This window comes from Henckelia pumila, chromosome 4 (genome assembly GCF_033568475.1).
Source record: "Henckelia pumila isolate YLH828 chromosome 4, ASM3356847v2, whole genome shotgun sequence".
Taxonomy (NCBI): Eukaryota; Viridiplantae; Streptophyta; class Magnoliopsida; order Lamiales; family Gesneriaceae; genus Henckelia; species Henckelia pumila.
The window spans coordinates 19,999,690-20,143,868 of record NC_133123.1 but is presented as its reverse complement, the minus strand read 5'-3'; the positions used below and the strand labels follow the sequence as shown (position 1 = coordinate 20,143,868).

At 35.4% G+C, this 144,179-nt stretch overlaps 7 protein-coding genes and 1 pseudogene across 11 annotated transcripts; 4 read left to right on the top strand and 4 right to left on the bottom strand.

The window, feature by feature from the left end:
* Positions 1-41,634: 41,634 nt before the first annotated feature.
* LOC140860622 (dynamin-related protein 4C-like) lies at positions 41,635-47,161 on the top strand (annotated as a pseudogene).
* Positions 47,162-54,160: 6,999 nt separating this feature from the next.
* On the bottom strand, positions 54,161-56,488 carry LOC140860621 (protein FAR1-RELATED SEQUENCE 5-like). Its single transcript, XM_073263624.1, has 5 exons — positions 56,338-56,488; positions 55,131-55,672; positions 54,768-55,059; positions 54,408-54,570; positions 54,161-54,281 (listed from the first exon to the last, which is right to left on the bottom strand). Exons 1-5 carry the CDS (start codon positions 56,486-56,488, stop codon positions 54,161-54,163), a joined length of 1,269 nt encoding a protein of 422 aa, XP_073119725.1.
* Positions 56,489-69,222: 12,734 nt separating this feature from the next.
* Positions 69,223-74,370, bottom strand: LOC140864893 (UDP-N-acetylmuramoyl-L-alanyl-D-glutamate--2,6-diaminopimelate ligase MurE homolog, chloroplastic). The gene is made up of 6 exons (XM_073269302.1): positions 72,506-74,370; positions 71,173-71,289; positions 70,422-70,597; positions 70,040-70,185; positions 69,663-69,856; positions 69,223-69,484 (listed from the first exon to the last, which is right to left on the bottom strand). The coding sequence occupies exons 1-5, from the start codon at positions 74,337-74,339 to the stop codon at positions 69,838-69,840; spliced, it is 2,292 nt and encodes a 763-aa protein (XP_073125403.1). The 5' UTR covers positions 74,340-74,370; the 3' UTR covers positions 69,223-69,484; positions 69,663-69,837.
* Positions 74,371-79,850: 5,480 nt separating this feature from the next.
* LOC140861120 (uncharacterized) lies at positions 79,851-85,391 on the top strand. 5 transcript variants are annotated; one of them, XR_012143714.1, is made up of 8 exons: positions 79,851-79,954; positions 80,428-81,136; positions 81,369-81,619; positions 81,797-82,172; positions 82,294-82,425; positions 82,510-82,685; positions 83,127-83,377; positions 84,878-85,391. XR_012143714.1 is itself a non-coding variant. In XM_073264130.1 (8 exons), the coding sequence occupies exons 3-8, from the start codon at positions 80,591-80,593 to the stop codon at positions 83,248-83,250; spliced, it is 1,605 nt and encodes a 534-aa protein (XP_073120231.1). In that variant the 5' UTR covers positions 79,851-79,954; positions 80,428-80,491; positions 80,552-80,590; the 3' UTR covers positions 83,251-83,572. The 5 variants fall into 5 exon arrangements, 4 of the variants coding, with proteins under 4 accessions (XP_073120231.1, XP_073120229.1, XP_073120230.1 ...); XM_073264130.1 differs by lacking the exon at positions 84,878-85,391 and having other exon boundaries at positions 80,428-80,491; positions 80,552-81,136; positions 83,127-83,572; XM_073264131.1 differs by lacking the exon at positions 84,878-85,391 and having other exon boundaries at positions 79,933-80,051; positions 80,428-80,491; positions 80,552-81,136; positions 83,127-83,572.
* Positions 85,392-100,558: 15,167 nt separating this feature from the next.
* On the top strand, positions 100,559-101,688 carry LOC140860620 (uncharacterized). The gene is made up of 2 exons (XM_073263623.1): positions 100,559-101,027; positions 101,258-101,688. The coding sequence occupies exons 1-2, from the start codon at positions 100,559-100,561 to the stop codon at positions 101,686-101,688; spliced, it is 900 nt and encodes a 299-aa protein (XP_073119724.1).
* A 1,870-nt stretch (positions 101,689-103,558) lies between these two features.
* On the top strand, positions 103,559-109,471 carry LOC140863218 (short-chain dehydrogenase TIC 32, chloroplastic-like). Its single transcript, XM_073266495.1, has 8 exons — positions 103,559-103,749; positions 104,804-105,035; positions 105,196-105,275; positions 106,379-106,532; positions 106,872-106,950; positions 107,978-108,062; positions 108,838-108,884; positions 109,100-109,471. Exons 1-8 carry the CDS (start codon positions 103,644-103,646, stop codon positions 109,262-109,264), a joined length of 948 nt encoding a protein of 315 aa, XP_073122596.1. The 5' UTR covers positions 103,559-103,643; the 3' UTR covers positions 109,265-109,471.
* A 1,888-nt stretch (positions 109,472-111,359) lies between these two features.
* Positions 111,360-114,624, bottom strand: LOC140863285 (uncharacterized). Its single transcript, XM_073266598.1, has 2 exons — positions 114,361-114,624; positions 111,360-113,060 (listed from the first exon to the last, which is right to left on the bottom strand). The coding sequence occupies exons 1-2, from the start codon at positions 114,463-114,465 to the stop codon at positions 111,804-111,806; spliced, it is 1,362 nt and encodes a 453-aa protein (XP_073122699.1). The 5' UTR covers positions 114,466-114,624; the 3' UTR covers positions 111,360-111,803.
* An 18,856-nt stretch (positions 114,625-133,480) lies between these two features.
* Positions 133,481-141,182, bottom strand: LOC140860372 (puromycin-sensitive aminopeptidase). Its single transcript, XM_073263364.1, is given in 31 exon segments — positions 133,481-133,726; positions 133,817-133,888; positions 134,186-134,302; positions 134,396-134,506; positions 134,781-134,828; positions 134,830-134,969; positions 135,058-135,139; positions 135,269-135,415; positions 135,689-135,827; positions 135,905-136,053; positions 136,391-136,574; positions 136,986-137,066; positions 137,146-137,255; positions 137,367-137,423; positions 137,575-137,586; positions 137,700-137,704; positions 137,878-137,896; positions 138,021-138,068; positions 138,190-138,270; positions 138,359-138,422; positions 138,690-138,715; positions 138,820-138,906; positions 138,988-139,015; positions 139,115-139,176; positions 139,277-139,489; positions 139,575-139,682; positions 139,762-139,836; positions 139,954-140,067; positions 140,228-140,304; positions 140,912-140,987; positions 141,098-141,182. Coding segments are annotated over 31 exon segments (2,676 nt in total). The 5' UTR covers positions 141,161-141,182; the 3' UTR covers positions 133,481-133,645.
* Positions 141,183-144,179: the final 2,997 nt, after the last annotated feature.

Below are 144,179 nucleotides of genomic sequence, written 5' to 3'. Positions count from 1 at the left end.
TGTAATCCCATTCATGCAAAAGTCCACTTTTACCTTTCAAGTGTGATGTTTAAGGTGTCTTCTAGCTGTCCAAATCTGTACAATTAACAACCATAAGCTTTGTCTCACAATTTTTATTCAAACCCAATCAAACTCCATTGTAGAATAACTCCAAACCTTGCTTCAAATATCTACCGGTTCGAAGTTGACGTTATCGAGATCGATGGCATTCAAACACAATCTGAAATGAATTGTTGAAAGTCTACAAATATCAGCTAACAACTCAACAATTCCTATCTCAAGACAAAATAACCAAAACAGCCTCAATCATAATTTCGGCGGCATAACGGCTAAATTCGGCAATCCAAAACTCAACTATAACAATTATAACAATCATAAACATCATCTATCATCTTTATATCAATCAAAACCCAACATATCAATAGGTATATAACTCAATTCACCCGCTGGAACTCATAAGACTACAATCAATAGCCGTTCGTCGATTCGGTTTTGAAAATAAACGTTACAACGCTTCAAAAACTCATACCCAACCAAACGTACTGATCTCTGACATTTATGGATTCTCAAAACATAATGAAAGACATAAAGACTTACATAAAATCGAAGCCCTTCTTGCAAGGAGTCCAGAACACTTTTCGGAATCGAATTCGGGTAACCGGAACAAAAGATACGGCAATTGGAAGATGAAGAAGAAGCTTGGGGTTCCTTTCTTTGCACTCTCGGTTCTACCTCTGAAATTTCTGATGAAGTTTGGTAGCATACACGTGAATACATCTCACAATAACAACTGTCCAACAAATTTTCCAATATTTGCACTTTGGCCCCTCAAGTCTTCAAAAATTGCAATTTAATCCTCAGCCTCTCATTTCATTCAATTTCAATCCTAAATAATTTAAGAATATTATAATTTAAATCAAAACTCTAAATATTCCCAAATTAAATATTCTCGGATTAAAATTAAATAATTTCGGGCGTTACAATTCTCCCCCGCTAAGATACGATTTCGTCCTCGAAATCTCAAGTACTATCAGCACATAATATAAAACGAATAACAGAAAGACTGAATAAGAAACTCACATCATTGAAACATTTCTGGAAATCATTGTCTCATATCCGATTCAGTCTCCCAGGTTGCTTCTTCAATACCATGACGACTCCACTGAACTTTCACAAGCGGAATAGTCTTCGTTCGAAGTTGCTTCTCCTTACGATCAAGAATTTGAATTGGCTTTTTGAAATAACTCAAGGTTTCGTCGAGTTCAGCCTCATAAGATTGAAGCACATGAGATTCATCAGCAAGATATTTTTGAAGCATCGATACATGAAAGACATCATGTATTCCAGATAAAGACGGAGGAAGAGCTAATCGATAGGCAAGATTGCCTATTTTCTCAAGAATTCATACGGACCAATATAGCGTGGAGACAACTTCCCTCGCTTGCCAAACCGTACAGTGCCTCTGAAAGGAGAAATCTTCAGAAACACCATATCCCCTAGTTCAAAAGACAAAGGTCGACGTCGAATATTGGCATATTTCGCTTGTCTGTCCTGAGCTGTCTTCATCCTTTTATGAATAATCTTCACCTTTTCTATCATATCTCGAATCATATCAGGTCCAACGTCAGGTACCTCTGAAATATCATCCCAGTAAAGAGGATATCAACACCTCTTACCGTACAAAGCTTCAAACGGAGCCATTTCAATACTCGATTGATAGCTGTTGTTGTACGAGAATTCACAAAGTGCCAGTGAATCTTGCCAACTAGTGCCAAAATCAAGCACTACAGCTCTCAACATATCTTCCAGGGTCTGAATAGTACGCTCAGACTGTCCGTCTGTCTGTGGATGATAGGCTATGCTCAAGTGTAGCTGAGTACCTAAAGCACAATGTAAGCTGTGCCAGAAGTGTGATGTAAATCGAGGATCACGATCTGATACAATAGACTTCGGCACTCCATGCAATCTAACAACTTCTCGGACATAAATCTCTGCCATCTGGTCGTGTCTATACGTCATACGATAAGGAATAAAACACGCTGATTTTGTCAATCTATCAATAATCACCCAGATAGCATCGCAACCTCTAGCAGATCGAGGTAACTTCGTCACGAATTCCATGGAAATATGATCCCATTTCCATTCAGGGACTGGTAAACTATGCAACAAACCAGGCGGTTTCTTTCTTTCAGCCTTCACCTGTTGGCAATTAAGACATCGAGAAACAAAATCAGTGATATCTGACTACATTTGTTTCCACCAGTATTGCGTCTTTAGATCATTGTACATCTTTATGCCACCAGGATGAATGCTATAACGAATACAATGCGCCTCTTTCAAGATTTGTTGTCGCACATCAGAAATATCAGGCACTACAAGGCGATTGTTTACATATAAAAGTTCATCTCGAACCTGGTATTCGGATACATGCCCTGACCAGACTTTCTCAATTGAATTCTGCACATTTTGATCAAGTTTCTGAGCATCTTTAATTTTCAAAAGTAACTCTGGTTCAACTTGAATTTGATAAAGTCGAAAAGACTGACAATTCGTTTCAAATACCAAACCAGAAAGACAACACTCTTCAATCAAATGTGATACACCAATTGTCGATAGAGACAAAGTACATACCTTTCGACTCAGTGCATCAGCAGCTGCACTGGATTTTCCCGGATAGTATTTAATCTCACAATCAAAATCTTTAAGCAAATCAAGCCATCTACGCTGTCTCATATTCAGTTCTGACTGTGAAAACAAATATTTCAGACTCTTGTGATCAGAATAAATCTCAAATTGTTCCCCATACAGATATTGTCGCCAAATCTTCAAAGCAAATACAATGGCGGCCAATTCAAGATCATGAATTGGGTATCTGGTCTCGTGAGGCTTCAACTGTCTCGAGGCATAAGAAATCACATGCCCTCGCTGCATCAATACACATCCTAAGCCTCGATGAGATGCATCACAATAAACAGTGAAACCACCAGTACCTGAAGGAATCGTCAAGACTGGTGCACTGGTCAATCGTTTCTTTAACTTAAGAAAACTGAATTCACAAGCTTCAGACCAGATAAATGGAGCATTCTTCTGAGATAACTGAGTAATTGGCTTCGCAATACTAGAAAAATCTTTAATGAAACGGCGATAATACCCAGCCAAACCCATGAAACTACGTATCTCAGAAACAGATGTTGGTCTAGACCAGTTAATCACACCCTCGACTTTGCTTGGATCAACAGATATACCATCTCCGGATATAATATGTCCAAGAAAAACTACCTGTTTTAGCCAAAACTCACATTTTGAAAGTTTAGCATACAGTTTCTCAGCTCTCAGAGTCTTTAACACAGTTCTCAAATGCTCTGAATGATCAATCAGATTCTTTAAATATATCAGAATATCATCAATAAAAATTATAACAAAGTCATCAAGATATTTTGAAAAACACGGTTCATCAAAGCCATAAACATAGCTGGAGCATTCGTCAAACCAAACGGCATAACTATAAACTCATAGTGGCCATACCTAGTTCTGAAAGCAGTTTTCGGAATATCAGAATCTCTAACTCTCAGCTGATGGTAGGGGTGTTCATTCGGGCGGTTTGGACCGAACCGAACCGAAATTTCGGTTAAACCAAAAAGCCAAACCGAAAACCGAACCGAACTGGGCGGTTCGGTTTTTAACCGAAATTATTTCGGTTTTTCGGTTTTTTTTAAAAAAAAAAATTTTGAACTTTTTTTTTTCTTCTAAAAATCGGTTTTTTGAAATAATTTTTTATTAAAAAAAACTAAATATTTTTAGTTATTCGAATAATTTTTTGAAAAAAATTAATGGTTAAATCAAATATTTGTGATTTAATACTTCGAAAAATATATTTGAAAATAACTGCACTTAGAAAAAAAAATTGCTAACGTTTTTAATTTCAATAATAATAATTTATGAATTTATAAAAATAATGTAATATATAATGCAAATATGTGTATATATAATATAATAAAATAACTTCATTAATTTTTAATTATTTCTATTTCAAAAATCAATATTTTTTAAAATCACTAAATCAATACATTTTTCAAGTTGAATCCACAATTCAAGTATGTTTGAATAATTAGATAAGCAATTAAACCAATTATGTTTTTTTTTAAAAAAAAGAATAAAGGATGACTTTTGTTCTTTCAGTTTTTCAATATAATTAATTTTATGGGCACACAATATTGATGTACATATTAATTGATTGGTAAAAAAATTCAAATTCAAAAACAAAAAAAAAAAAAAAAAAAAAAGCAAAAAAAAAAACGGTTTTTCGGTTCGGTTCGGTTCGGTTAACCGAAAAAAAAAACCGAACCGAAACGAAAAACCAAAAATCCGGAAATTCGAAAACCGAAAACCGAACCGAATTTTCCGTTCGAACCGAATTTTTGGTTTCGGTTTCGATCGGGCGGTTATCCGAACCGTGAACACCCCTAGCTGATGGTAGTCAGATCTCAGATCGATCTTAGAATAAACAGCAGAACCCTACAACTGATCAAACAAATCATCAATACGAGGCAAAGGATATTTATTCTTTACCGTTGCCTTGTTCAGTTGCCGGTAGTCGATACACAATCTCATGGAACCGTCTTTCTTCCTGACAAATAATACTGGAGCACCCCAAGGAGAAACACTGGGTCGAATGTATCCCTTGGCCAGTAAATCTTCCAACTGTTCTTTCAATTCTTTCAATTCTACTGGTGCCATTCGATAAGGTGCTTTAGAAATCGGTACAGTACCTGGCATCAGTTCTATGCTGAAATCTATCTCACGATACGGAGGTAATCCCGGAATTTCATCAGGGAAAACGTCAGCAAATTCACTAACCACTGGCAAATCAGCCAATCTATGGCTAGTTTTCAGTACATCAACTGCATATACAAGATATCCCTCTGCTCCTTTCTGTAAAAGTCGAGTCATAGATAATACTGAAATCAAAGGAATCTTAGCACGAGAACCCTTACCATAGAATTTCCATTCTCCAACCATCTCAGGTCTGAATCTCACAACTTTTTGGAAACAATCTACGGTAGCTCGGTATTTGGTTAGCATGTCAATCCCGATAATGCAATCAAAATCAGACAAACCAAGCACAATACAGTTTATCTCTATTCCATTACCATCATACTGTAGCAAAAAAATTTTAACCCTCTCCATGGATATAAGACCTCTCCCCAAAGGTGAAGAGACAGATACTACAACAGGTAATGATTCAACAGGCAAAGCATGTAATAATGCAAATCGTTCAGAGATAAATGTATGGGATGCACCTGTATCTATCAATACATATGCAGGATAACCACAAAGAGAACAGTTACATGCAATCACATCATCTGGTGCTCCTTGTGCCTGTTCCTCAGTCAGTGCAAACACATGAGCTTGTTGTCTCGAGGGTTGACTACCAGTCTGACTCCCTCTTGGCCTTGTCTGTTGCTGTGGATGTGATGGTTGGAAGGAATGAACAGAAGAGGCTTGTCTCTCAGGCTGAGTCACTGATCGTGATGACTCTGTACCTCGTGATCTTCCAGAACCTCTCTGAGGACACACCCTCGCAAAATGGCCAGTCTGATGGCTTATGTGACAATTACCAGATACACCTCCGTACTGATCAGTCGGATGACTTCCACCACAACTGCTACAATACACTCCAGACTTCGGTTTTGAGCCACTGGAACTCGAAGAACTGCTCCCTAACTTTTTAAACTATTTCCCTCGAGCTTGTAAATATCCCTTCTTCCCACTGCTACTACCACCACTTTCAAACCGAGGAGGTTGTTGTGGAACCGGAGCTGGAGGTTGTGACTGTCTCTGAGGCTGAGCGGCATACAAAGTTCCTCGCTGTTTTATCAAACCAGCTTCCGCTCCTTTGGCACTGTTCAGAGCATCAGCAAAAGTATTTGGTCGCCTTGTGTTCACCAAAGTAAATACATCTGGATTCAGTCCATTAATGAACTGATCAGCCATTGCCTCGTCACTATCAACAACATGTGGAGCAAAGCGTAGCAAGGTAGAAAATTTTGCAACATATTCTTCAATGTTTAAATTCCCCTGCTTCAGATTGGCAAATTCAGCACTCTTGTCTTTGCGGTAAGACACTGGAAAGAAGCGTTGGTAAAACTCAGTTTTGAAGACTTTCCAGGTAAGTACAGTCCCTCTACGCTACAGAGCTCTCTTGGTTGTGATCCACCAACTCTTTGCAACTTCTTGCAACTTGTGCCCTATCAATCTGACTCTTCGTTCATCACCGTAATCAAGGGAATCAAATAACATTTCCATATCATCGAGCCAACCTTCACACTCAACCGCATTCTCAGTACCCTTTAGTGTTGGCGGCTTGTAGGATTGAAATCGTTTATGCAATGTTTCCATTGGAGTGGTAGTCATATCTGTCATGTCTCTAGAGGTACTTCCTTGTTCAGTGCTCGGAATTTCTGTAGCTTGTGGCACTGTCGGTGCTACAACTGTTTGTTCAGGCAGAGGAGTAGGAACTTGTGGTCTAAGAGGTGGTCGTCCTGGTCGTCGAGACATATCTGATTATCAAAATGGTTAGGATACCATAATCATCAAATGTATCTCAGTCCTCCTCTGATCATCTTACCTCTGATCAAGACTCAGTTCTGATTCAATCTTAAATAAAAAATCAAGGTAAGAATACCAAAACATGCTTCCAATCAATTCAGATAGTCAGGTAGCATGCCAAAAAAAAAAAACAACAGAACACATGCCTCTAATCGTTTCAGATATTCCAGAAAGCATTCGTCTTCAACAATCGTAAAACATACTTTCAAATAAAAATACAAAATCATGAAATCAATTACTTGAAAGCAAAACATGCTAGCATTTACAACATATAATTCAATTATGTAAATAAATCATAGCATGATAAAATAAGTAAGCAAGGAAGAAGACTCGATCTACCCCACTCACTATCTATCTCTGTCCAGAATTTTATCGCTCTGATACCACCTGTTGTGACGACCCGGTTCTTAATCTCTCTAATCAAAATAAGAGTCCAAGGTTCATGGATTAAGGCCAAGCATCAAAGCTTAAAAAAAATATTATAAAATGACCTGCGCGCGCGGGGTCACCCCTCGCGCGTGCGCAGTTCAATGGGGCAGCGGACCCCTTGGCTTTTCTTGCGCGCGCGCGAGCAAGGGCTCGCCCGTGCGCAGGCCAAACAGCCAAAAAATTTCTGCACACACACAGCTGCTGTCAAAGCTATCCTAGATCCATTTTACAAGCTCAATCACATGCTATAAACAACATACAAGTTTCAAGAACCATTAACAAAGGTGAGTGAAGCTATTAACAAGATCATATCCACATATCAAGGCAAGAGTAACACAACTAATTCAAGTGTAATTACAAGGTCAAGTAGCAACACTCTAGACTAAAGTTCAAGTCTAAGTTCTATACAAGCATAGTCCTTGAAACTAACATAATATGACAGCAACTTCATATCTACACCGGATCATCACGCTAATCTCTCAAGTCTCGATTCGTCAAGCCCGTATTTGCCCTGTTCCTGAACCACATGTTGTCATGCACACATACAAACATGACAACAGCCGGATAACTCCGATGAGAAACATATTTTCCAGTAAAAACAACTAACATGCAAATCATTTTATATATACCAAACTCATGATATAAAATAAAAGACAATGCTTGATTTAAAAACAGGGTTCACTAAAGAATTCTCTCATTTCATCGGTTGGGATCCCGAGAAGAAGATAACGTAACTAAACCACCGACTCTCCTGATTGAGGTGGGGCTACTTATCCTGCTTCTCTAGACTTTGAAGCCACCATACATGTAAATCAGACGCTAGGCTAACTCAACCACCCAGTCCATACATATATAGTTCCTCAAATCGTCTAATCGAACGCTTCCATTCATTTCAAAATCAAGGAATAGGTCTCACAAGATGAATGCAACATATAACATCAATATAGCATTCATTAACATCATATATTCATTCAACAATTCACATAACAGCAAATAATCAAATACGTATGTGATTTAGGGAACTCGATACAAACCATCTCGAGTTGTTATCCCATTCAAGCAAAAGTCCACTTTTACCTTTCAAGTGTGATGTTTAAGGTGTCTTTTAGCTGTCCAAATCTGTACAATTAACAACCATAAGCTTTGTCTCACAATTTGTATTCAAACCCAATCAAACTCCATTGTAGAATAACTCCAAACCTTGCTTCAAATCTCCACCGGTTCGAAGTTGACGTTATCGAGCTCGATGGCATTCAAACACAATCTGAAATGAATTTTTGAAAGTCTACAAATATCAGCTAAGTCAACAATTCCTATCTCAACACAAAAGAACCAAAACAGCCTCAATCATAATTTCGGCGGCGTAACGGCTAAATTCGACAATCCGAAACTCAACTATAAAAATTCTAACAATCATAAACATCATCTATCATCTTTATATCAATCAAAACCCAGCATATCAGTAGGTATATAACTCAATTCACCCGCTAGAACTCATAAGACTACAATCAATAGCCGTTCGTCGATTCGGTTTTGAAAATAAACGATACAACGCTTCAAAAACTCATACCCAACCAAACGTACTGATCTCTGCCATTTCCGGATTCTCAAAACATAATGAAAGACATAAAGACTTACATAAAATCGAAGCCCTTCTTGCAAGGAGTCCAGAACACTTTTCGGAATCGAATTCGGGTAACCAGAACAAAAGATACGGCAATTGGAAGATGAAGAAGAAGCTTGGGGTTCCTTTCTTTGCACTCTCGGTTCTACCTCTGAAATTTCTGATGAAGTTTGGTAGCATACACGTAAATACATCTCACAATAACAAGTGTCCAATAAATTTTCCAATATTTGCACTTTGGCCCCTCAAGTCTTCAATAATTGCAATTTAATCCTCAGCCTTTCATTTCATTCAATTTCAATCCTAAATAATTTAAGAATATTAGAATTTAAATCAAAACTCTAAATATTTCCAAATTAAATATTCTCGGATTAAATTAAATAATTTCGGGCGTTACAATTGCTTTTTTGGTCATGTATGTTTGTCACTTTGCGATTTCAGTCCTTTATATTTTCAGATTTCAGTTTTAGTCCGCTATCTTTATTTTTTTGGCAATTTTAGTCCTTTTTCCGATGTGGCGCTGATGTGGCACCAATTCAGTGCTGATGTGGAGCTGACGTGTACAGTGCCACGTAAGCATTTTTAAATAAAAAAGACCGAAATTGCCAAAAATCAAAACATGCAGGACTAAAACTGAAATGTGAAAATATAGAGAACCAAAATTGAAAAGTGACAAATATATAGGACTAAATTTGCAATTTTCCCTACTTTTTAATAACCCCTCAAAAAGGTCTAAAAATATGAGCGATTTTTTCAACCGCTGCAAAAAAGAAATATTTTAGAGTGGTATTACACGCTTTTGAATGTTTATGAATTATGCCAGTTAGAGCGATTTATAAAAACCTCTCTTATTGATCTACTATTGTAGAGCAGTTTTGTAACCACTCTTATATAAACGATGTTGAAACCTAATTTTTCTGCAGTGGATGAAGCATATAAATCGGAGCTTCAGGAGCTGTTTGCAACTGTTCCTACATACTGCTTTTAAATGCGATTATGACAACTGCTATTGCACAGAACGCAATCGCTCTTGTACAAAACTCCAAAAGCGGTTGCATAACCGCTCTTACCGAGCATTTACAAGAGCAGTGTTAATAACCGCTCTAATATAAAACTTCGTAAGAGAGTTTAATACAAACAACAGATATTTTTAGAGAAATCCTTATAACCGATATTTACCTTACATTGCGGTTCTAAAACTCTGGGACAGAGCTCTTCAAAAACAGTTACTAAAACTTCTCTAACATACAATTTGTAAGAACTCTGTAAAACAGCTCTAAAAACCAACATATTAGAGCGGTAATTATGAATTTACCGTAGAAACACTAATGAGAAAATATAATTTATACTAGCAATCAAGGTACACGCGATGCGTGTGTAACATCGTACATGAATATTATGTATAACATATGTAATAAATAATAAGTGGGTTGAGAACTAAAATTGTGTCGAGATTGAAAAAGGATTAAAATAATAAGTATATTTTGTCTCACAATTTGCACCATTGTATCCTGATGTCCTGAAGAGAACTAATAGCACCATTGTATCGGTTCGCATGATGAATGCTAAGTACGTCACAAATCAATATTTGTGAGTTACATTACACTACTAACCCATTAGATGGTTCAAACTGGAAGAAAATCCCTTCAAAAGATTAGATACTTTAATAAATTTGAATAATCATTTATAAAAAAAAATCAATTTTAGTTATAACATCATGATCTAGAGAGTCAAATTAAGTTATTCTTGATAAATTTACTAGTCAACAATCTAATGAGTCCAAAAGAACAATCTTGGAAAAAGATTTAGAGTAACATAAGAAAAAGGACAAGAAAAACAGTTTCAAATAGCAATACACTCTATTCCTAGTTCAGATTTTTAATAGCTGTGAATTCATGTACTGCACTAACTTCATTACAACTAGAGTACCAGTGTTATTTTAGAGTAACATAAGAAAAAGGACAAGAAAAACAGTTTCAAATAGCAATACACTCTCTATTCCTAGTTCAGATTTTTAAAAGCTGTGAATTCATGTACTGCACTAACTTCATTCTTTCACACCGGGAAATAAAACACCTCTATTAATACAACCAACTTTAATCTCAAAAAGGTAAAGCCACCCAAGCACATCACGAAACACATTCAAAGAAACTTAAAAACACTACTTCCAGTTACAAATAATCAAGTATCATAATTACTCAATAAACAACCTAACAAAAGATTTCTGGTGAAAAAAACATAATAATGGCAAAGCTAAATCCTCAACACAAGTACCCTTTTCAATCAACTAACTCGTCGAGAATCACAACGTAAGAACCACAACCATACTGTGGTTGTGGAAGGTGACAAAAATGATGCAAATGAATGTGACGATTCTTGAATTAATTAATTAATTTTGGCTGGGATATGGATGTTCATGTGATGAATTAAAATCCGTGATTTTTTGTATTTTAGTTGCTTTATAATCGAGTACATTAAATATTTTTTAATAAATAAATTCAATATATACCAATAAATCTCTCTCCTCTGCCAAAATCACAAGGAGAATTTGAGAAAATAAATTCCGTCAAATATTTATTTTTAAAAAAATATGAAATTATTTATATAATATAAATATATACATTTTGTATATATAATATTGATCCGAGGATCATAATCGCACAAGTAAATGAAAAAATTTAATAATTTCATATATATTGAATTTCGAATTCTATCACAGTTATAGTTAAGTTTACGGGTAATTATTGGGGTTTAAGAAAGTCGGGTGTAAAATTCGATGGTGCGTAATTAATCTCAAGGAAGGTGTGTTCTGTTAAAGGTAATTGGAAGAAAAGGATGCATGCGAGTTACTCTTACACTGATGTGTTATTAGGTCATTAAGCAGCCTTAAAACGGATTCTTTCTAAGTTACATGTAGCTGGAATAAACATTGTACACACACACGTTCACGTTAAACTGATGATGTATTGTGAAGAGTTGAGGGTGTTGTTCTTTTAGTGGCGTGGAACTTCTCTGAGGCTATTTATCCCATGAATATTTCCTACTTTGTTGTTTGTTGTGTGTTTGTGCATTTTCTGTCTTGCTAGAGGACGAGCAAGATTAAGGTATGTGAAAGTTGATAAGTGTGTTTTTATGCATCATTTTGTGCTAGTTTCGAGTCGAGTTTTCATGCATTTATTATGTTTTAAGAGTTGTTTTTGTTAAATTAATTTATTTATTTCATTCATGTAGTCTACATTTCATTTTTACTGGTTTGAATGAAGGAACAATGAAGAAATCAAGAATTTGGAGCAAGAAAAAGCCGCAAGAATGAATTATAGAGCAGCCTTGGTCAAAAAAATCATTTTTAATTTTAGATTTACACAAATCCGATTTTCACTGTTCAAACTAAATTTCAAGATGTTTTGAAGCTGCTTTTTAAATTTCAGCTTGATCCGACGGCTAAAACTCTAGATATAAATTTTTCAAAATCATTGCGCGCAGCCAAAAAAATGTGTGAAGCTCGAGCGGGAAAATCCTGCGCTCGAGCGCGAAACCTGATTCCAGAAAACTGCTTTCAATGGCGCGCTCGAGCGGGAATTCGGGGAATTAATTATTCCAAAAAAGTCTTGTACGAAAGGAAATAATTTATTTATGGATCATGGCCTTATAAATAGATTATATATCATATTGTTTAGGGGTCAGAAGTTCCAGAACACGTGAGGCGGCTAGGGCGGAGGCTTGGAGATTGAAGAACGCTTGAGTTTTTCTTCCTTTCTTTTTTAGATTATTAAACTTTTGTTGAATATTGTTTTCGTTATTTGAGTAGACTTTCAATCAAGACTGCAAGATTGGGCCGAACAATTTTATGCCGAACATGTGGATGTTTATTTGTGATTTTTTATTTATATTTAATTACTGATTGTTGGATTTATAGTTTGTCTTGTGAATAATCTGACCAATTATTTGCTTGCATGTTAATTGATTCTTAGTCGACAGATTAGGAATTGATTTTGATCACTCCAATAATTGACATATGGTTAAACTGACTAGAAATAGTATTCGGTTTCAGTATGCGGCTTTAGGTGAAAGCTGAATTATCATAGTTCCTAATGCATTTGAGTTTGATTATAATTATAAAAATTAATATTTCATAACTTGAATAGGTTTAACAATTCTAAAAATAGACTGTTAAATAGATTAGGAGAATTCGTTGTGATTTAGATTAAAATTGGATCCTAGATTTGCCACTTGTTTGCATAAATTGTTCGGTACCTGCGTGTGTTTTGATTGTCTCATTTTAATTAAATTTATCTTTTAGTTATTTTAATTCTTATTATTTTTAATAATTAAATTTTTATTTAATTCATCACACCCATTTTTATTATTCTGTCTAAATTAAGCTAAATAATTAAATCTTGAGAATTAACTACAGTCTCTGTTGGATCAATACTTGGACTCATTGTCCACTTACTATAACTTGACCTGATACGCTTGCCAGTAATTTATTTAATACCAATTTAAGCGGTCATAGTGCTCTTGTTGTGGAGAATCAGCCAGATTTATCTACTCTGAACAAGGTGTTTCCCGCGAAACCCTTGGCTCGCCGTTCAAAGCGACAAGCTGGATACAATCCAGACTACACTGCCTCCAAGAATTTTCGTGGTAAGGGCCAGTCATCTCGCCCCTCTTTGGTTGATACTGAGTATTCTTCAGGGGATGACAGTGCCGATTAAGACTTTGTGATGAAGGTTCGTTCAAAGAGGAAATCAGGGTCTACTGCCACACCAAGTTTTGCAATTCCAGTACTTTTTGCTGCTGAGAGTGAATCACCTGATGATTCCTCGTCTTCTGGTGAGTCTTCTTCAACAGAGACTCCAACTAAATCTCCCACTGTTGCTGCTGAAGATGCGTCTGCATGTGTTCCTGTTCCTGGACACCATCCATCACTGCTACTCTTGAATTCTCTGATGATGAGGAAACCTCTATAGCCAAGTTTATGGCTAATCTAAATCAATCCATGAGCCAAAAATCTCCTCCTCCTGCCTATGATGTTGGACCTGAAGAAGAGATGATGCAGGAGTATGATGATAACTGTCCACATCACTCTGACAGTTCAAGTTCTGAATCTAGTGAAGATTCGGATGCTGAGAAGGAATTAGAGGATGAAACCTCTGAAAATGATGATGTTTCTGAAGAAGACGTTTTTTAAGGTGCTGCCAGCACTCCTGACAACACCTTGGAAGTTGCTTTTGTGAGGAATATTCGGTGAGCCGCTCCAACTCCTCTTCCTTTAATTCTGAGAATACTGCAAATGATTGGCAACACTATGCCAATCATGACTTCTTTGAGGATCACAACATTTATTTGGAAGCATATGGAGCGCAGAATCTGGTAAACTTTTTCAAACGTAGAAATATGCTCGCTACTATGACATACACTACTCCTTATTGTAGACCTCTGGTCTTGGAATTTTTCTATAATCTAACTGAAGCTATGGAGGACCCAGGTACGCCAAATATGAGAAAGTATATGTGAGGGGACATATTTTTTAATTTAGCCCTGCTGTGATCAATGGGTCCTTTCAGTCTCCTAATGTGGATGTTGTTGAGCTGCCTACACTAGATGTGATGACTTATGTTATCACTGGTGGCTTAGTTACCAAGTTTCCAGTATACCCACAAAAATTGTTTGCTGCCAAACTTACATCCCTATACTCTTTTTTGACAAGACCGACGTGAAGATCTGGACTCCCTCTAGCAACTACACCAGTGTCACAAAGCATCAGACACCGGTTTTGTATGTCGTTGGAACAGGTCCAGGCTTTAATTTTGATATATTCGTGTTTGACACGGTCATGGTGAAACGTCTACTACTAATAAATGCGGAAATTTTTTTTTTAAAATAATACTAAGTAAAATAGATGTACATACATGCCCATACATATATGCACAAAATAAACAGATTTAAAATTAATATAAATAAAACGCAACATTTTTACTAAAATAACTAAGTCAAACTTAATTAAAATACTGTCAGACAATCTACCTAAAAGTTTGCATGCAATAAAATTACTTAATAAAAATAATACTAAAATTCACCACTGACAAAACATAAAAGAAACAGAGTTTTAAAATTCTTAAAAATGTTCTCAAGACTCAGCCGGCGGTCACGGGGGATCACTGCGCGTCCGCTCATACGTCCTCACCACCGGTAGGAACTACATCTTCCTCTACGTACTCACCTGCACCATATAAGTGTAGTGAGCCTAGAGGCTCAACATGTCTAATCCTTTATAACAAGATTAAAAATAATGCATCACATAATTACATTAATACATATCATATACATGAATGAGCATGCTTAAAAATCATGAATTATAACTTAAAATCTTGCTTAAACTTGAACTTAAATATAATCATATATTACATACATAAACATTGTTGAGCATAACATTTTTTTTTCTAACATCGCATGGTCATATCCGTAGTGTAACCTTAAACTTAAAAATTCGACTGATCAGTCTCTTAGAACCAACGTACGCGGCAGTGACGAATCACCTCTTACTGGTAGTAAACTACCCTTAAATTGACAGTAAACTGCCCTTAACATGTGGGGACTGGTCCCCCTTAAATTGTCACACTACTTCAACTTCCAACATAAAAATTATTTTCTAGCTCAATCTTAAATATTAAATCATGCCATAAAATTATTTCATGAATGCATGCACTGAAAATATGTCCGTAATATATATTTAATTAATTTTTCATAGTATAATATACTTATACTTAAAATAGACTTTATGCATAAAAATAATTAAATATATATTTCGGACTTATTTATTTTTCATGGGTTGGTCCAGACTGCTGGTCACTCACTCTAAGCCCAATAAAATTCTAGACTGGCCCAAAAATCTACTGACTGGCCCAAAAATTCTCATGGGCTTCCAAGCCCATAAAAATCATTGGGCTAACTTAAATAAATTATTTAAGGCCCAAATAAAATTATTTGGAGGCCCAAATAATTTTCTAATTAATTTAAAAAAAAATCCAAAATACACCTAAACTATTAAATACTTAGAAATTAAAATACCCGAGCCCGACCCACCGAACCCAGACCCGGACCCGGACCATCTGACCCAACCCTACTACTACCCAGACCCCCAGGACCCGACCCAACCCCCACCCATAGCCCAACCCGATCCCCCCCTTTCCCTTTTCCTCTCGGCCGCGAGCAGCAGCCCCTCCAGGGCTGTTGCCGCCTTGCTCCGGCCATGGCCGGCCGGAGCACTGCCGGCAGTACCTTCCCAGGGTCCTGCCGGTTCGAACCATACCATGGCTTGGCTGGTCTATAGCCTAGCCTGACCAGCCGAAGCCTTCTTCCATTAAACCCTAAACCTGCGCAGCCTTGACCAACCTTAAACCCAGCCCTTCACCAGCCGACTCCAGCCCTAACCATCGAGCCAAAACCCATCCTAGGGACCCTAAGACCCCCTCTGAACCATGGACCAGCAGCCATGCACGCCCAACTACAAGAAACGTGAGGATGAGCATGAAAAGTGCAACAACCATGTGTCAAACGAGTTCTCACCTAAAAATTATGAATTTAATTCGAACCAAACCATAAACATTCAAATAAAAAAAATCTGACATGAACAGAATAATAGCTTATATGGTGTTCAAGGAAGGAATTAAACATGCCTTATGATTAAATATGAAGATTATCGCGTGTACGGCACCCGGACGACGAATCAACGACCAACTCTCAATTTTTCATTGAAGAACTCGGCTATGAGGGCTTGTTTTTCTGATAAAACGTGAGGATGGGGTAGAAGGAGATGGTGTCGGCTGATGGAGATTTGTGTAGGGTAGGAATAGATTTTTAGGTTTGAATTTTTGGTAGATAATAAGTTAATAATAGATATTACTCAATATAAATAAATTATACCTTAACTTAATCTTTAAAACTCTTAAAATAATAATAACAATATCAAAGTATAAATCCCGAAATAATATAATAGGGAATTTTTAAAATTTAATAAAAGTCACTAAAATGACTTATTTGGCTAAAAATCAACCCTTAAATAAATATATAATTAAATACTAAAATTTTCTTGACAAAATACCTTAAAATATTATTTTAAGGCTCATAAAACTCATAAAATATTTTTGGCTAAATAATTTTGTATCTCGTCCGTCCACGGTACCGTCTACGCTATAAAATAATTAAATTTCCATAAATCGTGAAAATCACTAATTATGGGTTAAATGCTTGAAAATAACTTAAAACATGCACAAATAATTTCACATAAATATTTAACCCATAATCTAAAATTTTAAATAAATAAATTCCCTAATTATGCATGCAAATTTACGTGCTAAAAATACTGGGTGTTACAATTCTCCCCCCCTTAATTTGAATTTCGTCCTCGAAATTAAAGTACTTACCCGAACAACTCCGGGTAGCGAGTCCTCATGTCTGCCTCGGTCTCCCAAGTAGCTTCCTCCTCCGAGTGATTCAGCCACTGGACTCTGACCATCGGTATGACCCGCGTCCTAAGTCTCCGCTCCTCCCGAGCCAAGATTCGCACTGGCCTCTCCTCATAAACTAGATCAGGTGGCAACTGCAAGGGCTCAAAATCCAACACATGCGACGGGTTAGAGACATATCTCCGAAGCATGGATACATGGAAGACATCGTGCACTACCGCAAGTCCTGGTGGTAAGGCCAAACGGTAGGCCAATGTGCCAACTCTCTCCAAGATCTCAAAAGGTCCGATATATCTCGGATTAAGTTTACCTCTCCGGCCAAATCGTACCACTCCCTTCATAGGTGATACTTTCAGAAACACATGATCACCTACTGCGAACTCCAAATCTCGTCGTCGAGTATCTGCATAACTCTTCTGACGACTCTGAGCAGTCCTCATACTCCCGAATCTGAGTCACAATGTCAGCTGTCTGCTGCACGATCTCAGGACCCAGTAAAATCCTCTCACCAACCTCATCCCAATGCACAGGAGATCTGCATCTCCTCCATACAATGCTGCATAGGGAGCCATACCTATAGACGACTGAAAACTGTTGTTATAGGTAAACTCCACTAATGGCAATCTCGTCTCCCATGAGCCCTGAAAACCGATGACACAGGCTCTCAGTAAGTCCTCAAGAATCTGTATCACCCTCTCAGACTGACCATCTGTCTGGGGATGAAGCTGTGCTGAACAGTAATCGAGTCCCCAATGCTGTATGTAGACTCTTCCAGAACGCGGATGTGAATCTCGGATCTCTATCGGATACGATAGACACTGGTATGCCATGCAGTCTAACAATCTCCTTGATGTAAAGCTCTGCATACTGTGTCAAGGAGTAGTTAGTCCTCACCGGCAAGAAATGAGCTGACTTGGTGAGTCTATCCACGATCACCCAAATAGCTGTGCAACCTCTGTTACTCCTCGGAAGGCCAACTACAAAATCCATCGTAATGTTTTCCCATTTCCATTCCGGAATAGGAAGAGGTCTAAGAAGTCCTGCTGGACGCTGATGCTCTGTCTTGACTCGCTGACAAGTCAAACACTCTGACACAACTCTCCCGATGTCTCCCTTCATCCCGGGCCACCAATACAATAGCTGCAAATCTCTGTACATCTTCGTACTCCCGGGGTGAATGGAGTACGGAGATGTGATAGTCTCTGCTAAAATCTCAGCTCTCAACTGATCGACGTTTGGTACCCACATCCTACCACGGTACTGAACAATGCCATCCACAACTGTATAAAGACGACCACCCTTGGCCTCATCTCTCTGCCTCCAACGCTGTAACTCCTCATCAGTAGTCTGTCCAACTCTGATCCGATCTCGTAGAATCGGTTGCACCGTCAACACTGACAAGCTCGGTGCATGACCACTCGAGTAAAACTCCAAATCAAACCTCTGAATCTCGCTCTGTAGTGGTAACTGCACTGTCAAACACGATACCACTGTCGAATTCCGACTCAAAGCATCGGCCACTACATTAGCTTTACCTGGATGGTAGCTAATGTCACAGTCGTAATCCTTACCCAACTCCAACAATCTCCGTTGCCTCATGTTCAACTCCTTCTGAGTGAAGAAGTACTTGAGGCTCTTGTGATCAGTGAAAATCTTGCACTTCTCGCCATACAGATAGTGCCTCCAGATTTTCAAAGCAAAGATCACTGCTGCTAACTCCAAATCATGTGTCGGGTAGTTCTGCTCGTGAATCTTCAACTGCCTCGACGCATAAGCAATAACCTTACCACACTGCATAAGTACTGCGCCTAAACCTAGCTTAAACGCGTCGGTGTACACCACTAACTCCTCGTGTGGTACTGCCATCGCCAAAACCGGTGAGGTATTGAGTGCTTCCTTCAGCTGATCGAAGCTCCTCTGACAGTCTGGACTCCAAATAAACTTCGCATTCTTCTTGGTTAAGGAAGTCAAGGGTACTGCAATAGAGGAAAAACCCTTGATGAACTTCCTATAATATCCTGCCAAACCCAAGAAACTGCGAATCTCCGAAGCATTCCTCAGAATACCCCATTTCTGCACTGCCTCAACCTTCGACTGATCCACTGCGATCTCATCTCTCGAAATAATGTGGCCAAGAAATGTCACCTGCTCAAGCCAAAACTCGCACTTGCTGAACTTGGCAAACAAACGATGCTCCCTCAAAGTCTGCAAGGCTGTCTGTAGATGCTGCCTATGCTCCTCAACGCTCCTAGAGTAGATCAAGATATCATCAATGAAGACTATGATGAACTGATCAAGATACGACTGAAATACCCGGTTCATGAGATCCATGAAAACCGCTGGAGCATTGGTCATCCCAAATGGCATCACTAAGAACTCGTAATGCCCATAACGTGTCCGAAAAGCAGTCTTGGATACGTCTGCATCTCTAACTCGCAGCTGATGATAACCAGATCGCAGATCGATCTTGGAGAACACTGAAGCTCCCTGCAACTGATCAAATAAGTCCTCTATCCTCGGTAGTGGGTACTTATTCTTCACCGTGACTCTGTTGAGCTCTCGATAATCGATGCACAGTCTCATACTGCCATCCCTCTTCTTCACAAATAACACTGGAGCTCCCCATGGAGAAAAGCTAGGATGAACAAAGCCTTTCTCTAATAACTCCTGAATCTGCTCCTTCAATTCTTTCATCTCGGTAGGAGAAAGTCTGTACGGTGCCTTTGAGATAGGCACAGTGTCTGGCAATAAGTCGATACTGAACTCCACCTCTCTCATTGGTGGAATCCCTGCAACATCCTCCGGAAAGACGTTTGGAAAGTCACGAACTACCTCTATCTCTGATAATGATCTACTGGCTGGTTCTGAGGCCGTGACAATACTCGCTAGGAAACCTCGGCAACCCCGTCTCAACAGCTTCCTCGCCTGAATAAGAGATATCACTTGAGGAATATCACTGCTCTGAGATGCATGAAAAGTAAACGGGTCGCCTCTCGGCGGTTTCACTAACACTGTCCTCCGACGAAAATAAATCGAAGCTCCATTGACTGTCAACCAGTCCATACCCAATATCAAATCAAATCCGCTCAACGACAAAACCACTACATCTGCGCGAATGGAGTGCCCCTGTAGCTCCAACTCCAGCTCTCGAATGACACTAGAGGTAGAAATAATCTGTCCTGACGGCATAGTGACATCATAACCACTGTCGGCAATCTCAGGTGTGATGCCTATCCGTCTGATAAACTCTAGGGAGATAAACGAATGCGTAGCCCCTGAATCTAGCAACGCAAACGTGGAGTTGCCTCCAACTAGAATTCTCCCTGCACGCAGAAGAATCCCAACAACTTCATACCACTACTCAAATTTTCCCCCAAAGATGAGTCACTAATAACCCTTAATTCTAATCACAAGTAAAACATGATTCCTATTCTAACATGCAGATAGAAAAATCCCAAATAACAAATTATTCCACAAAGAAAAAAATCGAAATTCTTAACCAAAGGAAGAAATTATAAAATACTAAGGGTAAGATATACCGGTGATCAAGGAGGTATCTGGGTCTGCCTCCTCAGCCTGCATCACGAACACTCTCCCTGTAGTGTTCTTCTTCCTTGGGCAATTGGCCATCTGGTGCCCTGGCTCCTTACAATGAAAACAGACGCCCGCTCCTAGAAAACATGGTCCTGGATGCATCTTCTGTCACTTCGGGAAAGTAGGATATCCTCCAGCATTAGGGGCCCCGCCCCTAGGCTGCTGTCTCTGCTGCTGTGGCTTCTGCTGGTTTGGGCCCTTAGACGGCCCAGTATACTGCTTCTTCGCAGGAGGCTGCGAAGATGGTCGCTGATATCCAGACTGAAACTGCCTCTTAACCTGCTGCTCCCTGTGGATCTCTCTCCTACCATCCTCCGAACGCAAGGCTCTACTGACTGCCGTCTCATAAGTAAGGACGTCCGCCATACGAACGTCATGCTTGATCTCTGCCCTGATTCCCTCGATAAACTGTCTCATCTTCTCAGGTGCACTGTCAGCAATCAATGGCACCAAGTGACAGCCCCTCTCGAACTGACGGATGTACTCCACAACTGTCTTGTCTCCCTGCCACAGACTCATGAAATCTCGAATCATCCTACTGCGCACGTCTTCAGTGAAATACTTGGAGAAAAACATCCTCCGGAATACTGCCCATAGCATAGTAGTCAGATTCACTCCCCGTGATGCACTCTCCCACCATAAGTCTGCATCACCCTTTAGCATGTACACTGCGCATCTCACCTTGTCCGCATCAGTCAACCCCATGTAAGCAAAGATGCTCTCCAAAGAACGGATCCACCCCTCAGCAATGAGTGGATCTGTGGCACCTGCGAACTCCTTAGGTCCCTTCTTCTGGAACCTCTCCGCCACATCCTTATCGTGAGACAGTCTCGGACGTGCTTCCTGCTGCTCCAACAGAGCAGTAATCCCGGCCATCATGTTTGCATTGGCCTGCTCCAATGCCGAAAGCGGATTCTGCGGAGATGGAGGTGGAGGTGGAGGTGGAGGTCCCCCGCGTCTGTTAACTGGTCTCGGAGGCATTCTGCACCACCACATATTTCTTTACGTAAATCGATATGCATAACTAAGTACTTAAAGATTTTCTGCTAACATAAATGCTTAAGTCTTAAACATGATACTACTAAATCATACTAAAAGCAATTAAAACTTACAGATCGGTAGCGTGGATTTCTGAGCTCGCATAGTAGTGATGACCCCTCCAAGAACGCAGCTCTGATACCAATTGAAACGTCTACTACTAATAAATGCGGAAATTTTTTTTTTTTAAATAATACTAAGTAAAATAGATGTACATACATGCTCATACATATATGCACAAAATAAACAGATTTAAAATTAATATAAATAAAACGCAACATTTTTACTAAAATAACTGAGTCAAACTTAATTAAAATACTGTCAGACAATCTACCTAAAAGTTTGCATGCAATAAAATTACTTAATAAAAATAATACTAAAATTCACCACTGACAAAACATAAAAGAAACAGAGTTTTAAAATTCTTAAAAATGTTCTCAAGACTCAGCCGGCGGTCACGGGGGATCACTGCGCGTCCGCTCATACGTCCTCACCACCGGTAGGAACTACATCTTCCTCTACGTACTCACCTGCACCATATAAGTGTAGTGAGCCTAGAGGCTCAACATGTCTAATCCTTTATAACAAGATTAAAAATAATGCATCACATAATTACATTAATACATATCATATACATGAATGAGCATGCTTAAAAATCATGAATTATAACTTAAAATCTTACTTAAACTTGAACTTAAATATAATCATATATTACATACATAAACATTGTTGAGCATAACATATTTTTTTCTAACATCGCATGGTCATATCCTTAGTGTAACCTTAAACTTAAAAGTTCGACTGATCAGTCTCTTAGAACCAACGTATGCAGCGGTGACGAATAACCTCTTACTGGTAGTAAACTACCCTTAAATTGACAGTAAACTGCCCTTAACATGTGGGGACTGGTCCGCATTAAATTGTCACACTACTTCAACTTCCAACATAAAAATTATTTTCTAGCTCAACCTTAAACATTAAATCATGCCATAAAATTATTTCATGAATGCATGCACTGAAAATATGTCCGTAATATATATTTAATTAATTTTTCATAGTATAATATACTTATACTTAAAATAGACTTTATGCATAAAAATAATTAAATATATATTTCGGACTTATTTATTTTTCATGGGTTGGTCCAGACTGCTGGTCACTCACTCTAAGCCTAATAAAATTCTAGACTGGCCCAAAAATCCACTGACTGGCCCAAAAATTCTAATGGGCTTCCAAGCCCATAAAATTCATTGGGCTAACTTAAATAAATTATTTAAGGCCCAAATAAAATTATTTGGAGGCCCAAATAATTTTCTAATTAATTTAAAAAAAATCCAAAATACACCTAAACTATTAAATACTTAGAAATTAAAATACCCAAGCCCGACCCACCGAACCCAAACTCGGACCATCTGACCCGACCCTACTACTACCCAGACCCGACCCAAACCCCCAGGACCAGACCCAACCCCCACCCATAGCCCAACCCAATCCCCCCCTTTCCCTTTTCCCCTCGGCCGCAAGCAGCAGCCCCTCCAGGGCTGCTGCCGCCTTGCTCCGACCATGGCCGGCCGGAGCGCCGCCGGCAGGACCTTCCCAGAGTCCTGCCGGTTCGAACCATATAATGGCTCGGCTGGTCTATAGCCTAGCCTGACCAGCCGAAGCCTTCTTCCATTAAACCCTAAACCTGCGCAGCCTTGACCAACCTTAAACCCAGCCCTTCACCAGCCGACTCCAGCCCTAACCATCGAGCCAAAACCCATCCTAGGGACCCTAAGACCCCCTCTGAACCGTGGACCAGTAGCCATGCACACCCAACAACAAGAAACGTGAGGATGAGCATGAAAAGTGCAACAACCATGTGTCAAACGAGTTCTCACCTAAAAATTCTGAATTTAATTCGAACCAAACCATAAACATTCAAATAAAAAAAATCTGACATGAACAGAATAATAGCTTATATGGTGTTCAAGGAAGGAATTAGACATGCCTTATGATTAAATATGAAGATTATCGCGTGTACGGCACCCGGACGACGAATCAACGACCAACTCTCAATTTTTCCTTGAAGAACTCGGCTATGAGGGCTTGGTTTTCTGATAAAACGTGAGGATGGGGGTAGAAGGAGATGGTGTCGGCTGATGGAGATTTGTGTAGGGTAGGAATAGATTTTTAGGTTTGAATTTTTGGTAGATAATAAGTTAATAATAGATATTACTTAATATAAATAAATTATACCTTAACTTAATCTTTAAAAATCTTAAAATAATAATAACAATCTGATATCAAAGTATAAATCCCGAAATAATATAATAGGGAATTTTTAAAATTTAATAAAAGTCACTAAAATGACTTATTTTGGCTAAAAATCAACCCTTAAATAAATATATAATTAAATACTAAAATTTTCTTGACAAAATACCTTAAAATATTATTTTAAGGCTCATAAAACTCATAAAATATTTTTGGCTAAATAATTTGGTATCTCGTCCGTCCACGGTCCCGTCTACGCGATAAAATAATTAAATTTCCATAAATCGTGAAAATCACTAATTATGGGTTAAATGCTTGAAAATAACTTAAAACATGCACAAATAATTTCACATTAATATTTAACCCATAATCTAAAATTTTAAATAAATAAATTCCCTAATTATGCATGCGAATTTACGTGCTAAAAATACTGAGTGTTACACATGGCCTTTGCAGACTGTAACTAGGTCAATTTAAAGCTTCCATATCCGTCACTGATTTATGCCATGATGGTAAGTAAAGGCATTGAAAAAGATGATGATGAAGGTCTGACTGAAGCAGGAGAAGACCTGAATATTGCCCCTGCCCTACTCTAGGGAAACAAAAAATTGGATCTCCCTTGGTCGAAAACAGATGTTACCTCAGGTGTTGTGGCAGATGTTGCCAACACCGCCCCTGACACTGCTCTGTTTGTTCCACCATCTTCAACTCCAACCATAGACACAATCTTCATTGAAGAGCAATTATTGCATGCTGAACAGAAAATCAACCAATACAAGGCACACATTGCTTACTATGAGGCTTTGACAACTCATTATCAAACTCTGCTTGGTGTTGGTCCCTATTTTGTACAAAAAAAGAGGAAAAGATGCAGATGTAGGTGCTGTCAAAGGAGAAGATGCAGAAATAACTGCTGCAAATGAGGATGAGGAAGAATCCTCAAGCAATCTATTCTAGTTTATTTGTTTTTTTAACTCTGCCTCATAAGTTTTTTGTTCTATTTGTTTTGTTATTTTCTGGTCCTAATCAAAGTTTGATTCTCTCTGATGTGTTTTAATTGTTTGATTCGTTGTTTTACTTTATTTTCTTCCCTGATGATTGTTGGTCTTAAGTTTTGTGGAAAGATGTTGTCAACATCTTACCCAACACCTTTGCTTAGAATTAGGGGGAGAATACATTTTTATATTCAGGGAAAGTTTTGATTATATAATTAAGGGGGAGTTGACTCTGTGTGAACATAATGTGTTTTGTCCAAAAAGGCAAAAAGAAAGATATTGAAGAGAATATTTATTTACTTGTAAAGATCTCTTACGTTTTCAAATAAAATATTTATATCTTTTGCCTTTTCTTGAACTCAAAGTTTCAATAGTTTTATTTCCTTATTCGATAAGATAAGAGATATTATATGCTTATGATATTATCTTGTATTTCTCCTATCTTAATCTCTTGTTACCTTAACATTGCAGATAAAATTTTAAAATAAAAGAAACAAGATCATGCTAACTATAGATAAAAGAGTTCATTCATATATGGAAACAAAAAGAGAAAGAATTATAAAAGAGGGTTGAAGGCTTGCATAGAAGGGAGAGCTTCAGCGTGAGATTTGAGAGAGCTTCTTGAGAGAATTACATGTGCTAACTAGAGATTTCAAAAATATATTTTGAAACTCGATTGTGCAGCCGTGGTGCTGTTGATTATCTAATTGATCGACTTTGAAGCTTTTGAGAACATTGAAGATTTGATCGTCATTGTGTTGTTCTCGTGTTTAATCGTCAAGAATCAACTCCGATTACTAATTTTCTTGTTCTACTCTACGTAGATTTTTAGGAGTTGTTTTGATTGTTTTATTTTGCTTTTGAGAAAATTTCTTTTACAATGACTCACTAGTTTAGGGTTTTGTAAACTCTTTGATTATTTTATCTAGTGAAAGTTTTATCCTAAGGCGGGTACTTGTGCTTAAATATTTGAGCATGTTTATTTGGTTGTTTGTTTATTTTACTCACAGTTTCATATATTCCGTTGCATATTATGTAAGATGTTGACAACATCTAGTGACAACATCTGAATTTGATTTTATGTGCAACCAATTATTCCTTACACTATCAACCCGGACTTATTATCTCGGTCAACTTGAACCAATCCGATTTAATTTTTTATTTTGTAATAAAATTATTAAATAAAACATAATTAATAATAATATTTTAATTTAAACATATAATAACAAAATCACACTTATGTATGATTTAAATTTAAAAATATAATTATAAAAAATTTATAGTATAGTTACTACACTAAATAAAAAATTTGTTTTAAAAAAATTAATATTTTACAACATAAATACTACATGATGAAATTAATGTTGGTTTCAGAGTACTGTGCAAATCTGAGATGATTTTTTGGTTGTTGTCTTGACTGATGTCGGGACTTGAGACAAGGAAAAAATTTGATCTGAAATTTTTAGTCGAGGCTAGACTTAAACTCTATGTCCTTAAGACGAATTTGTCCCACACACGGTGCTTATTACGGCAATCGTCTCCTAAGATACAACGACTTTGTTTTGTAATAAGAGCACTCCAAATTACAAAACCCGGCAAACTTTGAAAATGCTTTTTGAACTTTCTGAAAAATGATGTACAAATATGATATGCAGCAATATGTTTCAATGTGTGTAACTACCAACAACCATCTGCAGAATGTAGGGGCTTTATATATATAATATGTGAAAAGACTTGAATGAAAGAACACATCTTTCCATGAAATAGTGCAATCATTGATACACATCATTTCTCTTCATACGCATGACCCTTCGGTCATAACTGAATGATTTGGTATATCTTCCAATGGAAAGGTGTCACCTCACACAATCAATTCTCAATTCACACTTTGAATTTGAATTTTGAATTGAAACGTAAATTTGCACTTATTCCTTAGTTTTTCATTTAATTATATATTATATAATATATAATCTTTTTCTATTAAATCTCTTCACTCGATAAAATATAAACAATTATTTGTGAACACTTTATTATTTTCTCATTCACCTTCATTGGTTATCGAAAAATAATTTCATCTCAAATATTTTATCGATTCTAAATGGGTACACAATCCAAATTTCCAACAATCCCCCACATGAATGAAAATTAATGCATTTATAAAATGCAGATGATTTAGAAAGTCCAAACGAAAGATTACTGCATCGGGAGAGGTAGCTTTTGGCTTTGAACCTTCCATAGTAGAATACCATCGGATTTACTAGCTAGTTAGTGAACGCGATGTCTTGAACTACCCAGTCGTTTGTGTAAACCAAGACAATGGTATCAACACAATAACCTTTCTCACATCTTACTAGTTCTTATGGTTGTGTCTGTTTTAAGTGTTTCATTGAAGCGACTCGTCTTCACACTTACATAGGTGATCTCTTATAAAGAGTATCCTACCATACCCGACTTTTTCAAGTATAGGAATCATTAATAGTATAAGCTTAACCACACTACATGTGGTAGGCAGCACGTTTTCACTTTAGGAATGAGAATACAACTTTTTATAAAGCTTGTCTCAAGTGTTGTTGCAACAACTCTCATAACATCGTTGTCCCATTGAACCAAGATATTGGAATCTCCAGTCAGCAAGGTTGGGTTTTCGTTATGATCGTTTTATTTGTAGATTTTTTTATTCTCATTCCCCTTGATGAGCAGTTTACTAAATCTCTACTCAAACCTTTTTTCAACGGATCCGCTAAATTGTCTTTCGATTTTACATAATCGATGGAGATTACTCCATTGGAGATCAACTGCCTATTGGTATTATGTCTATGATGTATGTGTCGAGACTTACCATTGTACATGCTACTTTGTGCCCTTCCAATCACCGATTGACTATCACAATGTATCATTACGGCAGGCACATGTTTAGCCCAACACGGGATATCCTCTAAGAAATTTTTTAGCCATTCAGCCTCTTCAGCGGCTTTATCTGAGGCTATAAACTCAGATTCCATTGTGGATCAATCAATACACGTTTGCTTTGTGGATTTCCATGTCACAGCTCCACCACCAATGACAAACACATGTCCACTTGTAGATTTGGAATCATTCGTATCCGAAATCTAGTTTGCATCACAATAGCCTTCCAATACTGCTAGATATCTCGCATAATGTGAACCATATTCTGAAGTATGTTTCAAATACTTAAGAACTCTCATCAATGCATTCCAATGCACATTAATTCGATTACTCGTAAATTTACTGAGTTTATTGACTGCACATGCAATATCCGAACGTGTACAGTTTGACATATACATCAAGCTTCCAATAACACGTGAATAATCCAGTTGTGATATGGGTTCACCGTGATTTTTGCCCAAATTCACATTTAAATCAATTGGTGTTGCGACAGGATTCAAAACTTGAGCACCAAACTTTTTTAACACCGTCTCAACATAATAAGATTGTGTGAGGACAATTCTTTCTTTTGTCTTCATGATCTTAATTCCAAGAATTACATATGCCAAACCCATATCTTTCATATCAAAGTTCTTAGTCAACAACTTTTTCGTGTTCATAATTACATTACGATCAATTCCCATAATAAGCATATCGTCTACATATAAACATACTATGATGAATGATTCAGGTGTGTCTTTGATATATACACATTTATCACACTTTTTTATCTTGAAACCATTTGACAACATAGTTTTGTCAAATTTCTCTTGCCATTATTTTGGCGCTTGTTTCAATTCGTACAACGACTTAACGAGTTTTCACACTTTATGCTTTTGTTCGGGAGCCACAAACCCTTCAGGTTGCTCCATGTATATTTCTTCATCCAATTCACTATTTAAAAACGGGGTTTTCACATCTATTTGATGTATCTCAAGGTTAAGCAATGCGGCAATGGCAATGAGAACTTGAATGGAGGTAATTCTAGTCACTGGTGAATATGTATCAAAGAAATCCAGGTCTTTCTTTTGATTGAAGCCTTTAGCCACCAGCCGAGATTTATATTTATCTATAGATCCATCAGCCTTGTATTTTCATTTTACGATCCACTTGCATCCTAAAGGCTTTGTTCCTTGTGGAAGATCCACCAATTCCCATGTATGGTTTTGCATGATGGAATCTATTTCGCTATTAATAGTTTTTTTCCATAATGGTTTCTCGGGACTCAATAATGCTTCCATTATTGTTCTAGGTTCATTCTCTAACACATAAGTCAGAAAGTCAGGACCAAAAGTCTTTTCTTTCCTAGTCCTTCTACTGCGTCTCAATTCGTTATAATTTTCATGATTTTCCGCAGTTTCATTTTCTCTTTTATTGCTACGATTCTCTTCAGTAGTAATCTCTTTGTCATTTTCAATAAGAGGTAGTACAGTATCATCCCTATTTCCATTAGGATGAGTTTCATTGGTATTTTCGTTCACAGATTTTTCGTGACGACATTCTGTCTCATTCTTGTCTTGATACATGTCCCGACATGCTTCGGGACAAGATACAGTTTTTTCTTCTTTTTAAGGAAAAATTTCCTCAAAAAACATATCATTCAATGCACATTACTTGGATTACTCGTAAATCTACTGAGTTTATTGACTGCACATGAAATATCCGGACGCGTACAGTTTGACATATACATCAAGCTTCCAATAACACGTGAATAATACAGTTGTGATATGGGTTCACCGTGATTTTTTCCCAACTGCACATTTAAATCAATTGGTGTTGCGACAGGATTCAGAACTTGAGCACCAAACTTTCTTAACACTGTCTCAACATAATGATATTGTGTGAGGACAATTCCTTTTTTTGTCTTCATGATCTTAATTCCAAGAATTACATATGCCAAACCCATATCTTTCATATCAAAGTTCTTAGTCAACAACTTTTTCGTGTTCATAATTACATTACGATCACTTACCATAATAATCATATCGCCTACATATAAACATACTATGATGAATGATTCAGGTGTGTCTTTGATATAAACACATTTATCACACTCATTTATCTTGAAACCATTTGACAACATAGTTTTGTCAAATTTCTCGTGCCATTATTTTGGTGCTTGTTTCAATTCGTACAACAACTTAACGAGTTTGCACACCTTATGCTTTTGTCCGGGAGCCACAAACCCTTTAGGTTGCTCCATGTATATTTCTTCATCCAATTCATCGTTTATAAACGTGGTTTTCACATCCATTTGATGTATCTCAAGGTTAAGCAATGCGGCAATGGTAATGAGAACTCGAATGGAGGTAATTCTAGTCACTGGTGAATATGTATCAAAGAAATCCAGGTCTTCCTTTTGATTGAAGCCTTTAGCCACCAGCCGAGCTTTATATTTATCTATAGATCCATCAGCCTTGTATTTTCGTTTTAGGATCCACTTGCATCCTAAAGGCTTTGTTCCTGGTGAAAGATCCACCAATTTCCATGTATGGTTTTGCATGATGGAATCTATTTCGCTATTAATATCTTCTTTCCATAATGGTGCCTCGGGACTCGATAATGCTTCCATTATTGTTCGAGGTTCATTCTCTAACACATAAGTCAGAAAGTCAGGACCAAAAGTGTAGTAGCTCATATCCAAAACTAACAATTAATGAGTAATTAATTGAAGGATCATGTTTGGATTAAGTAAAACATGATTAAGGAAATTACAAATGGATTAACGGAGTCCAGAAATGGATCCAGGACACTCAAAAATGGTGGGTATGGTTCGGCAAGTTCGGGCGCTCCGAACTTGAGTTTGGAGGATCCGAACATGGAAGGAGCCATATTTCGGAGGCTCTGAAGACTTCGGACGGTCCGAAGTGGGTTTGGACGATCCGAACTCATGCGGCCAGCTGTCCCAAAATAATACGTCATTGGTGACATCATCGGGAAGATGTTCGAACGATCCGAAGAGCCAGTTCGGATGACCCGAACAGTGTATTGGATAGGTGTATGGTTGCATGCGATTGGTTGGACTCGTGGTGGAGATCGGACGATCCGATAAGGCGATCGGATGGCCTAAAGCAGTTCGGACGATCCGAACATGCTCTATAAATATGAGGTCCGAGCTCCTCATTTGGTGCGAATTCCGAGTTCCTCTCCTTCACCCACGTGGCTCTATTTTAGGGCTTTGGGTACTCTTATTATAGAGTTGGAGTAGGGAAAAATATTATAGTATATTCATACAGTGTCTGACATAGTAGCGGAGTAGTGCTCGTGTAGCGAAGCAGTGCTCGTGTAGCGGAGCAGTGCTCGAGGCTGTGGAGCTGCAGCAGGGGTGTGCCCCTAGTTGCGGGATAGTCGCCATCAGTGGGCTGACGACGGACGCATGTATAGCTATAGTATCCTTAAATTATTTAGGAGTATGCAATAGCTTAGTTAAGGCTTTTAGAGCTTAATGAATGATGCATGGGTATTTGCATTGTAGAGTTGATGATAGGCTTGGAACCTAGAGTTTGACTGCTAGGACTGCCTGTAGAAAGGTACGTAATTACTCACTGAGATTGCCAGCGGATATGCATGCTTATGTGTTGCATTTATGTGTTTGCATGTTATTTTTATTGATATATGACATGTACATATCATCTTGTGCCTGTACGTCTGTACCTCTTTTGAGATGAGCCAGTTAGGGTTACTCAGCCCTGTTTGGACATTTGATATCGAGTACCCTTAGGTACTGATACCTAGAGGACTCCGTGGTCTGCGTCCGAGATTCGGGAGTGAGTGGTCGCACACAGTTGTTAGCTACCCCGATGTGACGAGCTCGTACTCCAGGCACCAGTCTGAGCAGTTTGTATACACTTATCCCAGATATGGATACCCTATCATTTGCATGCATCATATTTGTATGTTTATTCGTGCTTTCATATTGAGCTTAGTTCTCATGTCCAGTATTTTCTGTGTATCTGGACACCCCATTCGACGGGGCAGGTTTAGGTGCGGGATTGAGCACCAGGAGCTTGGAGAGGCCAGTAACCCTTGAAGACAGCAAGATTAGCAGTAGGTTTATTTAAGTAATTCGATTGGATTGTATAATCGAGTTTGTTTAGCCGGTTGTATTCTGCCGGTATTCTTGTATTTAAGTCTTCCGCAGCGATTTTATTTAATGCATGCTTAATTATGCTCTTATCTCTGATTAGGTAGTGGATCCGGTATGGGTCGCTACATTTATGGTATCAGAGCTGCATGCAAGGGACTTAGAAAATGATAATAAGACTTTTGATTATCCTTGTAGGATTGATGAGGCATAGCGAAAGAAGATTTGGTTCTTCATTGCCGAGGTTTGCGACAGAAGTCTTTACTATAAGGAATGTAACAGTGATGAGAACACCAGTAGTAGCATATCGATAGATAGATTGACTGTTGTGTACGGATCATCATTCGGTGCATTGGGATACAGATCGAAGAGCATATGGATTCCAGCCGGGAAAGACTGGAATAGAAAAACGAGTATATCGTGTCAGATACCTTTGAGGGCTTTTTGGAACGAATGGTGTGTAATAACCCATTTGGTTTCAGTCCGAAGATATTCTCCACTCATAGTTGGAGAGACTGTCATATAGACCTTCTCCAGGAAATTCCTCGAGTGCTTAAGGAATGACGGGTTTTGAGTGTAAGGTCATTAAACTCATGCGGAACATGGTTTTGCCGGTATGCTTGTATCGATGCTTTCGGTAGGCAAATGGGAAACTTCATGTTCAAAGGCATGATATGGATACAAGTAGAACGCTGATGGTAGATCGTGAGCAGAAGAAGTCGACTGACGTGCACTGACGCAGAGCATAGCTGGTTAGCTATCACGTGCCATTGCTCCGGAGTTCTTCGTAGGAGGGCATGTAGAGAGACTTGGACGGGAGTATGCTTGTATCAATGCGTGTGTCGATTAGAGGCTTCATGCTCAAGAAACAAAGACTAGTACGATGATTTCAAATACTTTATTGTTGTAGTTGTAAACAGTATTTCAGTTGTAATGAATCATCAGAATCCGGTTGTATCATTTCAAGTTATTGGTTGTACATTTCGTTGTATTTTGAATATTGTATGTATTACATGGGATTGTAATAAAGAAGTTGTACGTAACTTGAAGTAATGTATATGTATTAATTATCTAGGAATTTGTGAATGACTGCGGCGATTTTCTAAGTTTGGCTTGGTCCTAGTTGATTAGTGATCAACTATGCTAGCTCATGGGTTTTGAGTAAGCCAGCTGTAACTGATTGACATGGGGTTAGTCTAGGTGTTTCCTACGATTGAACTAATTAGCCATTTGACTGGGCTAATGCTAAGTGATGAGGTGATTCATCTGGAGGTACGTAAATATTGTTCGGATAGGAAGTTTGGGCTTTGTTCTAGGTTGTTCACTTAGAACGGTAATCTATTTGACCTTCGTTAGGTTGAGAATTGCGATGATGGGATTTCATCAGGAAACAGGTCGAGTATATGTCGAGTTGTGGACTATGATCATGACTAGACGCGATGGGGCGCGACCCTATGCCGGTGTTACTCTGGTAGTATTCGTACTTCGGAGGTTGTCTGGAAGCCCTTGTGCTTCAGGATCGGCGGTGGGAAGGCTTCTCAGTATTGAGTCTTGGTAACAGTCACGATGGGATATGACCTTGGATTAGGTGCCTGGTTAGGTACCAGTGGTTCAGATATTGTCTGACTGTCGTCGGAGATATTGGTTTGGATTTTTGCCATAAGGACTAGTCCTGGAGGGATTTCCTTGACGAGCATGTATTTTGAGCAGATAGTTTTAGTCAATGGGATACTGCGAGACTAGTGGATCTAGTCGATGATTGGATTCTCTTGTGGTAGGAGTTATCCAGGAGATGGTTTTGTAAAATTGTCTGAAACATTGACCCAGGGGAAGTATTTTCCACAATGATGGTTTCCTTCAGTAATGAGCTATATTTGATGCTAAGGATTGTACATGACTATTTGAGACGTGAGGGAAGCGTGACTTGTGACAGTGTACACTTGGTGGTCATTCCAGGTGAGACATCATGGTAGGTTACCTCAGTCTTGATTTGTTTTGGTCTTAGCGAAGGATATAACTATCAGGAGTGTGTTCAACGATAGTTGGAATATTTCGGAGTTTTATTGCATCCTGAGTTTAGCAAGTCCTAATGATCATCTTGAATGAATATAGACAGTGGATAGTATGTCTAGACGGGTGCAGGCTTGGCACTAGTTACTACGTGCAGCTGTTGGTTGACTCTGTCAAAGATAGAGGATTAAATCAAGTGTGATTCTTTTGATTTCAAGTATTTAGGATTTGCGGACGTGCGGCAGTGAGATCATCGATACTGATCGAGCCCTGAGAGTTCTTCATTGATAAGTAATTGTCTGATTTTAATTGATATCGTTAGACCAGTAAGATACAAGGTGTTGTATCTTGTTTTTCTCGTTGGGCAGCGATGGAATTCGTGCGTGTCTAGAGATAGCTGAGAACTAGTTACGATCTTAGCAGGAGTGTCATCGCTAAGATTTGGAATCAGTGCGGATTCTAAACCAAGTATATGATCTGATGTGATTGAACAGACCCGACAGGTTAGCGAGGTTTGGGGTTGTCAAGGTTATATGACCAGATGTTTCGAACTGGAATTATTGGTGGATTGGGCAAGTTGTCTATGTTATGTTTTCGGGGTTTACCCTAGATTTCGAGGACGAAATCTTTCAAGGGGGGGAGAATGTAGTAGCCCATATCCAAAACTAACAATTAATGAGTAATTAATTGAAGGATCATGTTCGGATTAAGTAAAACATGATTAAAGAAATTACAAATGGATTAACGAAGTCCAGAAATGGATCCAGGACACTCAAAAATGGTAGGTATGGTTCGGCAAGTTCGGGCGCTCCGAAATTGAGTTCGGAGGATCCGAACATGGACGGAGCCGTACTTTGGAGGCTCTGAAGACTTCGGATGGTCCGAAGTGGGTTCGGACGATCCGAACTCATGCGGCCAGCTGTCCCAAAATAATACATCATTGGTGACGTCATCGGGAAGATGTTCGGACGATCCGAAGACCCAGTTCGGACGACCCGAACAGTGTATTGGATAGGTGTATGGTTGCATGCGATTGGTTGGACTCGTGGAAGAGATCGGACTATCCGATGAGGTGATCGGACGGCCCGAAGCAGTTCGGACGATCCGAACGTGCTCTATAAATATGAGGTCCGAGCTCCTCATTTGGTGCGAATTCCGAGTTCCTCTCCTTCACCCATGTGGCTCTATTTTAGGGCTTTGGGTACTCTTATTTTAGAGTTGGAGTAGGAAAAAATATTATAGTATAGTCAGACAGTGTCTGACATAGTAGCGGAGCAGTGCTCGTGTAGCGGAGCAGTGCTCGAGGCTGTGGAGCTGCAGCAGGGGTGTGCCCCTAGTTGCGGGATAGTCGCCATCAGTGGGCTGACGACGGACGCAGGTATAACTATAGTCTCCTTAAATTATTTAGGAGTATGCAATAACTTATTTAAGGCTTTTAGAGCTTAATGAATGATGCATGGATATTTTCATTGTAGAGTTGATGATAGGCTTGGAACCTAGAGTTGGACTGCTAGGACTGCCTGTAGAAAGGTACGTAAGTACTGACTGAGATTGCCAGTGGATATGCATGCTTATGTGTTGCATTTATGTGTTTGCATGTTATTGTTATTGATATATGGCATGTACATATCATCTTGTGCATGTACGTCTGTACCTCTTTTGAGATGAGCCAGTTAGGGTTACTCAGCCCTGTTTGGACATTTGATATCAAGTACCCTTAGGTACTGATACCTAGAGGACTCCGTGGTCCGCGTCCGAGATTCGGGAGTGAGTGGTCGCACACAGTGGTTAGCTACCTCGATGTGATGAGCTCGTACTCCAGGCGCCAGTCTGAGCAGTTTGTATATAGTTATCCCAGATATGGATACCCTGTCATTTGCATGCATCATATTTGTATGTTTATCCGTGCTTTCGTATTGAGCTTAGCTCTCACATCTAATCTTTTATGTGTATCTGGACACCCCATTCGACGGGGCAGGTTTAGGTGCGGGATTGAGCACCAGGAGCTTGGAGAGGCCAGTAACCCTTGAAGACAGCAAGATTAGCTGTAGGTTTATTTAAGTAATTCGATTGGATTGTATAATTGAGTTTGTTTAGCCGGTTGTATTATGCCGGTCTTCTTGCATTTAAGTCTTCCGCAGTGATTTTATTTAATGCATGCTTAATTATGCTCTTATCTCTGATTAGGTAGTGGATCCGGTATGGGTCGCTACAAAAAGTCTTTTCTTTTCTTGTCCTTTTACTGCATCTCAATTTTTTATAATTTTCATGATTTTCCGCAGTTTCATTTTCTCTTTTATTGCTACGATTCTCTTCAGTATTAATCTCTCTGTCATTTTCAATAAGAGTTAGTACAGTATCATCCTTATTTCCATTAGGATGCATTTCACTAGTATTTTTGTCCACATATTTTTCGTGACGACATTCTGTCTCATTCTTGTCTTGATACATGTCCCGATATGCTTCGGGACAAGATACAGTTTTTCCTTCTTTTTAAGGAAAAATTTCCTCAAAAAACACATCATTTCGTGATTCAATAGTAGTCCCTTTGTGGATATCAGGAATGTCTGACTTATGCATCAAAAATCGATATGCAGTACTATTATTGGCATAACCAATAAAAAGGCAATCGACTGTCTTTGGTCCAATTTTCACTTGTTTCGGCTTAAGAACTTTTACCTTAGCCAAGAACCCCCACACTTTTAGATATTTTTAGGCAGGCTTGTGGCCTTTACACAATTCATAAGGAGTCTTATCTCTTTTTTATGAGGTACTTTGTTTAAAATATAGATAGCCGACAAAATCGCTTCCCCCCACAAACTCTGTGGTAATCCAAAATTTATAAACATAGCATTCATCATCTCCTTAAGTGTTTGGTTCTATCGTTCCGCTACACCATTGGATCGAGGGGAGTAAGGTGCGGTCGTTTGATGAATTATGATGGACTCCGTACAAAATTCATCAAAAGGAGCACCATATTCTCCTCCTCTATCGCTACGAACTACTTTAATTTGCTTACTTAGTTGATTCTCAACTTCTGTTTTATACACTTTGAATGCTTCCAAAGTTTTATCTTTGCTTTTTAACAAGTACACATAGCAATATCGAGTATAATCGTCAATGAATGTAACAAAATATTTATTTCCTCCTCTTGATTGCACAAATTTTAGATCACATAGATCACTATGAATTAATTCGAGAGGAGCGGTATTTCTTTCCAACAAATGAAAAGGTAATTTGGCCATTTTTTATTCAACACAAACTTTGAACTTGTGTGTTGGATCAATATCAAACGTTGGCAATAAGTTCATCTTCATTAATCTTTGCAATGATTTATAATTCACATGCCCAAGTCTTAAATGCCATAAATTTGAACATTCAAGAAAGTAAGAAGAACTTATAACTTTATTGCCATTGAAATCACGGAGTATATTGATTACATTCATCTCAAACAAACCATTGTCAAGATACCCCTTGCCTATGAATTGCCATTTTTAGAAAGTACAAACTTGTTGGACTCAAATACTAACTTAAACCCGGCATTTATAAGAGTCGACCCCGACACTAGATTCCTCCAAATATCAGGAACATGGAGGAAATCACGCAACGTCATTTCCTTTCCAGAAGTCATCTTTATTACCACATTTCCAAGACCCACGATATCCGATGTTGCTAAATTTCCCATAAAGATCTTTATTTCGGTAATAGAAGAGTAGGTTAAGAATAACGCCTTATCAGAACATTTGTGACGTGTTGCTCCAGTGTCTACCCACCATTCCTTAGGGTTGTCCATCATATTGGCTTCAAAAACCACAGTAGAAAGGTTTGTACCCATTTCTGTCCCACCACATGTTGCAACACGATCTACAATTGACATGTTTATTTGGTCTCTATTGGATTTCTTTGGACGTCGGTAGTCCTTATCCATATGATTTGGCTTGCCACAGTTGTAGCATGTTTCATTGAATCTCTTAGCATTCACTTGAGTTTTCCCTTTCCCGAAAAACTTCCTCTTTTTGCTAGAATTTGATTCCATCAATTTTGCCTTTGCATCCATAGGTGATTTTCCTTTAGGATCAGACTGCTTGTGATTGTCTTCTTCAATTCGCAGCCTCACAATGAGATCCTCAAGTCCCATATCCTTTCTCTTGTGCTTTAGATAATTTTTGAAATATTTACACGAAGGCGGAAGTTTCTCAATTATCGAAGCCACTTGGAAAGCCTCATTAATTTGCATACCCTTAGCATGCAAATCATGCAGCAAAAGTTGCAGTTCCTGGACTTGGCTCAACACAGATTTAAATTCAATCATTTTATAATCCAAAAACTTACCAACAATGAATTTTTTCATTCCGGCATCTTCGGTTTGGTACTTATTTTTTAGAGACTTCCACAGGTCCTTTGACGTCTTGGCTTGACTATACACATTGTATAGTGTGTTGTCCAAGCCATTCAAGATGTAGTTGCGAAAAAGGTAGTCTCCATTTTTCCAAGCGTCATAAGCAGCCCTCTTATATTTATCCGTCTCTTTGTCAGATACAGCAGCAGAATTCTCTTATAGAAACTTCACGAGATTAAGAGTAGTCAAGTAGAACATCATCTTTTGGTGCCACCTTTTGAAGTCAACACCAGAAAACTTCTCTGGTTTCTCAAAGTGTGACGCAGGAACAATAGGCTGAACAGGGGCAGTAGATGCAGATTCCATCTCAGAATGAGCACAAAATTCTTCTTAAGAATGTTGGTTTCGGAATACTGTGCAAATCTGTGATGATTTTTCGGTTGTTGTCTTGACTGATGTTGGGTCAGGACTTGAGAAAAGGACAAAATTTTGATCTGAAATTTTTAGTCGAGGCTAGATTTAAACTCCATGTTCTTAAGACAAATTTTCCCCACACACGGTGCTTATGGAATACGGCAATCGACTTCCAAGATACAACGACTTTGTTTTGTAATATGAGCACTCCAAATTACAAAACCCGGCGAACTTTGAAAATGCTTTTTGAACTTTCTGGAAATGATGAACAAATATGATATGCAGCAATATGTTTCAATGTGTGTAACTACCAACAACCATCTGCGGAATGCAGGGGCTTTATATATATAATATTTGAAAAAACTTGAATGAAAGAACACATCTTTCCATGAAATAGTGAAATCATTGATACACATCATTTCTCTTCATACACATGACCTTTCGGTCATAACTGAATGATTTGGTGTACCTTTCAATGGAGATGTGCCACCTCACACAATCAATTCTCAATTCACACTTTGAATTTGAATTTTGAATTGAAACTTAAATTAGCACTTATTCCTTATTTTTTCATTTAATTATATATTATATAATATATAATCCTTTTCTATTAAATATTTTCACTCGATAAAATACGAACAATTATTTGTAAACACTTTATTAATTTCTCATTCACATTAATTGGTAATCGATAAATAATTCCATCACAAATATTTTATCGATTCTAAATGGGTACACAACCCAAATTTCCAACAATTAATGATATCAATGTGCAATAAATTTGTTTCAAACATACATAATATATAAAAATGTAGTAAATATTTATTAATTGTATAGTTAAATAATAAAAAGTTTAGGATCATATAGGATATAGGATTGACCCCGAACCAGATTAATTTTTTCAGGTAAGATTTTGGGTCGAAACCTCAATCCTAACTTAATATTTTTCGGATCAACACGGGTCGGGACTATTTTGACACTCCTGCCTTATGCATCAATTAGAGACCCTTATGCATATAGATTTTTTTTCCGATGTGAAGCATCCAATGGATTAATAGTATAGACAATTTTATAGGCATACTCAAAGCCCAATTCATTAAGATCTGAGTCTAGCCCAACATGATACCCCATATAGATTGTATCTAGGGATGACAATGGGGCGGGCGGAGACGAGGATGTCTTCCTCATCTTTGTCCTAAATACAAAACCCGTTCTCATCCCCGCTCCATTCCCCATTAATTTTAGGCGGGGTTTCCTATCGCCATACCTGCGGAGACTTAATCCACATCCTTGTCCTCAAACCAGAATATATATATATATATATATATATATAATTTTATGTTTACATATATTATTAGTCAATTTTATTGTAAAATACATAAAATAATTTTGGGGTAACAAATTTTGATTGTAAAATTAAAATTTAACATTAATCACAATATCTTGAATTAGAAATATCCTTATTAGTCAAGATAATTTTTCAAGTGAATGAAAATTATTCTTTTAAAATAATAAAAATTAATAAAAACTATTATTTTTAATTTTAATTTTAATATAATTTATATATTATTCAAAGATTTAATAAATTTTGATAAATAAAAATTATTTGTACTTCAATATTTGATAAATAAAAAATATTTATACTTAAACATGATCATCATCATCATCATCATCATCATCGGGACGGGTCTGGGTGTGGGGATGTTGTTCGGGGATGGAGATAACATCCTCATACCCGCCCCAATATAAAACCCAAACCCAGTGGCGGAGCCATCTTATGGGCTAGGGTGGGCTCCAACCCCACCTAAATTTAAAAAAAAAAGTGTTGTTTTTTTTATTATTTTGTGTTTGGTATCCCTATGTAAAAATTAAAAATTTTATCTAGCATCAATATCAATTACAAAATAAATATAAAATTACTTAAATTAAATTAATATGTTAATACACCATTAAATTTTCATATTTCAACTTGAATACATCATGTCTTGAAACATTTATTTGCTAGTTTTTCTGTCAATTTTTTCACATAATTTTACCGAAATCTCCTTAAATTTACTTGTTGAGACTTTTTTTCATTAACAGAAGATTTTAAGCTACCAACCTATTATAACATAACAATTATTTTATATACTTTTTTAAAATTTTAGATTATTTCAATATATATATAATTTATTATTTACGTATTTGGTAAAATGTGTTTGTTTGTTTTTTTAATACAATGTGATGTATTAATAAATTTTCGAGTTTGAATTTTTAGCCTAAAAATCTATTGTTGCGAATTTTGAGAAAATAATTTATTGGTTGCGATATTTAAGAATATTGATATAAAATTATTATTGGGCTTATATTGCGATTTTTAGTTAAACAATAGAAAGTTGAATAAGTGTGAAATTTGAAAAATAATTATTTGTTGAAAATTTTTGAATTTACAGCTGGGTAAATCATAAAATTAAGAAAAGAAAAACCATAAACTTAATTTTAAATAAAAACCATATATCGATTTTTTATTTATTATATAAATTATAGTTTAACATTGGGCGGAGCTAGGCAGCCAGCCCCAAGTAATTTTTAATCTTGGCTCCGCCCCTGCCCAAACCCATACCCAAAAAAGCTTCCCCATACCCGCCCCATTTCGGATTTTCTCGACGGGTCCCCGAACCCGTGGGAAAAATTGGCATCTCTAATTGTATTAGTGTTTTAAGATTCTTCTTAAGAATAATAATTATTTCATTTTATTTTATTATCAAGAGTTTGTTATAACATATTGGCTAGCTAGATTCTAGCCAGGTGTCAAACCATTGTTATATATATATATATAAACCCATAATGAAATGAACATTTCATCATTCTTGGGTGTCAGTTGTTCTACTCTACTCACTATCTGCAAAATTTCATTCTCGATTATCTCTGAGAAAGATGGGGGCAATGTTGATGCCCCCTTAGTTTCTTGTTACCATGATGGTATTCGACCGCTTCTAGGAGTTATTGACAATCTCTGTGAGCTAAACATCATACAAGAAGGCATTCAATTGCATACGATCGTGGTTGTGGGCGAGTTGTCTTCTAGAAAGTCCAGCGTTCTGGAGTCGCTTGCACGAATCAGCCTCCCGAGGGGGCCAGGAATTTGCACTCGAATTTCGCTCATAATGAGGCTACATAATCATTCCAGTCCTCAACTAGAGATTTTCTTGGAGTTTGATGGAAAAGTGGTGCCTTCAGACGAGCAAGGCGTATGTGATGCTATATCTACTGCCACAAACAATATAGTCGGCCAAGGAAAGGGAATTTCTCACCGTTCTTTTACATTGGTCGTCAAGAAAAACAGAGTGCCAGATCTCACCATGGTCGACTTTTCTGGCATCACTCGTGTTCCGGTTCATGGGCAACCCCAATACTCCACGAGCAGATCTCCAATATGATTATGGAATTCATTGCTCCAGAAGAGACTGTCATCTTGAACGTCTTGTCTGCCAGTATGGATTTCACCACTTGTCAGTCTATCCAAATGTCTCAAAAGGTATACAAGAGTGGCGAGAGGACTCTGGCTCTTGTCACCGAAGTCGTCAAAGCCCTGGAAGGCCTGCTGGAGAAGTTCACTATCGATTAAGTGAAAATAGGCCTTGGCTATGTTTGTCTCCGGAATCGTATCGGAGACAAGTCTTATGAGGAAGCGCTGGCTGAAGAAGCCATTATTTTCAACAATCATAACCTTAGTTTGCGCAAATTGAGTTTTAATAAAGTTGCAGACTCGGCGATTGAGGCCCTAGCACCGTATTTTTGCGATGGAATCCCTGGGATTCTGTTCCGGGATTATGTTATTTCCTCTTTAGCTTAGCCTTTTAAATTTTCTCTGACTGGGCGTATTCCGTCTTGCGACCGTACTCCCCAGGCGGAGTGTTTCACGCGTTAGCTGGGCCCCTGATCCGCGTAGACCAAGGGCGAACACTCATCGTTTACGGCATGGACTACCAGGGTATCTAATCCCTATTAAAAATCTAGAATTACTATATGTGATAAACGATGTTCTTTCATAAGCTCTGTTAAAGTCATATGCCTCCCGAACTATATAAAAATTAACTGTATATTTTATAATGCTCCTATTCAAAATCCCCTCTCCCGAGCATTGGATTTCAAATACTTATAACAATTCAATTAGTGATATTGATGGATTTTTTTCACAGGATTTTAAAAAGGTTCAAAATAGAGTTCCAAAGAAAGCGGAATTTCTTATTAATTGCTGGATCAGACTTTGATGATAGCTTCAAGTGAAGGGCATGCACTTTCCATTGAAGATGCAAGCTTGGATTGCAGTTCGAAGTTGCGATCCTAGTTTAGCTGAACTCGTATCTGTCTCTTCCTTATCTGTTTGATGTCTGTCTTGGCGCAACATAAAAAAATTTGGATTGTAAAATTAAAATTTAAAATTAATAACAATATCTTGAATTAGAAATATCTCTATCGTTCATGATTATTTTTTAAGTAAATGAAATTTGTTCTTTTAAAATAGTACAAACTAATAATTAATATTATTTTTAATTTTAATATTTAGTATAATTTATATATTATTCAAATATTTAATAAAATTTGATAAATAAAAAATATTTATAATCCAATATTTGATAAAATTTAATAAAATTTGATAAATAAAAAATATTTATACTTTATTGTTATTATTATTATTGTTGTTATTATTGTTGTTGTTGTTGTTGTTGTTGTTGTTATTATTATTATTATTATTATTATTATTATTATTATTATTATTATTATTATTATTATTATTATTATTATTATTATCGTGGCGGGTTCGGGGATGGAGATAGCATCCTCATATCCACCTCAATATACTTTGGGGGTTTAAAAAAATCCCCGAACCCAAATCCATACCCAAAAAAGCTCTGCCATGTCCGTCTTGTTTCGGGTTTTCTCCGTAGGTCTCCGAACCCATGGAAAAAATTGTCATCTTTAATTGTATCGGTGTTTTGAGATTCTTCTTAAAAATAATAATTATATAATTTTATTTTATCATCAAGAGTTTGTTATAACAGATTGGCTGGCTATTTTCTAGCCAGATGTCAAACCATTGTTATATATATAAACCCATAACGAAATACGCACTTCTTCATTCTTGAGTGTTAGTTGTTCTCCTCTACTCACTAACTGCAAAAATGTCATTCTCGATTCTCTCTGAGAAATATGGGGGCAATGTTGATGCCCCCCTTAGTTTCTGGCTACCATGATGGTATTCGATCGCTTTTGGGAGTTATTGACAAGCTCTGTAAGCTAAACATCATGCAAGAAGGCATTCAATTGCCTACGATCGTGGTTGTGGGCGACCTGTCTTTTGGCAAGTCCAGAGTTCTGGAGTCGCTTTCAAGAACCAGCCTCCTGAGGGCCCCGGGAATTTACACTCGGATCTGCTTATAATGAGGCTGGATAATCATTCCAGTTCTCAACCGGAGATTTTCTTGGAGTTCGTTGGAAGAGTGGTGCCTACAGACGAACAAGGCATATGGTATGTTATATCTGCCACAAATGAGATTGTTGGCCAAGGAAAGGGAATTTATCACCGTCCCTTGACATTGGTTGTCAAGAAAAAATGAAGTGTCGGATCTCACCATGGTCTAATTTCCTGGAATCACTCGTGTGTCGGTTCACAGGCAACCCCAAGGCATCTACGAGCAGATCTCGAACATGGTTATGGAATTCATTGCTCTAGAAGATACTGTCATCTTGAACGTCTTGTCTGCCACTGTGGATTTTACCACTTGTTAGTCCATCCAAATGTCTCAAAAGGTAAAAAAAAAAAAAAAAAGGTGGCGAGAGGAATCTGGTTGTTGTCACCAAAGTTGACAAAGCCCAGAAGGTCTGCTGGAGAAGGTCACTACCGATGAAGTGAAAATAGGCCTTGGTTATGTAGGTTTTCGGAATCGCATCGGAGACGAGCCTTATGAGGAGGCGCTGGCTGAAGAAGCCATTATTTTCAACAATCATCGCCTTAGTTTGCAAAAATTAAGTTTTGATTAAGTTGCAGACTCGATGATTGAGGCACTGACACCATCTTTCCGCGATGTCATCCCTGGATATGGATGGCAATGGGGCGGAGTGGGGTGGTGACGAGGATGCCTTCCCCATCCTCGAATACAAAACTCGTCCTCATCCCCGCCTTATTCCCTGTTATTTTTAATCGAGGATTCTCCATTTCCATACCTGCGGGGACTTAATCCTCATCCCCGTCCCCATACTTAAATAAATATATAAATATATATTTAGTTTTATTTTTATATATCTTGTTAGCCAATTTAATTGTAAAATACATTAAAAAACATTATTGTAAAACTAAAATTTAACATTAATCACAATATCTTGAATAAGAAATATCCCTATCGATCAAGATTTTTTTTTTAGTTGTGAAAGAATAGTATCATAATTGGATCTCGAACTCGATACCTCATCCCATATTAGTACCTTTGGATCTCAAACTCGATACCTCATCACATACCCGAACCAAACCCATACCCGAAAAAGCTTCTCCACACCACCCCCCCCCCCCCCCCCCCATTTTGGGTTTTTCCCGCGGGTCCCCAAACGCGTGGGGAAAATTGTCATCCCTATTCCTGGGATTCTGTTCTTGGATCAGGTTATTTCCTCTTTATCTGAGCCTTTCTAAATTATCTTTGATTAGGCGTATTCGGTCTTGCGACCGTACTCCTCAAGCAGAGTGTTTCAAGCATTAGCTGGGCCCCTGATCCGCATTGACCAGGAGCGAACACTTATCTTTTACGGCATGGACTACCAGGGTATGTAATCCCTACTGAAAATCTAGAATTAACAATATGTGATAAACGGTGTTCTTTCACAAACTTTGTTAAAGTCATATGCCTCCCGAACTATATAAATATTAACATTGTATTTTATAATTGTACTATTCAAAATCCCCTCACCTGAATGTTAGATTTCAAATAAATATAACAATTCAATTAGTGATATTGATGGATTTTTTTCACATGATTTGAAAAAGGTTCGAAATAGAGTTCCAAAGAAAGCAGAATTTCTTATTAATAACTAGAATCAGACTTTGATGATAGCTTCAAGTGAAGGGCATTCAATTTCCATTGACAAGGCAAGCATGGATTGCAGTTCGAAGTTGCGATCGTGTTTTAGCTGGACTCATACCTGTCTTTTCCTTATTTGTTTGATGTCTGTCTTGGCACAAAAGTGGTTTGGATTCAGGCTTCAATCTTCCTTAAATGCTTACCGGACCTTGTTACAAAAACCAATGATAAACTATTCTTGAACAAAAAATGGATAAGTTTCCAAAAAATCTGAGCTCTGTTGCCGATGCCATGATAGTCGTCATGCACATGCTTGCTTGTGCAAAAGAATCCCTACAAAAGATTCTTCTAAGGAGGGATTTTGATTAATATCCTAAAGAAATGGAGATGCACTATACAACACTGCTTGTTGTAGTGTTGACCCAGTACTCAGTAGAACTGCATGCAAGCTTCCTTGAAAATGATCCCAAGGGGAGGTTTTTACTCGATGAGATAAAGGTTTTGGAAGAAGCCAAAATATCGAGCTGCCAAATTTCCTTCCTAGAACTGCATTCCTCTCGTTGCACCAAAAAAGGTGAATGGCATTTATTCGGCACCCTCTAAATTTGTCAATAAGATTTAGAACTATATAGAGACTGTAGTCATCAAAGTATTGACTCATCATTGCGATAAGTACCCACAGCTTCTGCCAGCGACAAGAAAAGCAGCAAAAAATCTTGTAGCAAAAAAAAAAGCAACAATTCATGGACTGGGTAATGGATATTGTCAAGGTGGAGAAATTGAGTGACTATACATGTAATCTTGAGTATATCAGGACATGGAAGGAACTACTGTCTGATCAAAGGATACTGATGGACAACATGAAAGTTAATTGGAATGCTTCCCCAACGTTGAAGATTGATGGCTTTGGGGAGGTACATGTTGATCACCTGCGGAGCAAAGCGGCAGACATCGTTAAAGAAGCATTTAACCTGAAGATAAGGGTGACTGCCTACTGGAGGATAGTCCTTTGGAGGCTGGTGGATTATTTGGCCCTCTATTTAATGTTTGCCATACAAAATATTTTTAACAAAGATATGGAAAAATAGTTCATTCTTGAGCTGATGGAACCCCAAGGAAAGGGAAAGGAATTGCAGGGGATGCTGGACGAGTCTCCCGCTATGAAAAAACACGTTCGATGCTGAAGAATAACATCAAATTGCTCGAGGAATCGAAGGATGCAGTGGCGGATGTTATGGACCGAATTGATAATATTCAATGGTATTTTTGTGGAAATTCTTGTGTTGCTTTACTCGAATTAAGATAGCTTTTATGTCTCAAGTGGTTATCATGGTTTGGGTTTTTAAGTTTTTTGTTATCTTCACATTTGAGTTGAACTTTTTGCCTGAGAATTAAAGTTTTTGTTATCATCAAATTTGAAGTTGAAATTTTTTGTCTGGGAATTGGAGTTGTTGTATACTGTTGAATCATAACTTTTGGTGATAACAAAACAATACATCATTGTTATAGAATAGCCACCATTTATATGTTCTGATAGGGAAACATCTACCAAGTTGAAGACGTCTACTGACCTGAAGGATATCAACCGACTCATGTAAAGACGTCAACCGATCAAAGTCACACATAATCAGCATTGATGTCAACCAGGATATATATATATATATATATATATATATATATATATATATATATATATATATATATATGACATCTCAAAGATGTCTACCGATTTTATAAGACACAAATGCTTAGTAACGGATCCTTGACAAGACAATTTATGTAATACCCGGGAAATCCATAAATCTATTCATGATTTATTAAATGAATTTTAAATTAATTTTAAGTTATTTTATTTTATTTAACCATGATTTAATGGTTATTCGTAGATAAATTTATGTGTTGTGTAAATGATTCAAAAGTGGATAATTCATGTGTTAAAAATATACATTTATTTATTGTGTTAAATGATTTTAATGGTTTTATGCACTTCATTTATGAAGTGCAAAGTTATGATTTAAATTCATTGATGTTAGGTATATGCCTAATATATTTTTATGTCTTGCTAAATAATTTAATGTTTTTGTGATGAAATTAATCCTTGACTGAGAAAACGAGACTAGCATATGATCGAGGTTGGAGAAAATAATTCTACGAGTATTTTGAGTATAATATTGATATGGTTTTATTTTTATTATCGAGAGAAGAAAATTTTAATAGCCTGATTTGAAGCGTGTTGGATAGACTAAGTATTGATGTAGTCATTCCAACCACCGAAACATTATTTTCTTCTCCTTTGTCCCACCATGTTTGTATTGGTTTTCTTCCAATAATTATTCTCCTTTCTCTCCCACATTTATTTCTTCTTTCCTATCACTTTCTTTTTTTTTTTATCTACTCTCTCCATCAATTGATTATCTTGTCCTCTTCATTATTGCTTTGTCTCCCCTCTCCTTCCACGTTCTCCCCTCCATTTTTCATTTCCAAGCCATTTCTGAAATCTCAAAAAGCTTCCAAGATCTTTGAGGTTTCCAAGCAAAGTTTTCATCCGTGCAAGGTTTGTCTGTTGCCAAAGTCTAGACTCATCCCAACCTCTATCATTCAGCTCGCCTCACTTGGAGCAGCTGCCATACATGACTCATATCCCTTCATCTGGTGTCCAAACTTCAATCCGTTTGAAGGGTCATCTTTTTTACATCCGTACCTTTGATTTGAGATATGAATCGCTATGTTTGTTGGATTTTTCAGCCTAGTTCAAAGCCATCTTGTAAGACATTTCTGCACAGATTTTCTATTCCCTTTCTTCATATATTTTGTCTTTGATTCTTGGTGTATTCTCACCATATAAAAGTGTTATTTTGATCTTAGGAACAGCTTAACAACCTCTTGGATTTCATCTTCCTTTGGTTACCTTTTTATAATGTCTCGATTCCTTTTGATTAAGGCTAGATCTCTACAAGTCCATGTTGATTTCGTTCTTCAAAGATCAAAGGCAAGTTTTTTTTTCAACAAATATTTTAAGGTTTTGAAACCCATTCAAGATTATAATTATTTTAATATGAAAATGTATGTTTATGATAATGTTTTAATGGTTTATGATTTTGAAGAAGCATGAAATTACGAGTATCAAGTTATGAATTGTTGAAATTGTGAAGCGTGGTCGTTCTTGACAAGTTTTTATATATTTGTAGAAAATAATGATTCTTTTAAAGATTATGATGTTATTGGAAGTTTTAAAGGTGAGAAATTGATGTTTAATTGAAAGAAAATGAATTTTTGAGATTTTTAAGAAGTTGAGCAATTTTGATGGTAGTTACGGTTTAAAGGTTTTGAAGCAAAATCATTTAAGATTTTAGTGTTTTGAAGTTAGTTAATCCATGTTCAATTACAATAAAATGAGTTTTGATGATTTATGTAGTTAGGATTTTGGGTAAAAGAATTTTATGTTTGAAGTTTGAAGTGTTGAAGTTGTGTTCGGTGGCACCGGATTACCGATACTTGCTATGATTTTGAGGATAAAAATTATTGTATTGATCCAAATGATATGAGACCAATTCTATTTGAAAAATAACGTATTTATATATAAATTTCGTGTTTTGAGTTTTTTCAAAATCATTTTGGAAGATTGGCTAAAATTGCCCCGAAGTGTGTCAAGTGATTTGAATTTCTGGCAGTGACACATCTCGGGAGAATGAGCATAACTTTTTACTGAAATTTCAATTAAGGTAAGGTTTTCGGCATTAGACAGCCAAGAGCAAGGGCTAAAACTTTCATGTTTACCACTTTTCCAAATTCCGAATGTACAATAGAGTTTCAGAGCGAGCAAGAAGACCCATTTGCGCAAGTCATGCGCCTTGCCTTCGAAATTTATGATTTGTTTATGTTATTTTAGGGTCCTAAATTCATGGTTATGATATTTTAAGGTTTCTAAAATATATTTAAGAGTTTTTATGCAAAAATTTTCAAGTTTTAAGTCAAGAACGAAAATAACGACTTACGTGGATCGATTACGTTATGTGATGCATGTACATGTCTAAGTTTCATTCATGAAACCTATGTTCAATATGAAAGTATGATTTTTATCATCTATGACATGCATGAAGTTATTGAGTAAAGTTTTATGTTCATGAAATGAAAGTTATGACGGAAGTTACGATGAAACAATGATGTTTCATAATGAATGAAATGATATGATGAATGATGAAAGTTATGATGAAATGATAAGATGATGAGACATGAATGAATGATGTTAAGATGAAGCATGATATGATATGTTGACGCACAAAAACACTTTTGATGTCTTATGTGTCTTTGTTGTGGCAAACACGGGATTGGTGCTCCGGTTTGGGCTTCGGAGAGGGCCTTTCCAAACATGGCTCATGAGACAGATAAGTACACGGGACTGGTGCTCCGGGATGAGCTCCGGAGAGGGTCTTTCCAAAGAACGAATGTTATGAGGCTTAGTGTCATATGCTTGTTGATCAACAAGAAAAGATGAATGTGCCCATTATGACGGTTGCCACAATTTCACATAAATTCATCACCCCAAAATGATAAGTTTTTATGTTATGTTCACGGTTTGATGTTTGTCCAAGTTGCATGATTTTCATTAGATGTTAGTGCAAATGTTTATTTAAGAATGAAATGGTAAAGTTTTGAGAATATGCATGAAGTCTATTTTCAAGATTTAAAGTTAAGTAAGTTGATGTCCATGTTTAAGTTACTTGCATCTTTTAAGAGTTTTGAAGTTCATGTTCAAGATTTTAAGTTTAAAGTTCCATGATGTTTACGTTAAAGTTTCTCAAGTTCAAGGTATCATGTTATGTATGTTCAAGCTATTTTAAGTTTATAGTATTTTGAAGAAATAATGATATTGATATGCATATTTTAATCTTGCTGGGTCCTTTAGACTCAGTATACTTGAATGGTGCAGATGGTTTAGCAGTTTTGATTTAAAAAGCTTTGGTAGCATGGCTGAAGAGTCCAAGAGGCGAAGACACTGCATGACACGACAGTTCTGAAGGTCTGATGTTTTTAAAGAAAAATATTTACATAATGTTGTTACAATATTTATGCACGATATTTAAAAGTAAAGATTTTACTATTTTCATTGTCAGTATTTTAAATGCCGAGTTTAAGGGATTCAAATGTTTAATCTTTTAAATGTTCATTTCAGTTTGATATTTTTGTGAGGTTTCCCCGATCATTTTCAAATGTATTTTATGTACATAGTTATTTATTTGAATTCACATTTCTCCATCCTCTTTAGATGTTACTAGTAAGTTTTGACGTTCCGTATTTTATATGGTCTTTGTTATATGATTTCATCGACATTTCTTAGATATTGTGAACGTTCAGTCAGGAGTTTTATTGTTATAGATTTATATTTTAAAATCTTTTGGAGTTAGTGTGATGCACTCCCTGTATTGTTTTAAGTTTTAAAAAAAATTCCACTCTTTGTCCGCAACTCTTTTATTAAATGTTTTAAAATACGGGACTCCACAATTTAAATGCAAAAGGACAAAGCATTTAAGAAGTCGTCTGATAAAGCTCGAAAGGTCATTAATAGCATTTATTGTGAAGACACATTGAATGGATATTAAAGCAATTTCAAGTACAGATATCTGAAGACGAACAGACTTCACTCCACAAAAAGAGAAAATTGTTTGTTTTATATCTGCGCGAAAAGACATTTCTTACCGTTGACAAAGAGAAAGATGCGTTGAGGATTGAGATATAAATATCCGATCAATACGAATCAAAACAGAGATTGACACAACTATCATATTATCAAAGCATCCGAGCACACGAATTGTCTCAACACTTTATTGCTCATTCAACCTTTCGCTAAAGCAGAAGCATATCTGATCTTCTAAGAGATTTTCAAGAGTCACTCAAATCCAAGTTGTTGTTTGTAGAACGCTGACTATACTCCAAGGATTTAAGATTCTAAGCTTTCAAGTATAGAACCTAAAAATCCAATCTACTAAATTGCATGCAATAAATTAAATAAATATTATGATTTTTTTTTTCATTTTTATTGATTTAAATTCTTTAGTTGAATTATTTCTTAATTAATTATTAATTATTTATTCAAATTATTTTTATTGTACTAACTATTTAATTAATGTTTTTAATTGCTTAAGTCTATTTGTTTAAATTATTTTATTGTGCAATTTAATTGTTTTAAATATTTTAAAGGTTTAAGCTTTTATATTTAAATTATTTTAATTATTAGTTTATTCATTTAAATGATTTTAACTGTTTATCTTATTTATTTAAATATTTTTGATTGTCCAACTTATTTATTTTAAATAATTTATATTTAGCGGTTAGTTCTTTTAAATTACTTTAAATGTCTAAATTATTTATTTAAATACTTTTAACTGTCCAAGTCATTTTAAAGATTTTTATTTCGCTTGTGTATTTATTTAAAGGAAAATAAGTTTTTTGGTCCAATAACTTGTCCAAGTTTTGGTTTTGGTCCATTAACTTTTTCGATGTGGGTTTTGGTACACTAACTTTGAATTTTTAGTGTTTTTTGGTCCAACTGCATACGTGTCAACTTCTGATTGGTCCAAAATGATGACGTGGACCAATCAAAAGCTGACAAATATGCAGTTGAACCAAAAAACACTGAAAATGCAAAGTTAGTGTACCAAAACCCACATCGAAAAAGTTAATTGACCAAAACCCAAATGGGGTAAAGTTACTTGACTAAAAAACTTATTTTCCCTTATTTAAATTGCTTTTAAACGTTCATCTGTTTTGTTTAAATTATTTAATCGCTCTGTTTATTATTTAAATATTTTATTTATTGCTGCGACCTCGAAATATTTAAAGTGTTGATCTAAATTTCTAAGTTAGTGTTTAACTTCAGATGTTTAATTGTTTAATTATTAAGTTAATTATTTTTTAGATTCTTGAGTTCAGTAGCTTCCGGTTCTGGCATGAGGTAATGGTGGATTTTGGCGGTAAATTCCTATATTTTATTTCAAGAGTTAATATTTGTGAGAACTGAGGAAAATAGATGAAATGTTGATTTTAGAAGTTTTCGGGTGTCAAAAATTGTTTTTATCGCATTCTTGAGCTGATTTTTAAAATTTTTTGAAAATTAGCATTTTTAAACCCGGACTAGTAAAATCTAATTTAATATTTTAATTTGGGATTTTCCAAACTTGGGTATTTTAAAGATACAAGTTAATTTAGGGCCAAAAGTTGCTATAGTTGAGTGACACTTTTTAAAAGTTAGTAGCACTTTCAAATCAGACACACCCCCATTTATGCATACATACACATATACATTCACACACATATACACTTCAAACTTAAATCCCAACACAAAAATAAGAGATATGGTAGAGGTACATCCATTATTGTACATCAATTTGTACACTCACCTCTAAAATGACCAAATTACCCTATAATTCAATTTTTTGGAAATCATTTTGCAGTTTTAAAGCGAAATGGTGTAGCAGATGATGCTTCTTAAAATTCCTCAAATAAATGATTTAGGACCCAAAAATTCTTAAAATAAAGCCTTAAAAATTCTTAAAATAACGCCTTAAAATTCTTTATTACATGCCCCTGAACAAAATTTTGAGAAAGTTTGTGTTTGTTACTACTACAGTAATGATGATTATATAATTTACTGGCATAATTTATAATCTATATTTTGAAATTGATGTAGAAACACCTAAATAAAATGTGTTTAAATACATGAATTAATATAAATTGGTGGTCAGCCACAAAAACTAACTACATTTGAAATTTAAAAGAAAATAATCTCAGCAACTTCCATATCTTACTGAGCAAATAATCGTGAAATTATACAAAACTTGTTAACCTTAATGTTGATGATTATCAGGTTAATCATCCATTTACCTGGTTATAGGCATATTTGGATCTTAATCAATAAAATCCTATATTTTGTATAGCGTGAATTACATATGTTTATAAATATCTCCCTTTGAATAAATATATTTTATTCCAATCTCTTGATGATTTAATCATATACGCGAAAAAATATCTCAAGTCCATAGGAAAGATTTCAAAATGATTGGATAAGGTAAAATGACACACAATATATTAGTTTTGTCCACATAAATAACCATAACATATGATGAATCTACTATTCGTGTGTTCATCCCCCATATTATCCACAACAAAGCGATCAAGGTGAACAAAACCAAGGTGACCAAGATGACAAAAACTCAAACTAATAAAAAACACAAGCTTCGAGAGTGTTTGTCAAGTTTCAGAAAGCAAATCAATTTCAATAAATGTAAGCTATTGGTTATTGAAATAGCTAGTGATAATTATCTAAAACATGTCCCACGACACTAGGGCACTTACAAGCTTTAAGGACTTGCAAGAAAACTTGCACTGTTAAATTTACAAGCTTTGGATCATGTTCAATATCATATGCACTGAAACAAAGAATCATCTGGGAATATGAACGAAAATCTGCCTGAAACTATTTCTCTACTTTTCTATGCAAAGGCCGCTCATATTGTTCAACAAATTGTTTCAAGATGGTTTTAGAATTCACATACCCATCGAAGAAAGCATTCATGCTCTCACTACGCTGCATTGACGACATTCCAGCCCAGAAACTCGTGTTTAAAAAACATGGGATCCACCATGATCTTTCATTAAAAATCCCAGACAACCAATCATTTTCGTGCAAAGTGTACTTGTCAACCATTGCAACCAAGACTGAACAAATTCCTCAGGATTTAATGATTCGTATACAGAATTATGTATATCCTTAAAAATAGAATCTTTTTCTTTGTGATACCCAAAATTTTCAGGCAACTTTCTAAGTATATGCCATAAACACCATCTATGTATTGTGTCAGGGAATACAATCTCTATAGAATTTTGCATGGCCCTGTTCTGATCTGTGATAATACCTGTGGGAGGTTGATTCTCCATGCAGTCAAGCCACATCCGAAATAACCATACAAAAGTGTCAGTATCCTCACCTGCAATCATACCAAATCCAAAAAGGGTCGATTTTCCATGATGATTAACACCGACAAAAGGAGCAAATGACGTATCATACTTGTTTGTCAAGTATTTTGTATCGAATGTGACAACATCACCCAATTCCTTGTACGCTAGTCTACATCTTTTATCAGCCCAAAATACATTTTTTAGGCGACCATCCTCATCATAATCAATAGAGAAGTAGAAACCAGGACTCTGATTAGTTTTTTTTCAAAGTATGCATGAATAGCAGTTGCATCTCCTTTTCCCAACCTTAGTCTTCTAACCTTATCAATGAAGTTCCGACAATCCTTTTCAATGAAAGTCATGTTTTCATATCCCCCAGCTTCAACAACAATCGATTTGTAACTTTTATTGAGTGGAATTCCAGCAATATCATTAAGTTCTAGCTTCCTTTTAACATTTTCAGTCAGTTGTCGATTGCATCGATACATCCTAGACTTTGAGGGGCTTATTTCGTTATTATGCTTTAGCTCTTTGATTGTTACTCTCCAAACACCGAAAGCATCTGCAGCTGCATTCAACCTATCTTTGCATCTTGTTTGACTTGTGGCACTAGGCTTCAGAGAAGTAGTCGCACCTCTTGATCGATTTCCTTCTCGGCCACAAGTGAATGCCACATTTCGGATGACCCCATTTTTTCCTTTTCTAGAAGTCCTCCTTCTGATTGGAAAACCCATACGATACGTATACTTCTTGTATATCTCATATATTTCATCTACACTTCTAAATTTCATCCCAACCTCAGGTACGACTTCATTATCTTCTTCGAACAACCCATCATTCACTGTAGCACAATCCTTAATTCCTATTTCATTTTAAACTATATGTTAATATTCATCAGTTACATTATACAAAATTAATACAAATTCAGGAATACACGAAATCCTAATCGATGTCCACAAAGAAGAGAATAACATGAATGTATGCAAAATTTCAAAATATTATTGCAATTACTGTGAATTAACTTTTCTAGTGTTCTTACGAGGTTTCATCAATTACCCATAACAAATTCTCCACAAACAATTAGTTTTATTTTCAAGAATTCATCATCTCAAATCATCAATTAATTTTACAAATAAAAATTACTCAAATATGATAGAATCATACCTAGGTTAATCACTTTCTGGGCAATATTTAAAGTGAAATGGGTCACCAACTAGCCGTCGCCGGAATGTTGAGTTGTCGTCGGAACCGCAAGCTGTCTTCGGAGTGGTGAGTGGTGGTCAGAATGGTGAAAAGCATGAGTTGAAGAAAGTTTTGTCTCCAAGAAGAAAAATCTGACTGAGTGAAATGAAAAAAAAGGGAAAAAGATAGAGAAATTGTTATTTTTGCTGTCAAAATATCGCGAGAAAATGAATACAAATCTCGTGATAAATTGGATGTAAATCTCGCAGTAAGTATATATGGGTTTACCCATAGAAACACTCCAAAAATAAACCCTCGCCCCCAAGAACTCTCACGTCGTCTCACTCTCTCTCAAATCCCAACCCATCGGCTTCACTTGGTTGCACCACCTCCGATTGCCGCCACCGTCGTCCATCACCATAGCCGGCTGGAGCACATCCCGAGGAGGTCGAGCAACTGTACTTCTTGTTTCTTTCCATCTGGTTCTTAATCCCATTTCTTGAGTCTTCAAGGGATAAGCAAGTATACACCCTTCTTTGGCCACCAAGCAAAGTCTATATGTTTGTGCCTTGTTCTTGATAATGATTCGAAATTTTTCTTGAATACAAGCTGGTGTTTCTTTTTTTATTAAGATTTCATCAAGGGTTCAAGCCATTAATTCAAAATTTGCACTTGTATTTGAAGCTATATTAGTTGTATGATGGATTAGAGTTGAGGCTTGTGTGTTTGATTGCATCTCGAAAATTTCAAAAATGTGCAGCAGGGTTTTTATGCCTATGTTCGAAAATTTTGATGTGTTTTGATTGATTTTTTAGTTGTGTTATGAAGTATGCGATGAACTACACTAGCCTTATTGACGTCCAAGATTTTGTTGCATTTTGGTGTGAGTTTTAGTGGCCTTTTCGAAAACTTGACTGTGGTGTTGAATGGGCTGCCCTAGCTAGTTGCTTGTGATCTCATTGTGGTGTTTTGAATGTGTTTGGAGTGGTCCAAGTGTGGTCATGAAGGGCTGATCGGATTGGTTGGTGATCAAGGGAAGTATGATTGTGTTGGGGCTCAACTTTGGGTGACTTTGATTGCTGCCTCATGAGGTCTAGGGGTTACGAATAGTTCTAGAGGTGTCTCATGGTGTGTGGGAAGGTCCGGTCTTGAGTAAATTTATGGTGAATGGGTTCGTAAAAGGTTAAGATGATTTTGGACTAGATCAGAATTCTGGTTGTCCTTGGATTGGTCTCAAGTGTTTGGAAAGATGGGTTAGGATAAGGAGGTCTGAAGACTGGACGGGGTGTAGATTTTTCCCAAGTCAAGTTCAAGATGTTGTGGTCATGTCGGTTTAAATTGGGATCAATTCGGTTAAGTTTTGATTATGATAAGGACGATTTAAGTTAAAGCGGTTGGTGCAGATTTCTTTTTTTTGGGCAAGTTAGAGGCTGTCCAGAAATTTGTTTCTATCGGGCTGCTTGGGTTGTCATTGGAGGTCATAACTAGTCCTTGGGTTAGTTTAAAGTGTATTAAAAGGGCCGGTTCAAGCGGGATAAAAATCGGTTAAGGTAAGGTTTAGTTAGGGACTTTTCGGGGGAATCGCTCGAGATAAGCCATGATTGAGGAAAAGAGAGCCTTGGTTGGGTAACCGTCTTAGGGGCAGCCACTTACTAACCAATATTTCTTGTTTTTAACTTGTGTTTCATCCCCCAAGGTCGCTTATTTGCATGTGTGTTCTCATCTTTGAGTTGAATAAGGTTTAAGTAAGTTGAATTATTCATTTGCATTTCGAGTAAAAGTTAAAAGTTTAAAGTCAATGAAAGTAAAGTTTGAAGAATGAAGTGAGTTGATTGTGACACTAGACGTGAAATGATGGGTCGAAAGATGCCTCGGCTTACTTGCCAAATTAGACGTGTAGATTGGGGTCTGGATACATCTCGGCTTCCCTACCAAATCAAACGTGTAGTACGGGGTTGGAAGGCATCTCAACTTCCCTACCAAATCAGAGGGGCAATGTGGGGCCGAGAAGAACTCAGTTTTCTTGCCAGCATAGTACTGTAGACATTGATCGATCAAAACCATGAGTCACAATCAAGGATCTAAATTCACATAGGAAAGTTAAAAGAAAGTTAAAGTTAAAGATTATGAAATTTACAAGGAAAGTTCAAAGTAAAGTTTAAGAAAGTTCCAAGTTTAAAGTGTGAGTTTCAGTTTATGTTTAAAAGCGTGAGTTTGAGTAAAGTTGCGTGAGTTATTTGTACGTGATCTCTTTACAGTTTCAAGTCTCATTTCCCGTTAAAGTCATGAAATTTTATGTTTTAAAGGCGTGAGTTCATTGCATGCTACTTTCCTTTTTAGTCCCAAGTCTCACTTCCTTCCATCTTTAAGACCTTTATCGAGAAAGTTTCAAGGTATTGTATATACTAGTATTTTAAGTATTACGCATGTATTTTTTAAATCATTTTTATTACATGGTATATACTTGATGGACCTTTAGGCTCACTACCTTTTCTTGGTGCAAGTTAGATTATCGTTGAGGTCGAGGGGCATGACTATCGAGTGAACTGCGATGCGGGCACGGCACATCCCTCAGACCTATGCTAGACTTTCGCAAAAGTTATTCAAACTTTAATGCTTTAAAGTCTTTTATTTTTTGATTGATAAATGTAAATTTAAGTATTTACATATTTGTATTTATGGCATGTAAACCGTTTAACTATTTCATGCTTTGTTTGGGATTGGCATTGTTTTGGAAATTTTTTTGTTATTTTTGTTTCGTTTCCCTGTCTGGTGTTAATTTATATTTGAATTCTGAATTGAGACAGGTGGTTTCGTGTAAAACAGATAGGTCGTGCCGAATTTTTTTTAAAAAAAATCGTATTTTATTTAAATATTAATTATAGTAGAGTTAGGGTGGTTTCATCAAGATCTTAGGCATTCAACATCATCAACCGAAGAAGTTTGATAAGAACTTAGAAATCTTATCAGTGTAAATCTAGGATTTCTATTTTAGGCAGTGATAAGTCCTAACTTAGATTGGGTGTATAACAAGACGTTGTAATAGTCAAAGTCTTCTAGTGTATCTTTCTCGTGAGGAAGAAGGGGTGACGTAGGAGATTGAGCTCCGAACATCTATAAGCAACTCTGTGCACATTTACATTGTTGCATCACATCATTCTTTAATTATTATCACCTAGCTTAGTGAGAGTCATTTTCGCACTAATCTTAGTAGCTCTTACTCATCTAGGAAGCTGAGAAAAACTAGTTAAAAAGACTAACATCTTCTTAACATCATCACGAAAAAAAAGTCAATACTTTTTAAAAGTGTTTATTCCCCCCCCCCCCCCCCCCCCTCCTCTTCTACACACGCACCTGATCCATAACATATACAACAATATCGATGAATGCCCACGAAACACGCCTATGCCCAAGATCCACCAGTATAGTCTAGTTTCAAAATTACAAGTGTCTAGTTGGTACTTACACTCTACAAAACTCATGATGAAAATTAAAAGGCAAGCTAGGGTTGACGGCAATATTTCTTAATAATTCTATAAATAAGTTAACAATAAAAATTTGGGTCATTTTGGGTTGACTCAAATCTGACCCAACCCGATTGATTTTTTCAGGTTAAATTTTAGTTCCAACCCGATCTGACCCGCACCCAATAATCTCAACCTTAATCTGGTATTTTTCTGGCCGATTAGGGTTGAGTTCAATTTTGACGCCCCTAATAAAATTTCACAATAAATAATAAAATAAAAAATATTTCATTAAAAGTTTTTTTGAGCAAGACAAACAATTGTAAATTGAAAAGAATGAATTTTTTAAAAAAAATTGGAATATTTTCCTTCGGATAATGCTACGTGTACATAGAATCTTACATAGAGGGTTACACGCCTTTTAAATTAGGAAAGTATATCATGATTCTTTTAAAATTTCTTTCTTTTCAACCTATAATTCTTTTAACTTGCTCAAAAAATCTTTTAACGAAAATATTATTAGTATTTATTAGTTACTTATAGAATTAATTTTTCTTTGTTCAAAAAAAATAATTATTTTATAAAATTTTAAAATGTAATTATGAAAATATAATTATTAACTGAGTTGAACAAAAATAATAATTATCTATTTTTTTATAGTAAATATATTTTAAAATTTTAAAAATTAAACTTTAAATTTACATCATATATAAGCGAGATTCTATTATTAAATATTTAAATTAATATATATATATATATATATATAGCGACCTACTCGAACTCGACTAACCCGATCAACCCAAACCTACATGATTTGATTTTTTATTTTTTAACAAAATAATTAATTATTAAACTATATATATATTGTTTAATAATTAATTATTTTGTTAAAAAGTAAAAAATCAAATCATGTAGGTTTGGGTTGATCGGGTTAGTCGAGTTCGAGTAGGTCGCTATTGATTTATTTGGATTTGGTTTGAGAAATTTTTAAAAAAATTTTGTACTTATTTATAGAATTAAAAAATATTTAATATATTTTTATATATTATATGTTTGCAAAAAAAAACTTATTGTAAATTGTATCATAGATTTTCAAATTTTTATTGTCAACCGAAATGACCCAATTTTTTTTATAGATTAAATTATTTATTCATAAACAAAAAAAACTCAAATCAAGTTAGAGTTTGGGTTGACCGAGTTAGTCGAATTCGGTTTGAGTTGGTAATTATTTTCGGATTTTTTCGGGGTTCCGGTTGAGAACTTTTTTAGCAATACCTTGCCATCAACCCAACTTGTACCCATCCGACTAACCCGAATTGATACCCCACACAATATTTACGTTGACGTGAATTTTTTAAAACAGTAAAATAAATAATATAAAGATTTAAAAAATAATTTTTCCATTAAAGTATTTTTTAACAAGACAAACAATTGTAGTTTTAAAAAATCATTTTTGAAAAGTTTTGAGATAATTTCCTAATTTAATAGCGTGTAACCCAAATCCAAAAAATCTCAACTTTAATCCGATATTTTTATTATCTACTCAAGTCAGGTTCAATATAATTTTGACACCCTTAAAATCTCATAATTTATAATAAAATAAAAATAATATATTTAACTAGATTTTTTTTTAAGCAAGACAAACAATTGTGTTGAAAAGAAAATGATTTTTAAAAATATTTTTGGATACTTACTTAATTTAATAAAGTGTGTAACCCTCTATGTAAGACTCTATGTACACATAACATTATCTCTTTTCTAATTTAATAGAGCTTGTAACGTACACATAGCATTATCCCTCAATTATTGTGTAAGTTAAGAGAGTTGACTCCTAATCAAATCCAATATTTTTTTTCATCTATGCCCCTATTAATATTTCCATGCATTTTCCATCTCTGTCCCTCTTTTTTTGTAATTTGACTTATATAGCCTTCATTGATATCTCATTCATATGGAACAATAAAATGATAAATATGTAAATTGACAATGCAAAAACTTTACCCTTTATTTATATTTTTTATGGTATAATATAATAGAATAGAAATAGATTACAATAGAAATAGATTATATGGAATAAAATAGTAAATATGTATGTTCACAATGCAAAAACTTTACTCTTTATTTATATTTTTATAGTAAAAATAAAAAAATTACAAAAATTAGTTTTGACGCCAAGTCTCAAAGCCAAGAAACCTAAAAGAAGTAAACAACTTATTATAAAAAAAAGTACATATACCTGAATTAAGATTTTTCCTTTCATAAAGAGAAAAAGACAACTAATAACTAGAAAAGAAACAGGAAAGATGACATCCATGAAGATCAAGCAAGGAACAAATTAAACCAATCAAATCATATGAATCTAATGTGGTGTTGTTTTAAAATTTAGATTGTTTTTAGGAAGCGCTTTTGAATTTTTGTCTTCACAAAATTTCTTTTGTTAATGAGAGCTCAAAACATTTCCTAAAAATATTCTCAAATGCTACCTATATATACGTACGTACTCAGATTTGTTTTTGTTATAATTATTATTGCTAACACCAGAAAAATTTAGGTAGACGTGGCAACCTTTTTCAGTTATATATTTCTCTTCCACCGTGGCTTTGTAACTCAACTGGACTTCTGCACACAATAAACAGCTCGTGAATGGGCGTCGAAAGAGTTTTTTGGCGTGGTCACTCAAATAGCTAAGTCAATATAGGGCTTATTAGAGATGAAAACTCAAGAAATATGTAGCAAGGCGTGCAATATATTGTGTATGAAATTGTGTATTATCTTAATGTTATATCAAGAATGAATCAAACATGGTATTTATAGGCGAAAGCTATAAGAGTCCAACCAACAGTAAATATTTACTTTCCTAGTTGAATTCGAACTTTATCTTTATCAAAGATTATTTACTTATCTTGCTAGATATGTGGGTATCTAGATAAGAAATAATATATATGATTTATCTTTCAAGACCCAGTATTTATGGGGATATCACAAGTCCCCCTCCTAGTCGGCCTAGAATATTACTCGATGTCCCGATTTAAACAAGTGGATCTGAACCTGGATACTTCATTCTCGAAAACAATTGCGGATAAGTGGTTAGGGTCAAGGACCGAGCCAAAAAGTAGAGTGCCGATTCACTCGGGCTTAAAGGTGGCAAAATCTCATACACTTGAGTTTAAAGGTGCCAAGGCCTCATTCACTTGGGCTTAAGGGGGAGGGTCAGGGACCGAACCATAAATATAGTATCGAGGCCTCATTCACTCGGGCTTTGATGGACAGGGTCAAGGACCGAGTCATAAATATAATGTCGATGCCTCATTCACTCGGGCTTAAGGGGGAGGGTTAGGGACCGAACCATAAATATAGTGTCGAGGCCTCATTCACTCGGGCTTTGATGGACAGGGTCAAGGACCGAGTCATAAATATAGTGTCAAAGCCTCATTCACTCGGGTTTAGATGCCAAGGCCTCATACATTTGGGCTTAAAAGTACCGAGACCTCATTCACTCGGGCTTAGATGCCAAGGCCTCATACGCTTGGGCTTAAGGGATGCAGCCAGGGACCGACCCAAAAATACCGTGTCAGGGCCTCATTCACATGGTTTTAGAGATATGGTCAGGGACCGAGTTAAAATATATTATGTTCTAAATGTTGCACCAAAACACGAAACCAATACAGAAAAATTTCAAAAATAATAATAATTTAAATGTATGATGTATCACAATAAAATTATTATAGAAAATCCACCTCGATCTCATCTAATTAGATCTAGAGCTCGCAAATATCTACCTCCAAAAGGTAACCAAATCTGGTCTTCACCATCCAGAATATTCAACAAGATGTTCTTCAAAAACGATATAAATTTTGGAAAATTTCAAAGGTTAGATTTTCCGAAATCGCGTTTTCAAAAACGCAGCACAGAACCTATGCGAGAAGAACATCAGACACTGTTCGGCCATAAATATCCGAATATTCAAAAATTCAATAAAAAATCTCCACCGTTAAGAATTTGCATCAAGATGTTTTGAGCATACTGCATAAATTTCGAAGAATTTCAATGGTTAAATCTTTCACAAAAGCCCATTCAAGAAGACCGCACAAAAACTGTGCGAGAAGAGCAGCCTCTGCTCGGCGGTCAAAAACCGATCCTAAAAATAAATATGCATACCAAATTTAAACCCGATCCGATGGTTCAATTCTTCCCAACGCCTTTCTCAAGTTGGCTGATATGCAGGCCATGCGAAAATCCGAAAACCCATGTTCTCTTATTCTTGTGTTGTTTGCTCATCAACATCTTAGACTCAATTCCCACAGACGGCGCCAAATGTTAACACCAAAAAAAGTTAGGTGAAGGTGACAACCTTTCCTAGTTATATCTTTCTCTACCACCATGGCTTTGTAACTCAATTGGAATTCTGCACACAATAAACAACTCGTGATGGACGCCGGAAGAGTTTTTCGACGTGGCCACTCCGATGTCTAAGTCAATATAGGGCTTATTGGAGATGAAAACTCAAAAAATATGCAGCAGGACGTGCAATATATTGTGTATGAGATTGTGTATATTCTCAATGTTATGTCGAGAATAAAACAAAACAAGTGTTTATAGGCAAAACCTATAAAAGTCAAACCAACAGTAAATATTTACTTTCTTATTTGAATTTAAACTTTCATCTTTATCAAATATTATTTACTTATCTGGCTATACGACTATCTGGATAAGAACTAATATATATGATTTATCTTTCAAGACCCGAGAATTTATGATGATATCAATTATTATGTATGGTTTTATATTTCCTAAATTACAACGTACGAATATATATTTATAATAATTATTATTCGATTAAATGATTATATAATACTATCACGTTGTGTCTTGGATAATAATTGTTATTTGACTTGACTTTAGTTCTAAATATACAAAATTAACTAGGGCAATAATGAATGGACAACCATGTGTAACGCAAGCGCTTCTTTCGTACTATGTTAAAAGACCTACTAATAGCAATCGATGAACAATTCACAATCTTAGAATTAATGCCTACGTGTATAAGGCTTAGCTTAGTTAGCAAGTAGTTAGTCAACAAGTTAGTTGATTGGATTGTGTTGGTATAAATAGTTTTTCTGTCGTTGTACAAATCAGTTTTTCCAGATATAATGAAGATCTTCTTTCTTCATCTTTTTTGTTGTTTTGTAATATGGTATCAAAGCTAAATTTTCGCAAATTTTTCTTTCGATCGAATTCATCTGTATTATTCAATCGTGATTTGACAAATTTCTTTTTCTCGATTGATTTTTGCTTTGGAGTTTTTCTTTGATGATGGCGCGCGGTGGAGGTCCGATTGCGAACAACTACAACAATAATGCTCCAGCTCAATTGAATCGTGTGTGGGTAGAGGATTCGAGCAGTCCTTTTTTTCTTGCACAATGGAGATCATCCTGGTCTTTCTCTTGTTCCTACTCAACTCACGGGATCATGTTCGAATTATAATACTTGGAATCGAGCTATGGTTATGGACTTGGCTGCTAAGAATAAGCTAGGTTTTGTTGATGGTACCATTCCTCGCCCAATGTCTAATGATTTACTGTATGGAGCATGGACGAGATGCAATAGTATGGTAACTTCCTGGATTTTGAATTCTGTGGTACGAGAGATTGCAGAGAGTCTTTTGTATATGCCAACTTGTCGAGAAGTTTGGGTTGTTTTGTATGATAGGTTTCATCAAAGCAATGCACCACAGATCTACCAGATTAAGAAGTAGTTGTTGAGAAGTTTGCATCAAGGATCTATGGATATTAGTGCTTATTATACGAAATTAAGAATACTTTGAGATGAGTTGAAGGATTATCAACCGACTTCGACTTGTCAATGTGGTTCGATGAAGGATTGGATCAATTTTCATAATCAAGAATGTGTCATGCAATTTTTGATGGGGTTAAATGATTCCTATGCTGCCATACGTGCACAAGTACTGATGATTGATCCACTTCCAGTTATGTCAAAGGTGTTTTCTCTTGTTGTTCAAGAAGAACGTCAACGTTCTATATATCCTGCTGCTCCCTCCAAAGTGGCAGATTCTCCATTTTCTTTAGATGTGTCTGGTGTTGTGGGAAATGTGAGGAAATTCCCGACTTCGAAGGGCAAAATTGGTGGACTTCTTTGCTCTCAGTGTGGATTTACAAATCACACAGTTGATAGATGTTATAAACTTCATGGTTTTCCTCCTGGCCATCCGAAATATACTCAGAAACAGGTTTTGGGACAGCCTAAAGCTCCTCAGAATTATGCTATTTCTGCCACTGTCACTTCTTCATGCACTTTGATTGATAGCTTTTGTCAACAAATTATAGAAGTTCTGAGCTCCAAGTTCCCTGTCCAGAATTTTTCCCCTATGGATCATCAGCAGCAAGAACCCACAGTGTCATGCTTCAATGGTATCCATTCCTTGTCCCATCTTTTTCCTGTCATTAAACGATCGGATTGGGTGATTGATACAGGAGCTACTCACCATATATGTTGGTCTATGTCTCTATTCATTACATCTCGGCCGTTTGTTTCCAAAGTAGTACTCCCAAATAATTTTTCTATTCAAGTTTCACATATTGGCACTATACATTTTGTCAAATGATCTTATTCTTCATGACGTCCTGTATGTTCCACAATTTCACTTTAACCTTCTTTCCATTAGTTGTCTTACTAAACTTCTTCCTTGCTTAGTCCTTTTTGTTTCCGACTTTTGTCAAATCCAGGATATCAAGAAGAACCAGGTGATTGAGATGGGTAAACGATTTGGAAATTTATACACATTCCACAAACCAGAAGTCAATTCATCATTCGTTTGTACCACGGCCAGTTCTAAAACAAACTTGTGGCATTTTCGTATGGGCCATCCTACCTCTGTTAAACTTTCTGTTGTTGATAACGATTTTCATTTCAATCATATAGATGATGTTGATACACATTGTTCCATTTGTCATTTGTCAAAGCAGAAACGTTTACCTTTTATATCACAGAATAATGTTTGTCAAACTACGTTTCAGCTCATACACATTGACATTTGGGGTCCTTTTAGTCCTATAACAGTTGAGGGTTATAAATATTTTCTTACCATAGCTCATGATCATTCTCGATATACCTGGATTTATATGATGAAAGCTAAATCTGATGTGCAACAACTTTTTCCCATTTTTTATCAAATGGTGCATACTCAATTTGGAGCTAAAATTAAGGGTGTCCGAAGTGACAATGCACCAGAACTCTCCTTTACTGATTTCTTTCAACAAAAGGGTATTTTTCATTTTTATTCTTCTGTTGAAAGACCTCAACAAAATTCAGTAGTGGAGAGAAAACATCAACATATTCTTAATGTTTCTCGAGCTCTTCTTTTTCAATCCAATATACCTCTTGTTTATTGGGGAGATTGTGTTCTCACAGCGGTTTATTTGATTAATCGCACACCCTCATGTATTCTTGAACACAAATCTCCTTTTCAACTGATATATCACAAATGTCCTTCCTATTCACATCTCAGAGTATTTGGTTGTTTTTGTTATGCATCCACTTTTCCATCTTCTCGAAACAAATTTTCTCCTCGATCCATTAAATCTGTTTTCATAGGTTATCCCCTGGTTATAAAGGTTTCAAGTTACTGAATTTCGAAACAAATGAAATCTTTATTTCAAGGGATGTGATCTTTCATGAAGATTCTTTTCCTTATCAGCAGATGTCTTCTTCTTCTTCTTCATCCATGGATTTCTTTTCTGATACACTCTTACCCACTCATATTTCTCCTTCTGTTTTGCCTTCTCACTCCAACACACAGCCTCCTTGTACTCATTCTCGGCGTCTTGTCACTGCTCCTCATCATTTAAAAGACGATCATTGTTATACTGTTACATCTCCTCTTCCCTCGTCTATATTCATCCTTTAACCTCATATCTTTCTTCTACCAAGTTGTCCTCTTCTTATCGTGCTTATGTCCATTCTATTTCTTCCATCATTGAACCAGAACACTATTCTCAAGCTGTTGCTTTTCCGGAATGGAGACATGCTATGACTGAGGAACTTAAGGCTTTAGAACTCAATGGTACTTGGTCCATTGTTTATTTACCTTTAGGCAAATCTGTTGTTTGTTGTCGATGGGTTTATAAAACCAAATTCTCTGCTGATGGTTCTTTGCAACGCTACAAAGCTCGTTTAGTTGCTAAAGGATATACTCAACAAGCGGGCATTGATTATATCGAAACTTTTTCTCCAGTCGCCAAGTTAGTCACAGTTAAAATCTTACTTGCTATGGCTGCTTCAAAGGGATGGTTTTTGTTACAACTTGATGTTAACAATGCGTTTCTTCAAGGAGACTTATCCGAGGAAGTCTATATGTCTCTTCCTCCAGGATATTCTCAACAGGGGGAGATTTTGCCACCAAATGCAGTATGTAAACTCCATAAGTCCATCTATGGTTTAAAGCAAGCGTCTCGACAATGGTTTGCCAAATTTTCTACAATATTATTGAGCATTGGTTTTATTCAGTCACATGCTGATAATTCTCTGTTTCTAAGGACACGAGGCTCTGTGTTTGTTGCTATTTTAGTCTATGTCGATGACATAGTAATTGCTACCAACAATGCCTCAGCAGCAAAGGATTTAAAAATGTTTCTTAATGACAAGTTTTGTTTGAAGGATTTGGGAGAGCTAAAGTACTTTCTGGGAATTGAGGTTGCAAGGTCTGCAAGTGGTATATCTATATGTCAACGGAATTATGCATTGAAATTGCTTACTGATGCAGAATTATTAGGGTGCAAACCAAGATCTACTCCAATGAACGTTAACACAAAGCTTACTCATGATGCAGGAGATTTGCTTCCTGATTCTTTTGCCTATAGAAGATTGATTGGTCGTTTGTTATATCTTGCCATTACCCGTCCCGATCTGACTTATGTGGTGAACACATTGAGCCAATTTGTTTCACAACCTCGGTCTGTCCACATGGAAGCTGCCTTAAATGTTCTGCGATATATAAAAGGTACTGTTGGTCAGGGTCTTTTGTATAGGAGCAAATCTTATCTTAAGCTCCATTTTTTCTCTGATGCCGATTGGGGAGCATGTTTAGATACACGACGATCGGTTACTGGTTTTTGTGTTTTCCTTGGAGAATCCATGATTTCTTGGAGGTCCAAGAAACAACAAACAGTTTCCAGGTCATCTGCAGAAGCAGAGTACAGATCTATGGCTGCGCCTACTTGTGAAGTAATGTGGATTCATTCTTTGCTCAAGGATTTTGGTGTGCAAAGCAATACACCGGCAGTCTTATTTTTTTATAGTCAAGCTGCCATACACATTGGTTCTAATCCTATTTTTCATGAACGAACCAAACACATTGATATTGATTGTCATATTATGCAAGAACAAGTGCAAGCCGGGGTCATCAAACTACTGCATGTGTCCTCAGAGTTACAACTTGCTGATTTATTCACTAAGCCCTTGTTACCATTTCGCTTTCGATCTCTTTTGACCAAGATGGGAGTGCATAATATACACTCACCTCTTGAGGGGGAATCTTAGAATTAATGCCTATGTGTATAAGGCTTAACTTAGTCAGCAAGTAGTTAGTCAACAAGTTAGCTGATTGGATTGTGTTGATATAAATAGCTTTTCTGTCATTGTACAAATCAGTTTTTCCAGATATAATGAAGATCTTCTTTCTTCATCTTTTTTGTTGTTTTGTAATACACAACTTCACATTTGCTACAACGAGAGATGCGCAAGAGCACGTAGTGAAGATGAGGGATATTGAAACTCAGACTTTGAAACTAGAAAGACGACTTCCAAAGAGAAAATTATGCACCATTTACATTTTGCTCTATCTTTTGATCTATAGCCCTCCAAAACATCATTAGAACACAAAATTTCTGAAAATGCTTAGCTGATGGACAACCACCAATAATTATACATAAATGACACATTTGACATTCCCGCGAAAATTTGGTAACTCCCGGTCTGAGGCTGAGCAAGATACAAGGTACCGCAACGCACATCTGCAAAAATAGATAGAAAGGTATAAGCCTACATTTTCTAGTGTGCTGCAAGACATGATAGTATATGCACAATCTCAAATGTTTCGATGGCAGAAAAATAAAAAGAGAAAAAAGAACCGAAGCTTAGAAAGTACACAAGGGAATTCAAAAAAATACGATAGTGATATCTATTGCATACCTGAAAGTGAAAACGTCCCTTTTTACATTGCGGTTTTGCTCAAATTTTCACAAAACAAGGCTGTTCTGGCAGACGTGGTTTTTTTCTGGAAGCGCATTGGTTTCGTGCTCGTCTGTCATACTGGCTCTCTATCATCGTCTGGTCCGGACAATTCAACATATCGAGGAATAGACAACTAATGGCTCTCAGGTAACCTGTGACAGCAGACACACAGTAATACGCATTCAGCACCTGATCTCTCATATTGACACTATTCCAAATCGCATGTTTCCATCGTTATAATCTACTCCATTTTTGTTTCTTCTTGATTTATGGTTGGAAGTGAAACACATTCGTCCTATAAGATGTGCAGGCAGCATTTGATGTACACAACATACCTCCACGGGAATTCACTTGTATCAATTCCAGCTCGGTGAAGCTCGTCAACATACTGCAATGCCTCCCGGCATTCCTCTCGATCATCAAAGAAGTCCTTCTTTTCACCTTGTATCTGATAGGTTTCATGGCCTTTACCAGCAACCACCTGCGCACGAAAAATCATTATAAATGTAGGATTGGCAAGAATGAGCATTCCTAATTCAATAGTAATATAGCTAAACTTTCCAAATTAATCAAGAGGATGTAATCTCTCTGCCATAAGTTTTCCAAGGATTTCAATTTATGAGATGCATATCAGGCTTATATTTTCTTTTCAGAAAAGAATATGCACCTTAAATGCGAAACAGTAAGTGGAACGCACGTAAAGGCATTTAAACATACCACCATATCGCCTTCCTCACCCATTGCAATAGCACATCGTACAGCTACGAGTCTAATATCATGTAGAAACAGTCTATGGCCATTGGGAAGAGGTGGATAATAATCATTTTCTCCATATTTCAGGTAATCTTGCATTGTCCATCCTACACCGGCCAGCATGTCATCCAAGATGTCCACTGATATGAAATGAAACCAGTTATTGCGAATAAAACAAACAGTAAAAGAGATGTGACAAAAACACTATATTTATCAGTTGACTGGCTACAAAAAATTCTGCTCTCATAATCTATTGAGTAAGTTGGGAGTGAGAATCTTCCGAATGAACAAGGGAGGATAATTTTTATCTAAAGTTGTCACGTAACTTACATCAACTAATGGATAATAGTCACTTAAAGCAATGAGCGATGCCAAACACTCGACATTTTAAATGAAGAAATAAGTTCCTGTTTAAATATGTGGAATTAACCTATTGTCCACAATGTTGTACATATTTATTTTACTTTTTCCCCTAGGATGGTGCTACACAAAAGGAGATGTCCTATAATGAATGTATTGTCCTAAATAAATTCATCTTTTGTACAAAATTTTGAACAAATTATTTAAGACGCATTTCAGTTTGTGAACAGACATGCGTTCTTGCACAGAGTAAGTCAAAGGGAAACTTCAACAGAAAAGTACCACAGAATGAGAAAATAAAGGTTGTAAGCTAGATCTTGGAGCCAGTAGATGAATATATCATAGATGCACTTACAAGGGTCTTCATTTTTTGGATTGTCTGATGTCAAAATGGTGATATCACTTTTATCTGTTGCGATCTTTGTCATCATCGGCCTTTTCCCTCTGTCGGTTTCGCCAGGACAACCAAAAACTTGAGAAACCATAATAAAGACTGGGTCAGAGAAAAGAAGATAAGAAGACTCCATAGAAATTGCTGTTAAAAAATCGGCAATGATTGAGGATTTGCTTTCATGTTTTAAAATAGAATATGAGCTCACATACTAATACAAAAATGGTCCAAAAGAAGAATAAGCAGAAATCACGGTAATAAAATCAACAATATTGAGGATTCACTTTCATGTTTCAAAAGAGCCTATGAGACCACATTCTAACATAAATGTTCCAAACAACATGAATAGAATTGTTAGCAAATCGTGTTTTAAATGGAAAGCTCCAATCAAATTGGAATCCAAGAGTTATGTGCAAACCAAGAGAAATTGCAAATTGCAATCGATCAGTCGGCACTTGAAAGCTTTCGATGTTTAATTATTTTAATAACTCGGTAAGATTTGGAGAGAACACGAATTCTACGACAAAATTCAGCATCCGTGGCATTATGTTGTACCAGTGCTGAATTTTGACAAAAAGAAAAAATCAATGTTGAGGTTGATTCTAGAGTTCAGTGGTTCCTTAAATAGAAAAGGAACTCACGAAGCATAATCTTTAAACTCCAACTGACTCCAATCTAAATGAATATCAATGCCAATATCCTATAGTTCTTGTAAGTCTAAACCACAGGATCAACTTAATTGACATTGAATGCATTTTACTTTCCTTCTGATATCATCACAGAACCAAACTTTCACACTAAGAACAAAATAAGGATATTGCCCCCAAGCCCCTAGGGCAAGAATATCCATAAATAATATCTTTCTATTCTCTCCCTAGAAGTGTTAACCAGTAACTACCATCACTCATAAGCTCAATGCCAAAAAATAACAAACTTTTTTTATTCTCTCCACTACATGCATAAAGCCTATCCTTTCTCCTTTTTTGATATAGGAGGCTTTGACCTGATTCCACTTCTCTATATTTCATTATTTCTTGTCTTGGCCCAATTCTTCAAATCCTCAGCCTCGACCTTCATTTGTATCACCATAAAACATAAAATATTCATTTGCTGTTTAGTTTACTCAACTTTCTAAACTAAGTAGCACCAGGTCAAAACTGTCTATTGAAAGTATGTACTAGTTTGAAGAAAGAAATGATGTCGACCACAAACACTTCCAGACTATTGAGAAACAACAAACTTGGATGCATTCCAACCGAGAGACAGATTTAGAGAGTCAAAGGTTATGAGTCCATACCGGTTATAATTCTCCTGGGGGAAAGTTCTCTAACATGATCAAGAAGTCTAGACAAAGCACCAGGAGTTTGTGCATGGTCTACAACCACTCCAAAAGCCTGTTCCTCATCTATCAACTCACACCTGCCCGGCACCGCATCAACCTCTTCAATCCCTCGTACAATATCCTCCAAAGGAGCCCCAACTGCAATCCCAACAGCAACTGCTGCAAGCATGCTGTAAATATTATGCCTTCCAAGTAGCCCTGACGAAATTTCCAATATACCTTGAGGTGTATTGACTAGAACTTGGGTCTCAAACAAAGACAATTCAAACTTTAGAGGATGTACATCAGCATTCTTATTCTCCATTGCAAAGGTCACAACCGGTACCTCAGGATTCCCTTGTGAGATAAAGAAAGTTGCATTTGGATCATCTATATTTACTATCTTGCGATGGCGTTCTGGATCAACCATCCTCGAAAAAAGTTTGGCCATGGCATCTCTGTACTCCGCAACCGTCCCATGAAAATCCAAATGGTCCCTTGTCAAGTTAGTGAAAACTGCAATGTCAAAGTCAACCTCATCACACCGTCCCAGGGCCAGTTCATGAGAAGAAGCCTCCATGACCAGTGCCTCTGTCCCATTGTGCAGCATTTTTCCTATCAACCTCTGGATCAAAACTGAATCCATAGTCGCCTTGGTTGACTCCAGCTTGTTGTCTCCATGAACATAATTCGCCACTGTACTCAACATTCCTGTCCTCAATCCCATTGCCTCGTACATCCCTTTAATCAAATGGGAAGTTGTTGTCTTCCCATTTGTCCCAGTGATCCCAATGACGTACATGCTCTTTGAAGGATACCTGAAAAAGGAAGATGCTAAAGTAGCCAATACAGCATCCGTATCCTCCACCATTACCAGTGCCCTACATCCCAAAGTATCCCCTATATCCATCTCCTTACTTGCCACAACTGCAACAGCACCTCTCTTATCTGCTTCCGATAGATACAGGTGCCCGTCTGTTTTCTTCCCAACACGACACACAAACAAATCTCCACTCTCAACAAGGCGAGAATCATGAGAAATCCCACTGATTTTGACCTCCAAATCACCAGACACCAATATAGGAACAACTTTACTATCATCCAACAGCTCAGCTAAGCTGATCTTAAACTTAGGCTCAACAATCCTAGTCTTGGTCTTTCCAAAATCATCCAAATCAATATCAAATGAAGATAAATTGCTCGAAACCTCACCATTGCCCACCTCAAAATCCAAACTTTCCTCATCTTCATCCACGCTTTCATCATCAGAAACCTCGGCCAACCCTTGAAGCTCACTAATTTCCTCCAAATCAACAACTTCCTCCGGCTCCAACTCATCCACACTCTCAAGTTCGGGCACCGGCTCTTTCTTGGGGGCTGGCTTAATCAACCCCTTCTTGATAAATTCTTGGCGTTTCAACGTAATAGCCTTATCAATCTCCCCAAAAAGATCATCCCCAGAATCATCATTGTTAAGAGAAGCGGGATTATCCTCCGTCTCCTCGAGGGCTTTGAGGAAAATGGGCTGATCTTTTTTGTACTCTTCTTCTTGAACCTTGCGAGCACGGGCCGCCTGGCGTTGGATTTGCTGAAACTTGTTGACGCCGTGCATGGAGTCCTCAGAAGCTTCAGGTGGGTCATCGTCAGCTGAGGTGGGGTAGTATTTGCCATCAGGGCCGATTGCGGAGGGAATGGGTGGCTTCAGAAGGAGAATGCGGTGGTTAACGGTGTTGGATTTGAGTTTCGGAGAGAAGGAGAGCGGTGGCCGCGGTGGCGGGAAGGGCCGTAGAGAGAGGAATCCAAGCGCCATGGTTTTAGTAGAAAGGCAGACGACTGGATAAACGGTGTTGCTACTTTATTACTGACTACTGTTGCGAAGAGAGGGATACAGCGACCCAACGACGTCGTATTCAAAATATATATTTTCTTTAAGAATTATATTTTTTGAAAATTTTTCTAAAAAAAAGATTATTCGTTTTTTATAATTTTTTTTTTGAGTTGAAGAATAAGATTGTTCCAATTGCTCACAAACCGGAGACCTCAATGTCAAATAAGCTATTTGTCATCGGCTTTTATTGATTTTTTTAATCATACAAAATTTATTTTTTTTATGATTAGAATATAAAATTTGTTTTCAATAGTAGCATAGTAGTTTATTGTATGCTTTATTTTATTTTAACGAATTGAATGCGACATTTGTTTCTGAACTCACACGGCCAAATGGGCATTTAATAATTTTTTGGGATAGTTGTAGATATTATCATGTGAAATTATTAAAAAAAAAATTCAAATTTTGAGCACAAACACATCTGAAAACACGAATAAACAGAAGATAATGCTCAAAATTTAAAAACTTGGAATGTATGCGCTCAAGATTTGAGAACACTATGAGTTAATAGATAATTCTTTTTTTATAAGAAGTTCTTGATCTCGAGATTTCATAATGTTGATGTATGCAAGTAACCCAATATTTTTTTCATTTATAATTCATATACTAAATAAATAAATAGTGATAGTTAAATAAATAATATTTTGTTCGCTTTGGTTGATTAAATTTTAAATAAGATGATAAATTAGCATTTTGTCCTTGAACTAATTGATCAAATATGAATAACATTATTTATTAAAGGTGAAATTGTAATTTAAATTCAATAATTTGATTAACGTACGGTAAATAATTAATGATTTGATTGATTTAAAATAAATAATTAGTAAATTGATAAATAATAAAATTAAGTAAACTTGAGATCGGATAAGATAATTGAATTATCAATAGATTAATAACGTGTAACTTGAAACGGTGTCTTACTGTATTATTAAACTTGAGCATCTCATACTAACTAATTTAGTATATAAAATGATATTAAAATTTGTTTATAATATTTTTGGGATAATAGTATACACTACTCCTGTGAAATCGTGATATAAGTCCCTATGTTTTCAAATTTCTAGCATACAATCCATTGTCCGTACGCAATGACGAATTTATGAATTAGAGTTAGGGTGGATTTGAACTTAAAGTAATAAATTATATATTATTATTAAAAAAACATAATATATTGTGAAACTCATCTGAAAATTTCATGAATTTAGAGTTATACAAAAATAAATAAAACTCAAAATTTTCATTTTTTTCCAACCACTATAATTTATTTTGATGCAACAACGAATAATTTCATTATTCAAGTAATATATTTTTCTCTCAAATCATGAAAAATATCACTTCTTAATATATTCATATCACACAACTATTATAATTTTAAAAATTAATCTCAAACAAAAAAGATATTTCGTTTGTATATGTATTTGAGACTTGAGAGGCCGAAGTCATAAGCTGGATTTTATAGAATTTTTTTAAAAAAAACAAGCATACAAGATTTCAAATTTAGTACACTATTAATTATTTTGAAATTATATATATATATATATAACACAAAAAAATAGTTGTGCTATAGCCAATCACAGGATCATATGAGAACGTCATGCCGATGCTCAGGTGCCATAGGCTGAAATAGCTTAAAAAAGCTAAAGAATAACTGTTTCTTTTACTTACCACACATTCTTTCTAGAAGAAAATCCCACTCATGGTTATGAGAGGAATCTGAGCTTGCTTTTTGAATACAGTCAAAGCAGGACTTCCCTTGTTCTCGCATTCCTTGCCTTGGCCCGGCCTTCAATAGTCATCATTAGCTCATAGCTAGCCATGCTTTATGGTGAATACTGTAAGGTTTAAATGCTTTGAGATCGTAAAGACTGTAATATTCTTCAATAAGGAAGAATCGTCGTGATTTATGACTTCGGAAAGTACTTGATTTAAAATAATCTAGCATCATGATAACATCTTTTCGACTTTGTACAGACCATTGATAGTAACCATTTTGACTACTATCAAAGTAGATATTTCCTCCCAGCACAGCCCATATGTAGATCCGTCCATGTTCGTATGTGTTTTTAAGGGTATGTGTACTTAAAATTTGAAATGACAAGAGATTAATAGTTGAAGAAGTTTTCAACAATCTCATGATTTCACAAGAGTAATGTATGTAATTATACCCTTTTCATTTATAATATTTGTTATTTAACTTTGTTAATGTAAATTTATTAGTACTTTTTGTTCCTTTCTCAATATTTTTCCCATTTTTTCTTCAATTTCTCTCTTTTGCATCTTAAAGTTTAAATTATCTCAGTATATCGTTACTTATTCACTCATATTGATAAGTGTTATTGATTATTGAGTAGTTTTTCTTCAACTAAGGCCGTAAAATTGGGCCGAGACTGATTTATGTTTGACACGTAGATGCATGTTTGAGATATTTTGAATATTTTCAATTATTGATTGATGTTAGTTTAATATTTCTTGTAAATAGTTTGATCACTTAGTCACACTTTTATTGATTAATCATGAATCAAACGAGGACTGATTAAAGATAGCTTTAAAGATTTCAATCAACATATGGTTAAACTAACTAGAAATAGTATTCGGTTTCAATATGAGGTTTTATATGAAAACCGATTTTTCATAAATATTTAATGCGTTTAAGTTTGATTATAATTAATTAAAAATAATTAATCCGTCCAACTTGAATATGTTTAACAAGTCTAGAATAGATTGATGAATAATATAGAAAAATTCACCGTGACATGTATAAACATAATTTTCAGTCTGTGCCAAGTGGATGCATAGATTAGCTCGATACATTCGTGTGTCTTGGTTGTCTCGTTTTAATTCATGAATTTATCACCGAGCTCTAATTTTTAGATAGTTTCATAATTATTTTTTACTTTAATTCTTTTTTTTTTTTTGAATTTTTATTCAACTGATCATACTCTTTTTTATTATTTTGTCTAGACTAGATTAAGTAAAATAATTAAATTTTGATAATTAATTACAGTCTCTGTAGGATCGATACTTGGACTCGTCATCCATTTACTATTACTTGACCTAGTCCACTTGCTATATTTATTCATAATCGAAATTGTCGGTCACATATCATTAATCAATATCATCCGATTTTTGGAACTTTCAAATATTTTATTTTGATCGACATTGTTGTAGTTATTATATTTTAATTAAAAAATTCTATTAAATAAAAACTTTTTTTTAGAAGAAATGAAAACAATTATTACACTTATAGGATGGTTATATAACACACTAGCAACTTTGGCACATGCGATGTGTGTACATAAATATAAAATATGAACGATTTTTTTAATAAAGAAATATGATTATATAATGTTGAATTATTTATAATTGTGGCGGAACAAATTCAAACATTTTTTCAATAAATAAAAAGAAAATAAAGTTTAAATAAATAAATTTAAAAGTAAATCAAATTTGAATTGAAAAAACAAAAGCCACAACAAATTAAGGGTATATTTGAAATATTAAAAAAAGTTTCACCAAAAGTAGTTATTATTATGTTCTCTCCCTTTATTAATAGTATAGATAACGTGAGTTTTAGGTACATTAATGTGTGTATGTATATATATTTGTGAGACAGTTTCATGGATATTTATCTAAGTTAATTATGCATATATTTATAATATAAACTAATATTTTTTTAATGATGGACCCAAATAATAGATTTGTTTCATATAATTGACCCATATAAGAGTTTTTTATTTATTTATATATATAATAACAATTCTGCATGTAGAGCTGTCAAATGGGTCAACTCATGATGGGGTGGGTCGGCCCATAAAAAACCCATATTTTTGCGGATCGAGGGCGGGCCGGTCCACCATCTCGGCTGGCTGAAAATCTTCAACCCAACCCAAAGTGGGTTGCGGGTTAGACGGGATGGCTCGCAGGTTGGCTCAATACATATAAAAATAAATAAAAATCATTATAATTAATTATAAATTTTATTTCATAAATAAATATTAATAGAAAAAAATAATAAAAATTTAATTATATATTTTATATGTGTAAATTTTATATAAAATAATTAATACAAAAAAAATTACAACTTTCATTAAAAAAATACATATTTCACAATAAAAATAAAATAAAATATTAATTCTCCAGGCCAGCAGCGGGCCAAACTGCGCGGGTCGCGGGCCTAGGAGGGTTGGCCCACTTAGTTGGAACCCAATTAAATTGTGTGGCGGGGCAGACCGACTCGACGAACCTAACTCAAATTAACGGCTCTACGTGCATGTGAATTTACATTCATAAATAATTATATTATATATAAAAATAAATTAATATATTTAATAATTTTAAATTGACAAAAATAAAGTTGAGAGATGAAGCTTTTGGGAAAAAATACAGTTTTAGTCCTTATACTTTCACATCAAAATGTTTTTGGTCCTTAAACATTTCAAAGTAACACTTTTAGTTCTTAAACTTTACAAATTGCAACACAATTAGTCCTTATAGTTTTTTTTATGATTAAATATATTTTTGGGAATAATTTATTATATTTTTCAATTATAGGGACCTAAATAAAATAAACAAGAAAAATAAAGATCACAAATAATCACATATTTACAGCATAAACATTTTTTAGTAACATATTTTTTCTTTTTTATAATTTTATTATATGTAAATAAAATTTATTATGGTTTTTTTTTATTTTAACAAAAAATATCTACTTTAGAATATGGAGTTTTTGCATAAAAATCATCAAATATAATTTTAAAATTAAAATATCCTATAAATATTTTAATAAGAACATTTTTTAATGTGTTTTCTAATAATTTTTTTAAAAACTTATTCAATATCTTTCATACTAAATAAATGATTTGATATTAAATATGATTAATTATTTACTTTTATTTAATAATAAGATACAAACTAGATAAATTTTCTTAAAATATCAAATATAAATATGTAATATATATAATTATGTTCGTAAATATTAAACATTAATAATAAATTACAAAAAAAAAATACATATGTTATAAAAACTAATCTTGAAACTCTAATTTTAATTTTAGTTTTTAATTTTTTTTTCAATTTGAATATAAAGATAAAACATAAAATATTTCTTAAAAAATAGAATTTCATTTACTATTTTTATATTTTATCTTTTCACAATATTTTATTATTAATTTTATTCATTTTTAGTCCCTAAAATTTAATAATATCATAAATTAGTCATCACAAATATATTTAACTATAAAATAAATGACAAGGACTAATTTTGTTACAATTTTTAAAGTTTAAGGACTAAAAGTGTTGTGTTGAAATGTTTAAGGATCAAAAATGGTTTGATAAAAAAGTATGAGGACTAAAAATTTATTTTTCCCAAGCTTTTGCATGCAACTTTTAATGGGATAAATTAGATGTCAAGACAAATTTTCATTTACCCTATTTATTCGCCTCGCCCTAGTATCTATAATAATCTCTCCCCCCTTTTTTTGGTTGTAACCCGATGGTAGTTCCTTTCCGCCGCATTCATACTCCAAGGTAGCGCAAAGGTATCTCCATTTTCTATTTTCTCTTTCGATACCTAAGCAAGCCACAGTCAATATTTTTCTTACTGTTTCTGTTTCTCAAGGGTTCATTGGAGACCAGGTTTGGACCGTTTCTCAAGTTTTTTGCATCCATCGTCTTCTTCTTCTTCTTCTTCTTCTTCTCTTGCTCTGAAATTTTTTTTCTTGTTTCAATGACTGTCCACCGACAGATGAGTTCTCCACTGCATTTTTTAAATAGATATGCTCTGCTCTGCTATACATGTCAAATAACTCCTTGGTTTGCGAATGATTGAAAACATAATTGGGAAATTACTTTTTGTTTACTGTTTTCAATTTCCCTTTTATTTTGCTGTCAAAAAATCATGTTAGGCAGATGCTTCAAAAATAATGGCGAGTTTGATTTATACAATTTCGAATATGAAAGTAACTATTAATCCTTCTACAAAAATCATCACTGGTTTAATGCTGGGTTACAGTCATCTGGGAACATAAAGCTGAAGAATTTGAAGAGAACTCTCCTCGGCAGCAGATCTGGGAAGGGTAAGTGGCATTCGAATTTCATTTGTTGGGAAGAGGGGTTTGACGGAAGTCAAATTGCAGGGGTAACCTAGTAATTTCACACTTTTATCTGCTGCGCCAATGGATCCTCAAGAAGTCAAATTGAACCTCGTACTGATTCTGGACTTCGGCTCGCAGTACACCCACCTCATCACCCGGAGGATTCGGGCTCTGAATGTCTTCTCCCTCTGTATCAATGGCACTTCCTCCTTGAAATCCATCACAGACCTGAACCCACGAGTGATCATTCTATCAGGTGGCCCCCACAGCGTCCACGCTCCCAACGCGCCTTGTTTCCCGCCCGGGTTCATTGAGTATGTGGAGTCTAACAAGGTTCATGTTTTGGGTATATGCTATGGGCTGCAGTTGATTGTGCAGCAATTGGGGGGTGTGGTCAGGGTTGGGGATAAGCAGGAGTATGGAAGGATGGAGATTGACGTAGAGAAGGTGGGTGGGTTGTTTGGGAATAAAAAGGAAGGGGATAGGCAGAGTGTGTGGATGAGTCATGGGGATGAAGCGGTGAAGTTGCCGGAGGGGTTCGAGGTCGTGGCGAGGAGTAAACAGGGGGCTGTGGCAGGGGTGGAGAATGTGGACAGAAGGTTTTATGGGTTGCAGTATCATCCTGAGGTATGATAGTTTTGGTTTATGTGGAACTTGATAGATATTTGTGACAAAAAAAGATTTTTATGAGTAAAGGCAGCAGCTTTTTTAATAATTGTGGGTAAAGGAGACAGCTTTTTTAGTATTTTTTATGTTAATTAATGAGTAAGTATATGTGTGTGGCATGTTTAGGCATTTATGTTTTGCTCTTCTGTTTGTCTATATGATTGTTCTTGAGTGCCTAGTGAATCTTTTGTAGGTAACACATTCTCCAGAAGGAATGGAAACTTTGAAATACTTCCTCTTTGATGTATGTGGAGTAACTGCTGGCTGGAAGATGGAAGATGTTCTGGATGAAGAATTAAAAATTATTAAGGACACAGTTGGAGTTGAAGATCACGTCATCTGTGCATTATCTGGTGGTGTGGATTCCACGGTAGCAGCTACGCTTGTTCATATGGCAATTGGAGACAGGCTTCATTGTGTTTTTGTTGACAATGGTTTGTTAAGGTTGGATAAAATTCATCAACTTTTACTTATTTATTTTTTTAAATATAAAAAAAATGCTTGAAATTTCATGGAAAAGTTGAATTCTAAATTATAACTGCTCACGAATGATTGAAGACTGCTTTTTTATTTGTGTTTATTCGCATTTATTCTGATGGGATAAAATGTTCTTATACATAGGTGGAAGGAGAGAGAAAGAGTGATGGAGACCTTCCAAAGGGATCTTCACTTACCCATTACTTGTATTGATGCGACTGAGCAATTTCTTAGCAAGCTAAAAGGTGTTACTGAACCTGAAAAGAAAAGGAAAATAATTGGAAGTGAATTCATCAACACCTTTGATTCATTTGCCCATGATTTAGAGCAAAAATTAGGAAAGAAACCTGCTTATTTAGTTCAAGGAACCTTGTATCCAGATGTGATTGAATCGTGTCCTCCCCCCGGAAGTGGAAGGACCCACTCCCACACCATCAAAAGCCATCATAATGTCGGAGGACTCCCTAAGGACATGAAATTGAAGCTAATTGAGCCGCTTAAACTTCTGTTCAAGGATGAGGTATTTGGCTTAAATTTCCACCGTCAACGTAGTTGTGTGAAATTTATCTCTTAGTCATTTTTGTTTTTCCTCAACATCTACTTAGCTGCAGCTTTCATACAAGACTGTGGGTGCTTGTTAGGTTCGTAAATTAGGAAAGATAATGGGGGTACCTGAAGCCTTCTTGAAGCGTCACCCATTCCCTGGACCTGGCCTTGCTGTGCGAGTCCCTGGCGATGTTACTTTGGAGAACCGGTTGGATATCCTTCGCAAGGTACATAAAGCCCAAGGCTAGCATTGTGGTTATGGTGCTTGAATGATCTATTTAATATGTTATTATATGACCGATCTGCATCAGGCCGATGATATTTTCATTCAAGCAATCCGAGATGCTGGGATTTACGACTCCATATGGCAAGCATTTGCTGTGTTCATGCCAGTATTAACTGTTGGAGTTCAAGGGGATCAGAGAACCCATAGCTATGCCATTACACTAAGAGCGGTCACAAGCCAAGATGGAATGACGGCAGATTGGTATTACATTGCTTCTAAACCTTGTTTACTACATCCATTAGTATCTGTATTGCTAACATTACTAGGTCGTGTTTCGGTCCTTTATGTTGTATTTCAAAGTTTGATTTAAGGTTTAATTTTTATTTGTTTTCCTTTTCATCCTGCAGTGAACTTTTTAACAGTTGTGTCCCTGCCATCTCAGGGATCTCATTTTCATTTCTTGATTAAGAACAATTGCATTTTATGTTGTATGTATTATTCATGAACTGAACAGGAAGTGTATTTGTCTAAAAGATGGAAAAGCAACTGAAACGAGTGAAAAGGGTGGAAACGAATCATCGACTGAATCTACAAGGATCTTAAAATTTGAGCGTCATTAGTCCCTCTCACCACAAGTTGTATTGATCTGATTTGAAATCTTTAAGTGGACACTTACCCTATGTTCTATCCATTCACATGCAGGTACTACTTTGATCACAAGTTTCTTGCCGAGCTTTCCACTAGGATTTGCAACGAAGTCCCTGGAGTAAACAGAGTTCTTCTCGACATTACATCGAAGCCTCCATCAACTATTGAGTGGGAGTGATTTGATATGGACTATCAATAGTCCGCCATTGCGCAAATCCAAGTATTTATGCATACATAAACCTAATCGTGGCGAGATTCAAGAGATATATCAAGTCATAGGAAATGAAAATCACTAAACCAAGAAGGTATGCTGGATTCTTTCTACAAAATCATTTTTCACCTGTAACATACGTAACTTTCGTTTATTACAGAATTTGTTGGTGAAAGGTCATTTTGTCTGGTCATCAAATCTTTTGATATATTTAGTATCACGTGATTTATTACGATGTTAAATGCTATGAATATGCAGTCGGTGTAGTATCCACAGTTTTGTTTTATTATTTTCTTGTAGTATTATAAATCTTGGGGATGGAAACTCACTCGTGTATTTTTGTTACAATCATATTGAATTCAATTCTTATCCATTGGAAAATAAGTTAAATCTCTTCAAATTTAATTTTACATGAATTTGAAAGATATTAAAATAAGAAATGATAATATCCTAATGGTTTCATAGACCGAAATTGTTAGAACAATTATGTAGTGACGAAGTGTTGCAATATCTAAAAAATGATTATAGATTTTTGTTTCTTAGTAAATTCATAACTATTTTTTTAAAACGAGGTTACAAACACTTCAATAATGTATTAAGGTAGTAAATTATGTTAGCGCTCCGGCCATCATTATATTATAATCCACCAACTTGGGGAGAAGCAAACAGAAAGTATCCGACGTTGATATGTGATCCATGTGCTTCTTGCTAGATTCTACAAAGTTGTATGCCGCTCATTTGCTTCTTGCTAGATTCGATGAGTTTATCGAACATAGAACTTCTAATGGTAGAGAATAAGCACCGACGACACACTTGTGATATTGAACGGATGCATATTAAGGGGGAAGACACTAGACTAGTGATTTTATATATCTTAAGACAATAACAAACTCAATAATTTATATATAAAAAGTTAATAATCATTTTCATAGTGATGTTGACACATCATATGTTTTTAAAATTCAAAGAAGCTCTTCATCGAGGGTAGAGCCTGGTTGCATCTTGTTCTTGTCCTGTCCTACTTGCCTAGTCGCGGTGGTCGAGCTTCTCCGCGCATTGGGATTAGGCTGTTCTTGGACATTTATCAGTATTGATGTGGCAACTCCAATTCTCAAAGACAAAAAAGGACACCTTCGAATGAATACAGTCGTGGGATAATATAAGTAGGCATAGTTAACCAATTCTGACATTACTAGTAAAGACAACAAAAACTTAGAAACCAAACCAAAATCACCACTGCAGGCATAACAACTATCTTAAGACCAGTAGAGCAACACAAATTTTTCCACAAACTACTCCCAAGTACTACTGTACTAGCAACTCGATACATGATATTAGCTAATGCATCCTTCGACTCCTCGAGCAATTTGATGCTATTCTCCAGTCTTGAACTTTTCTTGCCACAGATGATGACTCGTCCGACATCCACTGCAATTCCTTTTTGGCACATAACCCTTTTAAGAGGGGAATTCATCTTGATCTTGATTGTCCTCATTGCAATGGCTTTCCGGAGGATTGTGCTCATGTTTTTTGGTTTTGCAAATTTGCTTGGAGAGTGTGGAGATTAACTGCTTTATGGCCTCTTTTGAAACAGTTTAAAGGGGGAGCTTTTGTGGACTTGTTTTGTTGGGTGGTAGAGTATGGCCAGAATGATGATTTAGGTAGCTTTGTGATGATATGCTGTGGAGTATTTGGGGTGCACGTATTCTTCAGTTTTTGAGGGAAAATCATCAAAGCACTCCGAGGTTCTCGCTCGTGCCGGACCTGTTTGGGGAGCTTTCTCAATGATCTCTCATGCCCTGACACCTACTCTCTTACATACGAGCCTACCACATACATGGATCCCACCTGTTCCGGACTCTATTAAGATTAATGTTGATGCTGCACTGTTACCTTCTCATGACTGGTATTATGTCGGAGTGGTGGGACGCAATTGTTATGGCCGTGTTCTATAAGCAAAAGCACGAAGAATAGATGGTCGATTTTCACCTCATATAGCCGAAATGTATGATGTAAATGAAGGAGTGTTAGTGGATACTCTAATGAATTGGCTTAATTGGCGGGTAGAAATAGATGCTCAAACCGTGATTCATGCAATCAATTCTCCCTCTCTTTTTGCTTTGGAAGCCTTCTTAATCTCCTCTATCAGATCTACATGTCATTTTAAACCAGAAGATAGAATTCACTTTTGTCCAAGAAGTGCTAATCGTGTTGCACATTTGTTAGCTCATAGGGGCATCTTAGAGTGCCAAGATTTGGAATATATCAACATGATACCATCTTTTTTACAAGATACTGTAAATTTGAATGTATGTCATATTTACTGGAAAATGTTTTTTATCAAAAAGAAAGTTAGAATTCAGTGTCTAAAAAAAATAAATTGTGTGTACATTTTTAGTGGAAATAAAGCACACAACTATTAGATCTCTGACTCGATCTACAAACAAACAAACAAGCCCTCGAACAAATCCCACGAAAGATCCTTTGTTCCTTTTGCGGTCATCGAAATATTATTAAAATATTTCGATTACGTGCTAACGTGCATACTTAAACCCTTGAAGATTCTGACGATGCTACAAGAATTATTAGAGAGAATATTTGATTGTATATTGTGTGTTGTGAATTCGTTCGGTTTTTTTGCCAACTGGAGACTACCTGTATTTATAAGATTCCCAGCTTGGCCTAATAAAAATTTTACTCCACCTCAAACTATGGATGCACTTTGATATATTAAAAATTCTATATCAAATAATATATTTTGGGATAATATTCTTGATATATATATATATATATATATATAATCTAATCTTTTAATTATGGTATATCTAAAATACGAAATACATAAAAGATCAAACTAATATCCAATAACTCTCACTTATACGCATTTTGAGTAAGTGAAGATCACTTGCTTCAATACATTCTTTCGTATTATGGCACATTCTCTCATACAAAGAGTAAAGTGTGCGACAAAAAGAGAACTAACATTGAGGAGTGTTAAATTAAATCATCACTAAACTAACATAACCCATCAAATTCCAAATCTAGATGCATATACCTTAAACCATGTGGTTGCATCAGACCAAAAATCTTCGACCCCTCATAATATAGAGCATGCTTGAGTCTCTCAATTATGTGTCTATGCTAATGACTCTGTCAAGAACAAATCACAACTCATTCGGCCGACCTATGAGATATAGAACAAAAGGATGCATTACCATCTTAGTTTTTTTCTCGGTCACTCATGCCAATTAGCTTGGGCTTGTCTGCTTTCCTAGACATGCTCAGATAGGTCAAATCAACTGTAAAGCCCCAAATTTATCTTAATTGAGCATATTTGAGATAATCGGAGATTTCATAGTTCAAGAGCCAACTTGATTTCGACCAGGATCTATTTTACAAATTTCGGATTTTTCAGGGACTAAAACGCAAATATGGACTTAATTAGATATTTATAGTTTGTTTTGGCTTCTCCTTCACTCCAACCTCTTCCCTTCCATCGACTCCCCCATTGAAGGGGCCCCAACTCATTTTCAAGCTTTCAGATTTCTTCCCGAGCTCGATCCGTCCGTTAGAATTTATTTCTGAAGGAAGATTAGCGATTACGGCTGCGAGGGCTTCGTTCTATAGTAAGTTTTTCTTCGATCGGACACGTTCTATTTTTCGGATGTTGTTAGAATCTATTGAGTTTCGGTTATGTTGTTCTTGACCGAGTTCTTATCGTTTATTCTCAGTCGGTCTCGAGATAGAGCGTCATTCGGAATTGTTATGATTTTTGGAAGCCTATTTTCGAAAATGAGGTTTTGAGATGTGTTGGAATTGCTTTGTTGTTGTTGTCTTAGCATTGATATGAGATGATATCGATATTGTACTGCTATCTGCGTTTTCGATTTGATCAGAATATAGTTGTTATGCCGCCGGTTTGAGTTTTTGGGCTATAGTTTGGTTTGAATTGAATTGAGCCATTTTCAGTCGAGTTGGATTGTCGATATTGATCTCGAGCCTTTATTACTTCTTTTTGCAGATTCGTTTGAAGGCCGTTGAGTTGCGAGGTTGCAGAAGTTGTATCGTTTTAGAGATTTTAGCCGGTATAGTATCGATTCTCTTATTATCGACTAGGAAGTTTGATTGAATCTTGAATTAGTATATTGTTGTTGTTTCCAGGTTGGAGCATCGACGTTTGAAAGAGATATAAGACGACTTAGACTGAAATGGAACGAGTAACTCGAATTCGACTTGATTCGAGTGTTTCGAAGAAATCACATACTTGCATGATAATTGAATTTATTGAATGAGTTATGATTTGAATTGCATTCATATTGAGCCAAATGATTTATTTCATTTTGATTTAGACGTTCTGAGAATTATAGCAGGGGGCATTGGCAGGCGATTTACTGCAATGACCGACTTAACTCTCTATAGTTGCTGCAGAGTCTAGATGATTGAAATATGCACTATCCACCTCGAGGGGAGAGTCGGTGTGATTTGTGTGATATTTTATCCTCGGGATCCCAATAAGAGGAAGAGAATAACCGGAGTACCTTTTGATTATCCAGACTTGATAATCCCGGATTTTTAAAGTCATGCATATCATTTTAATTCCGCATTTGAATGGCTTTCTTATGTATATCTTGAGTTGATATATTATGTGGAAGTTGATGCATATCATGTTGTGATATGTTTATGTGAGATTGAATGTTAGTCTCTTTTACTGGAAATATTATTCTCACCGAATTATTCGGTTGTTGTCTTGTCTTTGTATGTGTGCTTGGCGACAGGTGGGGAAGGACCGAGTCAGAGATCGCATGGCTAGATGGTTGAGTTGATAGAAGTGAGGACTTGGTGTTTCGTTTAGAAGCCGAATATGTAATCGAACTTAGATTGTATTTGGACTCGTTGTGTTTTGTATTGCATTGAATAAGCTAGACTGAAGCATGTTCTATTAGTTTTGAGATTATATAACCTAGAACTATCTTGTCTTGGACTTGGACTATGTATGTTGTTTGAATGAGTTATGCTTTGTTGGAATGATTTGGAATTGGATTTGAACTAGAATCTTTTGCTGGTTTTTCTGTGCAGATGTGGCCGCTCGATCGGTAGGATTTGACCGATCGAGCGGTGGAGCTGCAGCCATGTTTTTGCTTTTGGAAAAAGAGAGCCCGCTCGATCGGTTGAATATTACCGATCGAGCGGTGCTGGGTTAATTTCCCGGGCAGTATGTTTGAAAATTCTGCTTGCTCGATCGGTTGATTTCTACCGATCGAGCGAGACCCTTATTTAAAAAAAAAATTCCTTCTCTTTTAAATCTTGGTTGTTGTTTGATTAGTGATTATTTAACTAAGATTAGTTGTTTAGAACCGAGGCCTCACATCAACCATGACCATAAGATACATGCTAAAGTAGTGTCATCAAACTTACACCTCATGACACGGTCCAAAGTCCCAAAGGGTACAAAAATAACAATGAAGCGCTCACACAGTAATGAAGGAGAGACCCATTCTGTCACTCTGCTTTTGTGGTCGAACTTACTAAGTACATGTAGTATGTATACATGCTATGATGGAGCTCCCACTAAATTTGGGCATGTCACGCTCAAAACATCAAATGAACCTGACTCCAGTTGCTACTAAAGCTACTGAACTGCGCACTGCAACACCGAATCTACCAACAAGTCAAACGTTCGGCTGTAAATAGACTTTTTATGAAGGTGGACACACTTTATAGTCGATCTAATCAAATCTCATCCTAGTCTCTATGCTAATTTGATTATAAATTTATTATAATAACCCTCATCGCTCTTCTAAGCGTGAAGGAATCACTTACACACAGTCTCTATGTGAACTCATGATCTTGAAGTTTCATCTCGCTTGCTACCAAAGCGCCTGGGCGATTTTTTGTGTGAGTAGACCAATCAAAGTCTGGTGACATTCTCATGTGGACACAATTCCTCAACAAATCAATAAGAAAAAAAATCATCTTGTGCAATACAGTATCAAATAAAGTGACATCATTTACATGCGCCGAAACTCAAAATCTTTGTAGAGATCCTTTTAACCATATTGTCCCATGTATTGCTAATGTGCATGCTATTATTCTGCAAAGATAGTTATATACAAGGTCACTTCTCATTATTTCAAGTGATTATTGAGTATCCCACTATACATGCATATCCTTATGTGGATTTGCGTTTATCTCTATCACTTGAACCATTAACATCATTTTATCCAACAAATCTCAAACTAACTCCATGCTCACACAAAGAAGCGACATTTTGTGTGCCATATAATAGGCGATCTCAAGAAATGCTCTTTTTAGGATAGATCTATTTCCGCTTTACCAAAATCTATAGCTGGTGGTAATGATGCAACTCAAATATTTTAAACTACACAGCAACCCAAGCGTCATGGTTCGGTCGTTGATAAGTGCAATTTTTGCACTTATATTTTATATGGTTTAACTTGAATTTTATTATGTATCGAGCGATATTATGCGTATTTTGTGTTGTTTGTGTCGTTTGTAGGAATTTTAGTGATGAAAATTTTATTTGGATTAAAAAGGTGGGAAATATGTGAAAAGAAAGAAAAAAAAGTGTGTGAAAAAGCAAACAGAGCACAGGGGTGCCCTAGCACTCGACATCCCAAGATCTCAACGCCCCAACACGGAGAAACAGGCACCAAATGCCTGACGTCCTCTTTTTGAAAAATAAAGTTTCGGCGATTGGCGCCGTAGAACCGAAAAAGTGGTGCCGGAGTATTTTGGAAACTTTTTGAGACGGTTTAAAAAAGAATTTTGGGCATCTTTTTGAGGACTTATTGAGGGTTTGCAGCAGACAAGACAACTAGGAGAATTTTGGAGCTCACAAGAGACAGAAAACTCGGTACGAAGACGGAAGACAGCGGCATCCAAGGACGGAGAAGTTTATTCTAACTTCGTTCTTGTTACTCTTTTATTCTATTTTGTCGTTTTGATGAATTGTTGGAAGAACATACTTTGTTTTCTGGCTTGTAATGTAAGGCCCGACTGCGGGAAATTCCAGAAACTTGAAGATTGAGAAGCGTAGCTGCTTTAAAATGGAAGGAATTCTGCGCGAAAAAACAAAGATATGGAGATCATTCAAGCGCAACTGCGCTACGAGAGTAGTGCATCTGCGCCGTTGGAGATTTTGGATTGAAGGGCAGCTGCGGAGCTGGAAGGCGCATCTGCGCTGATGCTGAGTTTTCAAAGAACAGAGCACGCGCATCTGCGCGGGATAAAGAGCCCAGATGCGCCTGTTTGTTTGTATGAAAAAATTAGAATTTTGGAAAGTTTGGAGTATGTATTGTAAGGTTAATTGGTTGGCCCTCATGCATGATATAAAAAGGGATTCAAGGGATCGAAAAAGAGCTATCAACCGCCACACACATTAAACTTTGGAGAGAACGAATTGTGTGATTTTTGTGAGATTTCTGAAGATTGTGAATTGAAGAATTCTTTGGAACGAAGACGGAGGCTTTTCAACCGAACACGGAAGAAAGACTACGGCTTTGTTACTCTATATTTTTTCATCTTTTGATTGTTGAATTATGTTTGAATTATTAAACATGATTTGGTTGTGCTTGAATTTTATTATGAACTAAATTTTCATAGTCTAGAGGGTGACGTAGCCTGGTTGAGACATGTTTATGAATATTTGATTTTATTGAATTGAATTTTTCTAGATTAATTGTTCTTCTAGATTTGAATGTCTTTTCAATTTACTGAACATAAATTGATTAGTTAAATTTATTTAGAATCCGGCACTCGGAGATGGAATTTTGAATAGGATCGATAGAATTCACACTATTAAATGTTATATAGCTCGGAAGATTTATAACGTTAATACAACCTTAAAAGAACATACTTTTACACATATAACTACAAGTAGATTCTTAATAGGGATATTAGAATTGATCTGTAGTATATATATTTTATTTGATACTCGGGAGAGGGAAATAGAATAATCTAAGTGTTTTTGGTTATTAATTGAAATAAGTTCATGAAAATAGGTTAATTAGGAATGAATATTGTCGAGACTAGGTGAAATCAAAACCTCTAGAACATTTCTATCAGATTGATAAAATCTTAAAATTTGAGTGTGTGTGTGTGTGATTGATAAAATCTACTATTTCTTTAATTTTTCAGCGAATCTCTAAAATTTGAATTTTTAAATAAAAGTAGGACTATTTTAATTACAGGTATTGAATATTTTCACATTATTCCTCGTGGAACTCATTCTTTACTAAAACTTGACAACCGTGCGCTTGCGAGCATAAATTTTGCAACATGGCAGCATTCTCGTACTTGATGATAATCTACAAATCTTTCTCAATCTCTCGTCATATATTTGGTTGCTCCGGTTTCTACAAAATATCAAGGAGAGAGTTATCAACAAAAAATACGTGTACTACAAAAAAGTACTAGGAGAGCAAGGGATATGTGTTACCTTCTTTGGCTCAGTGTAATCACGAGAAAAGTGACCCATCTTGTCATCACTTCAGACGCTTTACTTTGTTATGTTTTGTTTTCCACCCATTTTTACTCGGTGATTCACTTTGGTCTGGACACTTCATGGGGCTAGGTCTCGATTTCTCTCATTTTCTTGTCCAGTACCCATTGGCTTGTTCCATTGTCCACTTTTTGGGGTTTTCGTTGACTAGCATGTGTGACAAGAGCAACTGTTTGTGCACGTTCAGATTCTCTACGGTCAGCCTCAAATCTTAAGTGACTGGCGACACTATCGGACATTTTAATTTGCTCATTGTGGGTTAAAACAAGTTTAACATGTCCCCAAATCTGCTCAGGTAGCGATCTAAGGACTGCCAATACTTATTGTTCATCAGTGAGCTCACATCCAACATTCTGAAGCTCTCAAAGCATATCCTTCATCACATCAAGATGTTGGATAATCGAGTGGATTGGGTCTAGTACATATTGATAAAACTTGAGGGCAAGAGCCCTTAATCTGATAGCCGAAGTGCTACCGTACTTGACCTTCAGAACTTCCATAAATCTTTAGTCGTAGAATGCTTCTAAAACTCAATGATAAAACTATCATGCATGCAACTTATCATAGTAAAGTGCACACTTTTATCTTGATCCATCCACTTATCGTATGCGTCCAAACCGCGACGATATTCGGTAGTCTTCCATATTTTGGCTCAGTAGGTTTAGCCATAATAGTGGTGAGATGATCAAGCAACTTTTCTCAGTGAAGTATTATTATATGCCACATTGCAAAATTTTGGCCATCAAATTTGCCACTATCATGTAGTTCAATAAAAGCTGGTTGATTTTTTATAACTATATTTTATGCACAATAAAATAAGGTATTTATCCACAAAAATACTTTTATTTCGGATCCAAGTAATTTTTATTATTTTCTTTAATTTATTAGGGTCGAAAATTTCGCAATAAGCTAGTAATCACCCATCTCCAAATTAAAGATCCTAATAAAATTACCGATCTCAGAATGAAAATAAGTCCATATAATTATGCATGACATAACCGTTTAAACAATAAAATCATAAATTTCATACTCAAATAAATGCAAAACTCATATATGATATTCAAATTTTAAGGTCATAAAATGTATAAATAAATGCAATAAATCATGCATAAAATATATCTCCAAATATATCTCCTTTGGTGAGAAGCCTCTCTCCCGAAAAATCTAGGATAGTCGCCCCGTCTGGGGAATTTGGGAAAATAACCTAAGTCAACTATTTTTTTCAAAAAAAATTAACCTCTTATAGTAAATCAGGAGATTGGGCATAAGTCCTTTCGTCGTTATTTCTTCCGACGAGTCGCAGAAAATCTTCTCCAGCGATTCTAGAGCGATGGAGTGGTGGGCCTCTATCGAAATCACATAATCAATTTTGGCTTTAATTTAAGTTATTTTTTGAAATTAGCCTTTTAATTATGCTAATTAGTTACAAAATATCCTTTAAACCCTATTATTCATCTACCACAATCAAATTCTCGTCCTATTTTCTTCTCCCACAGTCATATCGTCAAATTGTGAGATGTAATCTTATTCTCTTCGTTTATTTCATCTTCTTATTCTTAATGTAATTTTATATCTTTTTTCTGTATTGAAATAAATGATGATTATATAATAGTTTTATAGGCATATCGCACAAAACTGATTAGGTTAGTGAATTTTTAGTTTATTTACACAAATCGGGAAAAAAAAGAAGAGAAACCTTAGGTAGCTATTTTGACTCAGTTGCGAATTGTCGTCTCAAAATTGTGTACTTTATGATTTGAAGTAGTTGAGTATATGATTGGACCATGATAAATGGAATTTATCATCTTAATTTATATATGATTTGACTTGCATTTTGTGATGCATCTAGTGGATAGTATGCGTGTTAGTTGTTGTTTTTGTGAGTTGCAAGGATTGGAGCAAAAGTAACAAGAAGAAGCGGAAGGATGAAATACAGAGCAGCAACTTCAAAAAATTACTGAGAATTATTGAGACATTTAAATCCGATCTCCACCGTTCATAATGAAGTTTAGGATTTTTGAAGCTGCTGTCAAAATTTCAGCTCGATCCGACGGTTAGATTGTGAGATATGAATTTTTGAAAATTATCGCGCGCTACAGAATAGCACATGCGAGAGGCATGCGCGCCCGCGCTGTCCTCGACGTGAAATAAAGTGCAAATTCGAAGCTCATGCATGCCCGCGTCATTGCGAAAGTCAGATTTTTTGATTTTTCGGGAAGGAAACCTTTGAAATTTCATGGGCTTTTATTTATTTGATTGGAAGCATATATAAAAGGGACTTGGATGCACATAATTAAGGAGGAAGCCGCCGCACAACACAAGAGAAATCAAAAGAGCTTAAACGTGAGATTTGGAGGAGAAAATCTGGGCAAAACGTGAAGAACATCAATCAACAAATACGAAGATCGATCGACCAAACACGAAAGACCGACTACGGATTTTTTTTCTTTCTTTTGAATTTATATTATTAATTTGATGTCTAGTTTCATGAACATGATTTATTTTTGCAATATTTTGATTATGAACTAAATTTCTTAGTCTAGAGGTTTATGTAGCCTGGTTGAGACGCTTCTACAACATTTTGATATTTTTGGATTGAATTTTAGTAGATTAATTGTTTTTTCTAGATTTGATTGTCTTTTTAATTAATTGATCACTAATTAAATTGTTAAATTTATTTGGAATCCGGCACTCGGGAGAGGGAATTTTGAATAAGATCATTAGAAATTACACCATTAATTGTTTATATTGCTCGAGAGAGTATATAACATTAAGGGAGCGTTAGGAAGAACATCGTTTTACACATATCACTAAGACTAGATTTTTAATAGGGATATTGGAATTGAATCTTAGTTGATACACATTATTTATTGCTCGGGAGAGGAAAATAATATAACTAAGTGTTCTTCGCTATTAATTGAATGAAATTCATGAAAATAAGTTAATTAGGAGTAATTGTTGTCGAAACCAAGTGAAATCATAACATCTAGACCGTTTTTCTCTCATTAATAATTTCTGAAAATTGTGTGTGTGCTAGCTAAAATTCACTTTTTATTTTATTTTTATGCAATTCTCTCAAATATTGATTTTCTAAATTAAATTAGGACTATTTTAATTACAAGTACTTAATAATATTCAATTTTTCTCATCGTGGGATCGACACTCTATTTACTCTTTACTAAAACTTGACAACCGTGCACTTGCAGGCACAAAATTACGCAACAAGTTTTTGGCGCCGTTGCCGGTGATTGATTTAATATATTGTGCACTAATACTGTTACCAAGTGATCTTGATTTTGATTTAGAATTATTATTTTTTTATTGTCTATTTATTATTATCATTATTTTTTGGATTAATTTATTTTGTTTTGTTTATGTCTGCAGTTTATTTACAGATCTTAATATTTTGAAAGTGCAGACGCAGTCGGGCTGAGGACTATAAACTAAGCGCTGCTTGGGAGGCAACCCAAGAGTTTTTAGTATTATTTATTTATTATGTTTATTTGATTTTTATGTATTCACTTCTTAATTTTTTGTCCCTTGTCATTTTTTTTAGGTTGGGTGGAGATGAAGTTTGGTGGTGTTACCCCTACTATACCCCAATGCGCTGCAAATAACGATGAAAAAGATGATGACTATTGATGGTCGTTGTCATAGGTACATGCATTCCTCTGTTATTTCATTTATTTATTGTACATTGAGGACAATGCACTTTTTAGATTTGGGGGGTGTTTAAAAATTTTGAAGATTTTGAAATTTTTTGATGAGTTAGTTTGAGTTAAAGGCATGATGTTGTAATTGTATTGGCCGATGATGAAAATAATTTTTTGTGCTGAAAGGTTAGTGTTAGCTATATTTAATCTTGAGTTCTCACTCATATACACTATGTCTTGATTGTTTAGACCCTAGTGATTAGAGAAGCTTTGTGATTCTGTGAGTGGATTGGATGATTTGATTCTTAACTTTGGTGATTTATATTCAAAATCGAGGTAGACTAATACGAGCTTAGAAATGATTTAGGAAATCTTATTGAATTCATTGAGTAGCTAAAAAGTTGAAAAAGCAACAAAAAGAGAAAAAAAATTTGCAACTTCATCCGGGCCTGAAAAGGGATTGAAATCCTAATCACCAATCCATGGCTAAGTTTGCGGAATAAACGAGGTTGATGCTCCATCCGAGCTATAGACGAGGGGATTGAAATCCGAATCCTATCTTTAGTTGTAGCTAAGTTTGCGGGTAATTTATGGGGCTAAAATAAAACCCGATGCAAAATCCGGAGTTGTTTTGAAAAATTTGTTATATACCTTGAAAATTCCTTTTGATCTTAGTGAGTAGAAGTTGAACTTGCTAGAGAGTGTTTTGAAACTAGAGAGCAGAATTGATGAATCTATGAAACAAATTGTTGCACTAGTATATCGAAAGCGAGGAGGATAAACAATATTGGCAAATCACATACACACGAAAACTCTTGAGAAAATTAGCTTACATGTGGATTGAATCTTGCATGAACTGTAAAAATTCGAAGGTCGACTATATTACATATTATTGTCTTGCTCGGGACTAGCAAAAGTCTAAGTTTGGGGGGATTTGACAAGTGCAATTTATGCACTTAATTTATATATGATTTGACTTGACTTTTGTGATGTATCGAGTGGATATTATGCGTGTTAGTTGTTATTTTTGTGAGTTGCAAGGATTAGAGCAAAAGTAATAAGAAGAAGCGGAATGATGAAATACAGAGCAGCAACTTCAGAAAATTACTGGGAATTATTGAGACATCTAAATCCGATCTCCACCATTCATAATGAAGTTTGGGATTTTTGAAGCTGCTGTCAAAATTTCAGCTCGATCCGACGGTTAGATTGTGATAAATGAATTTTTGAAAATTGTCGCGCGCTGCAGAATAGCACATGCGAGAGGCATGCGCGCCCGCGCCATTGCGAAAGTCAGATTTTTTGATTTTTCGGGAAGGAAACCTTTGGAATTTCGTGGGATTTTATTTATTTGATTGGAAGCACATATAAAAAGGACTTGGATGCACATAATTAAGGAGGAAGCCACCGTACAACACAAGAGAAATCAAGAGAGCTTAAACGTGAGATTTTGAGGAGAAAATCTGGGCAAAACGTGAAGAACATCAATCAACAAATACGAAGATCGATCGACCGAACACGAAAGACCGACTATGGATTTGTTTTCTTTCTTTTGAATTTATATTATTGATTTGATGTCTAGTTTCATGAACATGATTTATTTTTGCAATATTTTGATTATGAACTAAATTTCTTAGTCTAGAGGTTGATGTAGCCTGGTTAAGATGCTTCAACAACTTTTTGATATTTTTGGATTGAATTCTAGTAGATTAATTATTTTTCTAGATTTGATTGTCTTTTCAATTAATTGATCACTAATTGAATTGTTAAATTTATTTGGAATCAGGCACTCGGGAGAGGGGATTTTGAATAAGATCATTAGAAATTACACCGTTAATTGTTTATATAGCTCGGGAGGGTATATAACATTAAGGGAGCCTTAGGAAGAACATCGTTTTACACATATCACTAAGACTAGATTTTTAATAGGGATATTGGAATTGAATCTTAGTTGATACACATTATTTATTGCTCGGGAGAGATAAATAATATAACTAAGTGTTCTTGGATATTAATTAAATAAAATTCATGAAAATAAGTTAATTAGGAGTAATTTTTGTCGAAACCAGGTGAAATCATAACCTCTAGAATGTTTTTCTCTCATTGATAATTTTTGAAAATTGTGTTTGCTAGCTAAAATTCACTGTTTATTTTATTTTTTTGCAATTCTCTCAAATATTGATTTTCTAAATTAAATTAGGAATATTTTAATTACAAGTACTTAATAATTTTCAATTTTACTTCTTGTGGGATGGACACTCTATTTACTCTTTACTAGAGCCGTCAATTTGGGTTAGGCCCGTCGGGTTGGCCCGCCTAACCCGCAACCCATCTTGGTTGGGTTGGGTTGAGGATTTTCAGCCTGCCATCGACCTACCAAAAGGTGGGTTTTTGGTGGGACGGCCCGCCCCTCCGCAGGTTGGCCCGTTTGACAGCTCTACTCTTTACTAAAACTTGACAACCGTGCACTTGCGAGAACAAAATTTACTCTTTGAAAAACAAGAAAATCTTTGAAGATTATGCAAGAAAAAGTTATATTTACATGTGATAAATAGAAAACAAAGATTATTCTCCAAAAATAAAAAGAGGTAACAGAGATCGATACAAATACAATGTTCGATTGAAATAGTTGTATTGAATCAAATATATATATATATATATATATATATATATATATATATATATAATGTGAGTATATGTACATGTCATGAGAAATGCAAGGAAAACATGTAGATGCATTGCCCATGATTCGAATGGTTGGGAAAAAATATTTTTTTTTATAAAATATAAATAATAATTTACGTTAAGGCTTTTTGTGTTGAGAATAAAATGATATGCCATTACAAAAATGTTGATGTATTTGAGAGTGAAACATTTTTTTCAAAAATTTGCAGGAATGGATTCCATCAAAAGACTAGTTCTTTCTTACTTCGGTGAATTTATAGAGACTACAATAGTTCATTGGGTTTGGAATGAAAAAAATACAAAGTCTTTAGCTGTGACAACTACAATTTCATATATAGAATTGTATGATAAGGTTCGAAATCTTCTCAATATTGATTGTTCGGCTTATGAGATTTTGATGCAATTTGTTGTCTCGGGTATGGTACATGTTCATGTTTCTCCAATTGAAATCATATCAGATGATGACTTACAATAGTTTATTTCTATTCATGAACAAGTTCCTCTTTGTATATCTCTTAAACACAAGGCATCGATTGATTCAACGTCACTTATGGAGCCAAATGTTTCTATTCATCATTCTTCTTCTTGTGTCGGAGTGACATTGCAAAATTCTGGTATTGAAAATGTTGCACAAGTTTTGGATGTTGAAGAAAGTGGGATGATGAATGATGTGTCAGATATGGGTGATGTGACGCCCGGGGCTGAAGAGGCAAGGAGTGATCGCCGGTGCCAAGAGGTTGCACGGACAATGAGCGGCTCCTGGTAGGCTTCTAGGCGGAGGGAGACATGAATGAACCGATCCCGTGCCGGAATGAGAGGGGATTCTGAGACTGTGTAGGTATGGGACTACATAGTTGAGGAGGGTTTAAAAGATTTCATATGTACTGCTCATATCAAGAAGGTGCATCTTCTTTTCGGGAGCTCATCACATAAGAACTCCAAAGTTAAGCGTGCTTGACTTGGGGAAATTATAGGATGGGTGACCCCCTGGGAAGTTTTCCAGGGTGCGTGTGAGTGAGGACATAAGCACGCTGAAAAGACTCGTCTTGATACAGTGGGTCGTTACAAATGGTATCAAAGCCGACCTCTCTTAGTACGGTATGGTTCGGGGACGAACCAAGCGGAAGCTGGTGGGCATGTGACGCCCGGGGCTGAAGAGGCAGGGAGTGATCGCCGGTGCCAAGAGGTTGCACGAACAATGAGCGGCTCCTGGTAGGCTTCTAGGCGGAGGGAGACATGAATGAACCGATCCCGTGCCGGAATGAGAGGGGATTCTGAGACTGTGTAGGTATGGGACTACATAGTTGAGGAGGGTTTAAAAGATTTCATATGTACTGCTCATATCAAGAAGGTGCATCTTCTTTTCGGGAGCTCATCACATAAAAACTCCAAAGTTAAGCGTGCTTGACTTGGGGAAATTATAGGATGGGTGACCCCCTGGGAAGTTTTCCAGGGTGCGTGTGAGTGAGGACATAAGCACGCTGAAAAGACTCGTCTTGATACAGTGGGTCGTTACAGGTGAAGTCTTAGAAACAAGACAAACTTATTAAGAATTTGAAGGTAAAGATATTTACTGTGAAAATGTAGACAATTATTTTACTGATTGTGTAATTGTTTCAGATGACCACCGAAATCTCAGTCATGCTTCTATACCAGTTTCAAGGTATAAAAACATCATTGATCATTTATCTGATCAGAATAACCGTGAAAATAAAGTATAGAGTTCTACACCGGTACCAATAGATGAGAACATTATTGGAACTTCATCAAGTCACTCAAAATTATGCAGAAGGTCGGAGAAATTGGGATCATCTGAATCATTTCATGAAGCATATGACGTTCAAGTGAATCAATTGTGTCGGAACAAAAAGGAACTGCAATCGAAGTTTCACATGCTTGTCTTGAGGAATAAATTTGAATTCAAAGATAAAAAGTCTAATAAGGCCGTACTTATAATTGTATGTGTTGATGATAACTGCAAATAGAGAATGAGAGCAACGATGCTTGAGGATTCAGACTATTTCCAGGTTCGTAAATATAAATCTGAACATACATGTTCATTGGATTTCCAACATGATGGACATAAGCAAGCAAGTAGTAGGGCAATTGGTAAGCACATAATGTCAAGGTTGCAAGATCTTAACCAGGAATATAGGCCATCTACCATCATTGGTGATATACGCAGAGAATTTGATATTACCTTGAGTTATCAAAAGGCGTGGAAGGCCAGGGAGCATGCACTTGAGCTTATTAGGAGGTCACCTGAGCATAATTATGGGAATTTACCATCATATTGCTACATCTTGGAGAAGAATAATCCTGGAACTGTTACATATATTGAAACATACCAGAATGATCGTTTTTTTTGTACTTCTTCCTGTCTTTTGGACCAAGCATATGCGGTTTTCGTTCATTAATGAGACCTATTATATGTGTTGATGATACCTTTTTGAAATCTAAATATAGAGAAACATTAATCATTGCAACATGTCAAGATGTCAATGGACAAATTTATCCTATTGCTTGGGGAATAGTGGATTCTGAGAATGATTCATCATGGTCATGGTTTATGTCAAATTTAAAAGAACAGGTAGGTGACTCCAACCAATTGGTATTTATATCTGATAGGCACAAGAGTATTGCTAAATCCATAAAAATGTTATTTCCACAATATCATCATGGTTTTTGTATGTGGCACATGGAGCAAAATATTAAAGTAAAGTTTCACACAAAGGGTCTCATACCTTTGTTCAAATCTGCAGCAGAAGCTTATCGGATGTCTGAGTTTGAAAGTTGCATGGCAGAAATTTGTAGAAAGAACATGCAGCTTGGAAAATATTTAGAAGATGCAGATTATGATTCTTGGTCACGGGCTCACTTTAAAGGTAAGCGCTACAATATATATCATGACATCAAATAATGATGAGTCAATGAATTCTCTGTTAAAATCCCAAAGAGATTATCCAATCACTATTTTGATTGAACATATTCGATCAATTATGCAAAGATGGTTTTATGAGCATCGTACATCGGCAGAATCATTCACGATCCAGATGACCCCAAAGTTTGAAGAAGTTTTACGCTATCTCACTTGATGTTTCTTCAATTTTTAAAGTGAATCTTATAGCAACTTACAAGTTTCAAGTTGGTTTGGATGCAATTAATATGGATGTTGTGAATATTACACTAATGACGTGTTCATGCAAGAAATTTGACATGTTGGAAATTTCATATGGACATGCAATTGCAGCTGCAAAGTTAAGAGGGATTTCGATTTATAGTTTGTGCTCCAAATATTACAAAACTACATGTTGGAGAGCCTCCTATGCTGAACCAATTCATCCCGTATATAATGAGATACATTGGTTAATTCCAAGTGAAGTTCAAGAGAGAGTTATCTTACCTTCATTTGTGAGAAGACCACGTGGAAGACGATGGACAAGAAGTATAAGATCCATGGGTGAAATATCTTTAAAATTTTGTTGCTCTACATGTGGTTCCACTGGGCACTATGAGAAAAGTTGCAAGAATCCTACTCCAATTTGATGACATGATTATTTCATGATTTTTCAAACATAATTATTATTTCATTAGGATTTAATTTGTCTTTATTTTGCTTTCTGGGGTGATCTTGTGAATTGACTCGTATATTTGACTAGATGTTTTCTAAATAGTCATGTTTATATCAGAATAAAGCTAATTCTAGTATTTCACAAGCCATTTTCTCAATTTTTCGGAATAAATCTTAGTGAATTCCTGAGTAAGATTATAAAATCCATAAAATAAAGACAACCAAATTATTGTGTATTTAACAAGTCAATCACGTGATTAGAAATTCATTTTATTCTTTCCACAAATCGGTTCCAATGAATACAATAAATATTTCAAAAGCAATTTTCTAACGTTTCGTGAATAAAGTTTAGTGAATCCGTAGTAATTTATTGGTTATTAGTAATAGAATTGCGATGGACAAATTAATGTCTAAAAAGGGTATTTTAGGATTTTAAAATTGTAGAAGGCTATATTGTAAATCATTTATGAGATAAGGCTATTTTTAAAAATATGATATTGAAATGGACTAGAATCTTTAATTTCTCTTATTATAATTCAATAAGATAACTAATTGACCACAAACAAAATGTTTCCAAAAAAAAATGCACGTTACAATGAAATGATCTTTTAAATTTATAATTATAAAACTCATGCCTAAACCCTCGACAAATTAGGCAAAAGTGCCTGAATTTTAAAGACACAAATTTCGAAAATACAATGAATGATTTTCAGATATTTCATGCGGATGATATACAATTTATCCTACAAAATCTATTTATCAAGCAAATTACTAAAAAAAAATTAAATATATAATTTAGCATATCTAAGTGGAAAAGTGACGAATTCAAAAAAAAAAAAAGAAGGAAAAGTGACCATTATTATAAAACAAAAAATAGATAGATAAATCACTCAAAAATAACAGGTCCCAAGATCGGATTGAAATGATTTTAGGTCCGTTTTCAAGCACCCTAATAATGCAATTCAATATTGATGCCGGATTAAACCAAACCGAATTGAATTCGATTTCAATCGATAACTAATTAGTATCCTAATTTGTGGCTTTGTGGATACGGTTATTTTTAATCTAACATCGACCAACTATTTTTTTTTAAAAAAACAATATTCTATAATACATTTCAAATATATTTGAAAATATCATTATTATTTTTTAAAAATAAATATATAACCGAATTTATTTTCCCAATTTCTCTTGTGACTATTGCAGGAGAAATTGATGGGTTGAATCTCACGTAACTAATGGTGCCACAATTGATTATCATCGGACAGAATATGCTTATATTTATGGGTATATATAGAATTTATTTAAAAAATATTTAATGCACTCAGATTATAAAGCAACTAAAATACAATGACAGTGAAAATAATGCAGAAATAATTTAATAAAATAAAATTCACATCCATATCCCAGCCAGAATTAATTAATTCAAGAATCATCACATTCATGATTCATTTGTGTAGATGTCAAAATGGGCCACCCACCGTTAGGCGGGGCGGGATGGCAGACCCATATTTTAGTCAAATTGAGAAAGCATTAACCTAACTCACTTATTTTAGGTGGCGGGGCGGGCCAACCCAACGGATTTACGTGTAAATTGATGGATTTTTATAACCCAACCCGCAACCCACCACAATCCACTTTTAGGCTGAACGGTGCAAACCGATCCATCTTTTAGATGTATTGAAAAATTATCAATACAATTCACCATTTTTATATGGCAGGGTGGGCAACCCGACCTACCAAACCCAATTTGACTCTGTTCATTTGCATCATTTTTTGTCGCCTTCCGGCTTCCACTCGCCTGTCTGTACTCTGGATTATAATACATGGGAAATTCCCAAACTCTCCCATACAATTACCCTTGTGTAAATCGCACATTTTTCTGTCGTCAGAAGTCCCCAGCAAAAAGCTGTAAACTTTTGATCGAAACATGTGGATTTTTGGAAGAAAAGGGGCATCGGGTTTTTCGGCGTGTTCAACAGCTGCCGAAGTTGCTCAAGGGATTGATGCATCAGGCCTTACGGCTATTGTTACGGGTTGCTTTTCTCACTTGGGTTCATTTTACTTTCTTGGTTGATCCTTTTCTTATCGAGTATATGCTTGATTGTTGCTATTATTCTGGGTTTAGAATATGTTTTTTACAGTATGGCTTGGTTGATCCTTTTCTTATCGAGTATATGCTTGATTGTTGCTATTATTCTGGGTTTAGGACATGGTTTTTACAGTATGGTTGTGGTTCTTACGTTGTGATTCTCGATGAGTTAGTTGATTGAAAAGGGTACTTGTGTTGAGGATTTAGCTTTGCCATCATATTTTTGGTATCTGTTTTTTTCCACCATAAATCTTTTGTTAGGTTGTTTATTGAGTAATTATATGTCCTGATACTTGATTGTTTGTAACTGGAAGTAGTGTTTTTAAGTTTCTTTGAATGTGTTTCGTGATGTGCTTGGGTGGCTTTACCTTTTTGAGATTAAAGTTGTTTGTGTTAATAGAGGTGTTTTGTTTCACTTTTCCCTCACTGTAGATTTCCCGGTGTGAAATAATGAAGTTAGTGCAGTACATGAATTCACAGCTATTAAAAATCTGAACTACGAATAGAGTGTCTTGCTATTTGAAACTGTTTTTCTCATCCTTTTTTTTATGTTATTCTAAAATAACACTGGTACTCTAGTTGCAGTACTCATATTATTATACCTTTTTCTATGAAATTAATGTTATTTGGTGACCTGAAATTTATTTTACCACTTTCTAGTCATTTTGAGCATACCTGCCTAAATTTCATCGAGCAATTTACTCTAGCAGAATGCAAATTTTTTGTGGTTTTAGTGCCTTGGGTATTTTAGTTGATGACGTAGAGAATGGAACGAGGAATATAACAGCCGCATTACATTAGTAAGGATTATGTTTTGATGAGATGAATTGATCTATCACATGGTTATGTATAAACTTAGCTGGACAATTTTCTTCTCAGGAGTGTACAATAGTGCAAATGCATCTCTGTCATCAATCTGTATTGTGTCAAACACTTAGACATCTAGTGGTTAAGAAAGTTGCTGGCATAGAATAAATCTTTTGTTTATGCATGCTCAGGAGCATCAAGTGGCATTGGAACAGAGACTACCAGAATCCTCACACAATGTGGCGTCCACGTGATTATGGCAGTACGCAACGTGGACAGTGGTAAAAAAGTTAAAGAAACCATAATCAAGGAAAATCCCGATGCTAAGATTGATGTTATGGAACTTGATCTCAGCTCTATGACATCAATCCGGAAATTTGCGTTGGAATACAACAACATGTTGTTGCCGTTAAACCTCCTCATGTAAGTTTCCTGAGATTTAATTACTTTCTAATTTACGACTCACTTCATTCTTTTGCACCAACTGCCTCTTGTTTCTTAGCCATGAACTAAGTTGATTCACTTTATTTCTCATAATAAATTTTTTTACTTCTAAACTCTTACAGTCTTTTGTATTTATAAGAAATAATGCAGGGGTAATGGCTCCGCCATTCACACTTTCACAAGACAACGTAGAGTTGCAATTTGCAACGAACCATTTAGGTATGCCTTCCTGCAGGTTATCCAAACTTAAATATTGATTTTCAATTTGTAAGCCAGTTCTATGACCGATTACGATTAGTCTAGCTCATTGATTTTTGAATAAAGGGCTGTTGTATTGAGTAATACAGATTTTCCTCAATTTTAGAATTGATTTTGGTGGGATTTCTTGGTCTTTTATGGTTGAGTTCCTAAATATCTTTATTTTTTACAAACCAGGACAATCTCTTTTGGTATTTCCCCCATATGGTGTTACGTAATTATCGTGTCTACTTCACATTACAGTGATCTCTATTCGACAAGAAGACCCTTATGCATCTATTCCAGACCCTTGTGCATCTCTTCATATAAATCTTTTTCCAAGAGTGTTCTTTTGGACTCATTAGATTGTTGACCAGTAAATTTATCGAGAATAACTTATTTTGACTCTCTAGATGATGTTATATTTTTTTTATAAATGATTATTCAAATTTATTAAAGTATCTAATCTTTTGAAGGGATTTTCTTCCAGTTTGAACCATCTAATGGATTAATAGTGTAGACAATTATATTTTATAATGTAACTCACGGATATTGATGTGTGACGTACTTGGCATTCATCATGCGAACGGATACAATGGTGCAAATTAGTTCTCTTCAGGACATCAGAAATCTTTCTTTTTTATAAAGTAATCCATCTCGAATTCTGCCTTTGCGTTTTGTTTCTCCAATCTGGTTCCTTTTCAAATTAATCAAAATTCTAGTAAATGAAATATTCAGACTTCAGAGTACGAGCTCTGCTGTCATCTCATTTGTCAGTAGTCATCAGTTTTGTGATTCGTACTGAAACTTAGGTGGATCCTTGGAAAAGAGCTGAAAAATAACAGCTCTTTACTTGGAAAGGGGTAGACCTGCGGCAAACAATCTCTCCTCCTAAACCATATCTATGTTGTTTATGCTAGAACGTATATTCATGGACTTTTCAAGTTGTATTTATTTATATATTACGTGTGTGTCTTCTGTCAATATCATTATGTGTTTGATATATTTCGATCCTGATCTACTTCCCTGTTCAATTGCCAAGGACTTTTCCAATTGTCAAAAGATAAGTTTACATTTTGGTGCAGGACATTTTCTTTTGACAAATCTTTTGTTGGATAACATGAAAAGGACTGCTAGTGAGAGCCAGAAAGAAGGAAGGATTGTCAATGTCTCATCAGAAGGCCATCGTTTTGCATATCGTGAAGGAATTCGTTTTGATCAAATTAATGATAGCTCGAGGTAAGCTTCACTCATTATCCTTTAGTTCACTGATCATTCAGAATTCGTTTTTGGTCTAATTGAAATAGAAACTTGCATGAACTTACATGTATATATATATTTAATTCTTATTCAGTTTTTAGTTTCTTAAGTCGCATGGTCCGAGCCAAGTATGCAAACTTTTTGATAATTTTACTCACTTCATCAGTTTATTATAAAATAATATACATCAGAATGATCACCTCGTTGGAGATAGTGAAACTGCTTCTGATTACTTTTTTATATTTAAATACTTTTCATCAAACCTTTTTTAATTATAGCAATTCACTTAATACTTTGTCGTGTGCCTTTGATCTATAGTTACAACACCTTATTCGCATATGGACAGTCCAAGCTGGCTAACATATTGCATGCTAATGAACTCGCGAGTCGCTTGAAGGTAATGTATGCAGCCTGGTATTGTGGCATGAAAGATTTTTCCTTCATTGGTCATTGGGTTTTGGATGCAATAAGAATTGCAATAGTAATTTGGCTACAATTTGTTTTGCAAGTGTACATTTAGATCTCTTTCGCATGAACATGGAGAGAGTTGAGTGAAAATTACGTTTGGTATGACTATATTTATTTCTTGTCACCCATTATAGTTAATTGAGTTGGATTTCATACGGCCATTTGTTTCTTTTCATCTGCTGAATTTGTTTCTAAAGACACTGCTTGAGTTGGATCTTGAAATCAAATTAGGACTAAGTTAAAAATTGTCAACATAGTCAAGTCTATTGGATCTTTTTTTGGAATTACAGATTGATGCTTGTAGTTCTCCACGTTCTTTTTTTATTGGCTAGCTAGGCAAGGGACCTAATATTTTAAAAACAGTTCATTTTTTGAAGAACTTGGATAATAATGGGTGATTTCTGCTGTTAACATGTCATTGCTCATTTGAGAACCAAGCATGAAGCTTGGGGCCGTCAGCCGTCTAGTCTGCTGCTCCAGGAAAACTTGGATGTACCTAAAAATTCGTGCTTGTTTTTCTGCCTAAGCATAGAGCCAACTAGTCTCTCTGTTCCAGGAAAAACTGGGATGTACCTAAACTGGTCATAAAATTCTTGCTTGCTCTTCGCCTAAACAGTGAATATTCTAGATGCTGAAGTTTTAGTTAATCTAAATTGAACTAATGGCTGCTGTTTGGTCTTCATGACACTTGTTTTACTGGTAATAATAGGAACCCTTCACATTAGAAAATAGAAATGCTGACAAACTCATCACAGCTTTAGGCTATCAAATCATGTGAGACCTAAATTTGTGTTGTGGAGTGAACAGGATATTTACCATGAAATTGAAAACTCTTTATCTTTTTGGATACTGGTAAAGTTTCTGTATTAGCGGAAATGTTGTTCACGCGTTCCGGAAAGCTGTTTCAGTGATGTGTACTCAGTAGCACTAATAAGATGTGATATCTCTAATGGCAGGAAGAAGGGGTTGAAATAACTGCAAATTCTCTGCATCCTGGATCAATTGCCACCAACCTTATGCGGCATCATGGTTTCATTGAAGGTGAAGCTCTGAAATGTTTTTATAATCTCATATAATGGTAGAGGATTACTTTAAAATGGGTTCAATAGTATAGACAATTGGGAACAAGCATGTTTGTGTCACATGTCTGAAGCATTTGCCATCTTGCAATGCTAGCCCACCAAAAACCCGAAGATGTTGAGAAAATACGAGTGAGTTACCCATTGTGAATAACTATGAATAAACAAAGTGGCAAATTAAACCATCCATCATACACCTTCCACTCTGTTGGGGAAAAATGGCAAAATGGTATGAATAACTATGAATAAACAACGTGGCAAATTGTATGAATGACTATGTGCATTTGGGTTCTATTTGCGACTTATTGAATAACTTATGCAAGTACTAGGTTAATTTACATTCACATGATATAATTCCTCTCATTGACAAATCATGTTGTAGGAATTCGCCATTTGCTCCACGTAAGTATCTACTATTTTGGTACATCACAGAGGGTAAAGTAAGATTCACCAAATACTTAGGTAGTTTGCATTTGAAATACCTCAGCCACCAGTCCAGCTAGTAGCGTCAAAAGAATCTAACATCAATAGTGGATTTTCCCAAAGAAGGGAGAGTGCAAATTGATGAGTCACGTCTTAAAAAATGGAAAGGACTCAAGTATTAGAAAGAACAAAGTGTAAAGTGATAGCTATCCACTGATGATATGTGATGGGAATTTGTCTGTTCAAAGCAAGTTTCTGCGTGTGCATGCATAAAATGCTCCTCGACTAATAAATGTTGATTATTTCTTTTACAGGCATTGTTAACTGGGTTGGCAAATACTTCATTAAAAATATTCCTCAGGTTTGTTCAATCTTTGACCTCAGAAATCTTGATAAGAAGAAGAGTCGTGGTTTATTTTGAAAGCAAGACGTATATTTACAAAACAAATTATTCAGAAAATTTTGAAGCCTTTTGGTCTCCCCCCTGCTCGTGTCTAATACATATGTATTGAAAATAGGCGTCGATTTTTATTAGATGCATTTTTGGACTGAAGTCATATAGTTGATTGACATTAGGGAGCAGCAACAACGTCCTATGTAGCTCTACATCCACAGGTTAAGGGAGTCAGTGGCAAGTATTTTGCTGACAGCAACATTGCTAATCCGAGTTCACTGGCCAGAGATGTAGATTTGGCTAAAAAACTGTGGGATTTCAGCCTGAATTTGACAGAGAACAAGTAGTTTGTTTAACAGAAATGACAGTTTGACGCAAAGATTCCATGGTTGAGATTCTATATCAGGGCTCTTAAAATTCCAAGTCTTCCTTTCAAGCTTTCGATTCTTCAGTTAATATAAATAAACGGAAGTATTGGAATGAGTTTGAAAACTTGTTTGAACTGGTGCAAAGCGTTGTTTCGTGATTCTTATAACAGCTGGTTATTTCGATCATTTGGTTATCTCAGTCGTCTAGCTTTTGTTCTTTGACTAGCTGGGCATTTCGGTGTCCTTTTTTAATTGTGTTTTTTCCCCTTTGCACGAAACAATATAATATCTGGTAAGGCCGGACCTGAGTACATGCCGAATAGATGCATTTGTGGTTTTGAAGGCAACTAAACCCAAGGTTCGACCGCCGGTCGTTGCCTGTCCTGATTCAAAATGGAACCGTGATAGAGCCTCTAGTTATCAAATGTTTCCCATTCACCAACAAAAATGTCACTATTTCGAAAATGTCATGCCATGATATAATGCATTGCATATCCATGTTTAATTCATTTCAGAATATGATCAAATAATAATAATAATAATAATAATAATAATAATAATAATAATAATTAGTTGCTACCCTCGTCTATTTCATATCCCTCCTTGTGTTATGTCAATGTATTCCTCTCGGATGCCTATTTAATTTTCAAATATACCTATTTATCTCTCATTCAATTGTTGATTTGTTCTGCCTCTTATTTCCTAAAAACCACTAATTTTACGAAATCATACATTGTTTCCCTAAAAATTGTTTTGTGAACGATACGATATATCAAATGTTGATATTTGAAATAATCGTAGAAATAATTCAAAATCACGTGCAACATGTTCGCAATATTATTGGTTATGTATGTATCAAACAAAGGAGTCGTAAGATATCTTGCTGCTCGTGTCGTATATTAAATATATAATATCAGATTAACCATCTTTTATGCATAAATTTTAGAAAAAAAATAATTTATCATACAAAGATATCAAGCATGAACAAATAGAAAGATGGCAACGCTAATGTGTGTATATATATATATATATATATATATATATATATATGTTGCTTTTACTTTGTGAGATGTAATTACATGTGGATAAATCATACTAGAACTATTAAAATAATTTTGAAGGATGTGGAATAATGATGAATAAACAATAACACGTTTACTTTGATTTATTAATTTTGGGATTGAAATAATGATTGATGAACGAATTACAGTTTTATCCTCCACCTATGATAAATAATATTATGTTTAATTTTGTTTTCATATAATTTGGATTGAATTATTATTGAATATTGTAAATTATTATTAATTTTAATATGAATCATTTTCATTTATCGAAATCATAGGGTATAAAATTATGTATTTTTTTAAAAATAGATAAAATTGATAAAAATGAGTCAAAAAATATGAGAAATTGGGAGAAAAACAAAATAATTAAAGAAGAGTATATTAGGATTTCTATAGAATTTTTTTTATAAATATTGTGAAGGATATGTTATACCCCATGTAATTAAGTATGAGAAATTCCATGAAATCAATGTATAATTACCGGCCTTGAAATTTGAAAAAAAAAAATGATTTTTTGTAAGTAAACAATGGATTAGATTGGATTAATAAACTCATCATATGGTTATCAAGCCAAGTAAACACACCCATAGTCTTTCGTCAAAATTTATATTTTGTAATCCGAATTACAAGTTTGAGAGCGTTATTGATCCTCCATTCTCATACACAATCTAAGACAACAAATGATAGGAAAAGGTGATATTATGAAAATCCACTCTTTAAAATATCACAATGAAAAGAATAAAAACAACCAGAACCAATATTCATGAAAAATCAACTCATCTTTATTGTGAGTTCACTCTCCAATGCCAGCTCCAATCTGGAGTTAGAGGAAGGTCGGGGTACGTAAACCGATGATACGTGATCATAAAACATCATAGCTCTTCGCGCCGAGAATCTTAAAAAACGAAGAGTCGATAAAAGGCTAACAAGTCCTAGTCCCCTAAGAATTAGTTAACGAGACAGCAGATGCTAAGTAACTGCACAAAATTGTCAACAAAACAAAATGCAAATTGAGTTGCTCAAAATTTTATGAACATAGAAAAGATGCACTAAAGCTAGCAAAAAACAAGCTTTACATCATACATCACCAAGCTTGACTGGCGCGATTATCGTCTGAATTCTACAACATTGCCATTACGGCAGTACCTTGAAACTGAAACAGTTCTAGCTATATCAAATTATCTGACTTAACAAAAAAATAAAATACATATACGCCAAGAAGTTTCCGTTCTGGGTATTGAAGTATGGTCAGTAACCTAAATAATTCACTGTCTATTTTGGGTCAGGTCGGGAAGTGAGCAAAAAACGGCCTTCAGTAACAATCAGTCCTGCAAACGTGAATAGCTAAATATCCCATTTGCCAGTGTCACTTAAGCTCAAAATATAGCAAGTATTCACCGGATGTGTTCTAACTTTATATGAGCAATACCTTCTATCGTGTTTGCTTGCTGCAGCTAACTGACACCGGTCTGCACCATTGGGAAGAAAGACCAGTCATTCAATGACGTTCCCTCCTCACCAAGAATCTTCTCATTCGCCCACCAGTCAGACCCAACTACCGGTTCATCGCAGTGTCCATCTATATTGTCAAATTTGAACTCTTTGGCTGATCCAAGAGTAATTGTTCGGGTTTTTTCATGCTGCGGTCCATTCTCACTGTTGGTCTGAGAATTCTCAGAGATGCCAACGATAGTTTCTCCAGCTGAATCACCAGGTTCATCAGTGCATTGTAATGAGTTTTCTTCTCCTCTGTGTTCTACATCCACAACAGACACTGCTACGGCTTTGGGTGAGGTCATTGGCTCTTTTTCCACACGATGAAAAACTTCTTCGGCTGGTATCTCAAAAGAAACTCTGTGCTCAACCACGGTATCATCTTTTATCGATCCATTATGTGTATCTGGAAGAGAGGCAACATCTGAGTCTTGGCGCTTCATAAGGCAAGGCTCACAAGATGTAGCACCAGAAGCATCTGGAGTCACTGCACCTGATCCTTGGCGTGATTCCCATCCACGAAGAATCTTGTCAAGGTCTAAAAGTTTAGGTGGATTTCCAGTTCTGAACTCAAGGAAAAAGGGATGTCCACTGGCAAACTCACAATCAGGGAAAGGTGATGCGGTGCCCGAACCAGAGATGCCCGAGCAAGGAGAGATCAAATGGCTGACTGGACTGCCAGGCTGAAGCTGATAGGATTGAAATTCATACTGGGATAAAGGGTATCTTTGATCACTTTCACCATGGTGGAGGTTAGGTTCGAGAAGCCGAGCAAAAGGCACCTCAGGAGAGGAAGGCACGGTCAAGTGGACTGATTCTGGGGGAGGAGTATAGGGTGCAGTTGATGGTTCAGTGGTGAAGGTTGAGAAGACTGGAGGTGAGACTAACTGGGTCTCATGAGCATAAGGGCCAATAGCAAAAATTGAAGCAGGGCCACCAGGAGAATATATGTTTGCAGAGGCAGAAGTGAGAGATAATAAACCAGTTGGTGACTGAGTTGCAGAAGGTGGTTCTGAAGGAAGATATGATGCCGGAGATGAAGGTGGAGCAGCAAAAGGCAGTACTATGGAAGGAGGCTGGGATGGATGTCCAGGTACGGAAGCATCTGCTCCTGCAGCTGCACTTTCAGGAACTAGAACTGCATGTCCAATTCGATGGCTATTCTTTTGCGATCCAAAACACCAATAAAGGCTCCAGCAGCTTCCCCACCTTCTTTTCTACATTAACATAGGACAAATCCCATTACATGAGAATGAGAATCGCATTACAGAAATTAATCCGATTTAAGAAAAATGAAGTCCTCAAAAGTTTACAGCACTAGACCGTTAAAAAAATAAACATATGGACAGCATCTTCTTTAAGTCCAAAGTGGAAAATTTACGCAAGATTCAGAAATTCACCCAGAATTTAGTATTATCGTTCCATGTTAGTAAAAATTAAAGACAAAATACAAGGCAACAACTAACAGTGCCCACAGGCCACAACCACACTGAAGAAACTTCCCCCCTTTGTCAAATTAGAGTGCACATCGGCAATTAGACATAGCAGCTCAAAACAAATCAACTACTATTGCTAAAACCAGAGTTAGGTAAACAAGTAAATTCAGTTTTGCCCACAAGTGTACTTTTGAGTTTCCTTGTAACCTCAAAGAGTGGTAGAATAGAAAAAAATAAGAGCACCACTGGGGCTACATCATGATACAGAGTCTAAAGTCAGTATTGAAGTCTAAGAATTAAAAAACTCTAATTACAAATTATTCAAAAATTCTGCAGCTTCACAAGAAGTTAAAATATTCAACAATCCATGGCCAGAAACTCTACATGTACCATGAGTTGTGCTCCTGTGTCAGGTTTATCCTAGCAGATACAGAATTTAATTAAAGCAAACATTGAATGTGATATGGTAAGATCCAGACTAGCAACCAACCCACAACAAAACAGGTGACCACTGTGATCAACATTCCTTTGTCATTTTGTGTGCGTATTATAAATTAAACAGCTATCTCAGTAGAGAAACATGAATTCTGTTTCTGCATTCTTTCCCAACTGATAACAAATCTTACAAACTCGGTATAATTTTGAAACCATTTCTCCTATCAAGAAACTCCAATAACAGATGACCAGGAACGTTCCGAAATTTCTTAAGATATTCTAAAATTTCCTTCACACCAAATCCGGTTCATGTCAAAATATCGACGTTCTCAACAATTTGCGTGCCTAAAATCATAAAATTCAAACTTTTCAACAGCAACTACAAATCATAAAGCTTAATCATCAGATCTCTAATCCAGTAAAAAAAAACCAGGAACTGAAACGAGCATTAAACACTCAACCAAGCGAATTCTAAAGCACCACAATCAAAACACAACAAAAAAAGTCAAAGGTAAACGAATAATCACGAAGTAGCTTTCAACACGAACACAGTATAAAACGATTGAATCATCAACCTTTTCCACGGAGAAACACACAAAAAAAAAAAGATCACCAAATATCTTAAATCAAGATAAACTCTCCACACCTGAAACGAAGCTTGAGGAACGCGATTCTCCAGAGAAGCGACCGCAGTGGCGGCGGCGCTTATCGTCTCTATCGCATCCGTTCCATTCACCACTCCTCTTCTCATTGTTGACCAGATCGATCACACAAATTTCACTCGAAGAACTTTCGATTTGCGGAGCTCAAATATTTCACATATTCATCCAACAAAAACAAAACAAAAATCAAATGAAATATATCGAGAAAAATGTAGATGTGTGTATGTATGTGTGTAAGTATAGATTGATTCGGAGGTCAAACACGGCAATGACTTAAAAAGAGGTTGTCCCTTATATAATAATGATTATTATTAGGGAAATTAGTAAAATTACATTTCTGTACATGGTCGAAATGGCATGAAGGAAGTCTCGTGCCACTTATTCACGTGCATTCAATACCAATGGCACGATGTCTCGGAATCCGTTGGATGATTCGATACTTTAACAAAACTCAGAATGAAGGTATTTGTTGGATCCGATTATATAATTGGTTAATAGGATAGACTAAAGTGTGATATTAACATTTTACTCATGTCATAGTTAAATTAAGGGCAAATTATTTTAAACTCTTCACTAACTCCCTACCCATCATTTTCTTTATTTTTACTCCTTAGTAGTCCTCATATTTGAATTAAAATATAATTAAAACTAATCCTTTGTACGTGGCTTTGTTATACTTATCGAACCAATCTCGACCATGCAAGACTATTAGTTACGCAAGTTTTCCAGCCAATATACTCCAGATTAGGATCCAACATGCTTCAGTAAGATAAATTAAATTTAAATACCTCTTTGACCATAATGTCGTCGGGTCATACCTGCCGAGTTTTACGAAGTGCTCCTCACACTCCAACCACGCAATCACAACAGATGGTTTCTGCACAAGCTCCTTCAACGACACCCAGTACAGCCTTAATTCATTTTTTACCTTAAGGCGTATGGTATATAAATTTAATTATAAAATATGAACATGAAAGAACAAAAGATTTAGGAAATTTATTCAGACATAATAATATTATTACATAAATCAACTCCTTTGAAGAGGAGAAGACGACTTGTTTAGCTACTCATAGTAGCCTTGTTCTTGAAATACATAAGAAACTTAATACAATAGAAAGAGAAATATTACAACAATTTATTTGTAAGAAAACTGAAGGGAATGATCGATATCTTCAGCTTCCTTGAACGCTTGTATTTATAGCTGAGATTTCACTCGTTTCACCGAGAAACTTCAGGAAATCTTACAGCTGTCTTGTATTTCTTTATGCCATTATTGATGACATCTTTTACTAGTGGAGGAATCACATGCCTGCCACTTTCTTTTGACTTTATTCTCCTCACATGCGTGTTTTATTGTTGTCGGGGCATCTTTTGCTTTTGAAGTAGGCCCCTGTGAAAACGCATCTTCAGTGGTCCTTGTCCACCTTTGCTTGTCTCGAAAAAATTCTTTCGATCCGTTTGGGGTGTAAAGGTTTTTTCAAATTCTGGCTCCTTCTGATTTGGGCATTCTGGGCAGATATTCTCTGACCATCGTCCAATATGAGTCATGTTACAAAATTTTCGGCGAGTTTCTTTACTCCCCGGCAGCTTGTTGTTCCACAAAAGATTTCTCTTCTTTTCAAAGAGTTCTTCCGCAAAGGCTGTAGTTTTTCCTGTCATTGTGTTTAACAGGAACGATCCATTCACAGAATTTTAATAAAATTTAAATGGAAACTTGACTTTGTCCATCTCAGTAAGACAGACCCAAATACCCCATGCCCTTCTGGTTGAGATCTCATTTTTCCCGAAAGTGGACACTAAGGGTATTTCTTCAGTTTTAGGATCCTTGATAAATTTATGACTATTTATATCAGGTCTCCTTAGCTTGATGAAATGAAAGGGTTCGTGTGATCCTTTCACTGTTGGTTCTGGAGCTGCACTAAAAAAGTATAATTCAAGCACATCTCCTCTGGAAAAATGATCGTTATTTGCCCATGTTTCTTGGACTGCTTCCTGAATCCATTTCGGTAACTTTTATATCTCCGGGAAGCTTGGTGACGTTGTATAAACTGAGGCCAAGGCTCCAAATTCATACCAGAGCTTTACATCCTTAGGATTGACATTGTTTTTTAGCCAAACTCTTGGATATATCCCTGCCACATCAACCCTACAAGTGTTAGGATTAATTTCACTTCTTGTACTTAATTTCTCCCACCTTTGTTGATAGACCTGAAATGGAGAAATAATAGCTGGGTTAGTATCGATCTTAGATTTGCCCTTGTCAGTGTTGGGTCTAAGATTGATCTCTTCCTCTTTTACCCCAGAGGCTGAGGGTTGACTTGATGAAAAAACCTCATCAATTGTTGCTTCATCCAGATCATCAAAAGCTGATGATAGATTAGCACTTGTTTCTTGAGTTTTAGCTTCCTCAACATCTTGTTTTCCAACCGATGGTTGTATTTCTTGTTTTTGTAAAACCAATGATTTTATCATATCTTGTTTATGAGAAACCAATGGTTTCTCTATAGCCTTCACAATTGGCCCTTGAATAGCAGCCCATAGTTGTGTTTGAATTGCATACATCCTGTAATTCTATTAGATACTTTGATCCGATCAGCTTGTTGTAACATGCCGGCCATTTCAGCATGAATGGCTAACTGGTTGAACTCGGTTTGAAGCAACTCAAGGGTTCCCTGAGATGTCTCTGCATTTTCATGATGGAATCCACGTCACTGCCTTCCATCTCTTGTTAAGAAATCTGCAAGAATATTTTCATGAGATTTAATAATAACAATATCAAAATATAATTTTGACATAATGCTTGTCATCTTAATAACCTAGCTTTCTCAGGTTTAGATTCAATTTTATTTCTTAGAAAAGCTTTTACCTGGGTGTTATCAACCTTCAGGGTGAATTTTTCAGCAAGTAAAAATAATGGTCATTTTTCAAAAGTCCTTTTAACTGCATAAAATTCCTTTTCGTTGATATGCCATCTGATGGCCTCTGATTCTTGAAAAAAGACCGCTACAGTATCTGCATGGTATTTCCCCATCTGGAGTGATCTTGGTAAGGACTGCTGCCCACCAATCGTCACTGGCATCCGTAAATAATACCAGATCATATTTATCTACGGGTATAGCCATTTTTGGGAGATTCTTACATATCTCTTTTAATTGGTTTACCCCTTTAGTATGATCATCGATCCATATAAACCTAGCATCCTTTTTTAACAAAGGACTGAACACCTTTCTGTACATTGCAAGGTTTTTAATGAACATCCCTGCAAAATTAACTACTCCAAGAAAACTCTGGAGTTGTTTTACGTTTTTGAGTTTATCTGGAAAATTCTTTACCTTTTCCACAATATGGGGTTGCAGAATTATTCCAGTTTCATCAATCTCAATACCAAGGAATTCAATTTTTCTTATTGCTATGACTGCTTTATTTTCAGATAAGACCAGCCCTTCTTGTTTACAAATTTTAGAGAAAATCTCTAAGTGTTTAACATGTCCGTCTATGTTTTTTGATGCTATAAGAATATCATCAATATAAACAAACAAAAAGTTGAAATAATCTTTAAAAAGGTTACCCATCTTTCTTTGAAATATCTGGGGTGCATTAGCCAATCTCATAGGCATAACTTCCCAAATATAGTGGAATTTCTTACTTCCTTCTTCCATTCGAATCTGGTAAAATCCAAACTTAAAATCAAATTTTGAGAACACTCTAGCATTTCGTACACAGCTAATTAGGTGTTCTCTACTCGGTATGAAGTACCCATCAAACTACAGGATTTTATTAATACCTTGGTAGTTAATAACTAGCCTGGGTTTCCCTTTTTTATTTCACCATGGTTTCTAACCAGAAAACCTGGGCTGCATATGGTGAAACTCCTTCTTTGATTAAACCAAGGTCCAAATGTTCCTTGATAATCATTCTCATATCCCTTTGATCTGTTATGTTCATCGGGATAGGCTTATATCTGACGAATTCATACTCTTTGCCTTCCTTTAGAGTAAGACTGACTTTGAGTTGATTTCTATCCCACCATGCCAAAGGATGCTCGTTGTAACTTTCTTTGACCCTTTTTTTGACATCTTCAAGGGATACTTTATTCTCTAACTCTATATATCTGTGATTTAGAGTTACCTTGAGAAGCTCCATATCCTCTGTTTGGAGTTCTTGTTCTGTTGTTATTTTCAACATGGTTTCTCCAAACCTTCTTGGATCTTTCATTTTTGGGTGAAGAAGTTGTCCGTTATCACCACGCTGGCTGCGAAATATTATCGGCAATTGTCGATAAAAATCAACCTTGAGTCTTTGAACGATAATTTTATGATCACAAATTGTAGTGAACATAAGTCTTCTTGACTCATTGTCTTGTGTGTACTTCTTAAACATTTGTAAGAAGTTATTTCCTAACAGGATATCAGCTCCTGTATCATGGAAATAGATTGGTGGTGTTTTTACCTTGTACCAAGGTGTTTGTCCTGCACCTCCCATAAGGATCTTTGCTTGTTTTATTCCTTTGCAAAGATTAAAATTCTTCGAGAGAAATCTTGTCCAGCAATTTTTGGCAATTCTTCTTCACATTCTTCAGGAAAGACTCCTCTTTTTGCTGTACAAATTCTTTCTCCTGAGTCAATATAAGCTGCAAAATACTCAGCCTTATATTGTTCATATAACATCCCCATCGGAATGTATATGGAGAAAGAACTTGTTGTCATTTTTTAAAGGGATTACTAAATGGCCCCGCCATTTTTAACAGACTGTGTTGTAACTCAGTAATCCGATTAAGACTATTTATCTTTAGTTTTCCTAAGGCCTCAGAAGGTAGAGTATGGTTACTCCTTTCTACTTCTTCAATGCGTTCTAGTAAATCATGTTCATGACTTACTAATTTCAATTGTTGCTTCTTCCTCTGTTTGTGAACAGAGTTCTCGAATCTGATTAAGGGATTGTCCCTTATCCAATTCTCTTGGTTTTTCATTTCATAGAATTCTTATTGAATCCTCCAAGTCTTTTCTTTTGTCATGAACTCTATTCCATTTTCAAGGCGTTTCCATGGTTTATGGTCCTCCAGGAATTCTAGACCAAGAATGAGTTGATTCATTTCTTTTCCTGGAATTCCCCAGATTTGAACTTCCAATTCTCCAATATTTATCACTCCTTGGTAAGTTCCTTTTTCCCGTTGTTCCAAATAGTAAATCGAGTTACAAGGGAACATGTTCCGATGACTTGTAATTTCGAATACTATTTTCACTTTTTTCCATCCTTCTGGAGATCTAAGTTTTCCTATTATAGAAAACTCTTTTTCTTCTGCTGGAATTTCTTGAATAGGAGATTTGTCCCATATCCTGCTTGTCATTCTGTCTCCTTGGAAAGATAACCTTTGAGGTTCTATTTTAAGGTCTCTTATTAGAACCGACCTGTCTTGAATTTGAATGTCTGTTTTCTGAATTAAAGGAAACTCGATTCTTTCTGGGTATATTGCTTGAGCAACTTTCCCAAAGATCTCTGGAATTTCAATTAACTCATTTCTAATAAATAATTCAGAATGGTGAGTATTAGAAAGAGAATATGAAATTTGATACGTAATAGAATATGGTCTATTACCTTCCTTCATTAGTCTTTTTTCCTTGAAGTTTTTATGTAAAGTCAAGGCTCGACAAAAATCTCTATCAGCTAAATTGTAGGCTATTCTTGGATAAATAACTCCCACAATTTTTTCTGCACATAAATTTTCCGAGATAGTTCCTAGAACCGCATCTTGTATATTCCCCATTCTTTTATCGCATACTACGATATCTATGTGTGAATTTATTCCATCTTTAAAAGTAGCTTTGATCATAATTTGGATTGCTCCAATATGAATCCAAGACATTGTCTTTGCTACTTCTGCTTTTAATTTCTGTAATTCTTCTCGAATTTCTTCAAAGGGAATTAACTGCATTTCAATTTGATTACTGGTTAATTCCATAGGGATCGCCATTTCCCTTCTGGATACCTTATAAATCAAATTATGTCTTCTTTGTCGTAGCCCTAGGTTTCCTAAGACTCTTTCAACTTGTCCTGCCGAAAATCCTTGGTACTTCTGTAATGTTGGATTTTCTCTCATAATCCTTTGGACCATATTATGAAATATCGTGGTTTGACTAAAAAACCCAGCCAAAATTTCATGTGTTTCATGGTGAAACACTTCCTCTTTACTCTGATTCTGATTCTGATTCATCCTCATAAACTTCTCGACTAAACAATATCTCTTTTCCTCGTATATGCTTTCATTTGAGGGGATATTCTCAAATTGATATACTTGGACTAGATCTTGAAAGAAGACCGCATCATCCATATCTGGTGTTACTTCAAAGAGTTTAACTCTTTTTTTCTCGTTTTCTGGACAATTTGTAGATATATGTCCTCTTGCTCCACATGTCCAGCAGTTGCAATCCTTGAAACTTTCACTTGCTTTTGTGTGAGTTCTTCTGAAAGTTCTTCTTGATGGTGTTCTTCCCCTGCTTTGTGATGAGTTTATTGCTGGGGATGTTCTTGTAGGTCCACTTCTTCCACCTGACCTATAGGATCTGGCCTTTTGTTTGGACCAAAATGTTCTTGGTTTCCAAGAATTTTTCATTCTTTTATTATAGGGATTATTTCTGAATTCTTCCTTTTAAATCCCTGTGATCTGTTCCCAATGATCGTTGGAAGATCATTTTCTCTACAACACAAAGGTGTACGCTTATCTATACCCTTTATTTTCTTGTAGTTCTTCTGTAATGCTGTCATATGACACCATTCTGTTAATTTTTCTTTCAAAAAAGAGGCACGTCTTGCTAATGTATCAAGATTATCTGGAACATATTCTTTAATCAGCATTTCTCTCCAGGGACTTGGCATTTTTGCGAAAAATAGCTGAATAGCTATATTTTCCTCGAATCCCGAATTTCATTTGTATTTAGTGAATAACATAATGTATTCATCAACTAAACAGATATCATGTAATTTGAGGCTATAAAGAGCTTGAGTATATCTTCTCTTTTTCTCTGTATCTTGATTATTGAAATAGTCTACCCCTATGAATTGTGCTTTAAATAGGGTGTCCAATTTTTCTCCAATCTCGCTGAGAGATTCTCCTGCTAAGATTGATTCCTTAGTTTCTGGCATAGTCATCTCCCATGCGATCTTAACAGATCCCATTAGACTCATTTCTAGAAGTTTAATGAATCCTTCTTTATTGAGATCTAATGTCTCTGCTGCTATCCAATTATCTATAAGATCTTCTCTATTTTTGAAGTCCAAAATATCAAGGTTTAACATAACCCCGTAAGGTTGTATTGGATCTAAAACAGTTTTTCCGTAAGGAGTTTGATGAAGTGAGATTTTACTCCTCCTCGATCTGGTTTCTGCTGGATGTGATTTTCTTCAACCTGGAACTCACTATGTGGTTCTTCTATTTTAACCACATATCTTGGGGGATTCCCTATGGGTTGTTCACCCTCAGGGGAATTCATTTTTAGATCTACTACTTTGAGATTCGCAAAAGAATCCGCAAGATCTTGTAGATCCTCGAGATTTAATCTTTTTAAAATAGTCATCAGATAGTGTTTTTCTCTGATACTGATTTTATAAGATTAATCATCATTTCATCATTGGTTAAAGGTTTTTGGACCATTTTGGTTTTACCTTTCTGATGTAACAAATGTTCGGTACCAAATGAGAGTGGTAACCTTCCTCCTGTATTTTCTTTTCTAGAACCCGAAGTGTGTTCTAGATTTATGATTTTATTTTGAAGATCCTTTAGGGTTCCAAGAATTTCTTCTTGTTTCTTAATGATTTCTTCAATTTTCCGAGGTATTTCATACAGCTGATTGCTGTAATATTGTACAGTCTTTTGAATTTCTCTAAGCTCTCCGGAGAGTTTAGAGGAATATGGAGTATTTCTAAAAATTGAGAGTTAGAAATCATTTTTTCTTTATCTCTTCAAAATTAAAAGATTTAATCACAACCTGTTGTAAGTAATCTATTGTGAATAGATTAACTTGTTTATAGGATTTCATATGAATAAAATCTTCTTGATTCAAACCTTCGTTTGAAGTCATCTTTTGTAAAAATCTTCTCCTCAACAAAGAAAAACATGAATTAACGAATAATATTATGTCTGAATAATTAACCTAAGGTTTTGATATCATTTTTACGGATAATTCTTTGTACCATGATTAAGCACAAAATCTTCAGATTTTAGCATAAAGTCTTTTGATTGTAAGCATAAAAAAGCATAAATTCAGTACAAGAATTAAACAATTAAATATTTAAGTTTGGTGGTCCTAGGGAGCTATTGCAAAGAATCTTATGGGTAGGGAGCTAGGTCAAAGTCAAGTTTGGGTTTAGGGATTTATCACCAATTTGCTCCTAAATTAATATATATACATATATACATACTTATTTATATTAAATAAATAGTAATTCTAATATGATTTGTTGAATGAAGATAAACAGAGGATAGAGTTGAACCTACTTGAAGTATTATTTTAATCATAGATCTAATGATTAGTGATTTTTCATATCACATGAGTAAAAATACGAATCATATGATACATGATTTGGATATTGCCTTAAATGTAAAGTCTCATTAACCAGTGAATAGATAAAATCAAAGAAAATATTACTACATATATGATGCTATTTTTATAGGATAGTATTGTTGGAATAAACTATTTCCAATATCTTGGCTTTAAAAAATATTTTGTTATTTTTATATCTTGTTTAGTTTCTTATTTTTTTATTTTTTTTTCTTATCGTTGTTATAAAAATTTGATAAATATCCATAGCTTAATCGAACTAATTAAATTTAAAAATGAAATTGCAGATGGTGATAGAAGATTTTAGTAGAATATGGATATTTGATCATCCAACGAACATAAGAATGACGATGAAAGTTATATACCCGACAAAGATAAATATTACTAGCGACAGAAGTACACGCAGATGCGTGTGCACTATAATACATAAATATTTTATGAGTTTTTTATGAAATAATGTATTATTATTAGTAGTTAAAAATTAATTATTGGAAAGATAATAAAAATTTAATATGCTAATAAAATCAAATTGATATTTGAGATATATACATTTGAAATTATATAATCATGGAAGCAAAAATGATATAAATTGGTTGAAAAAAAATGAAGATGTACGTGGAAAAAAGAAATTGAGCAACAAAAAATGGTAGAATTGAAATATGATTTTTGGTGTGTCATGACACACAAAAAAGTAGTTACTATAAAATATTCAGCCTTTATAGAATAGTATAGATAAATAAGGATGAGGACGAAGAATATAGAACCATAGAACCATATCCACTGTCATCCCTAAATCTCAAGGCTGATATAGATATTTCGGTTTTATATTATGGATGTTTATTAATTGATTTAAAATCGAAATAATCGATCTCTAAGTCCAAATCTATGAAAATAATATATGATTTATACTTTGAACTGGATCCATTATTAGGGTTTTTTTTAAGTGGAAAGAAAACAATCGATTTAATTAATTGGATCTATTATTAGGGGTTTTTTTAATCTTTTTTAATTTCTTGATCCCATTTTATATATATATATATATATATCAGGCTACATATATATGGTTTTGTCTCAATATATTTTTAGTTATTTTGTTCCAATCTATAATTCTTTTCAATATTTCAGGTGTTGCACTTACATCGTATAAACGAAACAAGAGTGACAAAAACCATACATAATCAAAAGTAAACAATTTAATTTTTGGATTAGATGTTTTAAGAAACAAAAGTAAAAATGAAATAAATTATATTACATCCAAAAGGTCAAATTTTAATTTAGTTATGTTGGTCCATATATTTTCATGAATCTCACATGTTCAAATCAATTTTAAACCAATCCGATTTCGCATTAGCCTGCAACTCAACCCTGGACCATGTCAAATTTGAACAGTAGAAAATAAGAGTAGGTTTAGAAACTATCACTTACAAAAACGCTCAAATAAGTTCAATTTTTTAAGTCTTTTTACTAAATGAAACAAAATTAATTTTGACTTTCGGATAAATACGAAAAGTGTTTTTTTTAAATTTTTAAATGTTAGAAAGCAGAAGGTATTTTTTTTTCAACACAAAAATCTTTGTAAGACGGATTTGCTATTTGAGTTACTATGGAAAAATATGACTTTATGCCAAAAATATTATTTTTTATTTTAAATATAAGGATGATTGACTAGTCTCACTAATAAAGATTCGTGAGACCATCTCACAAAAAGCCTATTTTTTCTTTTGGTTTTTATTTTTATCTAACAGGTGCAACAATTTTTTTTAAAAAAATATAACATCCTGCATCGTATTTCAAATTAAAGAAAAATGATTGACTCAGTCTATATTTTAATCTTCCTTTAGAAGCAAAATGCCAGAGCTAGAAATTATAGTTTCTGAAAAAATATTTTTAAAATGTTTGTTAAAACTGTTTTTATGATCAAAAACTAAAATTTTTAAAATACTTTTAACCTCTTATTTCTCCGATCAACGGGCTCGTATGGTTATTGTTTTCCTTTCATGGTTTGATTAATTATTAATAAATAGTAAATATTATATTATATTATATTATATTATATTATATTATATTATATTATATTATATTATATTATATTATATTATATTATATTATATTATATAAATATAAATATAAATAAAAGAGTTGAAGGGCATTTTGGTAATGCAAAAAGGCCACCAAATAACTTTTTTGAATTATTAAATATCAAATAGATGCTTCTTCGTAATTACCAAGGAAGCCTTTTTTGGTTGTAATCACTGAATGTGCGCACGTGCGGGCATCGTTTTTCGTGCGCACCCCGCGTATGATAGGCCCCACCGTTAAAATTCTCCCCCATTACCTGCAACCCAAACTAACTTGCACGGTTGGTTCATGTCTCCAACGCCACGCTTTTTTAGTCTTTTTATTATTATAATAATTATAATTTTATAGATTGATAATTTGGTGATTGACTATTGTTTATATATATATAAGTATATAACCCCACTTATTGGCGCAAAAGTTGTCTTTACCATACTACTACATTTACACAGACTTTTTTAACCATTGCTGATTGCATTTTTTTCCAGTACTTGAGCGAGTTTTTATGCCATGTCAATATTATTATATCTATGTTTCAACTTTCGGATGATTTTATGGGATATAGAAAATATTATTTTTTTATTCATTTTTATACAAGATGTTTGTATGAACATCTTGATTCGAAACACAAATTAATTTTTTAAGACTACTATGAAACTTTGACATTTTCTTCTCTTGGATTGTAGGATTTTTTTGTGTGAGTGAGTTTCAATAGCATGTCAATATTTTTAAGTCATGTGTATATGAGTTTGGTTCCTGATTTATTATTATTAGTATTATTATTATTTTGGATCAAAGGGGTAGGGGAATTTCCTATCTACTAGTCCACGCATGTGATATTTGAATCCAAGATCATTTGATTCCTGATGTTAATTCATCCTGAATAAAAAAAATTGAGAGGAAGATTGTAAAAAACATATATGGTCATGGAACCAAAGTGTTTTGCTCCCAAGTAACACAAAAATGTAATTATCATGTTAAAAAAACCAAATTCTGAGGGGCCGGGGAGGACAATAAGAAATTGTGCAAGTCTTTTTAATTAGTTTTTTTATTAATGAATTATAATGATAGAACAAATTTGTATAAATTTTACTAAGAAAAAATGTTTTATGTACAGTGATGTAGTTTTCAAAAAGTATATTTGAGGTAGTTTTGTAATCATAGAAGCTGTTGAAAGAAAAGTAATGTTGGAAGAGTCATACGTTTTGAATTAAAATTGATACACATATTGATGAAGTTGATTCATGTAACTTGATTCATTAATTAAACTAAATGCATTCATTTGATGCATTCATTTTTTCAACTTTTGAAACCATGTAAATGGGATGAAACGTAGGCATGAATGGTCACATGTCTATTTATACCCATTTTGATGTTAAAGAAAAAATATAAAAAAAAAAAAAAACAAAGGTGCTACATTTTAGTATATTGTTTCTTTTATTTTGTGTCAAAAGGTGATTAAAATCAGATATACTTTCTGTTCACTGGAGTAACAAGTTTGTGTTTATTTGTTATTGGTACTACCGTTGTATCCTGGGTGACAGACGTCTATACGATCCTCAAAACACCATCGGTGAGGAGGCGAATCTGTTTTAAGAAAACTGTGTTCTTCACAGGCCTCGGTCACCTACTTGTTCAATTCACTGAAGTCTACCACATTTCTTGTTCATCTAATTATTTTATATTTATGCAATTAAATATATACTTTTATTTAATTACTGAAATTAAATATATTATTTCTAATATATTTGTTCCTCCTTTCATATCCAACTAACAATCTTAAAACATATTCTTTTTTCCCAAACATTTGATCGTTTGTGTTGTGTTTTCAAACATGGACACTGATTCAATTGTATCAGCACCAAAGGTGACTCCTCCTGTTGCCAAGCTGTCAGCAGCACCAGTTAATGCTCATGCTGCTATAGTGCCGGTTAACCATGCTGCTAAATCGGAAAAATTCGATGGATCGAATTTTAAGAGGTTACAGCAAAATATGTTCTTTTATCTCACTACCTTGAGCTTGGAAAGGTTTTTGACTGAGGATGCTCCCAAATAAGCTGAGGGTGAGGGAGATGTTCAGGCTGTTAGTGCGGTTGATGCATAGAACTATTCTGATTTCTTGTGTAGAAATTATATAATGAATGGCTTGCCTGACTTGCTGTATAATGTCTATATTGATAAAAAAAAATACAGCTAAGGAGTTATGGGAGTCTTTGGACCAAAAATATAAATATGAGGATGCCAGAGCCAAGAAATTTATTGTTGGTCGTTTCTTGGATTATAAGATGGTGGACTCCAAGACTGTGATCAGTCAAGTTCAAGAGCTCCAAGTCATCTTGCACGAGATTTATGCTAAAGGTATGGTGCTAAGTGAATCTTTTCATGTTGCAGCTATTATTGAAAAACTGCCTCCAGGATAAAAAGATTTTAAAAATTATTTGAAACACAAACAAAAGAAATGAATGTGGAGGAACTTGTTGTTAGACTTCACATTGAAGAAGACAACAAGGACTCTGAGAAAAGATTTTTCAATCTTGATGTGGCTAAAGCCAATGTGAACGAGCATGGTCAGAGCTCAAAAGCAAAGAAAAATACCGGACATTTGGAAGAGGTTCCAAGTTAGGACCTAAGGAAGATACTTTCAAGAGAAAATTCTTTGAAAAATGTTACAACTGTTGTGGTCCAGGTCACAAAGCTTCAAAATGCAAGAAACCAAAGAAAAATAGAGAGATAAATATGGTAGAGTCCATATCTAAAGAGGTTTCTAAAATGAATCTATGTATTGTTATTTCTGAAGTTAACTTGGTGGGTTCCAATCCATGGGAGTGGTGGATTGATATTGGTGTCACTCGTCACGTGTGCTCTGATAAAGAGATGTTTTCGACTCTTGAGGAATTTAAGAACAGAGAAAAACTGTTCATGGGGAATTCAACTACCTCTGATATCAAATGTTAGGGAAAAGTGACCTTGAAAATGAATTTTGGTAAAGAGTTGACTCTTAACAATGTGTTGTATGTTTCGAAAATTCGAAAGAATTTAGTTTTTGGTTCGCTTTTGAATAAGTATGGATTTTGTATTGTTTTTGAGTCAGATAAAGTTGTTTTGTCTAAAAATAAAATGTTTTTTGGAAATAGATATGTAAGTGATGGGCTTTTTAAGCTCAATGTATTGACTATTAAACCTAAAATGAATAAAGTGAATGCTTCTGCTTACTTTCTCGAGTCTTCCAATTTATGACATGATAGACTAGAACATGTTAATTATGATACAATTCGTAGATCAATTAACTTGAAAAACATTCCTGCATTTCAAATTGATAAAAACCACAAATGCCAGACTTGTGTTGAGGCAAAACTAACAAGATAATCTTTTCAAACTATTGAAAGAAATAGTGAACCCCTTGATTTAATTCACACTGATGTGTGCGATTTAAAATCAGTGCAAACACGTGGAGGAAATACATATTTTATTACTTTTGTTGACGATAGCACAAGATTTTGTTATGTGTATCTTCTCAAAAGTAAGGATGAAACCATAGATAAATTTGTCATCTATAAAAACAAAGTTGAAAATCAACTCAACAAGAAAATTAAGGTGCTAAGAAGTTATCGTGAAGGTGAATATGAATCACCATTTGCTGAATTTTGTGTTCAACATGGAATTAGACATGAAAGAACTACACCTTATTCCCCTCAACAAAATGACATTGTAGAAAGAAAAAATCGTTCTTTGAAAGAAATAATGAATGCATTGTTGTTGAGTTCTGGTTTATCACAAAACATGTGGGGTGAAGCTGTTTTAACAGAAAATTACCTTTTAATTAAGGTTCCTCAAAAAAAGCAAGATAAAAGTCCGTATGAGTCATGTAAAGGAAGAACACCTTCTTACCAATACTTGCGAGTGTGAGAGTGTCTTGCCAAAGTAGCAGTACCTACTCCAATGAGGATAAAAGTAAGATAAAAAAACTGTTGATTGCATTTTTATTGGATATGCACAAAACAACAGTGCTTATCGTTTTCTTGTGTATGAATCTCAAATACCTGATTTCCACAAGAATACGATAATGGAATCAGGGAATGCCTCGTTCTTTAAACATCTAGTTCCATGCAAGTCTAAAGAAGAATCAAGTTCTTCTAAAAGATCATATGAGAAGCTGGAACAAGAAAATGATGTTGACTATGAGGTTGAACCCAGACGTAGCAAAAAATCTAGGGTAGAAAAATCCTTTGGTTTAGATTTTATTACTTTCATGTTAGAAAGTGAACCTCAAAGCTTTAAAAAACTGTGAATTCATCTGAGGGAACTCAATGGAACGAGGCGATTAATTCCGAAATTGAATATATTTTGAAAAATCATACATGTAAATTAGTGGATCTTCCATCGGAAAGCAAACCACTACGTTATAAATGGATTTTCAAGCGAAAAATGAAATCTGATGGAACGATAGATAAGTATAAGCTGGATTGGTAATTAAAAGATACCGTCAAAAGGAAGAGCTTGACTAATTTGAAACTTATTCTCGAGTAACGAGAATAACTTCAATTCGAGTGATACTTGCAATTTCCGCTTTGCGGAATTTTGAAGTACACCAAATGGATGTAAAACAGCTTTTCTAAATGGGGATTTAGAAGAGGAAATTTACATGGAACAACTTGAAGGATTTTCTGCACTTGGATAGAAAAAAAAAGTCTGTAAATTGGTGAAGTCTTTGTATGGAGTTATCTCTATTGATTATGTGAAGTCAAAGGATAATCTAGCAGATCCGCTAAACAAAGGGTTAAATAGTGAGCTAGTTGCAAAAACATCGAGAGGAATGAGACTTAAGCCAGTGAATAAGTTGGTGCGAAAGAAAATCCAACCTATGCTTATTGGAGATCCCAAGAACTAGGTTCAATGGAACAACCTACTTGCACTGACTTGGTGAATCACCGTGGGGGGTTATCCCTTGTCCATTCCTATGGTGAAACAGTGAAGATGGAGGATAAGCATACGACTTTTAATGATTCCTATGCGACATAAAATGAGCAAAAACAAAGGCAAATTGATCTTACAAAGAATCACCTATGTGAGAGAGAAGTGATGCTGCTTCGAAGAAATTGCACGACTCAATTTTAGATACTCTCACAGAACCAGACGAGTGTTCATGACCAAAACGAACATAATCATGAGAACAAAAGTGTATCAAGAAGAATCTTGTGTGAAATATATCAAAGTTTACACAAAAAGCAGAACAGTTTAAGGACATCGTGTCTACTGATCATCTAGTAAAGTAATATACTTTCACAAGGGAAGGTTCAAAGGATAACACCTACCTATCATATGAAACATTCAACTGTTGAACGTTATCACCTATTTTTTTTTTGTTCTTGATTAATTTTAATTCATGTGGGGATTGCTGGAAGAAACGTAATGTTGGAAGAGTCTTACGTTTTGAATTAAAATTGATACACATATTAATGAAGTTGTTTCATGTAACTTGCTTTATTAATTAAACTAAATGCATTCATTTGTTCAACTTTTGAAACCAAGTACATGGGATGAAACGTAGACATGAAAGACCACATTTCTATTTATACCCATTTTGATGTTAAAGAAAAAATATAGAAAAAACAAAGGTTTTACATTTCAGTATATGTTTCTTTTATTTTGTGTCAAAAGATGATTACGATCAGATATACTTTCTGTTCGCCGGAGTAGCAAGTTTGTGTTTATTTTCTACGGGTACTGCCGTTGTATCCTGAGAGACAAACGTCTATACGTTCTTCAAAATACCATCGGTGAAGAGGCGAACCTGTTTTAAGAAAACCGTGTTCTTCACAGGCCTCGGTCACCTATTTGTTCCTCCTTTCATATCTAGCTAACAGAAGCAACACATAACCTTGATTGTAATCTTTATTATATATATATCATTACTGAATTTCATCAATCGATCGAATTTTCCATACATCGCAAAATCAAATATGATTTTAACTCCAAATAGCACAGACGAAAAATTAAAACCCCTAGAAAAAAGTTTGACAGTATAAGCTGATGATATAATCGAGTCAAAATTGGAATTTATATAAAAGTGATGAGTTTAATAAAATTCTTGACACAAAATTGGCTCGAACCCAACGCAAATAAGAATACCCCAAATTTGAGCAAGAAAACTCAAATTCTTCCCCTATGTTGGATAATAAAGTGAATAACATATCATTAATTTAATCAGAAACGTTGTGTTATACTCTATCACAGATAAATTTTATAAGATGAATTTTTAATCCGACCCGACCCATTAAACCATTATTTTCATGTCCAAACCATTATTTTTCATTGCAAAAGTACATTTTTTGTTTGTTAAGTTATGAAGAAATATTGTGTAAATTGTAATATATGCTAATTTGAGTTAAGTATCCGATCATAAAAAGTATGACTTTTTACGTATAAAATATTATTTTTTACTGAAAATGTATCGGTTTTTTTATAGTTATGTTATGACAAAATACTATGTAGTATATTTTAATTTGAATGAGGTACGGCTCAAGTCGACCCGTCTCACGAACTGCACGGAAAATCTACTTAAAAAAAATAAAATAAAATTCAGTCAATTTAGAAACATAGAATATTTACTAAAGGATAGTGTCTTAAACAGCGAGCAAGATCAAAACCAAAAGTAAAAGATGATAAAATTGGGTTAAATCACCAATTTTTTTTTTTTTTTAAATGGTAAAATAATTAAAGTTGAGCTACTGCCTGGAACCTCCGCAAACATGACAATTGACATGCTACTCATTTTTGAATATTGACTTTTGATTACCAACAAATGTATTAAACAGTGACACATGTTTTCGAGATCTCTCAACCATCACACAGTTCACACTCCATTGTAATAATCCATTGTAATAATAATACCTAGCTACTGCAGTACACGTTTTGCTTATGTAATGAAATATATTTATATCATGTGTGACATAAGTATGTTTTATTTTATTTTTAAATATTTAATTTTTTAAAGAAAATATACAAAAGGAGACATAAAATTTAGTTTATGATTTTTAAAAATTATGAAACAAATGCATATAATAAAATTTTGGAAAGTACAGTACAAATTATCATGACTAAAAAATTTATAGTGGTGAAAAAAGTAGGTCTCTTGTGGGTTTTGAGACCTATGACAAAAATTGACGTGTCAAAAGTATTTTTTTAAAATTTATTTGGGTGTGTAGGTTTTCAAAAGTGATCAAAATGAATTTTTAATAAGAAAGACACGTGTAATTTTTATTGCTAAAGAAGGGTAATTAAATCTCAAGATTAAATTATTTTCTAAGGGACGGAGTATTATAATATAGAAAGATAATAATAATAATAATAATAATAATAATAATAATAATAATAATAAACCACCTACCATCAAATAATAATAATAATAATAATAATAATAATAATAATAAACCACCATAAGAACACCTGTTTATAAGTTTTTCGATTAAAATAGTTATTCAACTATTTTCCAAAGTACTGTAGTTTCAAGAATCCATAATACCTCTTTCAAACCCCCCAAAAAAATAAAAAAAATAAAATAAAATCCAAAATACCGACAACAATATATACAATATCACTATAGACGTAGTTTTGGTAAACCTTTAGTTTCTTGGGGAAAAAAAAAGTAACTAAGAAATTAGTAAAATGAGGTCATTGCTCGTCGAGAGAATGTTTGTATTTTTAACACAAAAACTCCTAAAGCTCCTATGATTGTTTTACTGGTTAATTTTGTAAGACAAATATATTATTCAATCCGATATATGAAAAAATATTAATTTTCACTATAGATATAAACTGAATCGACCCATGTTACAGATATAAATTCATAAAACTATTTCACAGAAGAGGTACTCTATTTTGAACAGGTACTCTATTTTGAACATTATTCCATTTAATCTTTGTTTATTCCTTATGGTACTCTAGTACTGTTGAGATCCTGTGTAATAGTTACTCCAGTATTGCTTCAAAAATTCTATAATATTAATTTGTCTTTAAGTAAAATAATAATTTTGGAATAACCGGAGGAAGAATAGAGGATTAATTTGCGAGCAAATCTAATAAAACTAAAATTATAGAATATAAATTTTCTATATATTTTGCTGGCAAAGTTCTGGCCGCAAGAAATAGTCTAAAGTTCTAGATCGGGAGTTTGGGATCGTTCAACTAAATTGAAAATTCTGTTCAATTAATGGACTAAAAACCACTCATCATCATCGATCGTCTGACAGTAACATTTCTCAAAGTCAAAAACAGAATTGATGATTCAAGAAAATTCAAATTCATCAACTACATTTTTATTATTATTATTAATATAATAAGGTAAAGATTTTTTCTTTTAACGAGATATCAAACTCACGTCTCTCCTATTGAGAGAGGTTTATGACACTATGTTACCAGAAGTACCTCTCCCACACGTATCCTCTATGAAGGAGCAAACAATATATTTCATCAATATATTTATTTCAATAAAATAATAATTGGATATTATAATTATTTTTTTCTTGTTTTGTCCATGATGAAATATTAAGGAAATATCAGACGAGAAAAAAAAAAAGGATAGAAATATGAATATATTCTTTTCCCACGATGAAAAATAAATCCAAAAATATATAAGTAATCAAGAAGCCAAGCTCTTTGATGCAATCTCGAAAACATTCTCGGAGAGCCCATTTGCAGACAGTATCATCTCCAGCTGAGACTGCACAGGAGAAAAGGATAGAAACATCAGACATGAATCCTTAATCTCACACAAGAAAAAGTGGCACACAAGAATAGACCTTTTTCTTACCTTTGCAAGAACTTGCCGGTTTTCATCGTATCGCTTCCACCTCGAGAAGGCCGACACCATTCCAGAAGCCACCTACAGTTAACATAATCCCACCACATTGTGAAACGATGTAGAATGAAATTGTAGCACTGAAGCGCGAAATGGGATCTAAAAATCATTTCAAATCATCCCCTGAAACTTCACGTTACAGGGCAGTTTCATTACATTGTTGTATCGTGTAGTTGTAATATTGATGAAATATTGTACTTGTACTCTAAAAAAAACTTCACGTTACCGGAAGCTCGCTGCTTGTTATTGTAGCAGAGAATGTAAAACTGGATATAGAAAAAGATTTGAAAGTGATATATGATGGAGCAATTTTGCACAGACCTGAGGATTCAACTTGTCGAGCTGTACGACCATTTCACCCAAGAATTTGTACCCGGATCCATCTTTCGCATGGAAGTTGACTGGAGATCCACGGAATCCCCCGATCAGCGAGTATACCTGTACGAAGTACGAAAAAACCGGTTATCATTCTTAATGATCTCGACAACTTGACGTCAAAAGAATAATTCTAGCTTTGTACACTTTACAAACCTTATTTGGATTACGAATGTCAAATGCCGGATGGTTTATGAGCTTCCTAACATTTTCCACGTTGCCAGGGATATCCGACGTGGCTTGGAGGGCAAACCACTTACTTACAACCTGAAGACAGAATCATGATCGTCGTGATAAAATTATCTTGAAAATTCTGGAATTCCTAAGATATTCCGAAGAAGAACAAAATAAACTATTTACATTTACGACATTGCAACAGGCGTTCAGTTAAGAACATAGTATCTGTTGTAATTATTCAAACCATAAGGGGAATTTATGTAAGAAAATCAACCATAGGGACATGTAGATCTGAGTTACCCTAAGACTTCTCAAGACCAGAAAGAGGGAGGCAAACTACTTTTAAGAATGCAACTATGCTTACCAAGAAATCATGCTGCCACTTGTTGTAAAAATCAGTGGCAAAAATCAGTCAAAACCTCATCTCGAATTTGACCAGGTGTCTGATCTAGAGCTACCAAAGCTCCAAATTGCTCGGTCATATTTGTGGCCATTCTATATTCCTGCAAAGCAAGCTCGGTTATCTTGGCATCTCCAAGTGACCCAAGATAGGCTGCAGAAAACAAAGACGTTACAAAACAAACAAACAAATATTGAAATCAAAAGCTAGGGTTAAGTAAATTGAGAAAGATAAAACATACCAAGGGCGATATTTTTAAGAGCACGCCTTGCCATATTCGAATGGTTGAACGCATATTGCTCAGAACTTCTATTGTTTTTCACCTACGAGACATGAACAAGGAAAAAGTGGTAATCTTCATAGAAGAAGTGTGGAGAAAAAAAGAGGTAATCCTCATAGAAGTGGTGTGGAGAAAAAAAGAGGAATTCTGAGAAACTAGAAGAGCCCCATACCACATTAAGTAACTCTTCTTTCAATTCAGAAGCGATCTGCTTTCTTATGAAAGTTCTAACCGCATGAATGGCATCAGGGTCCGCAACTTCCATCATGTCCATGATTTCCCCTTCACCAGGCAGAGTTATAGCCTTCGCGATGAATTCCTAAACAACTCGGGACATTTAAAAAAGTCAGCAAACCTATTTCTTGAAAAAGAAAAGTAGTTATGTTTGGATCCAAGATTTTGTTGTAACGAGAGCCAAAAGGGACAAAATCAATCAACCGAGACAGCTTTTAAATATTGTTGATTGTAGCTGAGTAGGAAAATGAGACAAAGAACAATTAGCAGAAATATATTTGTATTGCTTTTTGCTCCATAGATGATGGAAATAAATTTTTTAGCATTTTTCACCATAGAGTCCAAAACATTTTCTCACCTTATCCATGCTTGAGTCGCCAAGTATGCTTTTGATTCCATGTAAAAACCGCGGACTGAGAACCAATGGCTTGTTTAGCTGAAAGTCTGACACTAGGCTAAGCATCAATTTTCTGGCTAGCAACTGCCCAGCCTCCCAACTGAAAGAGCAGAAACAACGTTTTGGATTCTTTTATTTCTTGGTAAGTAAACGGATTTTACGTCTAAAATCACATACCGATTGAACTCATCAGAATCATTAGCAAGCAGAAAGGACAAATCAGCATCAGTGAGATCGGAATCCATCCGAACAGGAGCACTATAACCCCGAAGAATAGATGGTACTGGGCGCTCTAGGATGTCGCGGAACACGAATTCTTCTTCTTCCTGCACACAATTAACAACAATAAGATTAAACAAAACTTGCTGCACATAAACAAAATATTAGAGCATATCATTAAACATGGAGACAACGAGGTCGAGCGGCTCAAGCCAAATTTGCAAGAAATTTTCATTTATTTTACAGTTACGACTTATACAAAAAATAGTATATTAATAATTGCAATCTTTAATTATATTATAAATTGTACATTTGAATATCTGATAAGTATATAGTCAAAACTAGAATATCTTGTAATCCATAGCTCGTCAACTGGGTGGCGATCATTGCAACCATTTTGCAGAAAGAGAAGACACATTTACGCTCAAATAATTCAGAATTAACCTTTGTCACCCTGAGAACTATAGTGTTCACTGGCTGACCGTTGCTGATAACATTTTCCAATTTCCCATCGTGGTACACGGAGGATAGAGGCATATCCTTGCCATTAGAGTCAAGAAGCCCCAACGCGACAGGAATAAACATGGGTTCTTTGAGCGGCTGTCCTGGGGTCGGGGGCACCTCTTGGCTGCATCCCAGATCATACTACATCAATAGCGAACAAAGCACACAAGACACAGGTGCACGATTGTAGTTTCAAAATGATAAGTTATGATGTAGTATAAGTCTGCAAATATCTCCTCGGGTCAAAAAACCAATAAAATCACCCCAACATAGGATACTTCCACCCCTAACTTCGTGCATAAAAATTGAGGTTGTTTGGATCGAAACATCTAATTTGAAGAATGGATCTCAATCGACCCGAATAATTGAAGATTTGAGAAACACTGTTTTATATCCAAAAAAAGATTATTACGTCTGTTAATTTGTGTGGTCTCTCTGGATAACTCAAATTGTCCTTTACTTAAAATATTGTTATAGATTCATAAAAGCACTACCAAAATACTAATTATGTAAAAATGATTAAACACGATCTTACCTAAATTTGAGAGAAAAAGTACGATCTTGAGCATTATAAGCAGAGTTAACTTTCAGACGGGGTGTCCCAGCCTGGGAATACCTGCAATTTCCCTTAAAATAAAGCTTCTCCGAAACAATCACAAGTGATTATAAAGAGATAAAACCACTTTAAAACATACCACAACAAGAAATTGGACATATCAGCACCATTTGCATCCCTCATGGCAGCGAAGAAATCTTCGCATGTCACAGCTTGCCCATCATGCCTCTTGAAATACAGATCCATACCCTTAAAGGAGCTCCACAAATGCAGTAATATAATTAATGTGGTGTAATATAACTCTAGAGGAAGAGAATATTAAAAAAAGGTGAAAGGTTCAAGCAAAATATTCGTCTTTACCTTTCGAAATCCTGAACTGCTCAACAGCGTCTTGTACATCCTCACAACTTCAGCTCCCTGACAAAAGAAAATAAATTATTGAAACAATGATTACAAGAACATGATTCTACTATTTCTAGAGACTAATATACTCACCAACAAAAATAAAAATGACGAATTAACTAATTAAAGGTCCCAAACCAAACAAGAAAATAGAGAATGGACCAACCTTTTCATACACCTGTTGGGAAATGAAAGAGATGAACAATATAAAAAGGAGTTAGTTATTTGTCAAAATGCATGAGATGAAACTGCAACATAAAAACGAGAGAATGATGGAAGGCTAAGACATACAGTTACTGCAAGCCATGGGGCAAGGCCGACCATAACATCCAGAGCATCAGTAAAAGGGCCAGCAAAAAAATCCAAACGATCACCAATGTCAGACACCAAAAAGGGCAGGTTATAATTTGAAAATCATCGAATGGATGGAAATATTGTCCCCATCAAAAGACAGAAAGAAGAGACTTGCCTGTGTAGAAGTTATCCATCTGTTACGGGGTAAAGAGATATGATGTCAGAATAATTTCCAAACTATCAGTTCCTACAAAACTTTAATGGAAAAAAAAGACACACACACAATAGGAGATTTTGAAGAATGGGAGCGTTTGAAACCTTTATGTAAGAATGAGGTCGCACAGGATGCGCCATGGGACCAGCATCCTGTAAGATTAAGATAAAGGGTAGTGGTAACCAACTGTAACCAAACTTACTGAAACTTAATGTGCATACACATAAAACAACTTGATGAATGGAGTAATGCAACCAGAAAACTTTGCAAAACCTGAGGAAATTGATAAGTTCGCAGCTTTGAAACATCAGCTATCCGTTTTACTGGACGGCTTCCCAAGTCAGATGAAAATTCCTGAAAAATAGACATTGTGTTTAACACGTTCTTGCTAAACACATGACAAAATATTTGGTGCCCACTCCAACAAAAATTGTATCTCAACCTGATCACGGAAAACAGTGAGACCTTCCTTTAAGCTAAGCTGGAACCAATCCCGACATGTCACTCTGGCATATTCTTAGAAGTGAAACTATGTTTCAACATTGCAATAATTCAAGATGCATACTCGCTATTCTCTAACTTACAAATAGAATCACATAATCCGTTATATATATATATATATATATGATAGAACTTGCTGATCCCAAACGTAGAAGTTAGTAATATCTAAAACACGGGAAAGTAATATAGTTGGCAATCAAAAGTCACAATCAATTAGCATAATTTACAAGACAAGTAATATAATATTTCTGAGTACAAAAATACAAACCAACCTGTTGCCTGTCCAATTGTGGAAATACTGGAAACACAGAAATTGAAGGGCTAGTTAAAAAAGATCCCAGTTGCGGTAAAGATTACAAAATAAAGAAAAATGAGACGCAAACTTATATGAAAATGGCACACCTCATGCCCAATCACACCCAAAATTGCAGCATAATCTGCATCTGTTGCAGTTTCAGGAGATGCCAGGACAAGTTTGGAGTTAAAAATCTGTCAAATTAAAAAGACAAAATTAAGGAGAAATATCACCAGTATTAAGATTATATGATGATGTAATAGCTTTCAACATACATTCAAACTCTTGTTCTCCATGGCTCCCCTGTCAAAAAGAATAGACATAAACACCTCAGTAATGTAACATAATATCTATGTAAATACTGACTACGAGTCAATGAGTCCACAAAAGGGGTAAACTAACATATTAAAATCTGGAACAGCCACGATGTTAAAGAGATCCAGATCATACTCAAGCCCAAACACCTAAGTAGGCAAGAACGAGAGAAAGAGAGAGATGGTATAGGTCATTACTACCAGATTCAAAAATCTTCAGAACACTTCATATAATGCATAGAGATCTTACATCTTCATCCCATTTCATTGCTGCTTTCAAAGAGTACATGGCATGTGCCGTTTTCGGCAGATCTTGGGAAGGGGCCCAGATTTTAAGTATGACCTTCCGGCCAGAACATGTAATAAAAGAATCATCTCTGCTCTCTAATTGTCCAGCAACCAATGCAAAAAGATAGGATGGCTTCTTGAAAGGATCCTCCCAAATTGCATAATGCTTGCCCCCCTGAAGTAATACAACAGAAAACGCTAATCAATTTGCATCTATCTAAAGTTCAAATTCACGATCAATTAGAAACAAAGCATCTCACCTCAATCTCTCCTTGCTCTATGAGATTTCCGTTAGATAACAATACAGGATACAATAACTTATCAGCTTCAATACGACAAGAGAATTTTGCTATGATATCCGGGCGGTCCTAATGTTGCATAAAAGTATCAAAAGCTATGAAGAAACCATATCAAAGCAAAAGTATCAACATCATTTAAAAGCAATACCTGAAAGAACGTAATTTTCCGAAATCCCTCTGCTTCACACTGTGTGCAGAAATTCCCAGATGACTTGTAGAGACCCTGCGTTAAGACATGACAATATGAAGAAACTGAGAAATCAAGGAAAAGATATATATAACAAGTACAAATTAGTACATATAATGTATGAAGATTGAAAGTGTAAAATCCAGGCAGAACCTCCAAGGATGTGTTCTTCTGAGGATAGATTTCAGTGACAGTTTCCATCGTAAATTTACCACTTGGAGGAGAGCAAACAGTCAGATGGCGTGAGTCCTGATGGAAATCATCCTCCTGGAGCAAATCATCCTTACTTTTTTAGGCAATAAGTGTCAAGTAAACAATATTCTTCATTTAATCATGCCAAGGCCTAAGATCACAGGTAGCTTAAGATAATCATTTTTTGTATGCTATCTTGAGCAAGGTTTAAGAAAGAAATCCGTATGCCACTTACCTTCAGCTCCTTTCCATTGACCTTCAATGAAATCAGTTTCAGATCAACCCCATCCAAGACTAGCGGTGAAGAACAACCTGTTAGAAAGGTCATTAGATGCTGAAATTATCTCACAGATTTTTTTAAACGTTTTGAATTGACCAAAGCATAACTCGGGCTCTGTGATAGAAAAATTGTAAAATAGAATTTAACGGACAAGTAAATATGAGGTTTTGTATAAGCACCACAAATGGAATTGCAATAGTGAGAATACACCTTTTGGCTTTTTTACTCAGAGCAACCGAACATGAACCACAAGTTGCAAGTTAATATTTTTATAGAAGGAAATAGGAGGCCATAAGGATTCATCCTGTGAATTTTAATTTATCAAAGCTCACTCTTCTGTTTATGGCACATTAAACTGCTTAAACAAGTATAACTAGACCCAATTTGAACTAGTATTCGTGCAACATTGGATAAGATATTTGAACTATTGTCCTACACTAGATATGATATAAGACAGGAAAAGTTCAATAAGAACAATCAAAATTTTGCATTAAAACTAATAAATACTACAAACAACCACCATATTTCAGAATTGCAGCAAATCCAGTCAATTTCGTGTCCGAATTTCCATCAGATAAACAGATGATGAATGCAACTCCAATGAGAACCAAAAGCTCAAAAATAAAATTCAGTAATTACCTTCGACTCTGGGATATACATCTATTTTTGAAGAAACGATTGTTTTTTCCTCACCCAAAGTAAAATTCAGGTCCACCTAAAACGCAATCACGTATATTTTTGCTCAGATTAGCTATGGGCAAACAAAGGGGATTTTTTTTTACCAATAAAGTAAATGAACGAGAATCAAGATGCAAATGGGCTTACAGTGTCAAAAAAGTAATCAGGTTGCTTATAATCCTTCAAAAAGATCTCTTTTGGTGTAGTCATATTAAATTCTTAAACTTGCTTAGGTAGAAGTTCTGTGGCAACTGAGCAATTGACTTCTGCCCAATAATCGTCGCACGCTAGAGGTCGTCAAAGAGTTCGACTGTTGGAGTAAATAGAATATGAGTAATCAAGTTAAAGAAACAATACATTGAACATAGAAATAATAAGCAGCTCTCGAGATAAATGAAAAGGTTTACAGGCAATGAGTTATGTGGTGGTTGATTACTCCCTCGATAAGTAGCCTGTTGGCATTAAAAGACACAAAATTGCTGAAAAATTACACAAGGCCTCCCAAAGAGGATTGATTCGAAATCAATTCACAGTCAGAGTTGGAATCGGAGTTGCAATATACATATTCATGCAAGAAAAATGTAAGAAAGCACAATTAAAAACTAAAAGAGAACTAAATCGCCATTAATGTTATTAAAACCCCAAAGAAAGGGCAGAACCCTAAAAGAACAAGCGAAAACAACAAACAATAAGATCACCAAGTCGGGCATACAAGATCAATCAATGGATATGGTACATCTTTCTCATTTTTCATATCTGGCAGAATAGGATTCACTTTCAAGTTTCGACATGCTTCGTAGCCAGATGATAGAAAGAGAAACTCAAGATCTCGTGCTAAAGAAAGAGAGGGGTTCAAGTCTTCTCCGAGACAAAATATTTTAGCATCGAAAAAATTTGAACATATGAAAAGGAAAACACACAGTTCCTCAAGAGTAAGATTAATAAAATAAAGAGCATTTGATCACTGGCAAACCATTTTCTTATTAAGCTACGATTCTACTAATACAAGAATTATCATAATCGAAGAGAAAACGAACTTCTCAGAAGCATTGAGCATTCGAAAAATTAATAACCCAACAGTTTTATAAATATTTTAACAGAAAACCAATGGAAGCTTCGCAAGGTTGAATCACACCAAACATCATAAATCCTACCACTTCGACTTCTGAAAAGTCTATGACCAATAAATTTCAAATACGCAATCAACTCTCGGAACAATCTCCGAAACGATTCAATATTTTTTTAAAAAAATCCAACACAAAGAAAAACCATTGTTCGCTACAGTTTTCACAAAGATACAATCTTTAACTCACATATGCAATACCCATATGACCTCAATCCACGTAAGTTCAAGAAACAACTTTGATCCCATAAATCAGCAGAATAAATGAAAAAAACCAAGAAAAACACCGAGTTACGCGAAGAGGGTATCTGAGTTTTCAACAATTCTGTAAAGGTCTTGTCAAGGATCAGGATATAATCCAAATTATTCGACGGGAAATTCAATCATGTAACTGAAATGCAGGATTAACGAATAATTATTCAAGTATCCACTGTTCTGCATCACCTTCTTTGATCCGACAACAGAAACAGAAGATCACTGCGAACAGAAACCTAAGAGGGAACTGATGCGATATAAATGTTTTGACGTACGAAGATGGATAGATAGATACCTGTAATATCCAAAAAGGCCTTGTAAAAAGTTTTATCATCATTTTCAGCCATTTAATCATTATTATTACTAGCATAATCGCACACGCAAAAGCGTGTGTATAAAATCATACAATATATTTAATATTATATGTTATATATAAATATTATTTTTTTAATAATATTTAAATTTATTTTTTATCATTTATAAAATAATATAAAAATAAATTTAATTTTTTTTATCAATTTATCTTATCTACAATGTTTAGTTGAGAAAAATATGAAAATTTAAAATATCAAAATTTCAAAATTCGTTCATTTGAGCATTAAAATAGACGAAATGGCAATATGCGATGGTATTTTTGTTTACCTATTCAATTGTCGGAGCACTCATATAGTAGCCGATTCCATTTTACAAGATTAAGTTGATAATCATGTTTAGATTCAATAGAACATGATTAAGGGATTTTTGTAATTGGGTCCAGAATACCCGAAAAATGTTAAATGAGCTTAATTGGGCTCGGGCAGTTCGAAGGATCCGAACTGGGTTCAGAGGATCCGAACCAGATCGGAGCCACCGATGGAGTTCGGAAGCTACGGGGCAGATCGGAGCGTCCGAATGTAGATCGGACCATCCGAACTCAATGTCATGCACGTGGCCATAAGGCTTGAACACGTAGCTGCATGCAAGGGATCGGAGCCTCTGAAGTAGGATCGGAGCGTCCGATCTTATCCAATCGAAACGTTGCACTCATGAATGGATCGGAGCGTCCGATCGAAGCCTATAAATAGGGGTCCGAGGCCTCATTTTGAAATGCAAAATGTATCCTATCCTTGGGCCATTGTTAGCTCGATTTTAAGAGCTTTTGGGTACTCTTATTTTAAGGGTTGGAGTAGTTAGTAGTTTTTATATAACGGACAGTGTCTGTAGTAGTGGCCAGGCGGCGGAGCTCTGGCGAGGTGTCCAGGAGTCGTGGCAAGGCTGTGCCCAAGCTCTGGGGTATGCGACATCAGCGGACTGACGACGGACGAAAGTATGGTTCTAGCTCCTTATAGGAAATATGGAGTATGTTATAGTGTAATTAAGGCTGTTAGAGCATGTTAGGTGATGTTTGACATGTTAGATAATACATGGTATTTATGTATTATAGTGCTGCATGATAGGCTTGGACCTAGATGGGAGCTTCTAGGATCTGCCTTAGTAAGGTACGGAAGTACTATTCGAGATATCCAGATTGAGTATGCATATAGTATGTGTTTGCATGTATTATGTGATTGCATGTTTATATGTCTTTATCTATACGAGCATGTCATGACTGTATGTTGCATACATGAGCATATTGATCCCATATCCTTGAGATATCCTGTAGGAGGGCGCTCACCCTACGAGTTGTGGATGGTTGGATACGTAAGTCTTGTGTTAGGTCACCGTTATGGTTGGACACTTGTACCAGTATCAGGTCACCATTATCCACTGGATATATGAGCCACCTCCTGATGCGATGGCGCAGCATGCTATATACCCTTGGCCCGGTCTATGAGCTTGTTTCTTGACCTGAGAGTCTTGGTAACCAGTAAA

What these genes read in the sequence shown, in the direction of transcription:
- LOC140860621 (XM_073263624.1), bottom strand. Translation starts at nt 56,488, where the DNA reads ATGGGATTAAGAACCAGATGGAAAGAAACAAGAAGTACAGTTGCTCGA. An exon ending in GGGTTGGGATTTGAGAGAGA is followed by an intron (nt 55,673 to 56,337) that starts GTGAGACGACGT and finishes AAAATGAAATAG; the next exon opens with GAATTAAGGATTGTGCTACA. An exon ending in GTCGGAACTTCATTGATAAG is followed by an intron (nt 55,060 to 55,130) that starts GTTAGAAGACTA and finishes AAAACTAATCAG; the next exon opens with AGTCCTGGTTTCTACTTCTC.
- LOC140863218 (XM_073266495.1), top strand. Translation starts at nt 103,644, where the DNA reads ATGTGGATTTTTGGAAGAAAAGGGGCATCGGGTTTTTCGGCGTGTTCA. An exon ending in CAAATTAATGATAGCTCGAG is followed by an intron (nt 106,533 to 106,871) that starts GTAAGCTTCACT and finishes TTTGATCTATAG; the next exon opens with TTACAACACCTTATTCGCAT. An exon ending in TCATTAAAAATATTCCTCAG is followed by an intron (nt 108,885 to 109,099) that starts GTTTGTTCAATC and finishes GATTGACATTAG; the next exon opens with GGAGCAGCAACAACGTCCTA.
- LOC140861120 (XM_073264130.1), top strand. Translation starts at nt 80,591, where the DNA reads ATGGATCCTCAAGAAGTCAAATTGAACCTCGTACTGATTCTGGACTTC. An exon ending in GGTTGCAGTATCATCCTGAG is followed by an intron (nt 81,137 to 81,368) that starts GTATGATAGTTT and finishes AATCTTTTGTAG; the next exon opens with GTAACACATTCTCCAGAAGG. An exon ending in GATGGAATGACGGCAGATTG is followed by an intron (nt 82,686 to 83,126) that starts GTATTACATTGC and finishes ATTCACATGCAG; the next exon opens with GTACTACTTTGATCACAAGT.
- LOC140863285 (XM_073266598.1), bottom strand. Translation starts at nt 114,465, where the DNA reads ATGAGAAGAGGAGTGGTGAATGGAACGGATGCGATAGAGACGATAAGC. An exon ending in TTCCTCAAGCTTCGTTTCAG is followed by an intron (nt 113,061 to 114,360) that starts GTGTGGAGAGTT and finishes ATGTTAATGTAG; the next exon opens with AAAAGAAGGTGGGGAAGCTG.
- LOC140860620 (XM_073263623.1), top strand. Translation starts at nt 100,559, where the DNA reads ATGAGACCTATTATATGTGTTGATGATACCTTTTTGAAATCTAAATAT. An exon ending in GTCACGGGCTCACTTTAAAG is followed by an intron (nt 101,028 to 101,257) that starts GTAAGCGCTACA and finishes CAATTTTTAAAG; the next exon opens with TGAATCTTATAGCAACTTAC.
- LOC140864893 (XM_073269302.1), bottom strand. Translation starts at nt 74,339, where the DNA reads ATGGCGCTTGGATTCCTCTCTCTACGGCCCTTCCCGCCACCGCGGCCA. An exon ending in CCCCAGGAGAATTATAACCG is followed by an intron (nt 71,290 to 72,505) that starts GTATGGACTCAT and finishes TGGTTTCTCAAG; the next exon opens with TTTTTGGTTGTCCTGGCGAA. An exon ending in GTGAGGAAGGCGATATGGTG is followed by an intron (nt 70,186 to 70,421) that starts GTATGTTTAAAT and finishes TTTCGTGCGCAG; the next exon opens with GTGGTTGCTGGTAAAGGCCA.